General features: G+C 38.9%; 1 protein-coding gene across 4 annotated transcripts; it reads right to left on the reverse strand.

Moving 5' to 3' along the window:
- Positions 1-22,823: 22,823 nt before the first annotated feature.
- FAM83B (family with sequence similarity 83 member B) lies at positions 22,824-105,764 on the reverse strand. Of its 4 annotated transcripts, none has more exons than XM_070418370.1 (5): positions 105,617-105,764; positions 86,634-87,137; positions 44,721-44,885; positions 43,860-43,984; positions 22,824-29,148 (listed from the first exon to the last, which is right to left on the reverse strand). In XM_070418370.1, exons 2-5 carry the CDS (start codon positions 87,075-87,077, stop codon positions 26,847-26,849), a joined length of 3,036 nt encoding a protein of 1,011 aa, XP_070274471.1. In that variant the 5' UTR covers positions 87,078-87,137; positions 105,617-105,764; the 3' UTR covers positions 22,824-26,846. The 4 variants fall into 4 exon arrangements, with proteins under 4 accessions (XP_070274471.1, XP_070274470.1, XP_070274472.1 ...); XM_070418369.1 differs by having other exon boundaries at positions 105,542-105,624; XM_070418371.1 differs by lacking the exon at positions 105,617-105,764 and adding an exon at positions 104,271-104,285.
- Positions 105,765-144,179: the final 38,415 nt, after the last annotated feature.

Genomic DNA, 144,179 nt, shown 5'->3' on the forward strand with positions numbered 1-144,179 from the left:
GAGGCTTTTTCTCCATTAGTTGGAAATTTCTTTATAGGAAAGGGCTGGATTTAGGGTGGGGGTAATGCCCAGTAATGGTTGATGGAATCAGATACAAATGACAGACGGGCAGATACTTCCAGCACCTCTGTAATCATGTCATACAGGACGAGTGATAAACTAGTACCTCAACAAATGCAGGAGGAGCAAGCAGAGAAGCTGTCCCCACCCTGCCTCACTGGGGACAACCAAGGCAGAAAAGATTTGGAATTATTGAGAAGGGGCAGAAATATCATGTTAGATAATGTGCCTAGTAACCCTTTAAACTGCTTCTTTAATTTAATACTGTGATATTTTGCCTAAAGAAACTGCTCCTGGAAGCAGTAGTAACCGTTTCAAAGCAAAAAATTATACATGAACCTATAGCCAGTTACCTTGCTTTTTTTCAAAGTCTGCATTCAAAATATAAAAAGGAAAAATATATAACAAATGTGGTAATTTACTAGTAGGTGGTCTCGGTAATTCCCAGTAAAATGTGTTAAATAAGGTATCAATCACATACTCAGGAGACGCTAAGCACGAGTTATGCACCAAGTCGGTTATAGATTCAATCCTCAAAGTCAATCTCCTTTATTCAATTTTAAAGAAATCTGGAAACAGTTAATTATTCATTTTTTTTTGTTCCCCCCAGTCTCTATTCCTTTGGCAGCCCATATAAAGAAGAGTAGTGTTCTGGTATGCATTATGAATTATATTCAGGGGAGATCTTTTATTTTAAAGTGACTGTGGATTCAGTGTTAGCATATATTATTTAGATCTAAAAAATTATACAGCAATTTATTCTATTTCATTCCCACATTTAAGATGCATGGGCTGCATGGTGTTGCATCTATAGGCAGACTCGCAGGAACTAATCCCAGAGGCAGCTGCAGAATCAGGGCTAAACCATTATCTCAGTGTGACTCTGTGGCACCACACTGGGAGAAAGTGACATTTCTTTTAGGGACAGTAATGTCTTTGGCCCTATCCATTCAGGCTCACTAAAGCAGAATGAGTAGCTTTGACAAAGCGAAGATTATTCAAAGCCACACCTAAATGACAAATTTGTGTCCTTCCTCTGTGAAACTGTGGAGTATCCAAATGGTGGGCCCATGCTTAAAATGCCTTATATTCAAATTCAAGGCTATTATTATATTCAAAGCCATTGTATTAGAACATCATGTTGAGGACTGTTGTTATTCTGAGTGAAATGAAGATTCACAGTAAAAAATATTTATATATAAGTACGATCCAAGCAAAACTGATATTTCAAATAGATGGTCTCTGAAATGTATTGGCAGGCAATTATTGGAGGTGTAAGGCAAACACCAGTGCTGCACTTCTTTCAAATAAATTGTTTTGTTTTGTTTTCCCCCACTTGATATATGCCTTAGTCTATGATACCAAATCCAAAGAAATGCTACAAAATTCCAAACACATGACCTGCAGTCATGAATTTGTCCTACTGCCTAAAAGGTTTCTTAGCAAATCAGCTAGGCACCTGCTAATCCACAGGCCCAACTTCCTGCAAGATAATTTCTCTGGTATACATTACTCCCCTATCTTGAATTTCTCAGTACTTGTTCATTATTGGGAAATTTTAAGAATGCAAACTTTCATCTTCTTTTCATCTAAGAGAAAGGCTATTTAAAAGTTATTGGCAGTATATCTTTCTTGTGACAGAAATATCAAATCCTACATTTTGGAAGTTATACCAGAATTCACTCTCCAGCTATTACCTCAAAATAAAGCAAGTAAACCACTAAGTCTGTTTTTTCTTAAAGACCTTTGGCTTAGGTGTGGTGTTGGCTTTGATCTCTGCACTGCGATAGATGCTGGGTTCCTCCTGCCAAGCCATTTACTCAGCGTGAGTGGGTGTGTAGGACAAGAGGCTGTGGAGACGAATAAAAGCGTTGCTGTAAGGACTGAGCCAAACCCAGGAGCCAGAAGCATTTCTTCTTAGAGCTCCGATTATTTGATATGAAAATAAATACAATCTGTTTTCTACTTCAGTGAAAAATGCAGCAGCCCAGTTATACTTAAAATAATATTTTTTTGCATTTTTATAGATGATTTCTGCATAGCAGTTTTATTTCTTCAAATAAGTACTGTCTCCCTGATAATATGAACCATATCTTCTACATATACTTGTGTTTTATGATAGCATCATTACCTGTAATTTATGTATATTAAACAACTGATATATATTTTTGACTACATGATATTTCATCTTTTTATAACTTTGTGGTTCATGGTATGCTTTCTCTATTTCTCCCCAGCCCTCACACACACACAATTATCTAACAACCTCACAGGGAGTCAGTTGTGCCAAATAAAATTGTTTCCTTGAAACTTGGGGAAATAAGGAACTTGTTCATGGATAAAGTCTCATAGCTAATAATTGGGAGAACCAAAATTCAAATTTAAACTTACAAAATTTAACTAGATTACTATTCCAGAGACTACCGCTGGTGGCAATCTGATGGCCCTCAAACCAAATTTCAGTCACAGATTTCTTTTTCCTCTTTTGATTCACCAGTAGGCGACTCTTTCTCCAGCTGACCACATTGACCACCAGGGTTGAGTGACAACTGGTGCCCTCAGTAACTTAAGCTTCTCGTCTGGCACTTGATATCCTAAACTTCACCATAAACCAGGCAACATGGAAAGCTTCCATACAAGCTTTGGGATTTTCCTTAAAAGAAGATCCTCATAAAACCTCTGTGAGTGCTAAGACCTGTGTCTTGCCACAATCTTTTCTTCTGATAGAATGCAAAGGAATTACAGATGATGAGTTTTGTTTTTAAACAAATGCAAAGTCTCTTAATACCCCTTTTCAAAACACAGGCAGCACATAAAACAATGGAAATAATAATGTCAGTCTACAGTTCCACTTTTACAAATTTCTCTCTGCTTCTAAAAATAGGTTGTATTTGCTTGGCTAATTATGTTTATTAGGAATTCGAAGGTAACTTGCTCTTCGATGACATAAATCAAAAGGTATAACTGAAAATCACCAAGGATCCATAAACATGACAGTAATGGAAGCAGTCAGAATAAATTCACTTTAGAGCCAGGCCGGTGTGGCTCAGTGGTTGAGCATCGACCCATGAACCAGGAGATCAAGGTTCCATTCCCAGTTAGGGCATATGCCCAGATTGCAGGCTCAATCCCCAATATGGGTGTGCAAGAGGCAGCCCATCAGTGAATCTCTCTCATTATTGATGTTTCTATCTCTCTCTCCCTCTCCCTTCCTCTCTCTGAAATCAATAAAAACATATTTTTTAAAAATAATTCACACTTCAGAAAGAGAATCCACTGGCCCCACAGGTCACACCTTGCAGTTGTGATAGGGTCCAAACACTTTTCTGTGTCTCCCTCCACCCCCCCCCCCCCAATTACTGTAAGAACACCATGAGCCCCAGTTTCAGAATTTACTGGACAAGTAACGAATCTCCATTCAGACGCAATTTGGAAGCACTGCTATGATAGAGTGATATTGTTTAGCATCATACTTAATAGGGAATTAAAGGACAGGCTATTCCTTTTGGCAATTCTGTATCTCTAATTTCTCAGACATTTTCCCTCTCGTTATGCTCTTAAACGAATCATATAAAACTCAATCTCAGAGAAGGGAATCATCCTGAATTTGACATATCTTAAAAGAGGGTTAATGTTCTGATTCATACTGAGGGCCTTTTAATCATTGAATTGTCTAAAAGGACATAACTTTTTACATTAAAAGTCTATCCTCCTATCCTCACCCAACTTCTCTAATTCCTATGGCATTTTTCAAGACCTAGTGAGAAGGGTCTATAAGTTCCTTAAAGAGGTCTTTGGGCCCTGGCCGGTTAGGCTCGGTGGATAGAGCGTTGGCCTGTGGACTGAGGGGTCCCAGGTTCGATTCTGGTCAAGGGCATGTACCTTGGTTGCAGACACATCCCTGGTAGGGCGTGTGCAGAAGGTAGCTGATCGATGTTTCTCTCTCATCTATGTTTCTAACTTTCTATCCCTCTCCCTCCCTCTCTGTAAAAAATCAATAAAATATATTTTTTTAAAAAGAGGTCTTTGGATAAAACATACTTCAAGTGAAAAATAGGTTGTTAAGATTTAAGATTTGTTTCCTCTTCTAATATATTGGTAGTAGTTTGCTGTAGTGGATAGTTAGGAAGAGCTATGAGTCTATGTTGGGCTCAGAATGAATTTTGAGATTACTTTGTGGTCTTTCCTACAGGCTTCACAGAAAAATGAAGATGGGAGGGCCAGGTATTTGCCATGGTCACTCTGATAACCTGTCATCAATAGGGAACACGTGTTTATCTCAGATGGCGATGACTCAGGCTTGTTGGTATCTCAATAAGAAACAAAGGTTAAGGGCCTGATTAGCTGACATATAAAGCTGACAGCTGCTCCTGGCTTAGCAGGTGCTCACGAATTCAACTGCAGCATGTAAGGGGCTAAAAGGGGACTGACACTTCACCAGGTCCATTATCCCAGGCCTGATTTGGCAACTACAGCCCAGCAAGTCAAAACCCCACACAGAAAATTACTAAAATCTACACAAATGACCTCGCTGAGCATCTGGTTGATTGACCTTGTTTTTATACCCCCTAGAAGTGAATTATACATAGGGAACAGGACATGGTGCTTGGGTAGCATAAATGGTCGGTTAGGTCAGGACTAAGAAATTGAGATGAAAAGGGAAAAAGAGATTAGGAAACCAGGGCCAGGCAGAGGAGGGGATGTTTACAGTCCAGTGAACTGAGCCCACTGAATCGTGGTTATAGTAAAGACACCTGCTCCAAGCAAGACACACTGAGCACAGCCCCAGGCTGTCTCCCACCAGCTCTCTATCTCCTGCCTCATGTGGGTTCCAGGGCTGGGGACCCTCCCTTGGGCACCAGGAGGTCAGTGTGAGCCCCTGAGAGCTGCATGTTGGCAACATTGAGAGGATATATGCTTTTTCTTCGCTGACCATGGGATGCGACTATCATGGACTTAAACAGTGTTGTTTTTTTTTTTTTTTATAATATATTTTATTGATTTTTTACAGAGAGGAAAGGAGAGAGATAGAGAGTTAGAAACATCGATGAGAGAGAAACATCGATCAGCCGCCTCCTGCACACTCTCCACTGGGGATGTGCCCGCAACCCAGGTACATGCCCTTGACTGGAACCGAACCTGGGACCCTTCAGTCCGCAGGCCGACGCTCTATCCACTGAGCCAAACCGGTTTCGGCTTAAACAGTGTTTAAAGAGTGTTTCGACAGACTCTTCACTTCTAACCATGGTAGATGAGGTTCAAAGCAAACATCTTGCCTCCATATTTCATGCCATTCAGTACATCTTCTACCCATGCCAATATATAATTATCCTTACCCAAATCATTTTGACTTCTTTTTAAATTTTCCGTTAAGTATGATTTTAAAGAGAGCAGTTTATACACAACAGATCCAATACAAGAAACAGCCAAATGTTGCGGAACACATTTTATGAGAAAAAGGGCTTTGAACATATTTGTTGAAATAATTTTCATGTATCTATTTCTTAGAAGATTGTGCCTGTCTTGTAGTTTGTTTCCAACACTATTGGAACAATGCCCATGACATAAGTGATGTGATGTGCATGTTAACCCCTTAAAGGAAAAATAAATATACTTTTCTGTCAAATAAGATATGGGGCGGCGGGGCGGGGGTGGGGGGGGTGGAGCAGCAGGACCACATAGCGGGCTCCTGGGCTGCCCTCACACAGGCACAATGAATGCACAGCCACACGCAGAGCAACGCCCTCCTAAAAGAATCAAACCTAGCCGAGCAACTCCTACACATCAAACACAGAACTAAACTCACTGAAAGGGTAGGAAAGGCTGGGGGACATACTCTGGCTGTTTATACCCCCCTCCCCCATCTCAGTGCCATACAATGGGGGGAGGGGAGGGGCTCAATTCCAGATTCTTTCTGAGGAGCAAAGGGTTTGGATTCCACACCTAAGTGTCTGGACCCCAACTTTTAAGACTCCCACTGGAGAGATGGGCTCCCCTAGCTCTGAAGGCCAATGAGGAGTGTGTTTATGGACTCACAAGATTACAGCAAACTGAGAAGCAATTTTTTAAAATTTGTTTAAGTAGTAGCTTTCTTTCTTTTTTAATTGAGAGAGAGAGAGAAAGAGAGAAAATGTGGATATGGGAATGAAACATCCATCAGTTAGTTGCCTTCTGTACCCACCCTGACTGAGAATCGAACCCGCCACCTGGGGATATGTCCTGACCTGCCACCTTTCAGTGTAGGGGACAAAACTTCAACCAGCTGAGCCACACAAGCCAGGGCAAGAAGCAATTCTCAATGGGTACACAAGCACCTCTTTCACCCCCTACCGCCCCCCCCCCCCCCAGCTATCCCCTCAGGGCTCAGAGCTCAGGGAACAGGCAAAACCACCCACTCCGTGTCCTTCCTGGAAAGGACCCTGCATGGGAAGGCCAGACTTCTAACTTAGCGGGCATTTGGGGACTGGTCATGATGCTCCCCAGAGACCAGGGAAGCCAAAGGCCGCCTCTCCCCACCTCTCCAAGCTGCCAATACCTGCCTGGAAGGAAGGAGCTTGTCCAAACAACTGCCTCCCAGCTCTAAGGGCTGCTGCCTAGAGGCACAGGTCCCCAACTGCCAGGTTCTGATAACCAACAGGGCTTTATCCCCCAAATCACCCAGGACTGCAGCACACAAAGAAGCAGTACTTACAGGGCGCACCAAACACTCTCCACAGCCGTCTCCCAGGGCTCAGCACAGAGGGAGTGGTAAAAACTCCCCGTCTTCTCCTGCAAGGCTCATCTGCATACTTTAAAATCTGCTGCCTGAGGGCCAGGTTTCTATTTAGCAAGCATCTCATGGCTGGCCACCATCCTCCCCTGTGACCCTGAAGCCAGTGGCTACCTCTCCCGGATTCCTCCTACAGACTGCTCCAATGATTAAACCGAGTCACCTGAAAGCAGTTTGAACACACATACTGCAGCCCAGCTTTCCTGGCTCCCACTTGATGGATGGGGGCCCCCAAGAGACCTGCCCACCTTCCCACCTATCCCCATACACATGGGCCCAGCACAGAGAAAAGAGGCAAACACACCATCGCCCTCCCAGTTTCTCCCTGAAAGGGATGAACTGCATCCTTTCCCAGATGCTGCCTGAGAGGGTGGCTGCTCATCAACCTGCAATCAACACTGTACAAGGGTAGGCTGTGTTTGTTACACCAACAACAAACTCAGAGAGAAGAATTAAGAAAACAAGCCCATTGACAATAGCAACACAAAGAATAAAGTACTTAGGAATAAATTTAACCAAAGAGGTAAAAGGCAGTACTTTATTTGCCAATTATACTTGAATAAACCTGAAAAATACGGTAAACTATGAGCAAAAAGAAAAAATTATGGGGGTTAACTGTTCAAATTTGGCAAATGTTAGGACAAATGTTTCTTAAAATTTAGTTGTATGAGCCTCACCTGGGGCTCTCTGTTGAGTCATACACATAACAGTTTGAGAATTGCAGATCCATTCAATTTAGAAAATTACCATAAGTAGGGGAGTTTCCTGATTGCTTTTAGAGACTTAATTATGAATACCAAACGCAAACTATATTCTGAAAAAAGTATAAACATTATTTTAAATGGTGCATTATAATTTTAATTATTCTCTATTTCAAAGAAACAATTATCTCTGTTTTTTGGAAATTGAATTGCTTTTTGTAAAAATGAATATAAAATTGCCCGATGAGTAAAATGTTTAAATTGCCCGATTAGTAATGGAATATTGGTTTGTTTGCTTTTTGTGTATTTGATAAATATATATTGAAAGGGCAAGGGCTAGGCCCTCCACCTTCCCCCAGGGTAAGGGCCATCTTGCCCCAGGGTAAGGGCTACGTCCTCCATCTTACCTTGGCCACGTGTTTGGCAAGGAGCTTCTTCCCAGAAGTCTAAGACTCTGCTAGCCACACCCAGGAACAAGACATCGACTTGCGCCTGGCCAATCGGCAGAGCACAGTCCTTTCTCCTCCCCTTACTCCGGTCTATATAACTCCCCCTATATAACCGGTCTCTAGGCGGAGTTCGCACTCTCGGCCACTTGGTTTGCCATTGTGGCAGTGAGTCTGGTGGATGGAGAGCTCAAGCTAGCTTGAAATACAAAATCTTATGCTTTTGCATCGGATTGGCTGGCTCCCTGATGTGGTTTCTTGGGGATCTTGAAATCTGGGCATAACATATATATATATGTGTGTGTGTGTGTGTGTGTGTGTGTGTGTGTGTGTGTAGATTCACCCGTGTCATTAAAAATATGAAAACTATGTCTCTATATATTTTTTAAATTTCCTGGAAAAATTGTTAGGTAAAATATGTAACTTCTGAAAGGCTCATTACTTCTAAAAGAGAGAAATATATTAATTCAATGTCCTGAGATATATTTCTAACAATTAGTTAAGCCTTATAGAAAACAGCCGTCAAACAAATGATATGCACATCATCACCAGTACTGAGATCCTTGCTATTTCGTATTAATGCAAATGTGGGCGTTTTATCTAATCTTTTGAAAAGAATGTATTTTTCTTACTAACTATGAATTCAGACATATAATTTTAAACAAAATATAATTGACTATGCCTTCCTTTGAATACAGCGCAAGCCTGGGCTTCTTTGTTCTTTTATATTTCAAAGTCCATTTTGACAAAGCATCACGAAGGAAGTCATATAGAAGGCTGCCTTGAATTTATAAAGCAGTGTTTTTCCCAGGAACTCAAAACAGCTTGCATTTCTTCTTACCCCCTGGGTGTCCGTCTGCCGGTCTTTCTTGTGCACCAAGATGTTCCAGACTGAGTGAACACCAACCCCTCCTGTCTTCTAATCAAGGGAGCTGGGCAAAACCAAGTCGCTCTACATGGGTTCTGAGTCTGATTTAGTTTTAGGCACAACAAACCTCATACATCCATGGACAGAATTGTGTTTGTATGAACCTTGTCAAAGTAGTCACCTTGGAAAGATCAACAGTCCATGAAGTTGCTACTGTATGAGATATATTTGGGGAAAGGTGGCGTTGCCTTTGGAGCCAGTGAATGGGCCCTTTAGTGCCACACAGCACTCCGGCACATTCCATCACCATTAGACCCAGCTGCAACTTATTTTTATCGTTTCCATCCATGAACTTACCCCCATGATTAAGATTTGGTCCGCAATGTAAATACCCAATGAATGAGACACCAGAAACTAATCCCTGCCTTTCATAGATCAGGTCAATAAAAATGATGTTGATAAACATATTAGCTAACACGGACTAACAACTTCCTAAAAGCCAGAAACTATTCTAGGGCCTTTATTTGCATAATTTCATTTAATGCTCAGCACAAGCTGTATAAATAGACTTTTAAAAAGAGATATTGAGAGATTGCATAATTTGCCTATGGCTGTAGCTACTCGAATGCTCTCCATATGCATATTCAAACTGCCCGTTTTCAAGTCATTTATGGCCAAGGCAAGGAAAACATGGGCAACTGACACAAACACGCCTCTGGCAATACGTGGTGAGAAAGAAAGATTTATGGTCTAAAAATTAAAGAATTTGCAATAGTTGTCAGGGAAGCAGGCAGCACTGCATGCCTCACCCTTGGGTGCGGGCGGATTCAGGTTTCGTGGTGCCTGAAGCACATTTAATTTGGGGACTCCTCTTTAAGGAAAATGTTAGAAAAGTATGAATAAAAATATAAAAGTACATACTTAATAAGAATGAAAATAGAAATTGTAAAGAATTAAAAACTTAAACCACAAAGTACCACATCTATTACATAATGCAGAAAAATAGTATTAGCAACCTGATACACCTGTCTATATTTTATTTCTATAATTTTTGGTGCATGTTCTTTGCTTCTCCCAATGACAATGATTTTAAAATATAACTTTCTAAAAAGAGTGTAGGAAAGTAATTTCAACTGCACCTCTAGCATGGCTGATGGGAAGTTAAGTGTGTTTTCAAAAACCAGTGATTCACTTTTTTTTTTTCTGATAATGCCACATCTGTTTAGAAAGTGTTTCTTGCCTGGAGGCAAGTCATCAGAGAATGTCAATTGCTGGTCCAGCTTGGCCACACCCTCCCTGTACCATGACCCCTCCCCATTCTAGCCTTACGGGCCCCTGGGTGTGCAGAGCTTGGCAGAGCCCCGAAGCCTGGTCATGGTGATCTCGAGCAGGGAGCAATGAAGCAGACTCTGAATCTATTCCTGTCTCTTAAGTCACAGATGGGGTCCGATGCCTAATGAGGTCTACCTAGCACAGATCTAACTGTTGGAAGCAAATATGGTAACCTATTGGCCTACCCTCAGCCTCAGGGCCACCATCATGGGATAGAGGGAGTTATCCAAGCTGGGAAGCACACCGTGCTCTCAGCAGCTCTCCATATCTACTGTGGATACGGCATGAAGCCATGCTTCATTAGCTTTCTGGCTATAATACTTGACATATTTATAGAGAAGTAGGAGATAACCAACAGGGCTTTATTCCCCAAATCACACAGGACTGCAGCAAGTGGCAGCCCATGGATTATACAACTATGAAAGTGTGTTTTTTTTTTTATATTTCATTGATTTTTTACAGAGAGGAAGGGAGAGGGATAGAGAGTTAGAAACATCCACGAGAGAGAAACATTGATCAACTGCCTCCTGCACACTCCCTACTGGGGATGTGCCCGAAACCAAGGTACATGCCCTTGACCAGAATCGAACCTGGGACCCTTAAGTCCGCAGACCGACACTCTATCCACTGAGCCAAACCGGCCAGGGCAACTATGAAAGTTTTTAAAGCAGGGGAATGCCTTGTTAGAAAATGAGAAAATCCAGGTGAGCCTGAATAAACAGCATTACATTTACTTGGAAACCTTGGGTTCTCCCTTTGAATCAGCTCAGTGGGCTAGCCAACTTCCTGCTAGGTTATTAAAACTTGAAGAGAGGGAAAGCCGACAGGGGCATTTGGCAGAAAAAAAATTAATCTCTCCTCAAAAAAGAGAATGGACTTTAGATCCAGTTAGACTGTGTTGGACTCTACCACTTACTATTTCTATAAAATGGGCGTAATACATACTGCCAACCATTGAGTAGAGATTAAATTAAATATTCTACATGTGAATAAGATTGAGCTACTCACCCTATACCAGCAGTTCTCAACCTGTGGGTCGTGACCCCTTTGGTGGTTGAATGACCCTTTCATAGAGGTCGCCTAAGATCATTCTGTATATCAGATATTTACATTACAATTCATAACAGTAGTAACATTACAGTTATGAAGTAGCAACAAAAATAATTTTATGGTTGGGTCACAACATGAGGAACTGTATTTAAAGGGCCTATAGTATAGGCCCTATACACACTTAATGTTAAAATCCTACCATCTCTCCTGAACCAATCAAGACCAATATTCTTCACCAGTGGAGTGAGTTTTACTGCTGTAAACTGGGCAGGCAGGAGGTCTTACTGAGCCCCAGTAACTAAATATACATGAAGTCACAGCCAATGTCAATCTCTGTTCTCTGTCGAATATTGCCTTTTTTAGTTTAGCATGTCAGACCACACTGGATTGAATCCTTGCTGTAAATCTCTGCTCAGTGGACTAATTCTGAGTGTATTCATAATGAGGATACTTTGCATTGATGCCTTATTGATATGAGCACTTCTTGATGGGAGTGACCCCTGCTATCCTGTTCAGCCCACTAAATTGGATTTCCTTTAGCGTTGTTGCTGGGCTGTCTGAAACCTAGAATTACTAAGCCCTGTGACACTGAGGGGCTGGCTACAAAGCTAAGTCACTTGATTCCATCTAGTGCTTTCATGCTTCTCTTTCCTGCTGGCCAAATTCTCAGCAAGTAGGAGTCTAATCCAGTCTCTTAGGCCACTTCCCCAAGAGGTACACAAAACTATTCTGAGTAACACCGTGGCTGAAAAATATATATTAACTCCCAGGATGACTAGTGTATAAAGACATTTATGTGAATAAAAATTGTAAAGATCAAAATAATGCTAAGAACTTTAATCCTTTCTCTTATTCATCAGGACACCATAAGGGACTTACTAAGATTATGCCCATTATATAAATCAGGATTTGTCACACTATGCGTCTAGGCTGCCACCTCTTTGTGTGTGGCCAATCAACTTTAAGTGGTTGAATCATAATCAAAGAAAGAATAATCTTTTTTGACATGGGGGAATTATATGAAATTTAAATTGCATATCCATAAGTGAAGTTCTATTAGAACATAGCCACATCCATTTATTTACATTCTGTCTGTAGGTGAATTTGTGCTACAAGGCAGAGGGGAGTGGTTGCAACAGAGACCCTATGGGTGGCAAAGCCAAAAGTATTTACTATCTGAGCCTTAATTGAATCACTTTGCTGACCCTATTTACAGATCATGAAGCTAAAGATCAGAGAATTCAGAAACTTTTCCTGGTCTCCCCTAAAAAATAGGTGGTTAATCTAAGATAAAATGGTTGATTGGTTCAAGAGATCATACTTTAACATCTACTAGTACAGTGGTTCTCAACCTCCCTAATGCCGCAACCCTTTAATACAGTTCCTCATGTTGTGGTGACCCCCAACCATAAAATTATTTTCATTGCTACTTCATAACTGTAATTTTGCTACTGTTATGAATCGTAATGTAAATATCTGATATGCAGGATATATTTTCATTGTTACAAATTGAACATAATTAAAGCATAGTGATTAATCACAAAAACAATATGTAATTATATATGTGTTTTCCGATGGTCTTAGGCGACCCCTGTGAAAGGGTCGTCCGACCCCCAAAGGGGTCGCGACCCACAGGTTGAGAACCGCTGTACTAGTATATACTGTGGCTACAGTTCTGGTTGTTATAAAATTCAATGAATCTCACACAGAGAACGTAATCACATTTTAATGACTGTAGTCATATTTCCTCTCTTGACCATTGTAGATACGTTTGGCAGAAGGTGACTGCCACCACTTCTGTAAAATGGTGTGCAGCTGAATTTATAAGGAGAACATTTGGCTTTGCTGACGTCTGCATGGTGCAGTGAAGTTCTGGTCCTATTTCAAGTGGAATGATTGCCAAGCCCCATATTATAAACACTTCTACTTCTAACCTAACTTCAAAAGCACAGCACATATGCTAGGCTTTCGGAATTGGATGAAAGTTATGGGACCATGCCCAAGATATAATTGCAAATGATTATTCAAATTATACATTCACTTAATTGCCAGTAAAGTGAAAAAATAATCCTTTCCTGGTTTCAGAAGCCAAAAATAGTGGCAAATGATTCAATCCATTATATAAATTAAAAAGATGCCAGGTTGATGTGGCTCAGTGGTTGAGCGTCACATGAACCTGGAGGTCACAGTTCGATTCCTGGTCAAGGCACATGCCTGGGTTGCGGGCTCTATCCCCAGTAGGGAAAGTGCTAGAGGCAGCCGATCAGTGATTCTCTCTCATCATTAATGTTTCTATCTCTCTCTCCCTTTCCTTCCTCTCTGAAATCAATAAAAATACATTACAAAATAAACTTTCTACCCACAAAACCTTTAAAAAAAGAAAAAGAAATAAGTAAAAAATAATTGAATCATAATAATCATTATCTCAGGATAACAACCTAATATCCAACATTCATTTTAAGATCAGTTTATAATATAAATATTAAAAATATATTTGTGTTACTTTATTTGTCTTTTAACTGTTACATTTTAGATCTAATGATTTAAAATAATTGTACAGTCTGTTTTTGTTCTTTTTCACAACAGAGGTGATTACATTTTCAATTAGTGGTATTGCTAATTTCTAAGGATGCTATTATTTTATATGTTAGAGCATACAACTAGGACCATGAAGGATTAAGGAAAACTATTTTAAAATATTTTCAGAGCTGCACAGATTGCATAGACTACCTCTGCATAGACCATGGCAAGTGGCAAATTAATAGTATTGTGATGCAACATTGACTTATGAATTAACAAAGCTATAATGGCATTCTCACATGCTATCTTCATTGTGGGTGGTATTAGGATGTTTGGACTGAAACACTTAATCTGCATTTGTGACACGCTGTCCACTATGGAAGGCCTCATCCTCCAATTATTGTTATGTTGGATCTTAGAAAATCTGCTTTTGTGCCTCGGCTCTAAAGGTAAATGGCACATCTTGGGAGAGCCCTGCTTTTGTAGAACTGCTGTTTACCTTAATGGAGAAGTAAAAGAGGTAAGGTGTTATTTTTTTAAAAACTATAGGTAAGAAAAATGGACATAAGTTTTAGAAAATTATAAAAGGTGAAATACTTGATAAAAATTAAATCTGGCTTTCCAATTCCATTTTCATTTCCATTTGTAAGGAGCTTAGAAGTACTCCTTCCATAGTGACAAAAGGCAAAAAGCTGTACAGACTGAAAAATCAATAACTCTTTGGAATCTGTAAGAGATGGGAAGAAGACACTGGGAAAACCAGTGCCTTGAAGACTGGAGAGCCACACATGTGAATACAGACAGGGAGTGAGGGCTTATGGGAGCAGCGATCATGGGGAAAAATTGCCTTGGGAACAAATACCAGAGTAGGAACAGTGCACTGAAATTGAAGAATTGCTGGAGTCTCAGTGTGAACAACTCTGAGAGTTAAAAACTGCAGGGGGACCCAGTCAGATGGAGTCCCCATATATAGGGATTCACCTAAAGGAACTCAGACAGATTCCCAGGGGAGAGTGGGAAAGAAACCAGTTTCTTAACAAGTTGACCAGAGCCTAACCTGCTGAAGTTTTATCAGAGCCTAAAGCAATTTGGGTAAAGGAAATACCCAAATCCAGCCCACTCTGGCCATCCTGTTCTACCATGGCGAAGGGGGGAGGGGACAGAAAAACACTTATGAAGGCTCCCTAAATGTCCGAGACCTAACCATAGGGCTATGGAATGCTCCCTCTCCCCTCCACACCCAACACCACTTTACTAAAGGCTTGTTTACAACAGTTTCTTTTACCCAGTAAATCACGTCCCCTATAAAAAAATAAATAAAAATACAATGCTTACCAGAAGGCACAACAAAACACAACACAAAAGAGCAAGCATGATTACTAGATATGGCAGGAATATTAGAATCATCAGACCGAGCATACAAAACATCTCTGATTAATATGCTAAGGAAGCTAATGGATAAAGTACACAGTATGCAAGAACACATGGGCAAGGCAAACAGGCAGATGGAAACCCTAAGTCAGAACCAAAGGAAGTGCCAACGTTCTGGTGAGTCATGTCCATAAGGAGAGTATGCATGTGCGGGGGGGGGGGGGGGGGGCGGATAAGAAAAGTCTCTGTACTCTCCTCTTAATTTTGTTAATAAACCTAAAACTGCTCTGAAATTAATATTAAAATAAAAAATAAACCAAATAAGGTATTCCAAAACTGTGTTTTTACTTTCAGTGTCTTTGACTCATTTTCTGGACAAAGCTTGACTTATACTTAAGCTATTTTCATACACATAGTAAGCAAAGCATGTGAATCTTCACCTGGTTATATTTCTTTCATCTTCTGAGCCATCTTAGTATTTTGTCTGCACGCCTCTTCTTGAACTTTTGGTGTTTTCTTATTGTTGATTTACTGGAGTCTTTCTGCTGGATTCAACATATTGTAAACTCTTTGAAGGCAGATGCTAAATCTTAAAAAAAAAACACATTTCCATCTCCTAATATAAGGGATTAATGAAAAATTATCGACTCAATTTAATGAAACATTTAATTGTGGAAATGCACATTGTAAGGAAATGAGTACTTTTGCTGGGCAGACACAGGGAAACTGCTGGGCCACAAAATTTGCTGTGTAAACTAATGAAAATTTGTTCACTGTGAAGGTGTGATTTGCTTTGATCTTTTGCAAAGACAGAGTAAATAAGCACGAAGTGGGGAGGCAAATTTACTTTTTTTTAGGAGAAAGTAGATAAGGAGAAGGAGAACTTCAGAGAGACGTAAGGAGATTAGATGTGAAAAGGACTTGCAATCCCAAGGGAAGGGAGGTACAAGATAAAATATTGAGGGCATTGGAGAGAGTGTTCAATCTGAACATATCTTTCAGCATCATCTTCCCTGTAGTACAATCACAGCCTCCAAGAATGTTCCTCTCTTTTCCCATCTCTAATACTCATGGAGCATTCAGTATTGCCGAGGACTGTCCCGGGAACCATAATATTTTGTATTCTAAGTGCCTCAAATTCATTTTGCTGAGGTGAATAGATAAATCTGATTCTTTATTCTAATCTGTGATAATGAATCTGTTCTGAACAGACTTGGTGGTTCAGGCACTAATGGGCACACAATGGGCTTTGAACCATGAAATTAATGAATTAATCCATGAAAGATCAATCAGTTCTAAACATATTTTTTAATGAGCTTTGAAATCTAACCATCTTAATCTTAATTCTGATTTTACTATTTACACTCTCCTTATCCTTTGAGACTATTTCTGTAAGGAATTTCTGTAAGCTTCAGTTTCCTCATTGGGTAAATGGCAATAGTAAAACTTAGCCCATACAATTTCTGTGAGGTCACTTGAAACAATGCATTTAAAATACATTGCACATTATAAGCCCTCAATAAATACTATTATAATCAGTGCTGATGTGTTGTGCAGCTGTCCCTACTATGCTCTCTTGACCCCTGGGGTATTTTACAATAGATCATTAAAGCTGATAAAGTTTGAATTTATTAACTGGACTTCAATAAGACAGTATTTGTCCATTCAGAATGCTTTATATAAAAATAACTCTCCCAAGCCTGTGAGTCCTTAGTTTTCTCTCTCCATACTTAACAAAGCACAGAATCACCAATCTTGATGGCCTTCCCCTTTTTTATTTCAAATTTTTAACTAGTTCCAAATAGTAAGATGTATTCAAGCACATCTTATAATTCATTAGTTATTTAAATTTAATCTGAATAGAATATATATCAATAATGTTTTTTTAAAATAGAGTTCTAGTAGTTAAGTCCCTACTTGACCCTAGTATAAAACAGGAGTCCTCCTGAACATTTATTCCACTCTGAGTATAAACATCTCTACTCTCCTTGTACTGGCCTTTCTGGTATTACATTCTGATTATTCTTTAGCTTTTCAACCACAAAGAAACCATCCAGGCAACCAAAGTCACTCCTTAGTTTATATTGGTGCAGCCTGGTTTTCATATTTTTTAAAAAATTGAATGCCATTGTGTGTTTTGAAATTCTTTTGTATTACCAAGGTCAGTTTCAATGTTATTTTTATGACACAAGGTAGGCCTCCTGAGATGGTACTATGTACACAAACAAAATAAATACTATTTATATTGCAGAATTCAGCTTAGTAATAAAGTTTATTCTCTGTAGTCCCACAGACCTACCTTTTTTACTGTCACCTCTGACATAGTAACACTTTATTTCAAGTCTTAAATTTATTTAAACTGATCAAATAAATGTATTTAGTAATGAACATCTGGGTACTATTAAGTTCTTGAAACTAACAGGTCATTTAGACATCTAAAAAGTGACAAACAAGTTTTTTGGATGATTTAGTAGACATTCATCTATAGTGCTATATTTAAGAACCAAAAGGCTTGACAAAAGTGACTATGTAAACTTATACTTGTGTTAAAGCCTCTATTTCTGAACTTGTACTTACGTGTTTACATAATTTCCACAAATGTATCCTGTAACCCTTGAGGCCCATGCTCGATAATGTAGAGGACAGTGTTGATGTCGCTAGGTAATTTAACAGTATGCATATTGAATTAAAATCCCAACCCATCCTATATGTTTATTACTCTGACATAGCGAGATATAAGACAAATAATACCCAGGTGCAGAAAAGAAAATAATTTGTTAAGTATTTGGAAAATGGACCTATAATTAGTTTTTGCTTAGTATATATTGAGTAATAAGAAAAAAAACTGGCATAAATTTGGATAAGTCAGTATGGAACCCGATGTAGAAAAATTTGTAATTAATCTAAAATCTATAATTTACTGTGTATAAGAATCAGGCCTGGTCACCACATGCTGAACACACTTTTTGTCATCAACCAAACTGAGATGTTCTGCTCTTGGGATAGATGGTCTCTCAGAATCCCAAACATGAGATAGACAACTTAAAACTAACTTTCCAGAAACCCTGCAGTCTCTTAAACCATTGCTTTTAGTATTCCAAGAGGCGGCAATGAGATCCTGTCATTTTTGACTGATGGAGCAGCTGTTACTCCATGCACGTCATTGGAGGTTGTGCTGGAGCACGTGCCCACATGCTCTCCATCTCCCAGCTCTGGCCAATCTCTGACATCTGGTCTTATATTTCTTGGAACTCATGCAAAAACATTTTAAGCTAGATGACATTTAAAAATATATTTTATCCTTCCATACTTACAGTTTTAATTCCCAGCATCTGGAAAGCAACCTCTTTGTCAAACTTTGAGTTCACTGGAGATAATTAAGAATTTAAAAGCTATTACTGCCATTAGCCAAGTTAAACACAGACACACACACACACACACACACACACCCCACAAAGCAATGCTATGGAGATGATAATTCTATTATGCTAATATTTACCTTGTACTCTTCTTTCAAGGGACTCAAATGACAAGGGATTTCTTTAATATGCACTAATCCTGTTAAGTGCAAAATAGCCTTTTCATTAAATATGAAAGAAAACATGCACAAAGAAGTTCAGTTTCAAAGAGTGGTTTGTCAGAAGATGGAAGTAACATTCAGCCTGCCACTTGCTCTTTGCTCTTCCATCTATTTTTATTTAATTGTATTTTCAAACAATGTCTTCTACCTTATCATTATTAGAATGTAAAATATATCTCTCACATTTTTCCTTTGGAAATAAAATGAAATTAGTACTTACTTATAGTCCTATCCTTGTGCCAAGCACTGTGAAAGCACTTGATATCACAAATACTAATTTTGAATCATATGAAACACATTTAAAAGAATGCTTTGCAAAGGTCAATGAATTTATTTTCTGATTTGAATTAGCAAAATATGTAATATACTTTTGTCTTTAAAAGAGCAATGTTATAATCTGCTTGGGGAAGAAAAAGAAATCAAATTTTAAATTCCTCATTTATGGAAATAAATCAATTAAATCCCTCATTTATGGAAATATATCTAATTGTGAGCTTTATGGTCAATCTTCATTAACTAAAAAACTTATTCTAATTTAATGAGTATCTAACTTATTTAGCCTTAGCAGTTAACTAAAATTTTTGTAGTTTCTAAAACAACCAAATAAATACACAAACAAAAACAAAAGAATGTTTTTTCTAAAATATAGCCTTAAATCTAATGGAATCTACAATGTCTTGTAGTTTTCCAAGTACAGGTATTTTACCTCCTTGGTTAAGTTTATTCCTAACTATCTTAATTTTTTTTTTGCAGTGAAAAATGGGATTTTATTTTTAGTTTCTCTAAAAGCTCATTATTGGTGTATAAAAATGCCATCCATTTCTGGGTGTTAATTTTGTATCCTGCTACATTGCCGAATTCATTTAGTAAATACAGTAGCTTTTTGGTGGAGTCTTTAGGGTTTTCTATGTACCATGTCATATCATCTGCAAATAGTGAATTTTACTTCTTCCTTTACAATCTGGATGCCTTTTTTCTTCTCATCTGACCACTGTGACTATAACTTCCAGTACTATGCAATCACTATGGAAAACAAACAGTATGGAGTTTCCTCAAAATATTAAAAATGAAGCTGCCATTTGACCCAGTGATCCCATTCCCAGGAATATGTCCTAAGAATCCCAAAACACCAAACAGAAATAATATATGCACCCCTATATAGCTAAGATCTTGAAACAACTCAAGGGCCCATCAGTAGATGAGTGGATAAAAGTACACTTACACAATGGAATACTATGCAGCATGGAGGGACCTGGAGAGCATTATGCTAAGCAACATAAGCCAGTCAGAGAAAGATAATATCACATGCTCTCACTCATATGTGGAAGCTAATGAACAAAATAAACTGATGAACAAAATAGATCCAGAGATACAGAAGCATGGCACAGACTGATGAATTTCAGAGGGAAGGTGGGGATGGTGGTGGTGATGGGGGTTAAGAGATTAACCAAAGAACTTATATGCATATATGCATAACCCATGCACACAGACAATAGTGCAAATAATGCAGTAAAAGCCTGGGAGGGGTGTATGGAGTGGAAGGGATCAATAGGGGGAACAAGAGGAACATCTGTAATACTTTCAACAATAAAGATAAGTTAAAAAAAGAAGAAAAATGACAAAAATAAAATAAGTTTAATGGAATCTGCCTGACAACTAAGACACACAAAAATCGTTAACAATCTTTATTCCTATAGCTGAAGCAAAAAAGAAATTTAGAGACACAATGTGCTAGTATCAGGGTGTGCCCTGAAATTTCTTTTCTAAAATAAATCCCTGATTAACGTTTCTTATTTTTATTTTGGGGGTTGTTGGTTCCGTCTCTCACTCCATTTGCCTCTTTCTAGCGTGTATTTCCTAGGGCCATTCTAACTCAGTAAGAATGAGGGAACATCAAGTTCCCATCCCTCTTGGCAATATTCTTTCCTACTCGGGCCCACTGTGGTAATATTGCAAATTACCTTCCCCACCAAAAGTGGTCCCCTTACCTAATTTTGCCCAGCAGAGGCTGCAGTTATTGCTACAGCCTTTCAACATTGAGAGGTTGCCGTTGAAAACCGGAGGCTGTGTACTGAATTTCATGGTGATGGCCTAGCCCCTGACACCTGAGTCTTTCTAAGCACCATCCAGGGAGACTTTAGAGGAGCCATTCTTCCCTTATAGTTCCACATTGGGCCTACGTTGGTTGACAATCTAAATGTCTAACACAAAACACCACTTCCTTCCCTGTGTGCCAATTGCCTTTGAACTCAATTTGAACAGCTCTACACAGTTTTCTTTGGGATGAATTTTCATCAGGGGTTTCCTTTCCTTTAAATATATATATATATATTTCTCCTCAGAAGGTCAGCCCTGTTGGAGTTCTAAAGATGCTTAAATCCTAGGGTAAATGTGGCTGAAATTTAAACTAGAAATCCTTGCTCTATTAACCCATCAATGCCTTTGATAAAAATGGCTATTCAAATAGTTATACAATGCAGATGTTAATGGAATATATATTTATCAATTACAGTTAAGGAAATGACTGGATAATGAACAACATAAACTGATGAACAAAAACAGATCCAGAGACAGAGAAGCATCGATCAGACCATCAAACCTCAGAGGGAAGGTAGGGGAGGGTGGGAGTAAGGGGGAGATCAACCAAAGGACTTATATGAAAGCATATAGGCCTAACCAATGGACACAGACACCAGGGGGATGAGGGCATGAGTGGGAGGGATAGGGGGTAATGTGGGGATAAGGACACATATGTAATAACTTAATCAATAAAAAAAAAGGAAATGACTGGACTCACACATAGAATACTTCCCAGGCATTTCTATGTGCACCCTTTGCCAGGCACTAGAAGTACATCAAAGCACAGTTTAGACAAGTAGCATACATATTTTGCTGTTAGTTTGGGCTAGTCTTAAAACACATGAAAACTTGCTACAGCGTCTGATTATTCAAGACATTCTCTTTTTTTCTTATATCAAAAGTCTACTATAACCTATACACTTGGAATAAAGTAGGTTCCCAGTATGTGTTAAATAAATAAATGAAACAGATTACTACGAAAAAAAATGTCCAATTTGATTTTTTTTTGGGGGGGGGGGGGCGTTAAATCAAGAATTTTCTTTTGTATCACTGGCTTCTGTTTCCTACCGCTTTCAGCTTAGGTAATTCCACCTCATGTGATTCTTTTCCCAGGCAGGACACACACACACACACACACACACACATAATGCCCTTTCATATTTATATAGTCCCATTACCCCAGGATGGTCTTTAACTAGTTAAATCAACTGAACTTCTTCCAAAGTTTCCTTTAGGATGGCCACAAAAAGTAAACCCGCATCTATTTCCCTTACCATTCTATTGAACCAGGTTTTTCTTAAACATCAGTTTTTATGATAAATAAAAAAATAAAATAAACATTTTTATTTAACTACTTAAAATTATACTTACCTACTTAAAAATCACATTTGCCTTTTCAAAGTCACTATTTAATTTTCAAAACACAGTATTTCAACTGTATCTTAATACGCAATATCAGAAATTGTTTTTTTTTAAGAAAAACACATGTTGAGTTTTAAATAACTTTCAGACTTTAAATTATTTAATGTCACTAATTCATCTAATGAAATGTTCCTTTAGCATATTTCACTCCAACTAAATGCTATAGTTATACAAATCAGCTACCATATTTGAAACAAAGTAAATTCTCTATTTTTCAAAGTCCCAAGTTATTTAAAATAGCTACTATAGTGCATTAGAAATAGAAATAAAATAAAGGTGTATATAATATTGTTCAGGGAAGAATAATGTTACTGGATATCAAATATGGATAGATTATTATATAAAATATTATTGCTAATCAAAATAAATCTAAAAGTGTTTAAGCTATGGTTTCAAAATTTATAGAAAAAAATTAAAGAGGTATAAAAATCTAAATTCATAATAAAATAACTAAGTGAAAGTATAAGCTTATATAGAAAAATCCACGGTATGAGAGAAAAAATGAACACTTACAATATATTGATATTTGTACAAAATTATTTAATATTCTTTTATTAGATCTAAAAACAAAGTTAATTTGGAAGAATATTTCTTTGCTAACATTGTATTTATATTAAAAATTGACTTTTTGGTTTATAATTCCATACTTTTTATTTTAAATATTCTAGAACCAAACTCAATATTATGGTAAACTTTATAAAAACATAGCAACATACATAACATAAAAAGTTATTCTACTTTACATCCCTTATCCATAGGCACATTAAGAATGACAGATATTCACAAAAGACAAATATCTGTGGAATAAAAGTTGAATAACTAGAAATCCTGAGAAAATTTAAAGTTAATGCAGAGTTCAATCTTCTTCCTGCTTATCTAGATCACACTGGATGCCATCTTGATTAAACAAGGTATTTGCTTCCACAGGTGAGAATAGCAACACATAGCATACTGTAACACAGCACATCAGAACTGAGGTTAACCTGATCTTTATGATAGAGAGATATCAATGTGCTCAGGGTACAGGCACTTAAACTATTCTGAAGCTACCTGCCAACAACTACTTTGAAATCACACCAATTTTCTTGAGTTTCTGCTTACAGAAATTATTGTAGGATGTAGAGAATAAAAATGACCTTACCAAATTTTATATGAAAATACTCTTACGTGACATTATCTTTCTGCCAATATTCATTTGGGAGCAAAATGAATTACATTGCTTGAAATAAATATATCCATGGAGTTTGGAGTGCCTGTAAATTATTGGAAGTACTGTGTGCTTGCTCAGTTTTAACCTTGAGGAGTTTCTCAGCCACAGAAACTTTGGAAAGTTACTCTGCACAGATTCTGACACATAGATATTTCTGAAGGAAAAAAATAGAGAAGGAAAACAACCAAAGGGGGAAAAAAAAGTCAGAGAATAAATCTGCTGTGCAAAAGTCTAAGCTGCCCGCCACGAGCGGATGGAATGAAGCATCCTGTGCTTACAGTGTCACTAGGGAGAGGAGGAACTCAGACACTGTGTAAAAACTGCTTCCAGAAGCGATGGCAGTGGCTGCACAGAAAGGCAACCAGCTCTTGCTTGTAATTAAACATGATCTACACACTCGTCTTTTTGTAATTTCAGCTTTAAAATTACCTTGCTCGAAATTTTCAGGATTTGCCATTTCAGAGCGGCCTAAAGACAATTAGCCAACTACCCCCTTATCTCTGAAACATGTCCCACCTAATAGTAACTTAGAATGGGTCAGATATTAAAGTCAATCTGGTTTGGTTAACTGTGGGTCCAGAATTACAGACGTCAATTTTTCTAAGAGCAAAATTACAAATCTCTTTTACTCTCTGCTAACGTTTTGAAATATCTGAAGAGCATACAACTTCTAGTTGACTCTAAAAATTAACCCACTAACAATTAGAAACAGCTTTATTGCAGCTGAATTCCTCTTCTGATTACAAGGAAATGCATATTTCAGTTTTGTTTTAATTCATTTTTTATAGATATACTTGGCTGTCTTTTTTGTGAAAATGGCTCTTCCGCCTCAAAGTTTTATTTTTATGCTATTAATTTATGACAAAATGTGCAAAACTTTCTATTACATTTACTTTACCAAAATAATAAAATCCTATGATGTAGTACTTGGGAATTCCTTAAGTTATAATGAGAGTTTTAAAATCCGCTTTTGTGAATGATGTTAAACTGAATATTATATTCTGAATTTGTGTTTATAAAATGCGATTGCTGTAGAGTTACTGTTATAGTTTTGCAATTTGTAAAGAGAGCAAAAGACAGGGACTCCTTTCAAAGGAGGTTCCTCAAGCAGAGAGGAATAAGAAGCCAGTAGGGTATGGTATAGTATACTATTAAAAATATAAGCTTTTGTGTTTAAACCCGTTCTACCAATTAAGAGCTGTGTAACTCTTGGCAAATAATGTAACTTCTTTGAGGCTTAGTTTTCTTATTTGCAAAAAGGAGGTATTTCCCAGGGTTCCTCAACCTGCTTCTGTACTAGAGAAAGAAGCCCATTAGGGTAGGAAGCTAGGCAGGGAATGGAACTCAGGGTTAGTTAAATACATGATCTAGTTGTATGTTGTATTACTTTTTCTGTGGGGCATATACCACTGGTGGGTAGCACAATAATATTTAAACTTTATAGATCAGCCTGATTCTGACACATAGATATTTCTGAAAGAAAAAAATAGAGAAGGAAAACAACCAAAGGAAAAAAAAAGTCAGAGAATAAATCTGCTGTGCAAAAGTCTAAGCTGCCCGCCACGAGACATACAACTAGATCATGTATTTAACTAACCCTGAGTTCCATTCCCTTCCTAGCTTCCTACCCTAATGGGCTTCTTTCTCTAGTACAGAATCAGGTTGAGGCTCACCAATGGTTCCTCTTCCCTTCCTCTCATTGTCACAGGTCAACTGGAAAGGGATCAAAATGACTACCCAGCAATTAAAACTGGCCTGCTGGGTTACATTCATATGTCAATCTCAATTTAATTCCTTAATCTCAACTACTATGACCATTTTAAGCCCCATGTGTCCTGTTGTCTGATAGCATTCAACTAAATCCTTTTTGATTGATTGCTCTTGAGTCAGGAAATATAAACATTTTTCTCATTTAATCCCTAATAGTTTGGGTGAGGCAGAAGTTGAACATATTTTGGAGGTAATGTGATGAGACAGTATGTTATAGACACTTTAGTACCATTACTTATTAATTATGTGACTTGGGGCATTATCTCTTTGTACTGCAATGTCTCAATTATCACCTTAGTCATCAACTATAAATAAAGAGGGTAATGCTAACCCACAAAATGTTGTGGTGACTTTAGGTTCAGGCTCAAGACCTGGTCTAAGTAAGCACTCAGTAACTGTTTTCTTTTCCTGACTGTCATTACTTCTCCCATTGTATTTCTTATCATGGTTTGAAAATACTGAGGAAAGTTATTTAAATGGCATAGATATTTTAATGCCATTATTTTCATTATCTCATAACATATATTAATATTTGTCTGAATCTTGAATTTTTAAAACAATAAAATATTGCCCTATCCAGCCCCAGCCCCTGAGAAGAGCTAACTGTTACATCTTCCTTACTCTTGTGGATGCTGCCTTGAGAGTTTGACACAGGAAGTCTTAACACCTTCAAGCAGGTCCAAAGGTCATGAGAGAACAGACCAGGTACCACGTTCCATATTCATCACAGCATTCCTATGAAAACACTGCCAAGTCACCCGGTGTTTGACACAGCATAAAAAAAGAGCAAAGACTTCTGTAAGCAAGACACTTAAGTACTGTCATCCTCTTAAGGTAAAAATTTATGTAGAAATTTATGTTTCTAAAAGTTTATTTTACAGTATATAAAGGGGAAGGGCACATAAGGCTTTTCAATTCCTGCTGCCTTGCTATTCGTTTGAAAGAAGAAATGACTATCAAAGCTCAGCAGCTGATGGATAAGTAAAGTCCAGGCTCCCTGGAAAGGGTGGGAAGAAGCACATCCTGGAAGGAAGACACATTTGTACTACATGAGGCTGAAACTCTGCAAACACCCTCAGGCAACATAAAAAATATGCTGATCTATAAAGTTTAAGTATTATTGTGCTACCCACCAGTGGTATATGCCCCACAGAAAAAGTAATACAACATTAACAAAATATAACAAGTTATCCTGTAAAATGTAAAGGCAGTTAAAACAAAAAAGGCTTTGTCTTATTTTCTCATAATCTGAAGTTATGAAAACCCCACAAAGACGTGGGCCACTGAGACTATTAGGATCCTTTTATAAAAGGCATGACTTTGCAATAAATGGTTAAAACCCATGCACCATCTCTCCACTAAAGCTTCTAGTTAAGACTTAAGAAGATCTTCATTCTGAAGAAAACAATTACTTTTTTTTACCATTACCATTTAAAAATTACGTGTTTATAGAGACATTCCACTGGTGGCATAATTAAGCACAACTAACTTCATCATAAACAATAACTTTACTGTACACAGTATGTTGGTAAAAATATATATCATACCCCAAATCCTGCCTCACAGAAATCTATTGGCATTTACAAAAACTGTCCACAATGTTCTTTGGACAAATAATCATAGCCACATTCATTTTGTATCTTAATATCTACTGGCAATTATAATACTTCATTTATTTTTGTTTATGAAGTTTCCAAACTTTTGCATAAATCCTCGAAACTTGTTTTCATTTGGCTGATATGTGTGGTAAACATTAGTGTTGTAAGCAAGCCTTGGACTGGACCGACCATAGCTATTGCCCACAGTTGTGGATTTTATTTCTGGGCGGTGTATACTGCTATTTGACATGCTGCTTGTTGGCTGAATAGAATTCTCAATCTTACAAAATGGCTCAAAACGACTGTAAATGCGCCGGTCAGTTGACTGAGTTCTTAGAAGCTCACTGGGCTGTGACCTTACAGGAGGAGCTGGTTTTCTTACAGGAGCAACAACTCTATTAATCTCCTTCGAATCTCGGTATTGGATCTGTTCTGTGTTGAATCTTGGGGCAGAGGCATCCCCTGGCCTTTCTAAGAACTTGTTTTCAACTGGACTTGGAGAAGGCATTATTTCATTACTTTCATCGGGTGAAGAATTTCTCCCCTGAGAGAAGCTAACTGTTATATCCTCCTTACTCTTGTGGATGCTGCCTTGAGAGTTTGATGAGGAACCGCGCTTTCTTCTAGGAGACAACTCAACTTTCGGTTCTGACTTTTTGGGGTTTTGATTCTCTTCAGCCTCAGAAGCCAAAGTGTCAGAACTACTACACATTCTGTAAAAGGGAGATGTTTTATTTTTGGATAAATTTTCTTTCTTTTCTGGGCTAAGGCTAAGTAATGACCTTAACTTCTGAGATCCCTTTTTCAAAAAGCTTGGGGAACCCTTAACTTCTTTCTTTGAAGTGAGGTCTTTGTTAGATTCCTCTTTATTCACATCAAGCAAAGCAGCGATGGAAATGGACTTGGCAGCTGCGCCACTCGGAGGGTCTCCCTGGATCACCTCCTCCTCCTCTTCCACACTGTTGGTCACATTGTGCATGCTTTTAGAACTTTTTAGCAAATCCTCTTTGGGTTTTACAGGCTGTCTAATTCGATTTCTGGTAAGTGTACTATAAACATAATTCTTATTATTTCCATGATCTAAATTGACTTTTGAGTGGTCAAAGAATGGGAAACTTCGCCTTTTAAGCAGATTCTCGTTTTGTTGTTGATTCTTTAGGTTTTCTGCCTGCTTATTTACACACAAGTTTGTATATAAATAGTTGCTTGACTCTGGATGGCCATCTGTAGTTTGGTTTAAGACTGCTGAGTGGTTTTCGGGAGTCTGCAAGGTGTGCATTTTTGGAGACTCTGCCTGCAATGGTAGCTTGGGGATGGATTCTGGCAAGGGTTCATCTGTCAACTGCTCTACACTTGTAGGGGTATCTGGGACCTCCTTGGGTGTCTCACTTCCCTGGGAACCAATGATAGTTGAATTTGAAGAGCCAGTTGTACAACTATTAACTTCTTGTTGCTCAGGTAAAGTTGGTTTAAACACTAAAGAGGGACGAAGCCTCGGATGTGTATAAAGGGCACTGGCTTTCAAGTTCTCAGAGCTGCCATAGTTCTCAAACCGGTCACCTAGCGCCGATCCATTAGAATCAGGTGCAGCTTCTGAATGATCATTTAAGTAGGATTCAATCCTCCAGTTACGCAGGAATGACTTTGTGGTATTTTCAAGGGTTGGCATTCGTTGTTGCAAAAAGCGAACGTGATTATCTGTCCCATTAAAAGACCTCCGCACATTTGAATTCCTCTCTGCAAGATGCGTCGTTTTCCTCTGGGCAAGCCAATTGCCAAAACTCTGGGCGGGGGTGACCTGGTGGCTCGCATAGCCTCCCCGGGACGAGGATGCCACACTCAGACTATCTGAAGGCTTTTTCCAGTTACCAGGAGGATTGATGGTTCGATTCATGGTCCTGTTCAGCAACAGGTATGACGCCGTTTCTGGCTGTTCCCCGGCATAACTGTGCCTCTTCCAATTTTCATTCTGACTGGGCTGATACTGACGGATTGCATTTGGACCATTAAAGTTGGGAACAAAATGAGGTTTGTATCCAGGATTCCTCATGCCATATTTGTCATGTTCATTCCGAGCGTATATCCCTCTGTTTTTGAAGTAACTAGCATCTAGGTTATGGATTTGGTCTTGTCTAGCAAGAAAGTTTCTTTGGCTGGAAACAGAGGCCAAGGACGAGAGTGAGCGCTGGTAAGTGCCGTTCTCCCACAGGGCTTTGCTGTGCTTCACCCTGGCTGATTCTTCCTGGGCGAACGGACTGGGGACACAGGACCTGGCATAGAGTGTCCTGAATTCTTCATCAAAGGACTCAACCAGTTGTCCTGTGATGACCTGAACCATGCTGAGGTGAGCTTTTTCAAATGACCACATGTAGCTGGAAAAAAAAAATCAAAATTAGAACATAATACATTGGCTGAGTTAAAAGATTAATGACAATATATATATGGCCCTTCTAAGAAACATGTGTGGGTTAATGCCGACAAAAGAGTATTTTTTGTTTGTTTTCCTTGACTACCATAATTTAGAACATCTCCAATCATTACATGCCTGTAATACATAAGCCACCCCACTCCCATATTCATATTTTAAGTAATAAATCAACTCAAGTTCTGGGTTTGAATCCACCCACAATTCTTTATACTGTTTACAAGAAGTCCAAAGAAAATTCTGCTATGCGGAGCCCAGAGGGTCGGAGGGAGACCGCATGGCAGACAGCCGCGTCTCTTGGGACAGACACAGACCCTGACCAGGGTAAGGAGTTCCGCGGGTTTGCTGGCGCCAGGAGATTTGAGATTTGGATTTTGTGATTGCGGAGAACTGAGACTAAAGGGGGCATCCTGAGGAACTGATCAGACCGTGCAGTGCCCATAAGAGAGGAGCGTTTCCCAGACCATGCAGTGCTGGTAAGAGGAGCGTTTCCCAGACCGCAGATCCAAGCAACAGCAGCCCCCTGATCACCGCAGCCTCCTGATCACCACAGCCTCCTGATCACCACACCCTCTGTCTGTGGAACAGCAACTGTACGTGAAGCCTCCCCCCACCAGCCAGAAGAGCCAACACAGCTGTGAACAACACCCACCAGAGGAGCTGCTGCCAACTGGAAAGCAGCTGCTACCGCAACCGTCTGAGCAGCAACCACAACCCAAGGAGCCCCTGCCACCCAGGGAGCAGCCACTGAACACCTCAACACCTACATATGTCAGCGAGATCAAACATGGGTAGGCAAAGAAACCCCCAAAGGAAAGAAAAGGAGGACTCGCCAGAAAAGCAGCTAAGTGAGACAGAGATATGCAACATGACGGAAAAAGAATTCAGAATAAGGTTCCTAGAGTACATGCACCACATGTTCAAGAAGCAAGAAGAAACAGATGAAAAACTCAACTACTTATGCAAGAAGCTAGAAGAAACAGATGAAAAAATCAACAACTTAAGTAAGTCCCAAGAAGAAATGAAGAGTGACATAGCTTCAATAAAAAACTCCATTGAAAGTATCAACAGTAGACTGGGAGAAGCGGAGGACCGAATTAGTGAATTAGAAGACAAGGAAGCAAAACACACTCAAACTGTACGGCAAATGGAGAAAAAAATTAAAAGACAGGAGGAGAGCCTAAGGGAGCTTTGGGACAACATGAAACGAAACAACATACGAATAATAGGGGTGCCAGAACAACAGAAAGATGAACATGGATTAGAAAACCTATTCGAAGAAATAATATCAGAAAACTTCCCTGAGGTGGGGAAGAAAAAAGTCACACAAGCCCAGAGAGTCCCAAACAAGGTGAACCCGAAAAGACCCACACCAAGACACATCATAATTACCATGGCAAATGTTCAGGATAAAGAGAGAATCTTACAGGCTGCAAGAGAGAGACGGAAAGTAACATACAAGGGATCTCCCATTAGATTATCAAATGATTTCTCAACAGAAACACATCAGGCCAGAAAAGAATGGACGGAAATCTACAAAGTGATGCAAAGCAAAGGACTGAATCCAAGAATACTCTATCCAGCAAGGCTATCATTCAAAATTGAAGGGGAAATAAGAAGCTTCACAGACAAAAAAGGGCTAAGGGAGTTTATCACCACCAAGCCAGCCATGCAAGAAATGCTAAAGGGACTGGTGTAAAAAGAAGAAATATCAAGCTCAGAAAGAAAACAGCCACACACACACACACAAAAAGAAATGGCTACAAACAAATACCTTTCAATAATAACTTTAAATGTAAATGGACTAAATGCTCCAACCAAAAGACATCGAGTGGCTGAATGGATAAAAAAACATGACCCATACATCTGCTGTCTACAAGAGACCCACCTCATTAGAAGGGACTCACACAGACTGAAAGTGAAGGGATGGAAAAATATCTTTCACGCAAATGGAAAGGAAAAGAAAGCTGGGGTAGCAATACTTATATCTGACAAAGTACATCTCAAAGTGAAGGCCATAACCAGAGATAAGGAAGGCCACTTCATAATACTAAAGGGATCAATACAACAAGAAGATATAACCCTGGTAAACATATATGCACCCAATGCAGGAGCACCCACATACATAAGAAAACTTCTGGAAGATATCAGGGGAGAGATCGACAACAATACAATCATAGTAGGGGACTTTAATACACCACTGACATCACTGGATAAATCCGCTAGACAAAAACTCAGCAAAGAAACAGCAATCCTAAATGACTCACTAGATCAGATGGACTTAATTGACATCTTCAGAACACTTCACCCCACAGCTGCGGAATATACATTCCTCTCAGGTGCTCATGGGACATATTCAAAAATAGACCACATATTGGGTCACAAGCAAAGTCTCCACAAATTCAAGAAGATTGAAATCATAAAAAGCTTCTTCACAGACCACGATGGCATAATGTTAGAAATAAACTACAATAAAAACAACCCAAAATACTCAAACACTTGGAAGCTGAATAGCATGTTATTAAATATTGATTGGGTTACCGATGACATCAAAGAAGAAATTAAAAACATCCTGGACACTAATGACAATGAAAACACAACAATCCAAAACCTCTGGGACACAATGAAAGCAGTCCTGAGAGGGAAGTTTATAGCTCTACAGGCCTATCTCAAAAAACAAGAAAAAATGGTAGTCAATCATCTAACTCTACAACTCAAAGAATTAGAAAGAGAGCAACAAGAACACCCCAGAGTGAGCAGAAGGAAGGAGATAATAAAGATTAGAGCAGAAATCAATGAAATAGAGACCAAAAAAACAATACAGAAAATCAATGAAACCAAGAGCTGGTTCTTTGAAAGGATAAACAAGATTGACAAACCCCTAGCCAGGCTCACCAAGAAGCAAAGAGAGAGGTCCCAAATAAACCAAATCAGAAATGATAGAGGCGAAATAACAACAGACCCCACAGAAATACAAATGATTGTTAAACAATACTACGAGCAACTCTACTCCAACAAACTGGACAACCTGGAGGAAATGGACAAATTCCTAGAAAAATACAACATTCCAAAACTCAATCAGGAAGAATCTAAAAACCTCAATAGGCCAATAACTATGGAAGAAATTGAAGCAGTCATCAGAAAGCTTCCAGCAAACAAAAGCCCAGGGCCAGACGGCTTCACAGGGGAGTTCTACCAAACATTCAAGGAAGAACTAAAACCTACCCTCCTCAGACTACTACAAAAAATTCAAGAGGAAGGAACGCTTCCAAGCTCATTCTATGAAGCCAGCATCACCCTAATACCAAAACCAGGTAAAGACATCACAATGAAAGAGAATTACAGGCCAATATCCCTCATGAACATAGATGCCAAAATCCTCAACAAAATCTTAGCAAATCGGATCCAGCAGTACATCAGAAGGATCATACACCATGACCAAGTAGGATTCATCCCAGAGATGCAAGGATGGTACAACATCCGTAAATCAATAAATGTGATACATCACATAAACAAATTGAAAGAAAAAAACCACATGGTCATATCAACTGATGCAGAAAAAGCATTCGACAAAATCCAACACCCATTTTTGATAAAAACTCTCAGAAAGGTGGGAATAGAAGGATCATACCTCAACATAATAAAAGCCATATATGACAGGCCCACTGCCAACATCATACTCAATGGACAAAAACTAACACCATTTCCCCTAAGAACAGGAACAAGACAGGGATGCCCACTCTCACCACTCCTGTTCAACATAGTACTGGAAGTATTAGCCATTGCAATTAGGCAAGAAGAAGGAATAAAAGGCATCCAAATTGGAAAAGAGGAAGTAAAACTGTCCTTATTTGCAGATGACATGATATTATACATACAAAACCCTAGAGACTCCATCAAAAAGCTACTAGACTTAATACATGAATTTGGCAATGTAGCAGGATACAAAATTAACCCCAAGAAATCTGAGGCATTTCTATACACCAACAGTGAACTTTCAGAAAGGGAGATCAGAAAAACAATCCCATTTACCATCGCACCAAAAAAATTAAGATACCTAGGAATAAACTTAACTAAAGAGGTTAAAGACCTCTACTCAGAAAACTACAGGACGTTGAAAAAAGAGATAGAGGAAGACATAAACAGATGGAAGAACATACCATGTTCTTGGATTGGTAGAATCAACATCATTAAAATGTCCATACTACCCAAAGCAATCTATACATTCAACGCACTTCCCATTAAAATACCAATGGCCTTCTTCAAAGATCTAGAACGAACTCTCCAAAAATTCATCTGGAATAAAAAAAGACCCCGAATAGCTGCAACGATCCTGAGAAAGAACAAAGTAGGTGGGATCTCAATGCCAGATATCAAGCTGTATTACAAAGCCACTGTTCTCAAAACTGCCTGGTACTGGCACAAGAACAGACATATAGATCAGTGGAATAGAATAGAGAGTCCAGAAATTAGCCCGAACCAATATGCTCAATTAATTTTTGACAAAGGAGGCATGAACATACAATGGAGCCAAGATAGTCTCTTCAATAAATGGTGTTGGGAAAATTGGACAGACATATGCAAGAAAATGAAACTAGACCACCAACTTACACCATACACAAGAATAAACTCAAAATGGATAAAGGACTTAAATGTACGACAGGAAACCATAAAAATTCTAGAAGAATACAAAGGCAACAAAATCTCAGACATATGCCAAAACAATTTCTTCACTGATACAGCTCCTAGGGCAGTTGAAACTAAAGAGAAACTGAACAAATGGGACTACATCAAAATAAAAAGCTTCTGCACAGCAAAAGAAACCATCAACAAAACAACAAGAAAACCCACCTCGTGGGAAAACATATTTGCCAACGTCATATCGGATAAGGGCTTAATCTCCAAAATTTATAGGGAACTCTTACAACTTAACAAAAAGAAGATAAACAATCCAATCAAAAAATGGGCAAAGGATCTAAATAGACACCTTTCAAAAGAGGACATTCAGAAAGCCAAGAGACATATGAAAACATGCTCAAAGTCACTAATCATCCGAGAGATGCAAATCAAAACAACAATGAGGTACCATCTCACACCTGTCAGAATGGCCATCATCAACAAATCAACAAACGACAAGTGCTGGAGAGGATGTGGAGAAAAAGGAACACTTGTGCACTGCTGGTGGGAATGCAGACTGGTGCAGCCACTATGGAAGGCAGTATGGAGGTTCCTCAAAAAATTGGAAATGGAACTCCCATTTGACCCTGTGATCCCACTACTAGGAATATATCCCAAGAAACCAGAAACACCTATCAGAAAGGATATATGCACCCAGATGTTCATAGCAGCACAATTCACCATAGCTAAGATCTGGAAACAGCCTAAGTGCCCATCAGTAGATGAATGGATTAGAAAACTGTGGTACATCTACACGATGGAATACTATGCTGCTGTTAAAAAGAAGGAACTCCTACCATTTGCAACATCATGGATGGAACTGGAGAGCATTATGCTAAGTGAAACAAGCCAGTCAATGAAGGAAAAATACCACATGATCTCACTCATTCATGGATAATAAAGACCATTACAAACTTTTGAACAATAATAGATACAGAGGCAGAGCTGCCTCAAACTGATTGTCAAACTGCAGTGGGAAGGCCAGAGAGAGTTGGGGGGCAGGAGGGAGGGGAGTAAGAGATCAACCGAAGGACTTGTATGCATGCATATAAGCATAACTAATGGACATAAGACACTGGGGGGTAAGGGAGGGTAGTGGTTTGTCAAGGGCGGGGGGGGGGGGGAAAAAGGATACTTATGTAATACCCTTTGTAATACTTTAAGAGGAAAATAAAAAAAAAAAAAAAAAAAAAAAAAAAGAAAATTCTGCTATGCATTTTGGATCTCTGCCTGCTAAGATTTTTATGGAATAAAAAAATGATATTATATTTCATAGATAGCATCCGGGCAAGGTCAAGGCAAGCTAGTGCCACAGGAAAAGTTGAGAGAACTGGTTTCTACTGATCTCTCTAGTCCCATGAGCTGGAGCCTCAGTCTACTCTTATCCAAAATGAGGACAAGAACAGCATAATCACTACAATTCTTTATACTTTGAACATGTTATAATGCCCGATGGGCCTATGCAAATAGAATGTGGGGGGTTGTAAACTGAGAGAGGGTTTGTGGGCAGTAGCCTCAGTTATTAGACAGTGCACTCAGTGTTCTCAGGATTGATAAATTTAATCCTCACAAACCATGCCAGTCAGAATGCCAATTCAGATCTTCTAATACAGGTACAATTTCGAGGAAAATAAATTTGTGACTAATTTATAGTATTTTGTGGAACTTCTGATCTCTTTTTCAGAGTTTAGAGCAAACAGTTACCTTGAAGCTTCATGTAAAATGTTAAATCTGACATTTGAAAATCTAAATAATTAACATGCAGAGTCACTGAGCTGGAAAGGAAAGCACTAACATGTTATGTATCAAATAATTACATGATACAATAGGGGCTAATACAAAACAACAACTATAGAGACATTCTCCACAATAAAGGACTTTGGTGTTTATTAAGGGGGGACAATAACGAAGGCAGATTAAATTATTAAAAGAATGTGCAGAGTAATAATTTAAAATACATTAAATACTATAAACAGTAGTGTGCAACTTAATTATTCTGATATGCTTAATGTTATCTAGAATACTTATTGAATGATGGTATGAGTACAACATTTACTACGTGTTCTTTATTTACACGCTAGAGGCCCGATGCACGAAATTCATGCAAGAGTAGGCCTTCCTTCCCATGGCTGCTGGCATCAGCTTCCATCTGGCACCCAGGACTCAGGCTTCCCTCTGGCTGCCAGCAGGCACCCAGGACCCAGGCTTCCCTTGCAGCCCTGGCTTTTATTATTATAGATGTGTTGGCCATCAGGATGACTTAAAAGAAATGGTGCAAAACTGAATCATTAAAGAAATTTCAATCCAACTGAAGAAATTTCAATCCAACTAAAATTTCAATCCAACTGAAATTCAATCTAACACTGAAGTGTGTTAGAAACAGCAAGTAAAGGAATGAATAGTCAGCTATCAAATGCAAGAAGAATTCCTGGAGAAAGTGGAAGTTTAGCAATATTTTGATAGAAACTAGACAACCCTGAAGTTCATACACAAAAGGTGTGGGGGGACAATTTGTGTGGAAGAAGAAACATAGAAAAAGGAAGTAATAATGGTCATGTATTGATTGGACACAGAAAACAAATTCTGTTTACCTGAAGAAAAGAAGTTATATAAGAGATGGATGGACCTTAAAAGCAAAGCAGAGTTGGATTGTGGAATCTGTTCCCAGGTTTGAATCAATTATAATAAAAAGAATGATTTTTTTTTCTTTAACTAATTGTTGTGTAGACTTGAAAGATGAGGGATTGTATTCACTATGAAGAGTAAAGTAGTTGCAATGAGGTGATAAGAGACTAAGCCAGAGCAGAAATTGGAATGAGTAAAAATGGTGAGCCAGTAACAAGAAAGAATATCTGCAGGTCATAAAAAGGCTGTGCATAGGATATAAAAGAATTACCTGCAGGTGTGGAGCTTAGGAATCTGAGAAGATAATGGTACTAATGAATGTGTGGCAGTTGGAAAACATTCTGGGTTTGGTAAATCAGAAAATACTATTGAAATATAATTTCAGGTAATGGAAAAATATTCAATTGGAGACATTTAATGTAGAGATTATTCTCTGGAAACACTGAATACTCCCAGAGATAAAAGATATACTTATACTGACATTTAGGCAACTTCCTGTAAAATTTCCAGGACTCCAGCCAATCACTGTTCTGCGAATTGACCTATTGATAAACATTTCCCACACAATTTCCACTAAGTTCTATGCAGTGATGGCAAACCTATGATACGCGTGTCAGAGGTGACACGCGAACTCATTTTTTTGGTTGACTTTTCTTTGTTAAATGGCATTTAAATATATAAAATAAATATCAAAAATATAAGTCTTTGTTTTACTATGGTTGCAAATATCAAAAAATTTCTATATGTGACACGGCACCAGAGTTAAGTTAGGATTTTTCAAAATGCTGACACGCCGAGCTCAAAAGGTTCGTCATCACTGTTCTATAGTCCCTTATTCTTAAATATAAGGACAGTGCAAAAGATAGGCAGACATTAGAATAAAGTTTAGAAGATAGCTTATAATGCTTTAAAGCTTAGATGCAATATAGAAACCAAACCGAACAAACACAAAAAAAGGTACTTGGAGGAAACAAAGAAAATGCACAAATAAGAATAAATATGTGTGTGCATGCACACGCGCGCACACACACACACACACACATACAATATTTTCAAAGAAATAGAGAAATAAGTATATAAAACACACATAGGATGTTAGGAAAATATTTCAAGTAGCAGATATTCAAAATATTTGATAGCAACATTCAAAAAGATGGATATTAAGCAGGAAGAAATCCCTCTGTTAGCAATAATGCCCCCACTACTGAATTGAAAATTACAGGGGGGAAAAATACAATGGGAACAGAAATCTAGTTAAGAATTCCAGTGACAGACAATAAAGATAATTGAGGAGAAGACATTGTCAAAGAATAAATGAGAAAACTTCTCAGAATCTAAAGACACAACTATTTGGATTGCCCAGAACAACAAAAGGAAAAAAGGCCTATATCTAGAAACATCTTAATAAATTTGAGAATAGCATGGAATTAAAGGGAAATCCTAGACCCTGGCTGGGTAGCTCAGTTGGTTAGAGCATCCTGAAATATTAAGTTTATGGGTTCGATCTCCTGCCAGGGCAAATACAAAAATCAACTAATAAATGCATAAATACATGGAACAACAAATCAATGTTTCTTTCTTTCTTTCTCTCTTTCCCCCTTTCTAATCTCTCTCTTAAAATCAATAAATTAAAAAAGAGAGAGAAATCCTAGACACTCCCAGAAATAAAAAATATATAAAGTTACATGAAGAGAATTTGAAGTATAATTGTTTGAGACTTCTTAAATAGTAATTTTGAATGAAGGGCAATGCCTTCCAAATTCAGAGGAAAAAATGATTTAAGTTAGAGTTCCATCGCCAGTTAAAACATAAATCATCTGGAATTATGAATTTTTGGACTTAAAAAATTCCTATGCTGATAGAAAATGTTCTTGAGCAAATTTGAGAGAAAAACCATGACTGGAAACAAAAACGAATTAAGAATGGGATTAAAAGTAGGATTTTAAAAACTGTAGCTCAAACTACCTAAGAATACAGAAAATACCAGGACCCTAGCTGTGCTCATTAAAGACCTGTTAGTCCAGACTGGACATCACAGATTGTTGGTAGTAATTGAGCATCTGGAAAAGTTTGTGCTAAGAATTCTATAGTCAACTGGAAAAAAACAAAAAACAACTAATAGAAAACAAAAACAATGAATAAAACCAAAACAAAATGGTCATTGTTCACATTGTTATGAAGGAGAAAATATATCATAAATCACTTCATCACTTATCAATAATAGATTCTGACACAATTTCAATAATGTAAACCCAGACTTCTTATTTAACCAAAAATTATGATAAACTGTATAGGGTGAATGGGAATCAGGAGGGCAAGTGGATATGAGTGGGTACAAAATACAACTCTTCAATTGCCACAATATAAAGTCAAAAGATCATATCTAAAAGTGATCGGTTTAGCCTGGCCAGGGTGGCTCAGTTAGTTGAGCATTGTTCTGTGCATCAAAAGGTTGCTGGTTCAATTCCTGGTCAGGGACATACCTGGGTTGTGGGTTCGATTCCCTGTGGGTCACATGAGGAAGGCAACTGATGGATGTTTCTCTTTCTCTCCCTTTCCTTTTCTCTCTTTCTCCCCTCCTTCTCTCTCTAAGCATGTCCTCGGGTGAGGATTAAAACATAATAATAAAATAAAATTGATAAATCTAGAAATAGCAGTATAATCACATTATTTAAGAGAATGAAATACATATCAGGAGAACTAGCTAAAATAATTAAATAATTGCCCAACTGGCATGGCTTGGTGGTTGAGTGCTGACCTATGAACCAGGGGGTCTCGGTGAGATTCCAGGTCAGGGCACATGCCCTGGTTGCGGACTCATTCCCCAGTGCAGGGGTGTGTAGGAAGCAGCCGATCGATGTTTCTCTCTCTCTTCCTCTCCCTTCCTCTCCCTCTAAAACCAATAAAAACATATTTTTTACAAAAAGTGGTTCAAGAACTCTGAGTTCCTGATTGGGGGTAATAAGTGAAGTCCATGGAGTGAAAATAGTGACAGGTTGTGGCATGGATTTCTAAATATGATGATTGGCAAGTCTGATCAAAGATGGCATCTTGGAGCCAATAACTTCAGTGAAACTTACTTCACTTTAATGAAACTTTTAGTAAGATCATAAGATTTACAAAGAGCTTATCAAATTCTCTCAGTCAATTTTGTGGGTAATACTAAATACCTTCCAGATTTTCATATAATTTCAAATGAGTATATCCAATTAAAAAATTTTATTTACACACATTGATAAAAAGTATGTAAGTGTTTTATCACATTAATGTTAGGATCAGGATATGACAAAACACTTACGTTTTCCTAATAAAACCATCACCATGGTGAGGGAGCTGTCACACAATGTGTGACTGTGGTTAGTACAGACACCAGACCTGTCTAAAAATGCTGGGAGTTTAAAATATGAAGACTGCCCGGCTGGTATGGCTTAGTGGTCGAGCATTGGCCCATGAAGCAGGAGGTCACATAGTTTGACTCCTGGTCAGGGCACATGCCCAGGTTGTGGGGCTCCATCCCTAGTAGAGAGCATGCAGCAGGAGGCATTCAATTGATGATTTGCTCTCATCGCTGATGTTTCTATCTCGCTCTTCCTCTCCCTTCCTCTCTTTGAAATCAATAAAAACATATTTAAAATAAAAAAAGACAAATATTGTATAAAAATAAAATAAAATATGGAGGCATTTTATGGCAAAGAATTTTGAAATAAAGAAGGCATTTTGAGTTTGCCTATGAGAAAAATAGTGACAATTACAGAATGTAAGAGACAAAGGATGGTTTTAACCAAAAGGAACTAAAAATTTTGATCAGTTTCTATGAAGACTGGTTCATATCTGTTCCACCAGATCCTGTTAACAGTAGGAAAGTTTCATGATAATTAGTCAGAAAAAAACCCAAAAAGTGACAAGGGCTGACAACCATTAATTTTTTTAAAGAAATATATTTAAAAGTAACATAATATCATAAAGAGAGTTGTTAGATAAGAGTTTTGATGAATCTGTATAATCTGTGGTCCTAGGCATTCCATATCCACTTCCATAAATGATGATTTTAATTCTGCCTCTGGCTTATGATATAGATAGAACGATAAAAGTTTTTGTTGCTGTTGTTTGTTTATCCCAACATCACCTCCAAACTAGCTCAGCTAGCTGAAGGCCTGGGGCAGGGGGTTGGGGGCGGGCTAGAGGGCATCAATGGGAGAAAAAGGGGAACATGTGTAATACTTTCAAAAATAAAGAACTATTTAAAAAAAAGAAAGTAGCTCAGTTATAGTCATCTCAACATATAGCACCTATTAACACCAAATGGTAGCAAAACAAAGTTCAGGTGAATTTATTGTTGAAAGATCATCTTAAAAGTCAAGTTAAATAATAAAAATGGAAAGCATTCATTATTATGAGATTAACTAATAAACACCATTCTATAAGTCAAGTGAACTCCCAATTTTAATTAAAATTTCAATTAAAACCAAGTAGATCTGAACAAATACATACACATATAATGAGTTTTTAAAAGGACTCATTAATTTTAAGCACTGGTTGTAATTTCTGCTCTCCACACATTTTCCTTTAGAACTCCAAACTACATTTTCCAAAAAAGATCCCCTAGAAAGGAAAGTTGGCAGATAACAGTTTTTTTAAAGGCCTAAAATAATAGTTAACATTACAGGTTTTGGATGCATTAACTCTAATTCTCATGACAACGGCATGAGGTAGTTCTATGATTATCCTCTTTACAGAGGAGCAAGCTCAAACGCAACCACATTAAGGAACTTGCCCACAGCCTTCCACTTTAACTTGTTGCCTCATTCCTGTGGACTTTTTAAGTTCCTGAGATTTCCTCTCACACTGTCCTGCTTACATCCACAGGTCTCCTGGCTTCTTGCCACAGTCTTTAGTGAGGAGTCCACTCTGCCCTGATGACCTGGCAGTGCATACATGCTTGCTGGTGCTTTCCTCTGCCTGTTCATATAGCCTCGCTGTGTATCCCATTAAGGACCGATGCCTGAAATTTATCAGAGAATATTAGGGCAGCACTCACACTGTAGAGCCAGTGGGATCTGGACTGTGCTGCCAGTCCTGGACTGCCTGTGGTCCTTAGCTGTGGGGTTTTAGACACGTCACTTAAACTCCTGGAACTTCAATTTCATCCTTTATAAAATGTAGATGAAAACAACGGCCTTACAGATAAGTTGTAAGGATGGGGTTGAAATATATAAATGAACTAAGCTGGAACAGAGTAGATATACCACCAGTGGAAGCCTCTAAAGATGCCAGAGAGTAGAATCCGAATCACCTGTCTAGTATCTACTATGACAGCCAGACTCTAAAACGTACGTACTTTTTGGTAATATTAGTGACTACGTGATAATTACCAGCTTCTCAATAGTGATGAAATAAGAAAAATCTGTTCAACAGGTTCTTCAGTCCAGCACACCCCACACTGGAGATCGAGCCCACAACCTGGGCATATAGCCTGACTGGGAATGGAACCGTGACCTCCTGGTTCATAGGTTGAAGTTCAACCACTGAGCCACGCCTTCCATTTTTATGAACAATTATTATTAAGTCCATACTATGTACTGTTTTCATAAGGAACAAAAACACATTTAGTATTGTAGAACCATAGAGAATCTGAGATATGAGTTAACCCCCTCATTTTGGGGATGAAGAACTTGAAGCCAAAGGAAGTTATTTTCCCAATGTCTTAATGTTGTTTAGAGGTATAGTCAGAACTGAAACCCAAGTCTCCAAGATTGCTTTTATTTTTTATTTTTAAGAAATAACTAGATAACATTAACATTGGAAACTAATAGTTTCTGTAAATGATTGATAACAATGCAGGTAAACACAAACTAGGCTATTAAAAAGATAAGAGATAAGTGTTGTGCACTGTTGTTGGGAATATAAATAGATGCAGCACTGTGGAAAACAGTACAGAGGCTCCTCAAAAAAAAATTAAAAACACAATTACCATACAGCCCAGGAATTCCACTTCTGAATATTTATCTTTAGAAAACAAAAACACCAACTCAAAAAAGGTATCTGCATGCCCATGTTCAGTGCATTGGCTATATTTACAACTTGAGGCCCAGTGCATGGGATTCATGCACTGGTAGGGGGCATGGCCTGCAGGGATCAGCCCACTGGAGAGCGCTGCTCATCCTTGTCAGCTGAGCTACTGCAGCAGAAGCAGCCGCTCATCCCAGTCATTCCAGCTGCTGTGGACCCACCCTTTGAGCGGCTGCTCCTGCTGCAGAGTGCAGCCGCTCAACCCGGTCAGCCGAGCGGCGCTCCCACTGTGGGAGTGCACAGACCACCAGGGGGCAGCTCCTGCATTGAGCGTCTGCCTTCTGGTGGTCAGTGTGCACCACAGCGACTGGTTGACCACTTGTTCTGATTGTTCTGCTGTCCAGTCACTGGGCTTTTATTATATAGGATAGCCAAGATATAGAAGCAACCTAAATGTCCCTCCACAGATGCATGGATAAAAAAGATGTGGGACATATAAACAACAGAAAACTATTCAACCATAGAAAAGAATGAAATCTTGCCATTTGCAACAACATGAATGAACTTGAGGTCATTACGCCAAGTGAAATAAATCAGACAGAGATAGACAAATACAATATGATCTCACTTGTATGTAAAACCCCTGTTCTCCCCCCAAAAAAATAGTTTATAGATACAGAACACAGATTGGTGGTTGCCAAAGGCAGGGAGGTGTAGGATGGGTAAAAAGGGTAAATGTGTCAAAATGTACAAACTTCCAGTTATAAACTAATTAAGTCCTAGAGATGTAATGTACAGTATGGTGACTATCTATATATATAAAAACCAAGCGACCGGAAGGACAGAACGACTGGTTGTAATGATGCACACTGTGTTGGCCAACTGGCCCAATCAGGGTCCCGATTGCCCCTCCCCACCCTGATTAGGGGTGGGGCCGGTGGCCAACCTCCCGCATCCCCTCCCCCCCGCCAGCCTGGCCTGATTGGCCCCCATCAGGCCTGGCCAGCTGGACCCCACCTGTGCAGAAATTCATGCATCGGGCCTCTAGTAATTAATAACACTACATTGCATATTTAAAAATTGCTAAGAAAGTAATCTTGAAAGATTATCCTCATCATAAAGATAAAAAAGTTTTTCTGTAACTATGTATGGTGATGGATGTTAACTACACTTATCGTGGTGTTCATTTAACATTATATACAAATATTAAATCATTATACGTGAAACTAATATAATGTTACATGTGAATTAATAACAATTAAAAAAGAACTAAGCAGATTACAATAAAATTTGAAACTAATAAATTCTATAAATTATTAATGTGAGAGATGAACACAATGATCTTACCTGTAAGAACCATACATAACTTTCTGGCAGTCAATTAATAAAAATTTCTGTTCCAATTTTCCATGAAATTTGGCTCCTGTTTTTGAAAGATAATCTTGGCCTTTTACTGTCCGCACTCGAATATTCTAGAATTATACGTAAGTATAATATGAAAATTAAGGCTAGAAAGGGAATATTTTGAAAAGTAAAATATATGCTAATATAAAACCTTAGTACCAAAAACAGTGTACTTGAAATAATTTTTAAACACATAACCAAACGACAAATAGTGAAAAGGAACTTTTAAAACACCACCCAAAAAAGAAATACACTAGGAAAAGAGTAATTTAAGATACTACTTTACATTTACATGGAATGGTTTCATAAATCACTTAAGAGTCCTATTGCAAGATCCTTTCAAGTTATAAATTCATAATGTCCAAATAGCTAATATTAAAATGCACCCGCCTTTTAAAAAGTCAAATGGAACTGAAATCACTGTGCCAAATGATTGTGATAAGCAACATCTGCTGCATGAAAGAATCACTGGAGTCAATAGTTTCAAGGTTGTATATGCAAAACAGAAGCATTAATTATGACTGGTAGCAAAAAAAAACTCCGAAGCTCAAGTGCCTCACTATCAAGAAAAGCACCATATACATTTGTCATAAGGATATGTGCTTTCATGAAGTTACATTCGAAAAAATACAAGGGACCCTTTCATGATCAACCGTCATTTTACTTTAAATTATATATGTATATATTTTTTTCTGTTTTACTTTTGGAGTAATATAGCTTAACATGTCTTAAATTCGACTGAGACAAAAAAATAGTACACAAAATATCAAAATGGTACCTGAGGAAAAAACATGGAATTCTTACCCTGAGACGTTGAACTTGGCAACCCTGCTTCTCAGTCATATTTAGGAAATGATTAAAGTTGGATTCATCGAGCAGAATGTATACAGATACCCCTCGAGTTGATGCCTCCACTATTTCTTTGAAAATGTCCACATCTGTAAACATGTCCATCACTAAAGCAATGACCTGTTAAAAATAAGAATAGCAAACAATGTTAGATACCTACTAGGAAAATATCTAGAAATTGGTGCTTTCAATAAAAATTGGATAAAATAGAAAATTAAATACATGTATAAACAAGCACTTGTGTTTTCTAAAATAGAAGGTAAAGGATAAAAAGAGTCTGTTGAAAATAAACAAAAATAAATAAGAAATGAGAGAAAATGGAATGACCTGGGAATAGACACATGGCAACAACAGCCAGGATCATGTGATGCATACACTGTGAATATGTCAGAAGATGAGCAAAATCATGGATAGTATATTAAATCATTTTATTTACTCTAATATGACGTTAAAACGAAATACTGGACCATGCATAAATTATACAAGTTGATGACATTCTCTAAACTAACTGTGAAACATATTTGAATTAGATTTTCCCCAGGTAGAACAATTTCAATCATTCTAGTGGCCTCTCATGATCCTTTTCTTATTTATAAATGGAATAAGGTGCTAGAAGAAGGGAGATGCTAGTGTTAACATCACTCATGTCTTGTGAATATTCTTTAATCAAATATGTGACAAACTCTCAAATTACATTCACAATTATTTTTTATTATTGATACTATTACACATGTCCTCATTTTTCCCCTCTTTGACCAGCTCCACCTAGACCCTGTCCTCACCCGCATTCCCTGGCCTTCACCACACTGCTCTCTGGGATTACGCTGCATTAATAAGTGGTGTGACAATGTATAGGCACTGAGATGAAGAAAAGAAAATGCCCATATTATAAACTTACTAGAGGCCAGGTGCATGGATTCGTGCACTGGTGGAGTCCCTCAGCCTGGCCTGCACCCAATCACAACCCAGGACCCAGGTGGGGATCGGGCTGAAACCAGCCGTCTGACATCCCTCCAAGGATGTAGTAGTGTGCGAAGTGACAGGTGATTGGGGAGGAGCCCGAGGCTGGGCTAGGTGCTAGGCCGCTCCTGTTCATCCTGGCCCTGCTGCACCTGTTACCACCACTGCAAGGTAGCGCTGCCATGGAGGCAGGAGAGGCTTGCACCACCGCAGATGCGCTTGCCACCCATGAGCCTAGCATCTGGCACCCATTGGTCAGCTGAGCGGCGCTCCCACTGTGGGAGTGTACTGACCACCAGGGGGAAGCTCCTCCATTGAGTGTCTGCCCCTGGTGGTCAGTGCGCCTCATAGCAACTGGTCGACCAGTCATTCAATTGTTCGGTCATTCAGGCTTTTATATATATAGATTTTACAAAATAACTCTTAGAAGTGTATGTGTGGAGTCGTCTGGCACCAATTTCTTTTTTTAACTTGAAAGGAATTTTTTTTCTTTATTGATTAAGGTATTACATATGTGTCCTTATCCTTCCACTGCCCCCCCCACTCCACTTCCATTTATGCCCTCAACCCCCTGGTGTCTGTGTCCATTGGTTAGGCTTATATGCATGCATACAAGTCCTTTGGTTGATCTCTCCCCCTTACCCCCACCCTCCCCTACCTTCCCTCTGAGGTTTGATGGTCTGATCAATGCTACTCTGTCTCTGGGTCTGTTTTTGTTCATCAGTTTATCTTGTTCATTATATTACACAAATGATTGAGATCATGTGATATTTATCTTTCTCTGACTGACTTATTTTGCTTAGCATAATGCTCTCTAGCTCCACCCATATTGTTGCAAATGGTAGGAGTTTTAAAAGCAGCATAGTATTCTATTGTGTAGATGTACAACAGTTTTTTAATCCATTCATTTGCTGTTGGGCACTTAGGCTGTTTCCAGATCTTAGCTATTGTAAATTGTGCTGCTATGAACATAGGGATGCATATATCCGTTCTGATTGGTGTTTCTAGTTTCTTGGGATATATTCCTAGAAGTGGGATCACTGGGTCAAATGGGAGTTCCATTTTTAGTTTTTTGAGGAAACTCCATACTGTTCTCCACAGTGGCTGCACCAGTCTGCATTCCCACCAACAGTGCATGAGGGTTCCTTTTTCTCCGTATCCTCGCCAGCACTTATCATTTGTTGATCTGTTGATGATAGCCATTCTGACAGGTGTGAGATGGTACCTCATTGTCATTTTGATAGAAAGGAATTTTTAAAATAAGGAAACATTATTATACAATATGATATTCTTTAAGACATTATTAGCATATCTAAGAAATTTATTTTTAATTTGCCAGATAGTTTCATGTAACAAATTACTGGAAACTTTGGAAAGAAACAAATATACAGTACCAGGATAAATAAAGGTTTTTGTTTGCAAAAAGTAATTGAAGTCACTCATCCAGTAGATGATTCTAGCACAGCAAAGGGAGAACAAATGCCAGTTTCTCTTGCCTGACAGATAATACGCTGGATGAGAATTCAGGAGACTAGATTACACATCTTTGACAAGCTTATCTGATGGCAATTGAGTCTGGTAGCTTATCAGGACTTCTGGTGCGCTGTACTATCACTTGATGTTGAAAAATAATATAAAGTCTACAGAAAATGTCAGTGGTGCCAAGAAAGGTAAAATGAAATGTTGATTTTTCTTTCTTTTTAATAGTGGATTAAATTCCTGGAAAGGAATAATTAGAAATAAGGTAAGCCAACCCTAATCTGAAGGTATTATATTCTCAGTTATCAAAATCACACTGTGCTTTAGAAATGATCACAATGGCTATATATAATCAAAAAAATTATACCTGATTAGGATAACGGCTTTTGAAAAGATACATCAATAGATTTTATTAGTCAGTATAGAAGCTGGTTACAGTAAATGGTATTCAACAAACTACCATGACATTATACAATATTTAAGTTGTTATCTTGCTTCTTCATTAATTCCTATTTTATTCTTGCTTTGTAAGTTGAAAAAGTAAATAAATAAATTCATCCGTCAGCAACATGAGACTTAAAAATTTTTAGAAAGAGATTCCAAGTTGTTTTTAAGATTTGAGTGAAACTTCACATTTTTCAGTAGTTTCGGAGAATCTCACTCAAGGATGTTGGTTTTCACTTATCTTTCTCATAGTAGTAAATTTTCCTAAATTACCATGACAGTAGAGGATACAATGAATTAAAATAATATAAATATGGACAATAAATTCACAATAAGTTCATATTCATGACATAATTTAGGGCCAGTCACAAAATTACATAATCATTTGGTAAGTAATATACTGTAATAATAATTCAGAAAAAAATTGCTGAATTGTTAGGGGTGGTACATGGTAGAATGAAACAAACTAACAGGGTTTCATGGAAAACCTTAAATAATGAATAAAGATTATTTTTAGCCATCCAACCTAAAACACTATAGCACTGAAAATGACAGTAATATTTTAATACATTTACTGAACTAACCTAAAGTTAAATACTAATTCATGCTTATGAATATGGAATAAGTTTAGTTAGGATTTATGAAGGATCTTTAAACTGTGACACGTGTTTAGATTTGATCTAGATTTCAATATAAATCCTAAAAATGGAAATATCTGGTCAAAATAGTACCTTGGAAAAATGTGTCTCATAATATTCATATTAAAAATATCTAAATTCTATTGAGTTATTTTGACTGATAAGTATTATAAAGCCCCCCCTTTATCATTTCATTGTAGTGTTCATATTTATAAATGCACTGAAATACTAAAAACAATGTGAGGTAGAAACCAGTGATAGGAAAGATGACAAGAACTGAAAATTAATGACAGTTCTGATAGAAACTGTTCATCACAATGTTGACACTGAATACATGCATTTCCTTAGAAATATGCTTCACTATCTACAGTATTTTAATTTAGAACCCTGTATTGTTTATTCCTTTGTAAGCTATTAGGATAGAAAGCCATTAGTAATATGCTTCTATATGACCTACTTAACAAAATGTAAGTGTACCTTGGGTTAATGTTCTATAGTCACAGAATGGTCATTATCACCCTCAAAATTGAAAAATTGAATATTATACCTTTTCTGCTTCAAAATACTAAGCACCATTCAAAAGGACTCGGACTTTTTTGATAATTGCCTGCTAGATACTGGTGGATTTACTTTTTCCCACAGCAGAAAAGCTAATAAGGAGTTTAAATGAAACAGAATGAATGGAGCTCTATAATGACTGTATTTATAAGAAAATTCAGCACAACTAGAAAACTTTAAGAATTGAGTAATAGAAATCAAGGGAAATGATCCCTTAGGAAACATATATTTCTGAGTCTGTAAAGCCTGTCAAAAGCAATGTGCTAAATGGATTTCAGAAAAAAGAGAGGCTGTTATTACGAATAAGTGCTCGTCGCCCTTCTTCTGCAGCCTAAGTAAAAATCTTTATTTTGGGTCGGGCGCACACGAGCACAGCTCCAGGGGTAGGGGGCCTTGAGTGGCAGGGGGTGGGGGGTATGCTCTGAGCTGGGCGGAGGGGTGGGGGGGAGAGAGGAGCACAGAGTGAGAGAGTGCAGGACGCTCCAGGAGGCAGGGAGCGGGGGGAGCAGCGCCACGGCCTCCCCGCCGCCTCCACCACCCGGGACGAGGGGGTGGGGGACGGGCGAGCCCCGATGCCAGGGGAGACAGAAGAGCTGAGACCCCTGGAGCAGAAAGAAATACTTTAAAAAAAAATCTCCATTTTGTGTGAAATTTCATATATAATATTATGTCCATTAGAATCTTATTTAGTAAGTTACAGATTTACATGATAAATACTTTAATTTTTGCAGATATTTAAGTATCTATCAGTGTAGATTAGTAGCTGTATCGATATATCAACTCATTTGGTCTGTCATAAATTAAGTAATTTTGGGGAAGTCTCTAAAATGCATCTGAGTCTCAATGCCATCTCTTACATCTATATATATAAAAGCCTAAGTGACCGTTACAACCGGTCGACGAATGACTGGTTGACTGGTCGGTATGATGCACACTGAACACCAGGGGCAGATGCTCAACACAGGAGCTGCCCCCTGGTGGTCACTGTGCTCCCACAGCCAACCTCCCACGCCAGCAAACCTCCCACGGTCCCTCCCCCTGGCCGGCCAGCCCTGATTGGCCCCAATTGCCAGCCAGGCCGAGGGTCTCCACCTGTGCACGAATTCGTGCACCAGGCCTCTAGTATTAAATAAACCAGAGGCGATCTTGCATGCACCAAGTTCTGAAATTCAATGTTTATTTCCAATTCTCCAACTATTGGATTAAAATGTACACACTGCACTTAGCTTGTAAAAATCGCACCAAACAGGACTTGGTGAAAGTGAAAAAACAACAACTGGGTATTGTAATAAAGTGAACAGGACGTATAAAGAGAAATGGGCTCTGTTATGTCTATAATATACATTTGGAAAGTCAATACCTATGTTTGACAACTCTGAAGGGAAACTGCATAAATTATTTCCCAGATTTTTTATTTTGAACTAGAGGCCCAGTGTACGAAATTCATGCTTTGGGTGGTGCGGGGGTTCCTCAGCCTGCCCTGTGCCCTCTCACAGTCTGGGATCCCTTAGGTGACGTCCGCCTGCCAGCTTAGACCCAATCTCTCCGGGGATCAGGCCTAAGCTGGCAGTCAGACATCCCTCTCTCAGTCCAGGGCTCTCACAGTCCAGGACCCCTTGCTCCATACAGCCAGTCTGCAGCAGAGGCAGGAGAGGCCCCTGCCACCACCGCTGCACTAGCCAGCTGTGAGCCTGGCTTCTGGCTGAGCAGCACTCCCCCTGTGAGAACACACTGACCACCAGGGGTCAGCTCCTGTTTTGAGCATCTGCCCCCTGGTGGTCAGTGCGCGTCATAGCAACCGATCTTTCTGCCGTTCGGTCGATTTGAATATTAGGGTTGTATTATATATTGAATTATATGATTGAAAGCACACATATAGCACTTTACAAACTAAATGTTTGTATTCTCTCAAAATTCATAGGTTGACATCCTAACACTCAATGTGATCCTATTGGGAGGTAGGAACTTTGGGGAGTGATTAGGTCATGAGGGTGGACCCCTCATGAATAGGATTAGTACCCTTATAAGGGAGACCCAGAGAGCTCTCATCCCTTCTACCCCTGCACCAGTGTGAGAAGACAGCTGCCTATGAACCAGGAAGGGGGTCCCTACCTGACACTAACTCTGCCAGTGTCTCGATCTTGAACTCCAGGACTGTGAGAAACAAATATCTGCTGTATAAGCCACCCAGTCCATGGTATTTTTGTTACAGTAGCCCAGAGTGAGACCCCATAAGAATAAATTATGCTTTTATCTTTGTCAGATTTAAGGAAAACCTTATATTTGGTTTGCATCCATAGGCATCCTTGCTTTTTAATAGCTTTTACTCTAATACCTCAAGAAGGAAAGAAAGCACGAGGAGCAGGCAGGCCTGACAGAAATTACAAAGATGAGCCATAGTCCTTTTACTGATTTCACAATTCAGTCCTGTTGCATGCTCTCATTTCCCCAACACTTCTCAAAAAAGAGACTTTTCCTGAAACTTGGCCTGGAAAAGGTGTCTAGCACGGGCCCCTAAAGTCAAAATGTCAGGGGGTCTAGACAGAGTAGTGAGCTGTGGAAAAACAAGCTCAAGACTTCCCAGCCTACGTGATCTCAGAACAGCCCACCTCACAGAGCGTAAGGAGGAGCTCTGTGGGAGTTACCTTGAGAGGCTGGGAGAGAGACAAAGAGGGAGCACCAGAGCCATTCTGTTCAACCAGCAAGCAGTTACAATAGCCCAAACTGGGTGCAAAACCTAACTCGTGGTGTGTCTTTAAAGGGATGCTCTTTAAAATAAAGATTTGTGCCATTATCACAGCACTAGAAATGCTAGTCTATTCGGCTGCTACTGAAGAATCAGAGTGATAGTTTAATCAAATTCTGACAATATTTGTAAAAAGAGAAGACTTAAAATGTATATACTTATTTTAAAGTAATAATACACTTCTAGGAAACTATGAAATTTTCAAAGACAAAGTACATGAGTATTTGTTATATAGTATTCTAATACATCAATGTATATAGGTATGTAGTATAGTTGTATAGGTATGTAGTAGCATCACCTCACTAGGGAAGAACTTAAGCATGTACCAAAATGTAATATTTACGTATGACTTTTCTTTACCGCATCCTTAACTTTTATCATTAAAATTATCAAACATACAGAAAAGTTAAAAATAATACAATGAATATTTATACTTACTACTAATATTTTAGATTTTTCTTGTATTTGATTTAATTTTACATAAATATATTAAGAGATTGGGATAAAAATTCAGAGTAAAAACTGAAATAAATTTATTGATGGCTATGCCGAAGCCGGTTTGGCTCAGTGGATAGAGCGTTGGCTTGCGGACTGAGGGGTCCCAGGTTCGATTCTGGTCAAGGGCATGTACCTGGGTTGCGGGCACATCCCCATTGGGAGATGTGCAGGAGGCAGCTGATCGATGTTTCTCTCTCATCGATGTTTCTAGCTCTCTATCTCTCTCCCTTCCTCTCTGTAGAAAATCAATGGAGTGTATTTAAAAAAAAAAAAAAATTTATTGATGGCTATAATTTTTACCCAGGGTTAGGAAGAAGGCTGGGGTGGATAGATAAGGCAACTTGCTGAAATAAAATATTTATTTGAGCAAGTTGCCTTGTCTATCCTCCCCAGTCTTCTTCAAGCCATTCATTAAAAGTAACACATTTCATATTTAATTTCTTTATAGCTTGCTGTTGACCTTTCAATTTTGCACTAAAATTCTATGTGCAAATGGTTATTTTCATTAGTAATATTTTTTAATATATATTTCTATTGATTTTAGAGAGAGGGAGGGAGAGGGAGAGAGAAATAGAAACATCAATGATGATAGAGAATCATCCATCAGCCGCCTCTTGCACACCCTCTACTGGGGATTGAGATAGCAATCCAGGCATGTGCCCTGACCAGGAATTGAATGGTGACCTCCTGGTTCATGGGTTGATGCTCAACCACTGAACCACACAAGCTGGGCTTCATTGGTAATATTTAAAAGAAAATCTATTATGGAGAACATTATTATAGTAAGTATGATGTTAAATCATTAATTTAATTAACAAAGCAAAACTACTCAAAATTGTGAAAAGAAAGTAAAAATATAACAAAGGACAGATTGCTATTATACTTTAGAAACTTTCTTGACTTTTTAATTTTCACCAATCATGAGTATTAAAATAGCATTAAATAATTATTTAAAATTATTTTAAAATTGGGATAAGCCATTGGGAAGGAAATAATTAGGAATGAAAAAATTTAAATCATTTTATAGAAATGTCTTTGTGAAAACTTTAATTATAAGTAAAACTTCTAAGTTAGACTAAAATATATTTGTGCTTTATGAATACGTGTTTTATAATTATTAGGTTAGTTAGAACTCTCTATAATTAATGTCACATAACTTGAGCATATTTACTCTTTTATATCTAGCTTCCAAGGTAGGTATAAGTGAAATATATTAGGTTTCATTAAATTTTTGTTGAAATGCAGTGGCTAGATGGTGCCTGTTCTCGAGGAGCTCATAGCTTTATGAGATTTGTTTACAGAACTATACATACATCAATGTGACACTTGCTCTTATAAAATTATGACCAAGAGTTAATACATTAGTATATATGGGTTAAGGTAGAAACTGGAATATCTACTAGTAGGTAGAGAAGGGGGTTTCAGTCCTTATGTAGCATAAATGTGTAAGATGCTAAGTGGAATGTTGGTAGCAGGGATAAAAGGAAGGTATAGAGGTAAAGTTGTAAAGAATGATTGGACAATACTCAATTGCTGAGTGCTTGTGGAGGACAACAAGAGGAGCTCACCAGGAATCATTAGGTGTGAGAGACCTAAATTACATGGATAATTATTGTACCGTTATAAAGCAAATTTCATTTTTATATAAAAGGAAGCCCAAAACAATGTGTTAAATGATGTGCTCAAAAGTTCTTTTTTCTATCCATCCATCCATCCATCCATCCATCCAACCACCCACCCATCCACCCATCCACCCATCCATCCAGGACTGCAGGAAGTTGGTTGGCCACGGGGAGGAACCAGGGGAGGTTGGCAGGCCACATGAGGATGGCTGTGGGAGTGCACTGACCACCAGGGGCAGCTCCTGCATTGACTGGCTGTCCCCTGGTGGTCAGTGTGAATTATAGCAACTGGTCTACTGGTCGTTTGGTCTTTTGGTTGCTTAGGCTTTTATATATAGAGATATTTTTCTATTATAAAAACTATCATAACATCACATGTTTGGAAAAGGTAGTTCTCCATAGCAGTGTGAAGAATCAACTCTGAACACAGAAAGACCTGCAAGTATCACATGATCTCATTCATATGTGGAATCTAATGAACAAAATAAACTGATGAACAACATAGATTCAGAGACATGTAAGCATGGAACAGAGTAACAAATCTCAGAAGATTAACCAAAGAACTTACATGTGTCAAAGTATAACACATGGACACAGACAATAGTGTGGCGAAGGCCTCCAGAGAGGCAGGAGTGGGGTGGAGAGGATCAATGGGGGAGAAAGGAAGAAACATTTGTAATACTTTCAATAACAAAGATACATTTTAAAAAATAACAAAGAAAGACCAACTAAAAATCTGCTACCGAAGTCCACAAACCTAATCAACAAAAGGGATTATATCATCCAGTGTTCTGGTAGGAAAAAGAATTTCCTTATGAGTTTTCAATATTGAGAAATTTATGGTAATGACTATTTACGGAAGTGTGAGCATAGTTGATGGACCCGGTAAGGGAGACAGAGCCCTGGTATTTAAGCAAGGAAACAAACAAATACAGAGAATATGAACTTCTTCCTTTGCTCACTCCCCTGCTGGTGCCTCCCATTGGGAACCTCCCACCAGGAAGGAGGGCGGCGGGGGAAAGGCCAGGTGTTGCAGTCTATTGCAACAGCTGTTGAAAATGGAAAGAAGGGCAGAGAAGGGTGGAAAATAGATCTGGTAGGAGTGGGAATAGAAAAGAATGTGCAGAGGGATATGGAAGAGGCCAGATTTCAAAGATATTTAGGGACGAGGTGGCAAGAAGAAAATGTGACAGTCAATATATGATGGGCATGTGAGGAGAAAATACTTGGGATAATCGGGTGATTGAGTGGTTGGTGTTATCAATGACGGACATAGGGATATGGGAGTTGGAGTCTGGCTTTGGGTCTGGTCTGTTTGGGTCTGTTTCAGCCGTTTATGACACAGCTATGTGGAAACCCTTACCGGCCACTGGTTATTGGGGTCTGGGGCTCAGGAAAAGTTTCTGGCCTCCAATTTCACAGATTTCCATTCTATCTTTCAGACTAACCATTTCAAAAAGAATTAATAAAAATCAAATGTAAACTCTTTACAATAACATTGAATGTCTATCAGAGTCTGAATAACTTTTCTTCTTAGTTTCATTCATGCTACATATTCCATGCATCCAGCTCTGAAGGCCATGCCATTTCACCATCTTTGATATCGTCCTTGCACTTCCTTTTATCTAAAATCCTGGTCTTCTTTCTCTATGAAAATCCAATTCATGTTTCTAGGCCCAGCCTACCTGCAGGCGCCTTTCACAAAACCTTTGCCAATTCCCTTAGTCTATATTAATTACATCCTAATTTATGCTCCATCTATAGTTTATTTATACTTTTACCACAGCATTTTCATTTTCATTATTTGTTCATTTATTTCATCCATAGTTGCTTACTTATTACTTTCAAGAGAGTAATAAGACAAATAAGGGTGGGGAGAACCTTGGTCATTTTTGTGACTCAGTCATCCCCATTCAACTTACTAATATAATTCAATAAAATTTATTAAATTATTTCTTGTTTTTCTCCCAAAGCATTGTGGAGTTAATTTCAAGTAGTAAACAAGCAAATGTTTATATTTATTCTTTTGGATTCCTCAAAATTCTAGTGATTTACTAAATAAAGCACTGTCTTAGAAATGAATGGTACTTTCTATTTGAAACTAAACAGTTCTGGGAAGGAAGTAGGTTGGAGCACAGGGACTATCGCTATAGCTTTGTTTACTGACCTTCTGGTTCTTGGAAATATTTTATGCATGTATACCTATAAGAAATAAAATACTCCTAAAGATCAAAGTCATCTTCCTGCTATTCAAATGAAAGTGTGTCTTGAAATATATATTCTAAATGGTGAAGATAATAAAATGTAGAAGGCTGGGAATAATAATACTTGCACTGTGGAAAAGAGAGAGAGAGAGAGAGAGAGAGAGAGAGAGAGAGAAACATTGATGGTTGCTTTCTGTACATGCCCCAACTTAGGATTGAACCCACAACCTAGGTAGGTATGTACCTTGACTGGGAATTGAACCAGCAGTTTTTTGGTGCATAGGATGTCGCTCAACCAACTAAGGCATTCCTGCTGGGCCATTTAATTTTAAAGTGAAAAATCAAGTGATGAGAATAAATCATATGCTCATCCATGTTAATGCACAGAATTTTTAAATAAGACTGATTTCAGGATGTTTAAAAAAGTTATTCGTTCTTGGTGTAGAACTATACATTAGGAATATTTCTCACAATGGAAGAACCTTATCTATTAAGCCAAGGAGACAGAACCCCAACAGCGTAAACAGAATGACCCGTCAAAGAAATTACTTAATTTCTAAAAAATAAATGGAAGAAAGAAGAAAGTGGTATAAGACAATAAGGAACTTGAGGATGAAGGAAATCACTGAATATAGCTTCTGTTAGTAGAATATCTTTTACATGGCATGTTTGTCATCATTCACTGAGCTTTTTCCTCTCATGAAATCCCAAGAAGGCAGAAATCTGGTCAACAAGAGGAAGCAACAGCAGCCTTTTATCTCACAAACATCAAGTCCATTTACTTTTTCTTGCTCTAATTTTTGCAAACAAGAACCTTAAATAAATAATGGCTTTAAAAAAATCCCTGGAGTGGATTTTCTTTTATGGCAATTTCTCTATTACATCTTTTTACTGCTATTCCATTGATAAACATCATATGGCGACTTACTCAAGCTTAAAGTATAACATTTATGGCATTAGGTCATTTTTCAAGCCATTATAAAAATGTGTTGGCATTAGAAATTGAGGTTTCTTCAAGTCTTAATACCCTGTCTGAAAACTGGTCAATACTGCAGTGTTTAAGTGGAATCCTGCATAGAATGGAAAAATCCATTCACCGAGCAAAGAAATCAATGTGATCAATTCTGACCTCTGAAGTGCTTTTAAACTTTGAAATTCTACACTTCTATGAAAAAAAAAAAAACAACTTCATGAAACATTCCCTATGAAAATAATAACAAGACTTTTTCTTCTACCTCCTTTCTCTCATGATATCAGGAGGCTCCTTCTGCCGCAACCTAATGAGATGTTAGATAAAAAAAGTTGAAAGTAAAGATCAAATCAGAGCAAAGAAAGTACGGAATTGAAGAGATACAGCACTCGGCTTATGACAATGGCTCATCATTACTCAAAAATGTCAGCCATACTGAACTTTTTCACTTCTATATTTTAGCTACATTTAACAATGCTTTGGAGGAGTTGTGCCCATCCGTCACCCCCTTCCGCCCATGGTAACATTTCCAAACAATTGAGATCAGTAAATGAAATTATACTATTTAAGAAGAATAATACATGCTTATATACCATCTGATTGAATAAAACAATGATAGCAATAATCATATGGGATAATCTTGTTTATTTTAATTAAAAACATGATAAGGCTAATTAAGATAATAGCTTTCCCTTACTAAAGAAACAACAAAAAAGGCTAGAAAATGATTCTAACATTTGTCTCTTTTTTTTTTCCTTTTCTTTTTTTTTTACAGTTAACCAGCATTTAAGAAAAGGTACAGGCTGAAAATGCACATTTTAAGAAATGGGCTCTCTTCGTATTACTTCAGTGAGGTTTATTGTTTGATGGTACTGTTTAGCCTAAACACATAATAACAGAATAAATGGAAACGGGTACATCATATAACAGAATGAGTTTTAATATAGCCAGGAAATAATGTTAAAACAAAAAAAGATTCATAAATATATAATGGATGAAAGAGGTTGCATAATACCTGCTGTACCTGTGAATGGATATCTCACTGTTGTTATTTAGTCTAAGTATTTTATCAGAACTTTTAGATCATGCTTAGCAGCATTATATAAAATCACCGTATTTTTAAAATCACTTGTTAACTGCGAGCAGCGTCTATAACATGTTTTGCTTTGACTATGTACTATACTAGATTGAGTTCTAAGTCTAGAAAACATTTGAAATTTTTCTAAATTTAAATGTAGATTATAAAGTCAGATAAAATAAATACCAGTGCGTGTAGGTCACCTTTGTAGGGTCACTGTCACGGGTTCTGGTACTTTTATCTGCTCTTAATAGTACAAATGAACTAGTTTATTCCTAAGCTGAACCAGACATTGTATAAATTGTGGTCCTTTGAAAATTCCACTTAAATGCACTCAGGTTCCCCATCGAGATAGAACAGGATGTTCAGTTGCAACAAAAGTTTGGGATTCTTAATTTAGAGCTTCCAGCACAATCACACACACACACTGATGGCCTCTCATGTCGGCATGAGAGGGAACCTGTTTCTTGAGTGGATTCCTGGCACCTGGTCCCCTTGAAAACAGCTATGAGAGGCACAGATGGAGCCAAGAGCGATTTCAACCTGCTCCTCAGCCTTGCATGTTCCCTGCAGCAAATAACTGCTCCTGATTATCCGAAGTCCTTTGCTCCCCTTCCCCCTCTTACCTCGAGTGGAAGCAGAGGAGACTTTACACGAGAAGGAGCATGGCATTAGCAGGTGGCCTGCAGCTGCTCCTCAGATCTGCCTCCTCCGTTCCTGCCTTCCACCAGGGCTGCTGCCGCTAGGAACGGTTTCCAGGCCTCCCCAGAAGGCCCTTCCTCTCCTTTACAAGTAATTAATCCCCTCTCCTCTCTCCTGCTCTCTCAGTCCCTCTTTGTTCCTCTTTCTTTTTACTTCTCTTACTGGGTACTTTTTATGTTCTTTATTTCTCTTACTGTTTGGCTTCTCCACAAAGTTAGTTTTTGCCTCCCACTGCCATTCTGCCAACTTTGGCTTCTGTGAGTGTCTCGTGACCAGAGCTAGATAGACTCTGGTTCTTACTATTTCTTGGCCTCACAGTTCTTGTGCTAATTTCATCTGTTGACTCAGCCTCTGAATTTCTTAGTGTGATGTCTTAACACTCGTCATCTTTTTTGGTCTACCCATGAACCAAACACTAGATACTGGAATGCACAGAGGTGGGGTCATATCCATCTGTTGATTTTTTAGTAAAAAAATAATGTACCGCTCTAACCAGTTTGGCTCAGTGGATGGAGCGTCGGCCTGTAGACTGAGGGGTCCCAGGTTCTATTCCGGTCAAGGGCATGTACCTGGGTTGCGGGCACATCCCCAGTAGGAGGTGTGCAGGAGGCAGCTGATCGATGTTTCTCTCTCATCGGTGTTTCTAACTCTCTGTCCCTTTCCTTTCCTCTCTGTGAAAAATCAATAAAATATATATATTTAAAAAATAATGTACTGAGCTCTCATTCTCTGTCAGGCACTGGGAGAGGTATTACACGGAGGCTGGAGGAAGGCAGCAGGGTATGGTGGAGGAGTGTTTATCTTAAATTATCTTAGAAAGGAGGAGGGAGGCAATAATCTAGGTTAGAACAATACTTAATCTTTGGACAGTTGTACTTTTCGGTAGAAATGATAATGTCTGTAAATTCACTGAACAGGGCACCTTTGGACTTTTGGAAGATGTATCTACTCACTGCTTTTGAACATGTTTTGTTGCTCAGGTAGACTTTTTGATAACTGCCTCCACATCAGCATATTTACTGATCATCATTCCCTAACACCATTAAATATCTGAGAAGACCAAGTACCGTGTAGAGCATTTTAGAAGACAGAAAAATAGCCTTTCCCTTAGAATTAAAAAACAACAATGACAATAATTGAATACTGAACAATATGTAAACAAAGATTTTAAACCACTTGTGATTAATTATAGGAGCCTTAAAATAAGAAGTGCATATCTTGGCCACATGGAGTGGGGCAATAACAATGGATGCACAGGACAGATTTCCACCCAACAAAGAAGTCTTCTCCTGTCACACTGAGTAAGGGTTGACACCCATGCCTTAGTGAAGAAGAGCTGGAAAAGGATATACCCTATGTAGACATGACCTGTAAGCATTCAGAGCAATGATCCTATTATTTGCCGGGAAAATGAAATGTGAGTAGACAAAAAAATCAGAGAAAAAAGTAACTAAAAAGTGCAGTATTATTATAGAATAAAACAGTATGCTTCTGGCACATAAAAACATAGCAGCTTTAAGGAATGGAGAAAAAAATAAAGGAAAGGAGAATGAGTAAAGAACATATTCAAGATACTATTTGATAAAGATGATTTTAGAAAATAACAACGTATTACATTGAGTTAGGAAACTAAAAAAAATAAAGACAAATACCCCAATAGAAAAATAATTAAAGCCAAAACACATGACCAATGAACATATGAGAAGATGTAGAAGACCTCAATACCAGACAGGATTACAAATCAAGCTACATGCTTTATCTTTCATTGTGTCAAAAAATTGAAGTGACTGACAACACTCAATGTTGGCAAGTAGTGAGAGAAAATAGGCACTAGCATGAAATCTCAGCAGTAGTATAAACTGAGACAACTTTCCTACATGACAACCCAGTAATGTTCTTCACAGTTAATAGGTGACCAAGCGACATCCTTTACCACAGCAGACCAATTCTCTGGGCTTAGCCTAAGGGAAAATGTTACTCAAATGTAGAGATAGATATATTTGCACGTTCAACACTGCACTCTCTATAATTACATGCATATGTAAGCAACCTAAATATTCAATAAATAATAGTGCATTACAGTTATGGCACATCCATATAATAGGGTGAAAGTGGTGAAAACAAGCCAGGTTCAAAGCAGAATGTAAGATATAAATCCATTTATTGAAATACAGAAAATATATACAGAGAAAAAATCTATACCAAAATTATTAGTCAGGTTATTTTTATTGTCTTCTATCTACCTCTTGTGTTGTACTAATATTATTATAAGTATGATTAGTTTTATTTTTATTATCAAAATGTATTTGTTTAAATATTTGTGAAATTAAATTGCCGAAACAGGTTTGGCTCAGTGGATAGAGCGTCGGCCTGCGGACTGAAAGGTCCCGGGTTCGATTCCGGTCAAGGGCATGTACCTGGGCTGCGGGCACATCCCCAGTGGGAGATGTGCAGGAGGCAGCTGATCGATGTTTCTCTTTCATCGATGTTTCTAACTCTCTATCTCTCTCTCCCTTCCTCTCTGTAGAAAATCAATAAAATATATTTTTAAAAAATATATATTTGTGAAATTAAATTATATAAATTTCACCTTACATATTGGAAGTTCAGTCATTCTGAACAAATCATTTTGTTTTATTCGAAAGGCTAAAGCTAAAGAGCCTTTCAAGATTCTTGAGCACAGAGAGAGCAAATAGAGTAACCAGCACTCCTTAAAAACATGTCTTAATGAGACTTATTTCTATCTGACTGAGTTATAGGATACACGTATATAAGATTTTAGACATCACTAGAATACTAGAAATAAAATAAAAAAACCAATCTGATTAATACAAAATAATGAGGTTTGCCTGGAATTCTACAGTCCTTTTATCTTAGGACTGTGAACTCTGATGGAGGGGTGGGGTGGGGGAGAGACACCTACTAAGAAGGGCTCCTGGTGGCTAACTGGGCTCAAATAAAAAAGGCAAAGCCTCCAGTCATTTCCTCACAGGGCCTCTCACACAAACTGCACTTCATGGAGAACCTCTGGTCTAACCTGCCAGCCTCTGCACTGAACCACGCTCTTTGCACTGAACTGCCTGCCTGCACTCTATTTCTGCTATCTGACCCAGCCCTAGTAAAGGTTTCCTGGAATCTATTTCAACCAACATGACTGAGGCCTTCCTCATCCAATTGGAGCTGTGCAACTCTGACCAATCAGAGAGGCTCAATTCTGACCAATCAGAACAGGGTCTTTTGGGGCAATCAAACTGCGAGAAATTTGACATCCTCATTTGCATAAGATGGTCCAATTAGGAACTGGGGGCGGGAGCATACTCTCCTCCAAAGACTGAAGACTGTGTTTCCCTGCCTAGAGCTGAAACAAGAGAGATGTCTCATTGGAGGGGAGCAGAACTGAGGGGGTTGGCCCCAGGACTGCCTGGCCCCAGAGCTCTTCCATGACCATGCTGTTTTCATAGGCCTGCTGTATCACTGTTTGCACTGAATTAAGTTTCCCTCTTCACCCGACCCCAAATTGGGGATTCTTGTTGGCTTTGAATTGGCAAAATGACCATCTGTTGACAGGACAAACCCAAGAGTGTTGAAAATTATCAAACACAAGCTAATTATAATGATTAAGGAGAGCATGTATAGCCTCCCCAATAACTAAGACAAACTGATTAGAATTCTTAGAAAGACTATGATCACAACAAAATTGAAGGCTGAAATCATAAAAGACCTAGCCAATTCCTACTAAGTTAGTCCCAGATACAAAGAAATTCCATATGGGTGATACTGGACTTGTGAAATTTACCTCTGGAAGTTTATGGAGTCAAAATAATAAATATATAATCCAGAATGACTAAATATGAATTCATGATTTATAGAGTCACAAATGTCTCTGAAATAGAACATGGAAAAATTTCCGGGACACAATCTTCCATTTCTGGAGTCAACATCGTGGAACAAAATTACTCTGTTATTTCACAACATGCAGTTTGATGTCAATGTCAGAAACAAACACAGAGATATAGGAAACACTGTTTGACTCAACAATGAAATCTCTTTGCCAAGAGTTGCATGAAAAAAAGAAACAACTGTGCTCAAAGTGAGTCAGGAAAAAGATGGTAAACTACCATATTATGATGAAAATAAAGTCAGCCTTATCGTCCCCAAACAAGAAAGACCTAGGGGTGGGAAGACCAGCTGACCTCTAAAGACTTGAAAAGGAGGCAGGAGAGGGACTCCTGGAAGGAAAGGTAGTCTGCTACTTTCATACAAGTGACACACCTGTCACTAAACACCAGCCAATTACTTCTTTGTAAATCTGGTTAATTCCAATGATCTGAATGTAAAATACTGACTTATCTTCAAAGTCATTCCAAGGTACCTCAGCAACTGCTGTTTCTTTATGTTTTAGTATTAAATGAATGAATAAAGGAAACAATACTATTTTTATAAGAACCTACATATGTTATTTTATTAAATTTCTGTATTGTGGCAGTGCTAAGTCACCACAACATTGTAAAAAGTTTCTTTCAGTGAGTATGTGACCTTATACATTCTTTCATATGACAGGAAATTTTGCACAATAATAGTTTCAGGGGATAAGACTATCGTCCCTTTGCCTTACTATATAACAGGATTTGACCACATTTGTTTCAAGATAACAATACACACTTTTTATAATGGTGAGCAACACTGTAAACCTGACACAATTTTAGTTCCTGAGATTCTATATTGATCTAGCTATTTTTCAAATTTCCCAGTCTCAGCAGTGTTTCCTAGAAAAATATGCTAAATGTATTAAAAGGAGAACAGAAGAACTTAAGGATAACAGCCTGGAAAGCAGGATCGATATGAATTGTATTCTGAGGCATTTGTCCTATTTGTTAATCCCCAGGCTTTTTGTTTTTAAACTATTCAAGAATCCAGGTTTGGCTAGGTATGTAGACAAGATTCCCAGTTTTTTCTACATGTGTCAAAAATAGCTCTTGTTGCCAGCAATTCAGCAAAGCTGACTAATGTAAAAGAACAGTCATGTTCTAGTGAAAAAATTTAAATTTTGACCAATAATCACCCTCTAATGTCTGAAAACACGGGGTTGCTTTGAATGTTGAGTATACCAGTGCCTGATATTACTTAGTGGTTACATATGTGGATATAGTTTTTGGGGTCCTATAACCACATTTCCCAGCCATTCTTACTAAGTTGAATGGGGTATTCTAGCATGCTCATCAGTATCTCTCATCCCCCACCCCCCTCCACTTTCCCTACATCTTTCACTTTCTTATTAAAGGAACTTATGATGGGACCGGTGTTGCTCAGTGGTTGAGTGTTGACCTATGAACAGAAGCTGCTCACAGTCTGATTCCCGGTCTGGGCACATGCCCAGATTGAGGGCTCAATCCCTGGTTGGTGCAGGAGACAGCCTATCAATGATTCTCTCTCATCATTGATGTTTCCATCTCTCTCTCCCTCTACATTCCTCTCTGAAGTCAATAAAAACATTTTTTTAAAAAAAGAAACTTATGAGGAATTTCACCATGTAACTGCATGCACAGAGTTAATTCAGCCTTCCAAAATCAAGCATTTTTATTTGCTATGGAAAATTTGTTACATATATATGTATATATTGTCATGAAATGCCCCTTCTCTCAGTTATCAGCTTTTACTTGATTAAGAGCAAAGACAGAATCTGTGGCACCAAAATCATTATTTTAAAAATGCTTCATTTCAGGTATGTAAAATATAAAAGTTATTACATTTTTGGTATTTCTGAAATATGAAACAGGAATCATAACAACTGTTGACTTCTTTAATAGCGCGCTCATTTTTCTACCTCAATATTCATTAAGAATTGCCAGAAGACCACACTACAGTCAAGTAAGGGCTCTCTTTACACATGGTGATTCTTGCTGGGGCCAGGGAGAATGAGCAGTCGGCAAAGTCCCCCCAGAGATTCTGATAATGCCTTGTATTTACATGATGTTGATAAAAGTGGAAAGGCCCGCCATTAAACTGAAGTATGTTACAATATACTGTATATCATGGGATGAACTATTTTACCTATTTATCAGGTCTTACTCTGTTTGTTTTAACCTGAATCATTTAATTTCATTATGCTAAAAAAGTGTACTCTAGGTCATTTGGTCCCAGTAGCTCAACTTATCTTTAGTCATCAAAATGTGAGAACATTTGAACAGCATTCAAATTGGCAATTTCCGCTAGCTTTTGAACAAATCACTGATGACAGAAGGACCACGTAAAGGGAGCACCGAGATTATAAGTTCCAACAAAAGATAAAATGTGTTTTTGAACCAGGCAAAGAGTTGCTGCATTTTCTACTATATCCTACTTTGCTTCTGATTTTTAAAATGCTTAAAAAAGAAATGTTTGGGCAAACCTTAAACCTATTCCTCCACTCACACAAATGCTATATGTAATGTCTGTTTAAATATAATAATAAGGCCTTTCTAATTTCTACTTTATCAACTTGTAAGACTAACTAGAGGTCCGGTGCACAAAATTCGTGCATGAAGAAGGAGGTCCCTCAGCCTGGCCTGCACCCTCTCCAATCCGGAACCCCTGGGGACCCCTGCAGGATTGGGCCTCAACTGGCAGTTGGACATCCCTCTCCTAATCCAGGACCACTGGCTCCTAACCGCTCACCTGCCTGCCTGCCTGACCACCCCTAACCACCCTCCCCTGCTGGCCTGATAGCCCCTAACTGCCTCTGCCTCAGCCCCTGCCACCGTGGCTTTGTCCAGAAGGAGGACTGGATGACTAGAAGATGTCTGGTCCACCTGGTCTAATTAGCATATTACCCTTTTATTAGTATAGATTTGGATTTCATGACTAATTGGAACTCTATTTCTATTTCTCAATTTTATTTAGGAAATATGCTAGGCATTGACTATGTGCCTAGTAATTTTAAAATATATAAGAATATTCCTCTCTCAAGGATTTCTTGGAAGTCTAGTTGGAAAAACAGCAGCATAAACAAAGATTTGAATCACAGCACAACTGTTACAAAGATGTGCATGACAGGTAATACTGAACTAACTTGGGGAGTTCAGGAAATGCTCAGCAGTGAAGACATGGTAATTAAAACTTGAAGGTTAAAAAGAAATCAACAGGAAGGCGCACTGCAGGAGAACAGAGAGGTAAGAAGTTCCCAGCACAGTCCAGGCAAGAGACCAGGCAGGCCCGGAGCGGAGCAGATGGCAACAGGGGCAGAGCAGAGAGAGTCAATCTGGTCTATGTCGGCAATAGAATCAGAGCATCTTTATACAAATTTGGATGGGGGTTTGGAAAAGTATGTGGGAGAGGAAGGAGTTAAAAAAACACACCTGATTTCAAGATTATGATTTTGAACACATGGTAAGATGGTGATACCATTATCCGAGGCAGAAAATATAAATGTAATATCTGATTTGGAAGAAGGGGTGGAGCTCAGTAAGGAAAGTACTAAGTTTGGCTCACATGAAGCACTCGGGTGGAAATATCCAGAAGACAATGATTGTGAACTGGTGATAGGCAGCCCTTCATTCTTCCTGGCCTTTGTCCCAATTCTCACTAAGTAACAAATGCCCTCCAAAGACCAGCATCGCCATGTCTGAGTCTCTACAAAGTATAGAGAGCACCGGAGTCTGCTTCACTCCAAACAGAGCTAGTGATGAGTCTCCTAAGGGACTTGGTCATTCCCGCACTGCTTCGGGCTACACAGGGAATTCTTTCTTGAGCTAGAACATCAGATAGCGGCAGCCATAGGCAGGTTCAAGGATGCCAGAAGCTTCTTGTTTATCTTGGGCATTAATTCCCTGGGATATATATTATGTTGGATCCTTGGAAACCCTACTTAAGAAAAAAGTTTAAACATCCAAAGGGGGCGGGGGGGAGAAAATAAGACTTAGCCACTCTAAGAAAGGTCAACCGCAGTGGAGGAAGGGACGAAGAAATGTGTTAGTTACATGCAACCAAGGTAAATGAGTGATATCATGATTTCTGGAATGTCTGATGTTGGAGCCCGGGGCAGGCCATCGCCAAGTATCCCACAAGAACCTATGGATTGTTTTCTAGTTCAAATCACGTAAGCAGCCAGAGGAGCTTCTTGACTCTTCTCTGTTTCTCTAAAAAATGCAGGAAATGTCATTTGAAAGGTGGCCTCCCTGCTCTAAAAGGGCTAAGGAGCAATCAGATAAGGAGAGACAGCCCTCTGGCCAAAGGTGGAGAACCCAGAGCTCAGAAACCGTTACTTGGACTAATCAACTGCCCTCACCTAACCCACATTCTATTTAAATTCCTCAGGAAGGACACTAAGCCCTGTCCTCCTCCCTCTTCAAATCTCCAGAAATGTGTTGTCTCTTTACATATAAACTGCTTGTTCCATTTCTCTCCCTCACAGAGAGTTATTGGTTGAATTCTGCTGTGTACATGTAATAAGGCTTGGGATTTTCTCCTGTTGTTCTGCCTGGTGCCGATTTTATTAAAAGCCTACATGCGAGAACTCCAGGAGGGTAGAAGAGAGGATTCCCCCTCCCTGACACTGATAATGCTAAAAAAAATGTATAAGCCAGATATTTTCCTTATTCGGGTTTTCTCTGTGGCCTAAATAACTGACAGTCTTATTTGATTATGCTGTAATTATAACACTGAAATTCCTTAGACCTTAAGATGGCTCACAGGAAAATAGTACAGGCACTATTTCCTTTTCATACATGTCTAATCCCCACTTGCTTGCCAAAAAGCATCACTAGCTGTGAACTGGCATGTGAGCTACTTAATTCTTCTGTTAGATAGCTTAGTGTTACTGATGTGTCTTTTTTATTGTCACATTACCCTGCCAGTCCAGAAAAATAAAAAAACACAACAAAAAAAATGAGTAAGAAATCCCAGAATATAAATCTACTGAACAAAAGCTTTGACCTGAATTTGACAGCTAATGTAACAGTTCAGTTTTGTGAGTTCTTTTGTCTTTTTCCAGAAATCTGCAGTTTTTCAGCTAGAAACTGTCATTAGGATTTCTATCAAAAGTTCTAAGAAAATTTGCTTAGCCTTTCATACCTATTTTCTATTTGTAGAAAATACAATAATAGGTAAGCAAATGTCAGAAATATTAACTTCGTTTAAGGTCTTTCCAATTTAGAACATTTAAACTGCTCAGAATACATTACAAGGCAGACGTGGTTTTCATTATCAGCAAGACTATAAATAGTATTTTAGATTTATCATGGTACCCATAGTTGTTTCCCATCTGTGGTTTCCATACAGTTAAGATGATGTTGTTTTCCATGAGGTCACAGGGTGGGTGGGGCACTGCCATGCCAGTACAGCAGCAGTTTTAGCTGGTGAATCTGTCCCAAGTTTGTAAGGTAGGAAGTAGCCAGAAGATCTCAGAGAGCGGACATGAGAAGGCATGCAGTAGCATTGAACAGGAAAATAATAACAAAGCCATTATAATAACAACAACCACAAAGACAGCTCAAGAGAAGGCAATCCAGAGAGAGTTTTTTTGCTAAATACTGTGAGGATTGTATCCAATGTATTTTCAAACTATTCCGCATTCCTATTGTTCCCATGTGACCTCTAAGAATCTAGATTTGACTATAATATTCAATGATGTTTAATTTTTTAACGAACTGATTTTTATTAAGTAAGTTCCTCCCAAGGATTCTAGCTAACATACATCAACTCAAATTACATATTTTTCTGATAGTTGTAGAAATGTGACTTTAGCACCAAAATATTTTTGTTGTCTTTATTTTTTCAATCTTAAGTGGAAAACATTCTTAATTGTAGACTATCTCCCCTGAACTTTTCAAGCATTACTAAAAGTAATTTAAATCTAGTATTAATTAAATGTATTCTAAGACAACAAAAGTTGTAAACGTTGTTGACAGTAGCAATCACTACTTTCTGGGGCCTTCACTGTTATGCTTATGATATACACTTGCATACTTCTTACTAGTAAAGGTTTTTCTCCTGTTATCAGTATGTCAAGCTAACATGTCCATCTCTTGTCATAACGGCTCCTTGTACATACTAACTTAAGACTTGCAATCTGCTCTGCTCTGGGGAATAGAAGATCCAGGAGATTATTTGAATTGTGTGCAAAATAAGGATAAATGGGCTCTGGGGTGGAACCAAGTGGCCAGTTTCATCAAAAAGCTGTAATTTTTGGTCAAGTCTATTTTGGCTGTCCTAGGGCTGATGTGTTTATCTCTTGGTTCTCTGCATCACTAGATGGATGCTATAAACAAGGCAGCCAGCTATGGAAAGGCAGCGTACGAGATATATACTTTTAGTTTAAGCGATCGATGAAGTATTTTAACCAACAATCTTTTTTAACCTACAACTTGCTATTGGTTATTGGTTTCAGGATTCTTTTTTTCCTAATTTAATTGAAGCCGATCTCACAGAAACAATGCAAAGTAAAAATTATAAACGTGAACCTGGTATGTTTATTTTCATAATATATGATGTCATGATATGTGAGTGTGTGTTAAAAGTCTCTATTGCAACAACTGTATTTCAGCACATACTGCTTGTGAAAGTAAAAGCAGAGCCACAAACTGGCACATCTACCTAAGGATAAAAAAAGACATACGTATATTATAAAGAAAATGTACAAGTCTCAAGAAAGTGCAACAGAAAAGCATACGTGCTTCAGTCTCACAAAATGTGATCTCTCTAGCTCAACAGTGATCACTTCTTCAATGCCTCTTTGTAATGCTTATTCTCACTGATCCAGATTTTGGATGCTAATGTTGTTATTGTTCTCCCACAACCCTTCTGAATGATTCAGTTCACAACAATAAAGTATTTGTAAACTCCCCAATGATAAGACAGAGACTTAGGTTTCAGTCTTAGGTCTACCAAGAATGAGTTGCTAACCTTGGTCTAATTACTTAACTTTTTGGAATTTTAGTTTCTTTACCTGAAGCATGGTAAGATAAAATATACCCTGCAGTGTTTTCAAGGATCAAATAAAATACTCTTTTAGGTCCATAGCATCATATTTAGTACATAGTAGTAAAAGTTAAGTGTAGAGCTGAGTGAGATTCAAAGTCAGGCAGTCTGGACCCAGAGTTCCTGCTTATGATGACTGACCTAAGCTGCCACATACATCTGCATATCTTGAAGTTTCTTTCTACAAGGTCTGATATCAGATTTGCCCCTGCTTATTTCTAATAATCTTTTGGCCAAACAAAGCCATTCATCATTAGAATTTTTAATTCCAAGGGCCTGTTATCCTTGCTAACGTGTCATCTATTGAAAACTGAAGGAACAGAGTGTGTATTCTATTTTAGTCAAAACCAAAAAAATGTTAAATCAAACACCAGATGGCTGAGGACAAACCCATGCAGAGTTCATTTCTTAGGATCTCTAAGATGCCACATATTCTTAATTAAAATTTCTTTAAGTATGTTCTCTCAAATATAAGACATGTGTGTAAACTAGATTGTATTTGTACATTTTGGGGCACATTTGTGTATTTTATTGACAAATACCATACACATATGTCAAGTTACAGAAAGTAGATTATATTTCCCAATTTATCTATGAGGCTGTCATATTAAAAAAAAGTCAAGAGATTTATCAGAATCCAAATAAACTGCATGTACCATCTGACCACTATTCTATCAGGAAAAAAAAAAATGCTTCTAGGACTTGGAGTTTGCAAATTCTTGGCTGGCCCATTGCTTCTTGAATTTATGTATGGCACAGTTGGGAGAGCCACTTAAATCAACAGATACCACACTACAATCACTGAAGGCCATTCACTGGCTACATGTCCTACAGCACTTCTGTGATCAAAGTGCAAAGATACTCTTAAATATCAACCTAGAGAGAACTCTTCTCCCTTTCCCTTAAATTAACCCTTTACCAAAAAAAAAATGTAAACATCCAAATGAAAAAGAACAGTTTTCCTCTTGGAATAATTAAAGAGCACTGTTCTCTAACCACCATAAAACATAGACAGTGGTTCTCAATCTGTGGGTCGAGACCCCTCTGGGGGTCGAACGACCCTTTCACAGGGGTCGCCTAAGACCATCCTGCATATCAGATATTTACATTACGATTCATAACAGTAGCAAAATTACAGTTATGAAGTAGCAACAAAAATAATTTCATGGTTGGGGGTCACAACATGAGGAACTGTATTTAAAGGGCCAGAAGGTTGAGAACCACTGGGTTAAAATAAGATGACAAGAAACCAATTATATTTTAGCAATAATAACACTTAAAGTCACTAGAATGTCATATCACTTGCAAAATGGAGAAGTAGGAGGGCTATAGTAATTAAATATTGAGGCCTCACATATATACGCATGTGCACTATAAAGTACTCTTTAGAGATTTCTTTTATATTTCTCTGCACATAAATATTACCAAAGGAGAATTCTTGATGCTAAACTTTAGAAGGTTTTAATAAGAAGAATATCTTTCCATCTACATCACTTTGTTTAGGTATTAAGCCTTAGATTAAATTTAGAGATTGGCTCCGTATGTAACTTGGTTCAGTAGAATCACAATATTTTAATTGGTTTATGGCTGTTGGACATATAATTGGAAATGTGAAACTTAAGACGCTGAGAATGTCTTTTAAGACCCACCAGGTTAAACATTCATATCTAGAACTATTTTAATATAAAGTGTTAAGTTACTGAACTGATATTAGAAATTGGGCTCACTTTTAAGCTCTGATGTATTTACATAGTTTATTAAACAGGTTAGACTTGTAAAAATTTATCATAATGCCCAAAATTATAAAATATATTAGTAACTACAGTACAAATAGATTGTGTTAAAGAACATGTAAGTGGTATAAATCAAGAAAATTCTCAGGAGCACTCTCATCTCACTAATAGAGATCAAGGCTCCTATATTAGGAGGAAGCAAGATGTCTGTCACAACCTGGTCACACCATCACTCTGCCATCTTCTATTCATTAGAAGGGAGTCACTACGTCCAGTCCACACTCAACAAGAAGGAAATTCAGATCCAACTTTGGGAAGGAGGACCTTTGAAGAGTTATGGACATATTTGAAAATCAGCATATGTAACATTAAAATCTAGTACACAAAAATATATACACTATTAGTAGGCAGAGATACAGAGGAATATTTCTGGAAGAGGGAAGGGCAAAAGCAAAGATTTAAAGGCATGTCAAATCTAGAAAAGTAGATGGTGACCACTATTCTATCATGAGGTCACCATCATGAGGTGTATAATTAAAAAAATCTTTTACACATTCACTTGCAGGATGAGGTCAGTGATTCTGTGTCACTTACAGAATGCAAAGAAACAATGGTGTATAATTATAAAAGAATGACATGGTCAGAATGACATGGTCATTGATCATTCTGGCAAGCGACCGTAGGAATACCGGAGAAAGCAGAATTGTTATGTAGCAAGATGAGTTAAAGGGACTGATGCAATTAACCCGAAAAGTAGAGAGCAGAACCTGGGCGGTAGCAATGGAGAGAATCAGGAGTAGGTAAATGTGGCAGAAGTCCAAAACTCTGCCTGATGACAAAAGTGGAGTTATAAGATGAGAGAGGGATGAATCACATGTGATTCTGAGATATTATGGCCTTGGTGTCTAAGAAAGTGATGATGCCTTTAACAGTGAGAAGACTGGAGAAAAACTTTAGTGAGCTTCATAAACTCCTGGCAACCGTTTGGACAGTCTGCATTTTGAAAGTCCAATGCGCCATACAGGTAAAGACACTGGACCATGGGATTTAAAGGCCAATGTTCAGAAGCCCAGAACTGTAAATGGAAGTAGTAGCTGAAGGTGTAGAAGTGGAAAGCAGGAATAAAATGTGGAGAGAGAACAGATTCAAGGATAAAAAAATCTTTTACACATTCACTTGCAGGGAGACAGAAAGAGAGTTACCAAAGGACATTAAGAAACAATAGACGTATAGGGAAAGAATGGAGAGAAATACATGGAAACCAATGGTAAGAGAATTGAGGGTGAACACTACTTACGGAGAAGTGGAAGAAACTGTGGGTCATTAGGAGGTTGCTGGCATGCCTTGACCACGTGAACAATAGAGGACTATGAGGCACCAGATTAGGAGAGGAATGGAAGAGAAATCCAGACTGCAGGGTTGAGGGGAAAGAGAAATAAGGAAGTAGGGACACTTGATGGAGACTTTCTTAAGGAAGTATAACAGTTGAAAAGTAAGAGATAAAGAATGGCAGAGAGGTGATAGTGGATGGAGACAAGCAACACTATAGAGGAGTGTCATATTGGAAAGCAGAAAGGAAATAACCATAAATACAAATTAAAATTGTAAAATTCAAAGTAATTCAATTGGGGGGGTCAAAATCAGAGATTTTTATTTTTCCTTCTGAGAAAATTTTTTTATAAGATAGCTGAAATTAGGCTTTCTTTCCTTTTTTTTTAAATCCTCATCTGAGGACATGCTTAGAGAGAAGGAGGGGGGGAGAGAGACATGTATGGGAGAGAGAAACATTGATCAGTTGCAGGAGTATGAGAATCGAACCCACAACCCAGGCATATGCCTTGACCTAGAATCCAGCCGGCAACCTTTCGGTGCACAAAATGATGCTCAACAAACTGAGCCACCCAGGCAGGGATGAAATTAGGCTTTCAAGGTGGAAAAGTGGAAGTTTAAAGGACATCACCTGGGAAGTCCCCAATCAGGAAGGAAGCAATGGGGATTATCTAGGGAAGCAGCCCTTAGCGTTTGAGAAGAAAAATATTCAATCCAGTTTTAAATGTTAAGCCCCGTGATAAACAAGTGTAATTTTAAACATTATTCTTATCACTGTTTTTTATCACTGTTTTTTTTATCACTACTATGGTTACATGAGTTGAATAGATTGTTACACAGGAAATGGCGATCTATATAGCAGTTTCTTCAGCAGTCTCCAGCCCAAAGGGAAGTTTTGGTTTGTGAAAGAAAATGTACACTTGTTGATTTTCATGCTTTTAAAGCTTTAAGAGTCAACTAATTATTGAATGGCTAATGATCACACAAAAACAGCTGTGAGGTTTTCTTCATTTCTGCAGGAAGAGTACCGTGACGTCCTCCTTATATTAGCACAGGTGTACCAAGCATGGGAGGAGAGGTAGGGATGACTGGAGGCTGCAGGGATCTGCCCTGGTGAGAAGGAGCATATTATTACTGATATTATTTACAACTGTCAGCACATGGTGTAATGAAAAGCAGACTGCATTTTGGTCAGTCTCAGCATTGTTTTTAAATTCCTTAGAGCCGATGAGCTTTCTTACTGCCTGCCCCCAGGGCAAGTAGCTCCCAATGCGGCCTCTTTTGTTACACCACTGCTTACCAGTACAGGAAATCAATTACTTTATCATGGGAAAAGTCCTAACTGAAAAAAATCAGGAGGCACGTTTTTATACATAAGCTCACGTATGATCTCAGTATACTACATATGTATATTTTATTTCAAAGGACTATATAAGGCATTATATATGCCTACACACACGACCATATGCACATGTACATCTCTATCCATCTATTTATCGAACAAGGAAGAAAATTTCTAACTTGTATTTTCTTAAGCCTTCCCAGTATTTTTTCATATTTTCTACAAAGAATATATGTACTCTAATAAAAAATAAATAAATCTTTACAATATACATTTGTTGAACTAATAAGTTGAACTAGTAAGAAAACAGAATAGTGTTTGTCAACAAATATTTTAAAGGTATTTTATCTATCTCAAAATTTTTCTACTTTGAAATTTCAGGAAGTGTCTCTATAATACTCTGATACCTAAAAATTAAAAAAGTGGGGGGTAAAAATCCAGACCCTTTGTAAAACATAGGTCAGTCACATAAACGTCAATGCATTGGCAATATTTTATCTATATATTGAAAGGAATTTTAGGGATAAAATAGGCAGGTTTAGGAAATCTTAGGAATAAAGAGGGTCCATGGTGGAGGAATGCATAAGTGAGGGCTTGGAGATGCCAGAAGGCATACATTCACAGAGAATAGAAAAGGTGCCACAGGATAAGGGGAGAGGAAGACATACATTCACAGAGGATAAAGAAAAGTCACAGAGTATGGGGTAAAAGGAAACATACTTTCACAGAAGATAGAGAAATCCACAGATGCTGGGAAGTAGGAAACATGTTCACAGGAGATAGAGGAATGTTACAAGATAAGGGAGAGAGAAAAAGTGGGGCACCAGCGTGTTTTGGACTTTGAAGCTGATATTTTGCAAAAGACTGACCCATTAGAAAAGCACAGGGTCATAAAGTGGGGAAGGAGTCCAATTAGAAGGGAGCATGAAGAGACAAAGAACTACCCGGCCTTTATAAACCTTAGAAAAAGGGGCTTAGTGGGTTACCCTCTTGGGAACCTCTCCCTACGTGTGAGTCTGTATTTGCTTCCAATAAATTTCCACCCTTTTATTAACAAGTACTTTTAGTCCGTGAATTTTATTCTTCAAACTTCAAGAGGCAAGAACCCACAAGGGGGAGATCTGCTCCCTGCAGCCCATGTTGCAATATCTCACATAAATCTTTTACCATGCCCCCCAAATATTAGACTTTAAACCACTTGAAGTGTTTCTTTTTCCACCTGTATGACCTATCAGCATGCTTTGTACATAGTAGGGATTCAATAAGTAAATATAGAATTAAACTATGTATACAAAATATCCCCAAAATGTGTATGCACACTGTAATAGCTGATAGCTCAATTTTGAAAATGACATGCATTTTAATAAACACTGTAATTACTCAAAGTGTTTATATAAATTTTGGGGTTACTCTATATGTAGTTGAAACTTTTTTTTACAGAAATAAACTTTGTTGACTTAAAATCAAATAATTAAGACATTTCAAATATAGCTTTATGACCCCAAAAACCACCTTCTTAAGATACAGAATTACATATGTAGTGATATTTTTCAATTATATTATTGGATATACCATCAATAGCAGGAAATTGATGGTATATTCTCAAGAAGAGATTGTGTTTTACATTTAATTTTAGTCGACTCCAGGCTGTTGTTAGCCTGTCGGTGAGCATTATCCCTTATAACCTGTTTTCTATTCTCCTCTACATTTTAGCTAACCAACAAAATGTTAATATGTCCTACATCAGGTTTGATGGCCTCACTGACTTACTCAAAAACATTTCATGACTTCCCACCGTCCATATCCACAAAGCTGGGTTGAAGAACCTTCACAATTTGATCTGTCTACCTCTCTTACCAATCCCCACCTTCCTTTTTCGATCCACTTCTACTCCCCTCTCATCCCGTCTTTAAAAATTCCCAACTTTCCACCATACATCTCCTACTCCTCAAAATGTATTCTACCAAAATGATTTACGAAAAATCATGAAAAGGTGATCACCCCAGTGATACCTTCCCAGTTTCTTATTCTGTCTTTCACATCCCTGACCCAGCATATGGGAGTTGCTTAATGATTGCCTTTGGGAGGTTCTGTTTCTCAGGAGGTTATATAATCTGTTTTATTAGGTCCTGGGTCAGCATCCAGTCAGTCTTCTTCTTATCTCACACTCTGTATTTACCCATTCCTCTGTATCTGAATCATATCCAAGTTATTTTTAATACCATCCATCAGAATCAGGACTGATCTCCAAGCCCAGGCACTCTGTGTTTAGATCCTAAGTGAACCCTAATCTCTACTTAGACACATCTGCAGGTCTTGGTGGCTGGGGTAATACTGTCAACCATCCCAAGGCTGCGGTGAAAATGATAAAGCCTCTGTAGCTTGGCCTCTGTGTCTGCTTCCTAATCCAACCCTCTGCTGACTCTGACACCAACTTCGAATGACATTGCCATCATTCCAATTGCTTAAGCCAAACATTTTGGAGCAATCTTCTGTTTTTCAACTTATTTTACATCCACATTTCATTGCCTTCAAAATATACCCCAAATCCAGCCATCACCGAGCATCTGAGACATATTCATCCCACACTTGAATTGTCTTAATAGCCTCTGCTATTCTTAAGCTTCTCGAGTCAATTTTCAAAACTGCAGCCAGATGTATCCTTTTAAAACAGCATATTTGAAATGGATCATATCTCTCTTTTGCTCAAAGTTCTCCAGTGACTCCCCATTAGACACAGAGCATAAGCCAAGGTTTTTATAATGGCCTGTGAGGACCTCCATGTTACCTCTTTAAACTCACCTATTCATCTCCCCTTTGCTTTCTGGTGTCTAGCAGTTGTTATCCATACTGTTCCTCTATCAAACAAGAAGCCATGTTCCTGTTCTAAACCTTACTATACATATCTATAGTCAGGCTGGTGTGCTCTGCTGGCAAATAGATGCATGGCTCATTCTCTCTTCCCTCAAATCTGGACTCCAGTGTCACTTTCTTGATGAGACCTACTCTGATAACTCTATCTAAAAATACACCCCCCCCCCCAACACACCAATCTCAAGCCTCCTTCCCAACCATATTTATGATTTGTTTTTCTCCATAGCAATCCTCATTTATTATGCTTATTATCTCCCTCCCTATTTGTATGTAAGCTCCATTCAAAGGTATGATTTTTTGGTATTTTATTCTCTTATATATCCCCAGAGTTTAGAACGGAAGGCAGTAAATAAATATTTTCTGGGTGAATGAAGAGCCTGCCTTCCCTTTCCCTGTAAGGCTAGCCAAAGACTGAATGACATCCCCGCTCCTCCTCACAGTTGAACCCAGCAGAGGCCAAAGACAACTTCACTGTCTGAATGTCCTCTTACTTTTTTGAATCATCCCTATATTTGAACTCTAAAAACCCATTCCTCTTCAGTGCCTCCTAGTTTGCATTCTAGGTGCTATACCTCATCTACTAATTATAATTGTATCTCAGTTCCAGGTTTGTTGCTTCTGACTTCTCATAGCAACCCCATATTATCCTTGTGCCTAGCTCTTTTAGGAACTAAAATACTTCTACAGCACCAGCTGGTCTCAATCCCAGAGCCTCTCAACTAGGTCCTCCAATACCTCTATTTAGGAATATGTAGTCATTATTACTTTGCAATTATCACCATCTTGGATCATTACTACTGACTAGGTCACATCTACCACAAGAATGCAGATTATTCATCTGTAAAATATGAATGATGAAAGTATGTTATGTCACAGGATGCCTGTGAAGGTCAATTTGGTTATGACACATAAGTGCTCAATAAATATTACCTGTTACTCTTTACTAGCCATTAAATCCACTACACAGAATCAGAAGGCAATTCCCCTGCTGATGATAAAAGCAAACCAATTTTTTCAAAATAATTTGAAGAGGGACTGTTTAAAGACCTGGATAATTGATGTAAAAGCATATACCACATGACGAATCTGTGGCAACCTTAGAAGAGCAGGCAGAATCCTTAAAATACAAAATGTCAGTCTAGTGTTCCAGCCCTCATCATCTCAAAAAGGCTCCCATAGCTCACCTCCCTGATATTTTACATCTCATAAGGAGGACAGATAAGGAAAGCTAAATGCCCTTATTCTTATGAAAGTTAACTTTTGATAAGATGCCTCAAGGTGTACCTGAGGTCCTAAGCTTATCATCACATTCAGCTGCAAGCTACATTTTATTTATAACATTTTAAACAAGAATTCCTACAGAGTCAAGTTATCTCCTCTTTCTCCATGTGCCTTTTGCTCCCTCCTGGAATACCACTTGTCCTCTTTTCCTGTGCAGGATTATTTTTCTGGCTTGTCCCTAAAGGCATCTGAGTTTGTAAGATTGCTCAGTTCAAGCCCTATGGAATTTAGGTGTTATTTAGATATTAGGAAAACTCTGTTTTACGAGCATAATGTTTTATGATGACAATTAGCATTGTCATTCCAACAAACTACTAAAGATATGTCATCAGAAAAATATTACACAATTCCATAAGTAGTTCAATAAATATTTGGTTTTTATTTTAATCCTGTGACCGAAAGGAAAATAAATAAGCAGAAATAATCATAAAACATAAGCTCTCTGCTTTAGAGATCTGAGAAGTCACACATCTAAATTTCTTCCCATAGTTAGTAACAATCCCTCAAAGTTGAATAGAAAGATTGTACCTGTCACCCATATGCAGTTCCTATAAGAATTGTTTCTGCCGAAACCGGTTTGGCTCAGTGGATAGAGCGTCGGCCTGCGGACTGAAAGGTCCCGGGTTCGATTCCGGTCAAGGGCATGTACCTGGGTTGCGGGCACATCCCCAGTGGGAGATGTGCAGGAGGCAGCTAATCGATGTTTCTCTCTCATCGATGTTTCTAACTCTCTATCTCTCTCCCTTCCTCTCTGTAAAAAAATCAATAAAATATATTTTAAAAAAAAAAGAATTGTTTCTCACAGCTTATTTTTTGGGGGTGGTGGGGGGTGGGGGGAGTGAAATTAAAGAGTATCAAAGAATAATAACTGATCAGAGAAAACTGTATTAAAAACATTTCCCTTAATCAGATAAGTCATATGTACTCTAAAATAACTCAAATTTTAAACTGTTTACCCCCAACAATTAATAGAGGTATAGATTAACATTATCAAGGCAGTGTTTCTGATAAATTTATTGTCCCTACTAGCAATCATAATTTTTCTTTTTAAGGGTAAATTCTTTCTCAAGTTGCCAATTTTCAAATGAAATTCTGTTAAAAATAAAAATCATAGGTGATCTTTAGCTTTTAACTGATAACACACTGGTAAAACATCTGAAACTCATGAATTACAGATGACTGTAGTGCGCAACCAAGTTAAAGGTCTCATTTAATAAAATTTTTATTTTTTCATAACCTTGAATTTTTTTGCTTCAACACAGCATAAAATGTAATCTCTATCAAGAAATCATAGTTTTTTTGCTCACTAATCATTGTACTCCTTAAATAATATTCATTATCACTTTTTGAATTATATCAAAGATATTTAGTAACTAGTGATAATATTTCATAAACTTGTAGTTATTTAAACCAAATTTTGACAACAAATGGTAGGTCTATAATAAATATGAACTTTAAAATTTTTCAAAACCTTGTTCTTGTTCATAAATATAAAAACCTTGTATAATGTCTTTATTTAAAAAGCTAATACAATGATCACTTTTAAAATTCTAGATGAAAATGGAAAGATTATTGTTTTCTTTTTGTCTATAGAACATGCTTACCCTCTCTTAGCTTTTCATCAGATCTCTGTAGTTTTTTAGATCGTCAGAACTTTAGGTAAGAAAGTATAGTTTAGAATGTTTTCTTCCATACCTGCCTGCTTTCCATAAAAGAGGATGCCTTTTTAGCACATTCTGAATATAAAATATTCTATATCTAAGCCATCTTCACAGTAGATCTTATTTTCAAAAATACTTATGTTGAATCAATATTTTCCCAGTTTGAACTTTCTACAAAATAACACTGGGGAAACACTGTGTTGCTTTACAGCTAATGCAGTGTACATAATCATTATGATACTTCAGAAAGGTGTTTAAGTATTTTCGGGAATAGTCATTGCACAAAAGCTAATGATCCTAGATGGCATTCCTAGTAACATACTGTCTTGTTCAATACCGAACTTTTAAAGAACAAATGCCTAGCCGTGGCCAGGTAGCTGGTGAGAGCATCATCCTGATGTGCCAAGGTTGCAGGTTTGATATCCAGTCAGGGCACATACAAGAAGCAACCAAAAATGCATAAAAAGGTGGGAAAACAAATTGATGCTTCTCTCTCTCTTTCTCTCTCACTCTCTTTAATTAAAAAATTTAAAAGAACATATTCCCAATCACTGTGATGCAAAAATACAGACTGATGGATTATTTTTCTTAACTAAATAAAGCTCTGGAACAATGTGGTAAGAGAAGGAGGAAGTGCAGGAGGAAGAGGAGAGGAGTTGTCACCTCAACACCATACACAGGGTATTTAATGTGTGATAGGTGTCATGTTAGATATGTCATCTATTTCATGCCATTCCTGCAAGGATTGTATAAAGTATTAGGATCTCCATTTTACTGCTGGGAAAAATAAAGCTCAGAGAGATTGAGTATAACGTCTAATACAAATGGTCATTTGAGACTCTAAGATTCAGAGTCTTCACACCATTCCATGAATCCTCTTTTTAAAAAAGCATCATTTGGCCCAGCCAGCGTGACTCAGTGGTTGAGCACTGACCTGTGAAAGTCACAGTTCAATTCCAGGTTAGGGCACATGCTTCGATTGCAGGCCCAATCCCCAGTATGGGGCATACGGGAAGCTGATCAATGATTCTCTCTTGTCATCGGTCATTAATGTTTCTATCTCTGTCTCCCTTTCCCTTCCTCTCTGAAATCAATAAAAATATATTTTAAAAAAGAAAGCATCATTTCAATTTGGCAATTTAAAAAAAGAGAGAGACTACAGCTTTGTTATCAAATCAGTCATGCAAGCCCAAAACTCCATCTTGCAATGAAGTTAAAGAGTCCTTACATGCTATCTTCTTTCCCCTCTCTTCTCCCTTAAGTAACTGTGTTGAAAAGTATATATTTGACGTTATCTTGGTTATTGGTAATAGTGGAGGGAGTGTGTGAATGGGTTGAGGAGAATATGGAATGTGTTATCTCTCTGTATAGCACCAGAAGTTTGGCATAGAAAGAGTATTCCTACACAGCAACAACAGTTACATGGCAATGTCAGTTTTAACAGGATACCCTCCTTCCTCTCTCTCTCTCCCTGAATAAATATATCATATACACATTAATATATTTTAACAAATAATGCATTATATTCAGAGAAGAGATGTTCAAATTAATAGAAAAAGATAATAATGTCATTAAATCTCACTAAGCAAAATATATTTCCTGGCAGCAACTAATTTTGACTCATATTCAAAGAATAAAAGTATTCACAGTGAGAGATGGAATAGGGAGGGGGCAGAGAGGAAGTTCTTAACAAAAACTAGGAACATTAGGAGAGAGACAATTGCAGTCCAAGAAAGATGAATACACAAATATCGTTTAGTTGGGCAGGATATAGTTGCAAATTAATGCAGACGGAAGTGACACACTATGACACAATAAAAATTATTCATCAATGGACTAATTCAGCAAGGAGTATAACATATTGAAATAATCTTAAAATGGTAAGCACTATGAGAGATTTAGACAGGAATATTAGATTTAAAAGACATTAAAGTGCTTTGCTTGATATATTTCAATAAATAAAAAGATACCTGGGAAGATGCCATAACTTGTTAGTGGCAGAGCCCTGGTGATCAAGCCTCTAATCTAGTACTATTTTTATAATACCAGTCAAATCCCAGGAAACGCCCTATCATCTGTTCACCTTCCCAGTTGCAGCCATGCGACAAGCTGGTAGTTAAAGTTTCTCTGTATTACTAATAACTCCCTAGGCCATAACAGACACACCCAGGAACACTGACTCAGGGAGGAAACAGGACCTGAACTCAGGAGAGGCGGTACAGAGCACCTCAGGAATTACTCTGCCCTAATTCTCACTAGACTTTTGCTTATGTATCTTCTTGATTTTATATTTCACAAGACTAAGATTCACATCTCATAGAAGCAGCTAGCCTAGAATTAGGAAACAGAGAGGCAAATAGCATTCTGGTTAGACATTTACATATTCCAAACTATCAAAAGTTATAATGCATGGATATCTACCACTGAGTGCCTAGAAAAAAAATTACTTTCATGAAAGATGACTTTAGAGTAATTAGAGAGGATACTTTCATAAGAGGTATTCATAGTAATTAGGAATACATGCATATATCATCTTGGGAACAACTCTTGAGAGACAAATAATTATCTGGGAAAGTCTTGCTAGACGCTATCAGACTTTACAAAGTTGACCCAAATATGTCAACCACATAGTGAAAAATAAAAATAGGTTAGAAAAAGGGCCAGTAAATAAAAATATGGCCCTTTTAGGGCACAAGTAAGATGTTACCTGCAATTGGATTTTCCCAAAGGAAAATTCTCAAATAAAATATAAACATACATTAAAAAAAGAAATTAAAAAAAAGCAAAGGGGAAAAAAAAGCAACCCTCTAAACAACTTCTAAGTGACAAGGGACAAAAATAAAAAGAATCAATAAGAACAAATCAATGATTTTCTAAAATATTATAAAGACTATATTCTTCTTTTAAAAGCAAATAATTTAATGATTATATTACTTAAAGTAGAAGTTGTGAAGATTAAGAAAATAACCTCATTTAAATTGGAGTTAGGAGGGCCTACAGGGGAGTTCTCATGCACTACCTCTCCTTGTCAATTCCCATCTCCAACAGGAAGATGTTTTTCTCCTACTACTCTAGCAGGAAGAGGGATTGTCTCCTGGCCCAGCAACCACTCAGCCAATGACAGACTACTATAATTCAGCCAATGAAAAGCCACTATACTGCAAACTCTCATTTTCCTCCAATGGACTCTATTTACAACAGCCCCTCTGAGTCCCCCATTCCCTCTATAAAAAAATATTTGTCTCCTTTGTACTCTGAATTTGTGCATGGTTTGCCATTAGACCATGTGTCCCAAATTGCTGTGCATTTCTGTCCCTGAATCAACCCATTTTAGCTGGAGAAATCTGGCTATCTATTTAAGGTCAACCCATCAAACACATATAAATTAGTGAAATTCAAAACCAAAATATTTCCAGTAAAGATAAATAAGATATAGTATCATTTTTATTTACTTTCTCAAGGGACTAGAATGTTAACTTGGTGGTTATGGTCAGGCTTCAGATGTTTGGATTGATAGGAAACTTGCTTTTGGATTCTTTTTATTATTTTAAGATTTTTCAATAATATGACATTTATATTCAGAGTTCCTTATCTCAATTGCAAACAGAAGAGTGAAAATGGATTTAAATTATTCTCTGAGATGGCTTGCTGGTTCTGTTTGCTGGTTTAGAGCCCTACTTGTTTGACCTCAGACCTCCACAGTTGCGTAATGTTGATTACCAAGAAATATATCCCTGAGAAATTTGAGGGCACGGAACTTTCTTCTATCTATTAAAATACAGAAAACAGTTCAAAATCAGAAAGTTTACCCTGATAACTAATAGGCTTCCACTGACTCTGAAAGATTATAAGAAACTAGCTTAGCCGAAACCGGTTTGGCTCAGTGGATAGAGCGTCGGCCTGCGGACTGAAGGGTCCCAGGTTCGATTCCGGTCAAGGGCATGTACCTGGGTTGCGGGCACATCCCCAGTAGGAGATGTGCAGGAGGCGGCTGATCGATGTTTCTCTCTCATCGATGTTTCTGACTCTCTATCTCTCTCCCTTCCTCTCTGTAAAAAATCAATAAAATATATTTTAAAGAAAAAAAAAAAAAAAAAAAAGAAACTAGCTTATCTGCTAAGCAAATGATAGTCATGAAAACTGCTTAATCTTTAAAAAGCAACGTGTTCTGACAAGCTTTAATTTCATAATAATATTTGCTCTTATTTAAAAAATTATCACAGGAGCTTGTCCAGTATGGGATAGTAAATAGTCTAAAATCTTGGAAAAGAGGGTCAATAACCTCAGAAATCTTTAAAATAACAAAGATCTTAAAAATCCTATCTAATCAAAGACAAAAGGGTAATTGACCGTACCTTCACTACGCTTCCCATTGACTAATCAGGGCAATATGCAAATTAACCGCCAACAAAGATGGCGGTTAATTTGCATACTAGGCTCCAAGCGGTGGAGTGAAGCCAAACGTACCCGAAGCCTGCTGAGCAGAGAGGCCTCACGCCCCCGGGATCAACAGAGCCGAAAGGCCTCATGCCCCCAGGATCAGCGGAGCTGCGAGGCCTCATGGCCCCGGGATCAGCGGAGCAGCGAAGCCTGATGGCTGGGCGGGGGAGGGGGGGGGCGCTCTGGCCGGAGCCCAGCCAGAGCGAAGGCCTGGGTCCTGGGTGCCAGAGGAAAACTGGTGCCAGCAGCCAAGGGAGGGAAGGCCTATTGCACGAATCTCTTCGTGCAACAGGACTCTAGTATTTAAATAAATATAGTGACATGAAGAAATTTCCAAAAAATACTTCTGAAATATATATTCCATCCATATTATGGCTCATGTGACCTCAATATTTATTGCAACTGGGGAGAAACTAATACATTCTTCAATGTTTTGAAGGGAAAAACAACACTAAGTTATCTATTATGATATACATTCAATTGCAATGTATGCAATTTGCAGAGTTAACATAATTATCTCTGCAAATTGAATAAAGGTAAAAATTCTTTCTTATTTTATGTCACTTTGATTTGGTGTAAGAGAAACATAACATTATACCACAGTTTTCCAGTATGGACTTCAAGTTCCTCAGCTCATTAATGCACATCAGAGTTCCCAGCAGACAATGACCAGGCAGAGAATATATTACTTTTAGAGTTTCTCTCAATAAATAGCTGCCACATTAAAAGAATATATATCTCAAATGGTCATGATTAGTGTTCAGTTTCCAGTTAGTGCTAGCCCAAGAACTCATAATACCTCCTCAATTTCATTTTGTGTCACAGAAGTGCAATGCCCCATAGCAAACTAGCTGTGGTGTAGGTTGATGAATTCTAAGTTTACTCTTCACTAATGTATTTTTAATTTTCAGTTAACCAAACAGTGGTTCAAAAATATATCGAGTCCCCAAACAGAAATTAGCACATGTTGGTACTTGATATTTGTTATTTTACCTTTGCAAGGACTCATATATATCCTTGACTTTTGCTCTGTAGTTTTACAAAATACAATTGTACAATTTTTTCACAGAGCATAGGAAAGTACAATTTTAAAAATACTCATGGTTCAATTTGGGAAATTGAACTGATAGTTCAACTCATTCAATAAAAGTTTGGACACCTACCGTGTGCCTGATTCTATAGTTAATTTTTAACAATTGAAATAGATTAGTCTTTCTTTAATGTAGTTCTGCTAAAGGAGTTAACACAGCAAAAACGTCAAGTTATTTGAGAGGTTTTGGGGAAAAACACCTTACTTTTGCAAAGCCTACATTTGACATCAGCCTCAGAACATTGTGTCTCCCTAACACGATTGCAAAGCTTTTAGTAGCTTCTCCTACAATCTACAGTGTCTTCTAGATTTCAGGGATCTTGGTTTTATATACTTCATAAATGCATACATTTCACACATTTCTGTATCTTACTGACATGGAAGAAAGCAACTCCATGTATGTGTACACCCTAAGGACCTTTTTAGATCTAAATTTATTTATTATATAGTATCTCTAACTAAGAACTAGACACTTTATAGCTTAAAAACTCACAGCTTTTTTGTCCATACACTTAAAATGCTAGAGTGATCTCAAGAAACACTTTAGAAAATTTTGTTATAGTCTCCATAGTACCTATCACGGTGCTGAATACATAGATAACTCTCAGTAACTTCTCTTTAATTAATTTAAAGAAAATTTGTACAGTTTAATATGAGCTCTAAAATAGAGTTTCTGAGATTTATAACCCAACATAAATATTTAATAAAGAAGACCAAGGCCCCAAAATGGGAAGTACCTCAGGACCTTCCTTCAGAATTTTACATTATCATGTCTGATTTTATACCATTTCCCCACAACTCAGGAAATAAGTAAGTAAATCTATGATTTATTTACCAGTGTAAACCATATCTACAGCAAAAATTAAGGCACAGTCCTATTAAAAACAAAGAAATTTTCACCAGATTTACCAAAAACATATCTCCTTTCAGAGATTAAGGAAAATTTAAGTGTTTTGAACTTTATAAATATGTCAAATCATCTCATTCACAGTCCCTAGATCTTAGCCTTCATAGACATATGGTCTCCTGTGTGTATGTATATTATGAAGAGAATGAAATCTCTATCATTAGCAGGGACCTCACAACTCTCAGATATTTGCAAGATATAAAAAGTGCAATCTTCCCATGTATCCATATGTATATTTCCTGAAAATAACAGGCATGGTTCATACATATGGAGAATATTTTAACATGCAAATGTGGTATACTATTCTGGTGCTTTCCCACAGTTTCAGAGTTTTCATTTAGAAATAGAAATAGTATTACCTTTCTGGCTTCTTTTATCATTTTCCGAATAGTTTCCTTAATTGTAAGTAGCTGTGCTCTCGGTGGATGAAAGAGGAGGTCTATGTGGGTACCCCCTAAGAGTCCCGGCATCACATATGGCCAGCCTAAGTCGAGATCTGGAGCTTCCACATCAGATTCAATGGGCCAATAAGTCCCTGAAGATGAGGTATCATCGCAGGAATTGTCAGTACCATGGGTTGTACTTTGTTCAATTTTCTGGACATTTTTCAAAATATAATTAATTTCTTCCTCAGCTAGAAAGTCTGATACTCGCTCCTTGGCAAGAAATTCTTGGTATGCTTCTAGCCCATGTTCAATCAGCGTATCAATGGCTACGCGATACCATTCCTTGTAGTGAGGCTCAATGTAATTGTCAGATTTACACTCATCATTCAATGAGGACAGCAATGACGAAGTCTCCATGCTGGCAAGTGCTTCACAACAGCACTGTCAAATGTCCATTTGTGCAGCAGCAAGAGGTATCTGGGTGTTTGAAAAGGAGAAAATTAAGATCAGTTAGTGCTCTGTAATCAAAGGTTTTTTGGTTTTTTTTGAAGAGGGAGGTCTTTTTTTTTTTTTAAACATATTTTATTGATTTTTTTTACAGAGAGGAAGAGAGAGGAATAGAGTCAGAAACATCGATGAGAGAGAAACATCGATCAGCCGCCTCCTGCACACCTCCTACTGGGAATGTGCCCGCAACCAAGGTACATGCCCTTGACCGGAATTGAACCTGGGACCTTTCAGTCCGCAGGCCGATGCTCTATCCACTGAGCCAAACCAGTTAGGGCTGTAATCAAAGGTTTTATAACCCATGTCAATTATTAATTTTTACATTTACTCATTTCCATGACCTGTGGGTTAATATGACATACATTTCATATCAAAAGTGGCATTAATTGCACTATAATTCAAAAACTAGCACAAATAGATTTTTTTACAGACTATTCCTTGATTTTCCATTTCTGAGGCCTCTACTTCCAGTTTTTCACCTAAGGAAATACACATTTCTTTTCTGACATCCAGAGAGTCCACCCTTCTTAGCTTTAATCTGATACTACACATGGTAGCATCAGTTTCTATAAGCCTATTTGATTCTGGTTTCAATATATATATAATGAAATCAGTACCAAGCCAGCCATTAATGTAAGTCTTCACTGAGTACTTGTTATGCATATAATCACATACTGATGAAACATAAAAAGCACAAAATACTTGCTTTCCAGGAATTTAGTAATTATCAGAAGAGGCAAAATGCACACACAAAGCTGTTTGTTACCGCTTTGAACACAGCCATATATTGCTAAGGGCCAAAATGAGTACTGCCTGCTGTCAATGCCTTCAGATAAAAGCAAGTAGAAATCTAAATGGAATACAGGAGTTATGGATATCCCTGTGTAGGGCGTGGGCATCAGCTGAACCTGGGGTACTAAGTAAGAATACAATCACGTGGTAAGAATGAACATTTTCATCCCACACAAGACTGAAAAACACACAAAAAGCCCAGAACAGGTATGAGCTTGTACATTCAGGACTTAGTGAAAAAACGTGGTCTGCTAGAAAGCAGGTTCCTTTGAGTAGGAGTAGGAGATAACGCTGAATAGACACAACAGAACCAGGTGTGGAGGGACACAGGAGATTTCTGTGACTCAACAAACCTTGTGTTTAAAACAATTAGTCTGGCAGTAGGGAGTGGAGGAGAGACAAGTATCTAGTCTTTCAGCATTCAAATACCCAGTGAAGAAGCGACAAGTGTATTCAAGAGATGATTCAAAGCAAGAACTCCTGAGTTTTGATAGTTTGACAGCGTAGAGGTAGTGAAGAAATTTAAGACATTAAGATAATTCAGGGATCTCTCCCAGGAATCAAAATCTGTCCATTCAAGCTCACACCTCATCCTTCACAATGCCCCACAATGTTATGCATTCACTCACTCAGTGTGTGAGATACTGGATTGGACTTTATCTCATTCAAATAAGGGCCTTTCCAGGTTTTGAAATCATGATCTCCATTGTGTGGATTGAAATAAAGTACAGCTTGATGATGTGCTACAAGTCCCAAAGGGCTAATTTGACCAAAAACATCTTTGTCTGTGGCCTGGCCCTAATTTCATTTATTTTTCATTTTTTAAATAATTTTAAAAAGTTTCCAATTACAATTGACATACAATATTATGTTAGTTTTAGACATTTATATAACTTACAAAGTAATCACTCGGTATGTTTAGTACTCATCTGAAGCCATACATAGTTATTAGAATGCAGGGTGGGGAAACATTAGGTTTACACATTTTGAAAGCCTGGCCCTAACTTTATTTATTTTTTGTTTTTTTAAAATATATTTTATTGATTTTTTACAGAGAGGAAGGGAGAAGGATAGAGAGTTAGAAACATCGATCAGCTGCCTCCTGCACACCTCCCACTAGGGATGTGCCCGCAACCCAGGTACATGCCCTTGACTGGAATCAAACCTGGGACCTTTCAGTCTGCAGGCCGATGCTCTATCTACTGAGCCAAACAGGTTAGGGCCTGGCCCTAACTTTAAATTGTCCACTGAACTCAGCCTTTTCAGACTCAGGCCTACCAAATTTCAAATCAGATTTGGGAGGGTAACCTAGGAACCATTACCATTTGTTTATTCCTTAGCTCACAATATGTAACAGAAGCCACTAATCATACGAAAAAGTTGAAAAGAAATGGACAATAGGGACACAAGTTTCGTTGGGCAGGAAAGGACCAAAAATGATCCAGCATTTACAAAGCAGAGCTGAGGAGCAAAATTAAGAGTCCACTTTACTATTTCAGCGGAGACAATTCTTTCCCCATCTCTAGGCTCAGAATTTTCACTGTCACTCTAAAAATATCAAGAACCTAAAGATTAAATCTGACATAAGAGTAAAGACAGAATATGTTCATGCTACTGGCATATGCTGTGTAGAGGCCAGGGATGCTGCTAAACACACATGACAGCCCCCATATTAAGGAACTAACTGGGCCAAAATGTCCAGGGTGCCAAGGTAATCTTCACCTTGCTCACTTCATATGCATGGCATCATACTACTAATTAATGACCTTTCAATGTTCATTAGAGTTCTGTTACATGTAGTATCCATTTGTAACAAAGAAAAAAAAGTTTGTATCTACTTAACAGAATCAATCCATTTGATTAAAGTATACTTCCCTAAGGTTTAGTGAGGTGTGATTTTCATTTGGTAATTCTAGCCCATGACAGGACAAGCATCCAGTGATTACATGAAAATCACATGTATTATCATGAAAATCAAATGATAGGTAATTGCTGGTTGTTAAAACACACACACACACACACACACACACACACAAAACATTATGTTTTCTCAACACTTATTTCTTAATTTTAAAAATTTAACTTTGAATTCCCATAACATGTGGTATTAAAAACCCATTACCTATTTGGAAGATAAATGCATAAAGTACTTTTAAAAAATGTGTTTGTTTTTAAGCTTCATCTATGCAAAATATACTTTACTACTGTAAAGAATTATTTCTTGAACTATGGGTAATCCAAGAAATCAGAGGGCAAGAGAACTATAAATACAAAATAAAACCACAAAGACACAGTTGAAAAGTTAATCATGGAAGATGCAATTGAAAATGACAAAAAAGCAAAACATTATAGGCCTAACCAAATAGCAATGCCAAATACAAAACCGAAAAATACATGATAAAAAAAAAATGCAATAGCCCTGGGCATGGAAATTGAGATAGCCTGTACAAGGGTTAAGATAAGAAATAAATACACTTGATATTGTCCTGCTAAAGAATACTCTGACCACTGTCTAGAGTTATGCATAAATTTGCATTTCTAGAATAACCAAAAACATACCAAAGGCTGTTTTGTGAAGGAACAATCTACAAAGAAATTTTAAAGGAGAACAGCAAGGTAATGGCACTTGCATGAATGGGTACTGCAATAAAATAGCACTTGTATTTAGACACAGACTTAATATTGAACTCTTGAGAGTTCAATCACTGAACATTTGAAGGGCTTAAATTGAGGACAAAAATTAATTGGGTATACTTTTAGACATATAAAAGCACATTATTTTATTAATAACCATTAAATACTCCTAGAAAGTACATGAACATACATGATAGAGTTAATGAGTAGAGAAAAATAAAATCTTGCTATGATGGAAAAGCTGAACAAACTGCTAGGCTCACCTACTAGTTAAGTGACTCATTCCAGAAAAATAGTTTTGTATAAAAAGAGCTCACATTCATGCCTCAAAACCATTACAGACTGCACTTGTTTAATGTCATTTTTGGAAAGTATAATTTCCAAACGTTGAATATGTAAATACAAAGGATACAAAACAAAGTATAAAAAAATTAGATTTCAAAGCAGTTTGGCAGTTTCATTTATAAAACTAAATATGCAAATGCCATGTGATACAGCAATTGCACTCTTGGAATTTATCCCAGAGAAATAAAAAAATTTACCTTCACTCAAAAACTGTTCATTAATGTTCTAATGGCTTTACTCGTAATAGCCCCAACTAGAAATAACTCAAATGTCCTTCAAGAGGTGAATATGAAACAAACTGTTGTACACTCATTCTACGGAATACTAATCAGCAATAACATGAACAAGCTATTGATCCATGTTATAACTGCCCTAGAGGGATAGCCAGAGAATTATGCTGAGTAAAAAAAAAAAAAAAAAAAAAAAAATCAATCCCCAAAGATTATATGCTACATGATTCCATTTATATAATATTCTTGAAATGACAAAATTATAGAAATGAGGATCATATTAGTGGTTGCCAGGGTTTACCTCACTGAGTCATTCTAAGAAAGGTATATAGAGGAGGGAGAAAGAAGTCACTCCAAAAGGGCAACAGGGATGATCTTTGTGGTGATGGAAATGGTCTGTACCTTGACAGTATCAACGTCAATGTACTGGTTGAGATATAATATTATGGTTTTTGCAAGATGTTACCACTGGGGGAAACTGAGTAAAAGATACAAGGAAGCCCTAGCTGGTCTTGCTCAGTAGATAGAGTCAGCCTGCGGACTGAAAGGTCCCAGGGTAGATTCCGGTCAAGAGCACATGCCTGGGTTGCGGGCTCAATCCCAAGTAGGGGGTGTTAAGGAAGCAGCTGATCAATGATTCTCTCTCATCATTGGTGTTTCTATCTCTCTCTCCCTCTCTCTTCCTCTCTGAAGTCAATAAAAATATATTTTTTAAAAAAGATACAAGGAATCCAACTGAAATATTTCTCTCAACTGCCTGTGAATTGACAATAATCTCAAAATAGAAAAGTTTAGAAAACAAATACTGATGAGCAATTTCATGAACCTTGAATAGAAAAAAACATACAATATATAGAATCGAGAGTGAGAGCTTATTTGTAGGGTCAGACTGCCAGGTTCAAAGCCAGCTTGCCCAATTACAGTGAAGCTCTTGGACAGGTCACCTATGCCCAAAGCCTGGGTTTGGTCATGTGTAGGAAGAATAACAGCAGTTTCACCTTATTGAGTCATTGTAAAGAGTATATGAGGTAAATCACTTAAAGTAAATGCTATTAACTTTATTATTTTACATTTAAACAACCTATTAAAGTAAAATTGCCATAAAGACATAAAAATGTTTGATCATAAAGGTTTTTTTAAGATTCAAAAGAAGATAATAATTCTGTCATACCATTAGCATTGTCACTCGCTATTTCAGCAACTGAAGTATTGAATAAACAGCCAAACCTAGTGTCAATTTGTTTATGGTTTTTGATCTGATATTCACTGAGAAGTCTTCTGAAATAATAAGTCAACGGGAAAATGTTTCAAAGAGAAATGACACTGTTCTTAAATCACAAGTAGTTTGAGGTTATAATTACTGTACGGAACTAGTGTGCAAGCAGAAGACCCAAAGGATCACAGCTGCTAATGTCTCTGAGTTCCCTTTTCCAATTTCTGTCTTGGGCTATTTTTATTCAACTATTGAATACTGTTATGGGTTGAAGTGTGTCCTCCAACAAGGTATGTTCCAGTCCAAATCCTCAGTACCAGTGCATGTAATCTTATTTGGAAATGGGGTCTTCTTTTAGATGTAATCAAGTTATAATGAGGACATATTCAATTAGAGTAGGACCCAATCCAATATGACTGAAGTCGGTATAAGGAGAGAGTTGCCAGGGACAAATCCAAGTGATTACGGAGGTAGAGATTGGAACACTAAGGATTGACAGCAACACCAGAGATAAGAGAAAGGCATGGAACAGATTCTTCCCAAGAGCCTCCAAAGAAAACGTGGTCCTGATTCAGGACTATTTACTAGAACCTAGAACTGTGAGAGAATAAAGTGTTCTTTTTTTTGTCCAACTTTGTTGTTTTATTTTGTTTCAGCAGAACCAGGAAGCTAATACAAATAAAGATTGCCTTTACTTTTAAACCTTAAAAATTTAAAATAAAGGAACCTAATAAATAAAAAATTAATTTTCCATTCAGAAATAATTTCAAGCATTTTATCTGGTTTATGTGATGACACAAAACAAGTTCTCTGACTTAATTTCTATGTTAAACAAATTTTATTAAGAATCATTTCACAGTCTTCCAAATACTAAAGAAAAAATCTCAAATCAATCTTCTTTGGATAATTGAATTTTTGATATTTATCAAAATGTCTACCTACAGAATATGAGAAAATGTTTCATAAAGAAATGTTGGGAACATCTCTGTCTCATGAAATCATAATCCATGGTCCACAAGAGTTGAAAATCATGTTATCTCTCCTTTCTTCACAATATTAGCTACCAAAATTATGTTTGCTTTGAATTTGATTGTCAGAAATTTAAGATGACAATTAAAACATTCAAGAAGCTACTATTAAGTTAAAAATTCACTCTAATACTTAACCTGTCAAGTACAATTTGGTAACTAATTTGGCATCCAAACTTATTAAAAAATTCTAAGCTGGCTTCATAATAACACATAAAATATGGCCCAATGGCACAGATCACAGGGTATAATTTTTGGCAGGCCAAGGAATACATGAACACACAGCACACACAGTCCCAGGGTGGTGGGTGCAAACATCTCCATATGCAGATCACCGGGATCACCCATCCCATCAAACCTACGAAAAGGATACACCTAAACACTCAAATTAATTTCATAAATCTCAAATGAAAGTTCCTCTTCTGATACCTAACATTTCTTAATTTCCTTAATTTCTTTTAATTGAGGGGTGGGGTGATGTTATATCACTTTCCCACCAAAATAATTCTAGGGTTTATTTATATTGGCTGTTATTCAATATATTAAGCAACCACTGTCTAAACTACAGTTCAGATATGAAAATATAAAGGCCTCCAATATATATTAATGACATTAAAACATGTGGAAGCACTGACTGTCATGTGGAAGCACTGAGTGATCTGGTGGAGAAAGTCATAGAAAAAAGCAATAAACCCTTAACTCAGAGCATATACTCTATAGTCAAAATGCAGAGGAATACTCTATGCATGCAAGTGAAATTAAAGCAAAATACTCTTTTACCAACAACCAACTACTCCTGAATTGTATTCCATCATGATGTTAGCATTCCAGGAGCTCAAATGATGGGGCTGTATCATGCACTTTGCCGAAGTGCTCCATCTTGCCCTGGTTCTGATCAATGTGTGTAACAGGAACTAAATGAGATAAAAGGTTTCAACTTTATATCAGCCATAAAAACGGCTAAAACATAGTTAGGTAATAAAATCCTTTCTTACTGAATACCCTCTTTCTGTATGTATTCAAGCAGAGAACATATTTTTGACAGAGTCCCCTAATGTGCAACAAGTTGGGTTTGGGGGCACCCCCATTTCAAACTTCTAAGATGATATTTATGTTGCCTACTGAAAAATTTTGTGATACCACACACCTGCTCACTTTGCTTGGAAATAGGGAGATGCTTAGGAAAGTGTTTCTTATTCTGGTAGGACAAGGAACTGCCTACTCTCCCTTACCCTTCTTCCCTGTTCCTTCTGACTCAGCCTTCATAGTTCAGTTTCTTTTCTTTTCTTTTTAAATTTAAATAAATATTATGCCCAGCTATTACCAAATGCAAAACAAACAAACAAAAAACTCAAGAAAGTCAAAAGCCGCCTCTAATTGTTTTAAGAGCATGGAAAAAAATGCTTATGTTATGATGCTATGTGGACAACAAGCAGACTACCAAACTACCTAAGAACAAAACTATAATTACACTAGAGGCCCGGTGCATGAAATTCGTGCACTGGGGGGGGGGGGGGGGTGTCTCTTAGCCCAGCCTGCCCCCTCTCAGAGTCCAGGAGCCCTCAGGGGATGTCCTACTGATGGCCGCAGTCTGGCTTCGGAGGCTCGGAGCAGGCACCGTGTGTGTGTGTGTGTGTGTGTGTGTGTGTATGTGTGTGTGTGTGTGTGTGTGAGAAAGAGAGAGAGATAGTAATAGGTAATTCAAAACCCTGCATATAAAATCCTATATAATCCTATATAAGGCTAATATGCAAATTGTCCCCTCAACAGGGAGTTTGGGCCAACTGCCCAAAACCCCTCCCCTGACCAGCCCCGCCTCCAGGTGGGGCTAGCCAGCCAACCCCCGCATCCCCTCCCCCCAGTACACCCAATTGGCCCCCAATCAGGGCGGGCTGGCCAGATCCCACCCATGCATGAATTCACACACTGGGCCTCTACTATTTTAATAATTCTTACAGAGAAACACATGAGCAAGCACAGAACATCCAGGAACTAAAGTTACATGGGTAAGGGACCATTGTGGGGTGTGGCTATAGTGTTTTGGCCAGGTTCAAGCCTCGGACTAATAAAAGGACAGGGTCCTCTCATTGCCACGTGCAAGTCCCAGCTGGAAGGGCAGGGCCCTCCCAGCATAATCATAGCCAACGGCTGTGGTTGTAAGCTTGAACCTATGGTCCGAACACGTAGCCCCACATGCCTTGTGATAGAGTTCGGGTGCATGTAGTTAAGTGAGGTTGGAGCTCACGAGAATGCTGTAAACAACTTGATCACACCCCTACTTTGCTATAAAATAAAGACATGGCTTGTGGGCGCTGGTGCTGTCTCCTCATCAGGGAGCAGCGTCCCACCGAGACCCCGCTTTCATTCTCTTGTCTGTCTTTTCTCAATCCTTTCACCCCCCAACTCAGAGTCACTGAACCAGGCTGAGCTGGCATGGCACATAAGGCACCCTGGGGCTGAGTATGCCATGGCCATGCCGGCTCCCCACAGACCATGAAGGAAAGAAAAAATTAAAAATAACTACATGCACTTAATGAGGTTTTAGCAAGTAGCTCACTGACAATGTCATCTCTAAATCTCAGGGGCAAGGATGAGAGCCACTGCTGGGAGCTCCCACAGCAATTCCCATTAGTGACCACTTCTTATGCATTAGTTAAATGCATTATTCTCCACCTTCTTTACTAGACTATAAGCTCTGTTAGCACAATTATTAAGGCTCAGAACATAATGGTTAAATAAACTAATAATGTACTGCTATAATAACTTAATGTAACAGCATGAGTGTTGATAAATGTATGATAGGCACCCAAAATGCTGAAATATAAATGTTTAAAATATACTACCAAAAAGAACTTTACAACATTGAAGCACATATACGTTAATGTTAAATGGAGGTTAACTTTTTTGATGATACAAAATGTTATCTATTTGTAAGTAGAAACCCACTGAGTACTATAAAAGTGATTAGATAAATCCACAGATCACTGCCAAAAAATATAAATACTGATTTCAAATGAGCACTCTGTCAGAAAAATAAATAACGTTATCAAGTGTTGTTTGAAATGTTAAATTATGTTAAACTTGTTTTGTGCATTTGAATTAGTTTTAATAAATAAAGTTCTAAGTCTTAGTCTTAGATTTTCAACATAAACGGTGATAAAAATTAGCTGTACAGCATGACCCATTTCTCCTAAGCTTTATGAACTGATATCAGCAGAAAGAATTAAGTGGGTGTTTAAGTGAATTATGAGCATAGATGTTCATCATTAAGGTGAAATTGGAGGAAACTAAATATTCCAGAGCAGCCCTGAGTTTAGAAATGCATAGTTTACAACAGGATAAAACAGAGCAGTTCCAGGCTTAAATTTATCCCATAAATCATCCAGATCCTAACCCGAATTCTGGTTTCAAGAAATATGTATCTCTCTCTACTCTAAAGGTAGGTAAAACTTGAAAGAGGATCAGGATATTTTTGTTGTTGTTTGTTTGTTTTTTGAGAATGCTAGAATGCTAGGGGAAAGGATCTTAATAATGACTATTGACAGTGCTGACAGTATCCGAGAATCACTGCAGAGAAATCCTCAACGCCTGGTTCTAGGACAGAGGGAAGAATTTCCTTCAAATGCCTTCACAGCTACTTATTTTCCTGTTGTCCAGGCATGGACTTGGGAGCTTTAGTCATCTCTATTGTGGAAATTAATAAACAGACATCTCATTTAAAATGGGTTCCAGAGACTAGAAGGGAGAATTCCCACGCATGTGTCACTTAAGGCAACACTACTGACCCGACAGGAAGAGATATCACTGTACTTCCTCAGGAGGAGGAAGATTCCTTCTTGCCCAGTAACGGCTCAGCCAATGGAAGATGGCCATAATTCAGCCAATGAAAAGTCACTATCCTTCAAACTTTCAGTTTCCTCCAATGGACTATTTGTTTACAATCCCTACCAATTCCATAAAAGAGCCTTCCTCTCCTTTGTTTCTCTGGACTTGCACTTGGCCATTGGATTGCATGTCCTGAATTGCAATTCTCGTTGCACTCAAATAAATCCATTTTACTGAAGAAATATCTGGCTATTTGTTTAAAGCAGTGGTTCTCAACCTTCTGGCCCTTTAAATACAGTTCCTCATGTTGTGACCCAACCATAAAATTATTTTCATTGCTACTTCATAACTGTAATGTTGCTACTGTTATGAATCGTACTGTAAATATCTGATATGCAGGATGGTCTTAGGCGACCCCTGTGAAAGGGTCATTCGACCGCCAAAGGGGTCGTGACCCACAGGTTGAGAACCGCTGGTAAGGACATCCTGCTCTCCCCAGGATAATCTCATCAAGTTTTATTACATGAAATAACTTATATCCAGATGAATTGCAAAACTCCAGACCTGACTGTTCCCCTAGGTTCCAGACATATATTCAAGTGGTTTCTGGACACCTTCCCTGGATATCTAACAGGTTTTCTTTCTTTGCATTTAACAAGCCAAGTTAATTCTTATCTTAGGATCTTTGTGCTGGTTGTCCCATCTGCCTGGAATGTTCCTTGTTTTCATTTCTATCTTACTCACCTGCTATCTCTTTACAGAGAGGTATTTCAGATTACCCATTTTAAAAACAACCCACCCTCTCTGCCATGCTAATTATATTTAACTTGTGTCACTCATGTAGAATAACTGGCTTTAACTTACAGCACTTATGTAAAATAACAAAGGTATTTGTTTGCTTACCACTGCCTGTATCCCCTTCACTAGAATGGAAGTTCCTCAAAGGCCACTAAGCTGGTATATTCTAATTTATCAGTGCCCCTGTCATATTGGTTATTGCACATTTTGAGTATCAAGGCTGTCTTGGATAAGGCCTGTTGTCTTGCATTTTAAGTATATTGGGATCTATGTTCCATTCTCTCCTCATTGGGTAATCACAAAAGAGAAAAAACTAGGGTTCTATCTATCCATCTATGTACCTACCTACCTACCCATCTATCCATCCATTCATCTCTCACTCGTTTGCCTGTCTCTCTACCCCACTTCACAACAACTATCCACAGTTCTCTGATTACCATAGGAAGTGGAGTTGTATAATTTATAATAAAGACTTTATATATCTATATGAGAGCAAAACAGGCAACAGGGGCCCCATGGCGTGAGATATTGAACATATGTCATATGCACTCAACTATTTAAGACAATAAAAAGTCAATCTTGGTACACTTTCACATTTACAGAGGGACAGGTAATATAGGAAACCGTAACAAATATATTTGCTCCAATATAAACTATTAAAGTGGCTTTCTGAATACATTAAACCAAACAGTTTGCTTCATCTATGAAAAAGTGAAAGTTTGCAAATGAAATGCCTTAAGAAAATGTATTTTGCTTTGGTATGTCGGGAACAGCTATCAAGTCTACTGTTATATTTAGTGGCAAAAAAGCAATCTTGGACTATTATAAAGTAGAGCTTTAAAAACAGTAATAAGGTTGTGAAAACTGTGTAAGTGGGAAGAAATTTATTTGATTAAAATGCCAAAAAATATTAAATGTCAACTATATACCTAGCCAGAAAAGATTAATTTCAATTTGCGTAAAAATCCACATACATAATCAGAACATCTAAAACAACCTCAGTGCCTAGCAATTCTTTATTCGTCTTTTCCCTTAGAATTCACTTTTAATCAAGCCTGTTTACACAGCTATATCACAGATGAAATAAAATGATCTTTTATTTTTCCCCCAGAAATTAAAAAAAAAAAATCTGATTGGAAAACTACCCCACACTAGTTCAGACCTTTAATTGTTTCCAAAATAATCTGTATTGGCTCCTCTCACTTGTTTATAGAACACTAGCACACGCTGAAATGAATCAAGATATAAGCAAATATATCTTTAAATGTGTAAAAAGCTGCTGGATTTGTATAGATGGGATTACATGTGAACCTGGGTTTCCTGTAATCTCTCTTCACAACTGTGTTTAAGTCCTCTGACAATGGTTCTAACCTGGAAGACTATAACTGCGACACAGCTGATGTTTATAAAACTCTAGTCACTTTTGCCTAAACCAGACCTGAACCAGAAAAGGCACCTGGCAGCCCTTTTGTTTCACTTTCATTTGTCCTTAAGGCCCATCTGAAGGAGAAGGGGATCGCTTGACCACATGGTATCATGGCTATCACTGGTGACTTTCTGTTCCGCACAATTTACTTTCATGTGTGTGTACACTTGTGCAGGTGTGTGAATCTTGCTCTTTCCACTCTTTGCTGGTTAGAGTTCTGTTTTCAAAGGCAGGACTCACCTCTTAGTCTCTCAACTTAGCTCCCCCCAAAAATGTGGTTAGTATTTAGCAATTCTTACAACATGCATTTTGAAGAGGAAAGACCTTGGCATTCTTTGGAAGGTGTTATCACTATCCTCTCTTTCTTCAGTTTTAACCATCTTCTATACAAATCAAGAAAATTACATGAAATGTATAAAAAATAAATTGAACTGTTAGGGGTCTCCCTCCAATAATGGTACCACTAAGTTGTGATATTAAAATCAAAGAAAACAATTAGTTTCTTTAACTCAAATATTGAATAATTTTATCCAGTCATTCAGCCTATGTGTGATATACAAACACACCTACTTATGCTCGAGGGCTCCTGTCCCAACTTTCGGGAGGGGGGGGGGGGGGTGCGGGGGCGGGGGATCACATTTTGGATCCAATATCCTTGAAAAGACTTTATGCATTTTTAAGTTTTTGTGTGCTAACTCTTCTACAAATAAGATTTAATCTGCTAAAAGGGAGTAAATCTTCTCTAAAAACAAATGTGGAATTTAAAATAGCTGGAAGATCCTTTCTCAACAACAGGGCTCTGAATCTAGGCTTTGAGTGTGTTCCAGAAGTGACTGCATTCTGAGATCATACTTGTAGATATGAGTGTACTAGAATTCGTCTAGTATTGCACAAATAAATGCTTTTGCAATAGAGCACTTTTGATATTACTTTCAATATATATAAACTGATGGGTTTGGGTTTTTTTTTTTGCCTGATATTAATAGACATAGCAAATGTAGACTTTTGCTATAATTTTAATATTCTTTGGTATCATTTCACACAGATTTTTTTTAAAGAAAAGTCTAATTAGTTCTTTTGACCTTCAATTTATTTGCATTGGACACTGATACTCAAAGTACTTTTTTTGGTGATAAATCCAGTCTTTAATCCACCAATTAACAAATGTTTCAATGACCTCCACAGTGAGGCTATCAGCATATCAATATGCAGTTTCAGGAGTTTTAATAACATTACCCTTCTTTTTACAGTATGATGTGCACTCTTATTTGAATACTTTCTTGCCAATTGAACTTACAAGATTTTGGAAAATGGAAAAATGAAAGTCTTCATGCTAGTGATACAATGTTTATCTAATAAATTGACTATAAAAAATGGAAAATCACTGGATGTGCCAAATAGGTAAATCATTAGTTTTCTCAGGATGATCATTGTACACATGCTCCATTGCTAATGGCAAATACATTTTTTAAAATGTACAAAATGATAGAAAAATATTGTAGTTAGCATTTAAAGTATAACTGGACACTTTATTTATAATATATTTTAGCTACTGGAGAATACTATTCCCCAAATTGTATAATGTACCAAAATAAAGAACTATACTAATAGAAGAGATGACAGATAGAAATTAAAGAAAACATAAATGAATAAATAGTTGAACAGATGGAAAAATAGACAAATAAATAGAGGTGCGAAATGGGAGAAGAGGAAAAAGAAAGATAAAAAAAATAGAATAGAAAAAGAAATTCGAAAGGATGAGGAGATGAGTAAAGAAGGCAAGGGGTGACAAAGGATAAGAAAGAAAGGGAAGGGAAGAGAAACACTGAGAAGAAATAAAAAACAGGAAAGACAAAGAGCAAGAAGGAACAAAAAGGGGCAAGAAAAGATAAGATCAGACAAAAGGAATAAAGGGACAATAGAGATGAGAAAGGAAAGAAAAGGTTGAGATGAAAAAAAAAAAAAGAATCACTGGGGAACACTGTCAATAGTTCCTTACTCTAGAACAGCGGTTCTCAACCTGTGGGTCTCGACCCCTTTGGGGGTTGAATGACCCTCACAGGAGTCGCCTAAGACCATCAGAAAACACATATACAATTACATATTGTTTTTGTGATTAATCACTATGCTTTAATTATGTTTAATTTGTAACAATGAAATTGAGGGTCACCACAACATGAGGAACTGTATTAAAGGGTCGCGGCATTAGGAAGGTTGAGAACCACTGCTCCAGAAATAACTTTGATGTATTTCACTCTTTTCTAATAAATAACTCAAAGTTAAATTTGAGAAAAACACATTTTTTAAAACATCAGGAAAAAACTGTTGAATGAGTCGGATGAGACTATTTGGAGACATGTGCTGTAAAGAATTAAAGCCATCCATTGCTTGTGCATGTATATAAATGACAGCCTAGGCAGGCCTTCCATGTCGACTGATTCTATTACAGCCAATGAGGTGGAAGATGCCACTTTTTAGTGCTTTGAAAACTGCCTTTTCTTACCCAAGTGAGTAATGGTTATATAATTAGAGAAGCAACCTGATGACAAAAACTAAAACCCTTTGAAATGAAAATTTGGCAATGGAAGTGGAAATAATGAGCTTCCCAGTAATACCTTGGGGAGACCTTATAGTTAATGTTATTTTATGGTACCCTTGATTAGAAGTGACCACAGAGAATTTCAGAGCAGACTGTGACACACTACTGATCATGTAGTCCAAACCCTTTACCACACCAATAAAAAAACCTGAGAAGCCAATTGAATATAAGTACTTTCTCCAAAAGCACAGCTAATTAAGGTCTGTTAATGTTCTATTTCTCAAATAATTAATGAACATATATAATATCTGATGAGACCTTCAGAGAATATGAAGGCAGTACTAAGTAAATGGATCTGATCCATTAATTTCTGTTTGTACTTAATAATGGTTATTGGGAACCCAACAGTGAGCTTCCTAAGATTCAAGAACAGTATTTTGCTACCTTCATATCCCCAGAGTGGAACACATTGTTGGTACACAACTGTCAATGAATGGATGGAGTGCAAAAGCTCAGTTATGACCTTGAGATATCATGACTCCTTAGCTTGTGTATAAACTCTTTAAAATAAGCCACTGACAGTACCACAGATATTACACCTGACCCTGCACCAGTACTCAAGAGGCTGACCATGACTAAGGGATGGGCACAGTCTACAAATTACTTGACACATAGCTCAAAAGATAAATGTCATGTGCATTAAGGGGACAGCTGGCCTCACTCCTAGGGACTTTGTGAAAAAAAAAAACAAAAAAAACAAAAAAAACAAAAAACAAAGTGGATAGTAATTAGAGATGTCCCCAGAGGAAAAGGTTCCTCATATCATTCGCCATCACGTTATTCAAGTACTTCCCAACACAGACGTGCCCAATGGGTGAGAAAATTCCTTCTATTTGGACCATCTCTCCAACCCAGGCTTATCTTCCTCACACAATCATAGCTGCTGAAAACATCTTTTGCCTCTCTAATTTCCCACCCCTATTTCCTGGGTATGTTCGCCTCCTGACACCCAAATAAACTCTCCTCCCGAATCCTCCAGCCAATGTGCTTCCACTCTACTTGACCCCCAAACTACCCTTTCTACTGGAGTTCACCATTTCCCCAGCTCCTGTATCACCACCCCACAGTACTCGGTCTCCAAGGCCTGGCAGTGCCCATCCCCCTGGGAACCCTGAAGGCTTCAGCACATTTTCTCAGAGAAATGTGAATGGAATTATCTTTTTTTAATGGAACTTAGGAGTTAGTTGTACAAAATTTAACTTTTTTTGAAAGATAAAATGGTTTCTTTCAAATGCATAACCATCATTTAGAACTGTATTTCCATGGTGGAAGGGTGGGACAAGGAAGAGAATGTATTCTGATTTTCAAATGATAAACTCACCAACAAAGTTCTAAAATACATTACATTTCCAGATGATAAATACTTAAATGAACAAAAGTACACTTCAAAATTAACAGTAGCATTGTGTTTAACAAATTGTGAATTGCGAAATATCCCTGGAGCACTCAATATTTTGCAAGTTACAGAGGGAGAGACATGGAAAGTTACCTAACTAGCTAAACAAGGCCAACCTGTAATTTTACAAATAATTGGTTAAATTAAGCTAAGTGGAGCCTTTTCAAAAGGACTCCGCCAACCAGATTTATGTTACAGAAGAAGCCTACTTTCCTGGGGTCACATTTTCACCACAATATTCTGCCAACTTAAAGTACAATGTTAAGTCTTGGAAACTCTTGACTGAGTAATATAATTGAATGGGAAACAGGTATATGAGTTGTTGCAGGGTAAATTGTGGTCAAGAAAATACTCAGTGTATGAACCTCCACTGTAAACTGAAAGGAGCTCTGGTACCAGGAGGGGTTTATAATAAAACCAATAATAAAATTAACGCATCCCCAAAGCATTTACTCAGTTATAGTTAAAGTAATCATCTCCAGAGAGTAATCACAAGAGACATCACTGAGTCAGCACCAGAGGTGCGGTTTGTCTGCATCTGTGCAATCCCTTTCAACAACTGCTCCCTTGGTGATGCTTCCCACAATACACTGGGAGCATCTGCGGTCTAGAATGTGCCAGCTGTGAAGGCAGGATCCACCCAGCCCCTCAGGCAGGCTCTGTAGGGCGCAGTCAGCACCAGTCATAGGTGTGTGCACCACGTGTGACCTAGGCCCAAAAGCAAGGGAGGTGGAATCTGGAGCTGGAAAGTGTGGGGCTCCTATCCTGCTGGGAACTGTAGGAAGAGGGGGAGAAAGCAAACAAAACAAAGGCTCACCTACACCGCCCTCCTTCATCCTGTTTCACACCATCCTCATTCTTAAGCTACTTTGAAAAAACAGAAAGACCAGCTTTCTCTCACAAGTCCCTTTCATCATTATCCTATGGCTTGTCAGGGCGGATTCAGCCAGTCATGGATTTCCCTGGGGCTCTGGCACTTGTTGGGGATGAGAAAGGGAAAGAAGGGAGGTGCCTGTCAGGAAGGAGCCTGGCAAGGTGTGCAGCATGCCGGGATCTGGATGTGAGCTGTTGAACATGAGTCGGGCCTGGACTGCCTGCCACCAGCGTGGCTTCTTCTTTAGTGTTCTGGCCTCCTTGGTTCTCATCTACACTTTCAAGTCAGAGACCCTATAACCTCACCCCTTCATGATAGTCAACACGCTATCCTGTGTTCCCATAACCTCAGACTCCACCCTATAAAGCACTATTGTCTCTTTACAGGCCCCAGGATTTCAACAACTAACACATGCACATTATCTGCCTCCTCACCCACCTTATACATATAGGGAATACTTCTCCCGCCATGTCACGAAGACTAGGACTGAAGTTTCAAAGTACCTTGCCAGGAGCAATCTCCGCTAGTTACACTCCCCTTTGAAGGTGACCACAACCTAGAACAGTGGTTCCCCAGATCGGAGACAGTATATCCCACAATCACCTGGCCAGCGAATCAAGGGCGCGGGCCCAGGCTGTGGCCAACTGGAGTTTGAAAAGCAAGGTCCACCGCTAATCAGGAGGCAGAAGCGGGACTGGATACAGATCAAAAAGAGATTTTTCGCGAGAAAAACTTTTCCTTTTCCAGTCCGGCTCCTCGAGCGAGATCTAAAGACCACCCCACGCCCCCCTGCAGCCTAAGCTCCCCACCTTTTCACCGTACCCCCCCACCCCCACCCCTACACACACACACACACACACACACACACACGCACCTCCACCTCCACCTCCACCTCCACCCTTCCTCCCAGGAGGCTCTTCCCGGCCCCTCTCCACGCGTCCTCTCCGAAGAAAGAGGAAACAAACCCCACGTCCACGGCGGGCAACGCCGGTCCCCGGGGAAGCCCGAACCCTCTCCGCCCGGGACTTCACTTTTCAAACTTCCTAACTCCCTGGCGCGCCCAGGAAGGAAAGAAAACAGACTCCGCGCCCTGGTCAGTTTCCGACCCCGCGCGCGCTCGCAGGGTCCCTTCCCCTCCGCGCGGCCCCGGGTGGGCGCAGTCCCGGGCCCCGCCGCGCGCCCCTCCCTGGAGGGGAGCCCGGAGCCCCGCTTACCCGCAGGAGCCGCCGCCCGGAGCCGCCGCTTTGCCGCCCAGGAAGCGGGAGCGCGAGGGAGGGGAGAGGAGTTACCTGCCGGCGTCAGGTCGGCGCGGCGAAGCTCCGTCCGGCCCCCTCCGCGCCCGCACCCCGGGGCGAGGTGCCGAGCGGAGCGAGGGCGGGTGCGGGGACCAGTTCCAACAAGCCCCGGTCCTGTCACACCGAACTCCGTGCAGCCAGAAAGCGCCTCGGAACCTGTCTGAACTCAAACACCCAACCCTCCACCGGCAAAGTCTGAAGCTTTTCTTTCCTACCCGCCCTCCAGCCAACCCGGCAATGACTCCCAGTCCCCACGGCCGGTCCCGGGCGAGCAGAGACCTGGGAGGGCGGTGGCGCTCACCTGGGAAGAGGGTGGGCCGGGCCGGGCCGGGCTGTGCTGTGCTCCCATTCCCCGCCCTTCCTGCGCTCCGAGTGCACCCAGGGGAGGCCCAGGGGCTTCCAGGGTGAGAGCCAGGGTCCCACCACCCTCAGGAGCGGGGCGGATGCAGCCCACAGTTGATCATTCGCATCAGCAGCCAGCAATGCAGACCCCTACCCGACCCCCTGAGAGTTAGTTGCCGGGCTTGGAAAAGACAGGAAGTGGAAAGGTGGAAGAAAGAGTGCTGTGCATTTACCCTTTTCTAGGAAAGAAGAATTTTAAATATCATTAAAGATTTAGTTCCAACGTGGGACTGCCCTGGTTACTGACTTGGAATGAAAAGACACTGTTTTGCTTTGTTTTGTTTGTTAATCTTTACCCAAGGATATTTTTTCCATTGATTTTTAGAGAGAGTGGAGGGGGGGGGGGGGGGAGAGAGAGAAACATCCATGTGACATGATCAGTTGCTTCCCGCATGGCCCTGACTATTGCCAGGGATCAATCAAACTTGCAGCCCAGGTACGTGCCCTTGACCAGCAATGGAACCGAGGACCCTTTGGTTTGTGGGCCTGTGCTCTAACCACTGATCCACCGACCAGGGTGAAAAGACACGTTTGAAAAGGAACACCTGAGCGATAGCAGGTCACCCTAAGTCAAATGCTATGTGTCAAATGTTATGGCATTACAAACTTTATAATTTGGTTTTAATATAAAAACAGAAGTTAATATTTGTTTTCATTTCCTTATCTACAATTCAGTAAGTTATGGGTGTCTAGTAATTATATAACCATATAGTCTTCAAGATGTAACTATTAGCAGCAAATGGTAAAAATGCAGCCTCCTGGGGGAAGAATGGAGCTAAGGGTAATAATAGGCATGCTAAGCTTCCATCAGGATATCTAAATTACCAAAAAATAGTTAAAATTAATATTATAGCTATTTTGTTCTGAAGAAAACACTTAGGGAATACTAAACTATTGGAATTTGAGCTAGGTCTTGACTGGTGAGGGGACTTCCAGAGGAGAATGAAATTTACATATTCTAGAGGGTGAAACAGAGCAAAGGCCAAAGGCAGAAAGTAAAAGTGAGTTTCAGGACAGTATAAAACTCAGCTCCCAGATTGTGGCATCTGTGACCTATGGTTTCTTTTTTTCAACAGCATATAGAGAATTGTTTTACAAATTTAACCTCTTTTTCTGTTTCTGCTAATCTCCATGTCTCACCTTTTAATATATTTTTCACAAAAAAAACTTTTCCTTTTCCGTCCTGCTCCTCGAGCGAGATCTAAAGACCACCCCACACTCCCCTGCAGCCTAAGCTTTGCTTTTTTTTTTTTTCCCCCGACATGCCATTATATGACTCACTCAGTGTATATTCCCTGCATGGCACTTTATTTATTGGTATGCTTTTTCAGTGTTCAAAAATAATTCTGGATGTTTCTTAAAGGAGCAATATTTGTGAGCATTTTGAGACCACATGCACAAATATACACTTATTTATAAAAACAGCAAGAATATTTAGACTCAACAAGTTAAAATGGGCCCATGGGAACTCTAATTTTATTGATAGGCATACATACATAAATCAAGGGAAATCACAAGGAAGGATTCTACTACAGTGCTAATTATTCAAAGCAAATAAAAGAGAGGACAATGTAAATGAAGAGGGACCATTCATTAAAGGCACTATGGGAAGGGCTTTCCATCCTTAGTGGGATAGGAGAATGTATAAAATTGGCCGAACCCATTAAGGAGCCTACCAGTTAGGCGAGGAGAGAAGACACGTGCACAAGGAAAAGGGGCTAATTAGTACAAGCCAGTGTCAGGAACTTTAAGTGCAAAGGACTCCAGTCCTTTCAGAGGTAAGAGGAAGAAATGATTAACTGCTTAGATCACTGGAGTATGCTGGCAAGACTTCACAGAACTGCTGGAATTTGAATTGGGTCCTGACAGATGAGCAGACCTGACAGGAGTCTGAGACTGACATCTGACTAGATGCTGAATGTACAGAGTAAAGGCTGGACATGAGAAAGTTCCAGGACCATACAAAGCAATTGCCAGACTTGGCCATGGGCGTGGCATGCTGTGTTTGGAAGGTAAGTTTGGGAATCAAGTTTAGAGTCATTTTCTCACCTACAGAGTGAGATCAGTATTATTTATGATCTAGGATTGTTATGAGAATTATGAATTATAAATAGTTTATGTAGACCTCTTATCACAGCAGCTGATATATGGTAAGGCACAATAAGCGGCCACTATAATTATCCTGGGGGTCCGGACTGTGAAGGGACCTGATTGCGAGGTGAAGAACATGCACTTGTGTCTACTGATGGTGTGAGATAATGACTCATTTCACAGTTGGTGACCTTTAGTAGAAATTCAAGGAAGTCAGGAAGAGCAGTTTGGCCCAGCTGTGGTATGAAAAGGGTGACAAGGGAGGGAGTAATGAAAATGAAAAAGAGGAGACCAATTTGAGAGCCAGTTAAGATTGAAAATATCATTTGGGGTTAGAGTGAATGTGAAACTTAAAGGGAAAAAAAATAAGAAATAACGAGTTTCAAACTGCTAAAAGTTATCAGTGGAGGGAAGGAAAGAGTATACTAGCCATGTGTGTAAAAAGTAGAAAGAAGCAGGAACAGGGTCATGTCAAAGGTTATTATTTTTTTAAAGATATTTTTATTGATTTTAGAGAGGAAAGGAGAGAGAGAAAGAGAGAAACATCAATGATGAGAATCATTGATGGGCTGCTTCCTGCATGTCCCCCCACTGGGTATCAAGCCCACAACCTGGGCATGTGCCCTTGACTGGAATCGAACCTGGGACCCTTCAGTCTGCAGGCCGATGCTCTATCCACTGAGCCATACCAGCTAGGGCCAAAGGTTATTTTTAAGGTGTTGGGGTCCTCTCTGTATAGGCACTCAGAGAAAGACGGTGGAGAGGAAGTAGAGAATAGAAAGAATAGTAGGTAAGGAACAAGGTTCAGATGGTGTGGGCAAGGAGACAAAAAACTCGGGCTTTCTATATGAAAAAATGACCTTAAAAATCCTCAGCTCTGATTTATTTTTACAATAGATAGGATATATTAAAAACAGAAACTAAAAGTAGAATTTTACAATTAATACTTAAAACCTAACTTAGTGAGAAGATTGTACTCATGATTAAGAGGCCCCCAACGCAGTATTTATTGATAAAATAGCAAGTCAATCTTCATTGACTCTTTATTCCATTCTATAAAATTTAGTCTAAAGTTCAAGAACAAAATAGTGGACATGTTAAATTATATTCAGCAGACCTCAATTTACCTCCCATATTGAGTTCAAGTACACCAGGGGACTCCAAAGCAGTAGCAGGTATTTTTTTCTGTCCTCAAAGTAATTATAATTTAATTGAGAAGACAACATATATATGAAATAGAATAATACAAAGAGTAATATAGATATGCACAAAAATACAGATAAAAATAAAAGATGCATACATTACAGAAGAAAGGAAGCCACTACAGTTTATTGGGAAAGAAAAATTATATTCTTTGTGACTTTTTCCCTAATGGTTTATATTGCTTTTAACAAACATGTTCCTTCAGAAATTCTTAACAATATGATAAGAAGCTATTCCATTGGGTTATAAGGCCTCAATCATTATTTGTAGATAGAAGTCATTATTTGTAGATTAAGCTCCTAGTCACTTCAAGAGCTCTGAAATATTCATATTTTAATGTGCTTCAAGAGAATGGCCTCCAGGCAGATAAAGCCATTGATACAGAAAGAATGTCATGTCTAACATTTCCCCAAGTACTTTGGGGAAGTGAAGAAGCAAAACCTGTTAGTGTTGGCAAAACCTACTGCTGGACGAATCATAACATTAGTTTAATAGTCTTGTGACATTTCATGTAAGACTACTGTGAAAATAATTGAAATGAACATTGTAATCATTTCATATATCTGCCATATTTAAATAGTTACATAAAGTATTATGTGTTATTAATTCAACAAATATTTATTGAGGGTTTTCTCTAGGAAAGGCATTGTTCCAGGCACTGGTTGGGGTACAGGATGGAAAGATTAATAAAGCATAGTAGGTATAACTAGGATTAATTTATCTGAATCCTTGATGTGTCTCTCTGTGTGTGTTTATGTGTGTGAAAAGATGGAAATACTTAAGTACAATTTAAAGTTCAAGAAGTTGTATGAGTGAAAAGCAGTGTGGAAATGAATGTAATTAAGTCAAATTAGATAGATATGTAGATTAGTAATTGTTTTTCTGTGTGTTTTTTTTCCCATCCTAAATTCCTTTAGAAGGATAGGCAACATTATTATACTTTGTGCTTCCTCCACTCTTTCAAAATTATGGTGTAGTACTGTAATTATTTTTTAATCTCTAAGCATCTGTAAAAACTAGATAACTGTAATAAATTATTTGAATGAGAGAAAGAAATAAATGATAAGACAGCAGAAAACCATGTTCCTTTGTTTTTAAGTTAAACTCATCGTATACTACTCTCTCGTGAATGCATTTCCTCTTTTTTCTCTTCTGCAGATCAAAGACATGAAAATATTAGGTTGCTTACATTTTTTTATAACACATAAATAACTAAAAATCTTGCCAGTATCAATTGCTAAAATGCATAATCATGCTCGACAGAATGTGAAGTGATGCTAATACAAAGATATTTGATATAAAGTACTAATTATTATAATTATTCAATTTTAAATATATCTTAGGCTTTTGTTACCAGTGTGTGCTGAGACATATATTGTCCAGTTTAAATATTTTAAAAAATATGTCACCTAATTTCTTAAAAGTCATTAGCTATTTATCATTTTTATGAAGGAAAATGAAGAGCCCTCTTCAGAGGTATTTTATCATGGCAATATGTAACAGTCATTATCACCAATATTATTAACAAAACTAGAGGCCCGATGCACAAAATTCTTGCACTCAGAGGGGAGAGGGTCCCTTAGCCCGGCCTGCGCCCTCTTGCAGTTCAGGAAGGCCAGGAGCCCTTGGAGGATGTCCGAGTCAGACATCCTTAGCGCTGCTGTGGAGGTGGGAGAGGCTCCCACCACTGCTGCTATGCTCACCAGCCATGAGCCTGGCTCAGGACTTCTGGCTGAGCAGTGCTCTCCCTATGGGAGTGCATTGACCACCAGGGGGCAGCACCTGCATTGAGCGTCTGCCCCTTGGTGGTCAGTGCGCATCATAGCAACCAGTCTTTCCACCGTTCAGTCGATTTGCATATTAGCCTTTTATTATGTAGGATTACAGACATCCATTGTTATTCCATGTTGAATGTATCAGGTGGAAATACATCAACAGTGATCATTTTAGGTGCCCTCAGAATCATTACCTGAACTGGGTTTCACAGAGGTCAGTTGAGGTCTGGGATATAACTTGTACTTCTGTAATTAAAAGAAAAAGAGAGAGAAAGAGAGAGAGAGAGAGAAAGTAGCAGTAAATTTCCAACTTCAACTGCCTTTTCTGGAAGGTCTGATTCACAGATATATGTAATTCTGTATCACTGTCTCCCTGACATATCATGTCTATTTGCATTCCTTGCCTTTGTTCACCTCTTTTCAGTGGTTCTCTCGCCTGTGGTTCCTTCCTTGTTCCTGTCTGCCTCTCTGCAGGATAGCCATCACTCATCATCTAAGCTTAGCTGTGACTAGTATGAGCTCCTTAAAATGCATAAGCCTTGATCCCTTTACTACTTCTCTACCAAAAATATGTGACCATATAACATCCCTTTTATTATTTTACTGGGCTGTGGTAGAGGTCTGCCGGCATAACGTAACCTCCCCAGGGCCTTGTCTTCCAATCAGATCAGTGATTCTCAGTGGAAGCGATACCAGCCCAGCCCATAGGAGACATTTGGAAAATGCTACACATGACTGAGGCACTTCTCCATTTCTACTGGCATTTGGTGGGCAAGCGCCTGGAGGAATGACATATGTCCTGTAATGTGTCCTGCACAAAAATTACCCCATGTTTTGTGCAAATGATACTAGTTCCCACCAGATGTAACGAGGGTGAAAAATCCATTATAATTGCCTAAGACTAGAACTTCACCCTGTTTTATACACAAATATAAGAATTTTTTAATATATATATTTTTTGTATTGATTTCAGAGAGGAAGGGAAAGAGACAGAAACATCAATGATGAGAGAGAATCATTGATTGTCTGCCTCCTGCACACCCCATACTGGGATCAAGCCCATAACCCAGGCATATGCCCTGACTGGGAATCGAGCCCTGACCTCCTGGTTCATAGGTTGACACTCAACCACTGAGCTATGCCAGCCAGGCACAAATATAAGAATTTTTGTGCAGTTTTAATATACACCAAATTTCAGGAGTCCAGTTACAATGTATCTTGCTTAATTTAGACATTTGCTAAGAACTATTCTTTATTTCATAACTCACAGCACTAACAGAACCGCATCGGAGTTACCAATAAACTCATCAGTCTCCTGAGCATCTGTAAGTCAAACTTATGACGACTTCACCTTTTCTAGTCCAATTTTCTGTGAATATTTACTAAAATAAATAGTATTTTTATAAATTTATATTACAATTAAGCATAGCTTTATTTTTTTTAACCTGTGTGGGTTAAGTTATTTTATCAATAAATTTTATTTTATTTTATTGCTATTATAAGGAGACATTAACTTTCTTAACCTTATTGACTCAAAAACATAGAAGGGACATGAGTCTGAGAGTTGAGAACTGCAGAATCAGATTATATCTTTCATGGGAAAAGCAGGAGATGCAAGGGAGAAATAAGTGAAGTCAAAAGCTAGGATGTATTGAGTAATTCCTTAGCACCAGGTACAATGCCTTAAATTCTACGATATGCTCAATACTCTGCAGGATCAGCTCAGTGATGGCACTCAACGGCTAAGTGAGAAAAGAACAAGTAGTTCAAAGGTGTAAATCATTTACTGAATGGTAACAACCAAGTCCTGAGCATGGCCTATTCTTGCATGGTCTTGCCTGTCTACTTATCTACTTACCCTGGCCTTTCCTCCTCCCCTTGTCCTGCACCCCTGCCCGCATTTCTGAGCTCTAACTCCATCAACCTCCTTATAGTTCAACTCTTTCAATAGGCGCTCATCTTCCTAAGGGAACTGAAAAATGCTGGTCCTTTCACCTGGAAAGTCGGTTCCTCACTCTGCTTCCCCTTTTTTCCCTTGATGAAACCACTCTCTGGAATTATTCCTGTGCTTTAAATATATATCCCATTTCTCACTCAATATAGCTTTAAGTCAAAAGGCAAAGCTCTGATTCTTTTAATGTGTGCATAATGTCCCTTTGTGAGATATACTCTATTATATATGCAGCATTCACCTGTTGATTAGAGCTTGATGTCCATATTATATTGTTCTGCTAGTCACAGTGTTGTAATAAAGACCCTTGTGCATTTAAGAAAAAAATCTAGTAGAACTCCTCCTTCAGAGTTAAATGCAACTCTTCCTTCCACAGGAAAGTCTGGCTTCTCTGACTAGACAAGTTCTAAGTTTATAAACAAGTTCTTTCTGGCTTCTCAGACTAGACATGTTCTAAGTTTATAAACAAGTTCTTTCTGGCTTCTCAGACTAGACAAGTTCTAAGTTTATAAACAAGTTCTAGGCATGTGTTTTTCTTCCAAAAAAATGGTCATAATTATAATTTTAGATTTTTTTTATGCAAAAGCCCAACTCCTCTAGTTCCAAGAGAACTCACACTAGTTCCAAGACAGCAAGCATCTGTTTCTTTCTGTCCACTACTGTATCCCTAATGCATAATAACAACTCAATAAATATATAAGTAAGTAAGGAAGTGAATACAGTGAATGAACTCATAATAAAGTATTCTAACTTAGAGCATCCTCTATTGATCTCTTGCAAATAATGCTTGCATAGTTTCTTTTGTTTCTTAACAATGCCTGTAACTAACATTTATTTCCTCTTTTCCTTTTGAGAATTGAGAGTTGATATAGAGCTGAAAAGGATAAGTGGAAGATACAATGAGCTTCCAAGATCTGACTTCTATATTCCTCAATATCAAACTTCTAATATTAAAATTTTCCTCTTAATCACTGCTTTAATTATTGAGTGAAATGATTCATATTTAAACACAAGCAGACACACTTTTGAATAGTATCTTTTCTGCCTTTGCCACTCTCCATATTCCAACCAAAACTATATTTCCCCAGTGGGGATTAAGCAGGAATTTAATTTAAACTCATTTAGGCAGATGTTCCCTAAGGTTCTGACTCTGTTTATGAACATAGGCAAAATAAGATCCACCATCGATATGATTATTAGTTGGAAAAAAGGAATTAAAGGAGAATGTTTGCAAAGAAAAAATGTACAAAACAAATAGGATACTGTTGCTGCAGATAGATTAGCTTTCTATTTGTTATTATATAAAGAACACACTTTTTTCATTTAAAAATTCTATTATGAAAAGCAATTGGGACATTAGAGTATCTGGAGTGAGAAATGATGAGAAGAAAATAGAAATCCAGGTGAACAAAAATTGGAATCCAATACCATTGCCTAAGTTTCCTGAGCCCAAGTGGTTGAGTCAGTTGACTTGCATTCAAATCTGGGATTTGTCATGACCCCTTTCATAGCAAGGGCTGCTTAAATTCTTGTGTCTCCATATCCATATCCCTAAATCTGGCATAATTATAGTAATACTGACAAACCTCAAAGAGATGTTGGATAGCTTAAAAAACCTACAATTATGGTACAAAAGTCTGATATTACTATAGTTATCATTACTGCAGACATTATACACCTATTTCAAACATCAAAGCCAAGACAAGCCCTAAGATGAATTAAGACACAAAATACATTCTTCACTAAATGGCAGAATTCCATGCTGATGGTTCACCTTAAATGATCGTGTTCTACAGAGATTATCTAATGTTTCAAAATAACCGCCCTACCCCCCAAAAATTAAAGGTTCACCTAGCACAACCTATGAACTAGGGAAAGTATTTGTCTTAAACTAAGCCAATCAGATTTTCTCATGGAATTTAGAGACAATGTTCGCATGTATCTGGAGTCTATGGAGCCATGTGTAGTCATGTAGGCAGTAAAGCAAACTGGTCCGCAAAGAGAACCAGGACACAACAGGGCAGTGTGAAGTCGAAAGAAAAGCTGAAACCAAGTCCCAAGTGCTTTCTACTTCCCCAATCCAGATTCTGTTGTGGATTTAAATGCAGTCCTGTCCTTCTTCTCTGGGAGATGTTTATCCATGGTCATAACAGAAAGGTTCGGAGTGGGCCAGGATCATGAACCTATGACATGAGGCCATAATGTATCAAAAGAGATTTTTATTTCAGGCACCTGGGTGCAGGTGGGCTGAGTCCGACAAAAAGAAGTCAGTGGAGACTGAAGGGGGAGACAGACTTTTATTAATCCTTGCTGGCTGCAAACCATTCTGCTGACATAAGGGTCCGGTCCATCCTTGGCTCCTCCCCGGGCCAGATGTCTCCTCGTTATCTAGGCTATGCCGTGCTCAAGGCTGCAAGCTTTCTGCGAAATATCTGCTAAGCACAATAAGTTTTCTCTGCCCCGTTTTATTCTCTTTAACCCTTTCCATAACATATTTCCCATTCCCACAATGATAAACACAAGCTGGTTTCTGTTACTGTTAGAATTCTAAATAATTCAAATTACCTACTTTAAATTTAATATTTTATTGATTTTTTACAGAGAGGAAGGGAGAGGGATAGAGCATTAGAAACATTGATGAGAGAGAAACATCGATCAGCTGCCTCCTGCACACCCCCTATTGGGGATGTGCCCGCAACCAAGGTACATGCCCTTGACCAGAATTGAACCTGGGACCCTTCAGTCCACAGACCAACGCTCTATCCACTGAGCCAAACCAGTTAGGGCCCAAATTACCTACTTTAGAATCAGGTGAAGGACTAAGAATAACATACCCACAGAGAAGGTTCAACAGCCAAGTCAGGAAAGGGTCAGGTTCAAGGAGGACTTTCCCACCCCAGAAGAGGAAGTTGATAGTCCATACCATGCCACAATGAAGTATTTCATTACACTATTATCTGTTGACTCTTAAGACTTTAGCAGAGAGCCTACCTAATGATGAATTATGTGTTAACGATGAAACATTAGTGGAAATAGTAGCAAATAACAGCATACGTGGAAATGTGTGGTTTTGCACCTTGAAATTTACCCCAGGATGTTCTTCAGTTTTGCATTCAGCTTCTAGCATATAAAGAAAAACTGGGTCAATGATTTAAAATATTTGAGGTTTAGACAAAAAAATTAATCATAAATTTCAGGGACTACAGTAGGTACATTTACCAGGTACTGTGGATAAGACTGATGCACTGATTAAAAAATACACAGCATCCAAATATTGGGGGTACATCTATCAAACTTGACCACTACCCCTTGCCGCATGTCTTTAAAGCAGTCTTCAAACATTTGTTCCCAACAGTGATAATCTCCACATTTCATTGTAGAGCTCATTCCATCACTACATTCTCAGGAGGAAGGAGCAGGATGTGGACATGGTAAGAACGGCTCCTTTCTCATCCCATTGTTACTCATCCATGGTCTGTGGCTGAGGTCAATCCTCAGAGGAAAATGCGGATGTTTGAGCACTGATGACACTTATAATCACCTGCAGGGAGTTTTCCTGGTAAAATAAGGTTTGAAGAATGACCAAACAAGCAATGTCTCGTGGAAGTGTGTTTGTTTGTTTTTAACAAATTGAGTCCCCCAAAATGTAGTCAAAAGATGATAGTCCAGGAGGTTTCAGGGCAGTGTGAAATTCTGAGGCACAATGACGCATGCGTAATGAAAAATAGTGTGGGGAGTGTTATCCACTTGGGTCACCCTCAGATCCAAATTTAAGCACCACTAAGAAGTAAGTGGTGTTTGTATACCTATACATGCGAGCATGCACACACCTACACACACGGAGAAGCCTTCCTCATGGTCCTCCCGGGGGTGGCCTTGAATGACATTGCACAAGGAAAAGATGAAGCCTAATTGTGTTTAAGATTCGTCTTGTTTTCCCCCCACCATTGTTCACCAGGTATATTGGCTATAGTTAATGCTATAATTTCAGTTGGTAGTATATAAGGTGGTGAGATTTCATACCTGGACAGATTGAAAATGAACTAGAGAAAGAATGAGTTACACCTCTGTATGTATGTATTTATTTATTTACAAAAACCATATTTTCCCTGTTCCTTTTGGATTCGACGGGGCTGAGAACAACCGTTTCTCTTCATTCTACCCACAGTCACAGTGGTTAGCATATAACCTAGCCTTATACAGTTTAATGAAAAAATAAAAATGAGGGAAAAGACTGCCCAAGTTATCCAAATAGGGCCTGTCAGAGATTATCTCTGCAATCAAAATCTTAATATAAATAACATTATTTTTCCTTTTTTAATTATAACATATATTGGCCATACTAAAACGTGTAAGAAAACATATACCAAGAAAAAATATCACCCATAGCTGAAGTTTCTATGTACAACACCACAGCTCATTCCCCTGTGACCTCACAGAGGTAATTATTCTCCCCAATTTGGTGTTTATCATTCTTACGTCTATCCTGATACTTTTTTCTTTACATATGTGTGTATTCCTAAATGACATAGAAAATTACTTTGTAGCCCTATCTGGTTTGGCTCAGCAGAAGGGTCCCAGGTTCAGTCAGGGCACATGCCCAGGTTGCAGGCTTGATCCCCAGTAGGGGGCATGAAGGAGGCAGCCGATCAATGATTCTCTCTCATCATTGATGTTTCTATCGCTTTCTCACTCTCCCTTCCTCTCTGAAGTCAATAAAAATATATCTTAAAAAAAAGAAAATTACTTTGTAAAGTTTAAAGTGATATTAATACATCAGAAAGCAATTAGAGAATTTGGAAGTCATCTTTCGGCTGAGGCAGTTAATCTGAGGTGAGGGAGCCTGGAGTATCAGCCTCCTTCACAAACTGCATGGAAGAATGTGACTGTGACGGAGGAGAAAATCAAGCCAATTTGTAAAAGAAAACAAACTATAAGTAGTGTGTGTGGAGCGGGGTGGGGAGGGAGAAGAGTCCTAAAATGATTGGGTCCTGAATACAACCAAATATAAAACCATCAACCCATTTCCCATTTTAAACTTAATCTGACTTAAATTAGGTTTTGTCCTTTGCACCCCAAAGAGTCCTCATATATAAATTGGTGTCTTAAAAAGAAATACTGTAGGAACAAAGCCCTGAGATGGGAAACGGTCTGTGCAGCAATGATTTCTGTCTCTGGATAGGAAGTTGGAAGTGTTTGTTTGATGTATCCAGGAATTCACACTTCCTGGGGTGAAATTTTGGGGGACCTATTAAAAAGATGAGAATGTTGGTCATTTCTAGCAGCTTCCAGTAAGATCCTGCAAGAATGGGGATAAGCTTTGATTCTCAACCCAGTGATCTGCAAGCAGAAAGGAGATATTTAGATTTGTTAATAAACATGAATCTGAGATGGCTGAGAGCCCTAAACCCAGTGCTTTATTAATTATAAAACAAAAGAATTATTTTGTTTTAAAAGAAAGCAGTGAGGTGAGAAAATAAGGTTGGCATCTATGAGCAGCATAAGGCATAGATTCATCGTCCAAATGGACTCTCCTAATGTTGTACCCAGACTGACAGGAAACACTCTCCCTAGGCAGTGGGTAGTATAAAGCACTGTCTACTGGGATGCAGCAGGATAGGGAAGAGATGGGCTCACCCTTACTACCCCCAGCTGAGGGCTCAGTGGAAGCCATTCATCAGTGGCTTCGAGAAATCAGCAGAGCATTAAGGACAATTACTGGGAGTAACACCAGTGCTCTTGATCCAAGATTGCTACTGCTGCTTATTAGACTGTAGAGATTTCCGAAATGAATGAACAATTAGAAGAGTGGAGATTTTAGGATGTTTAATTGTCAGAGAACCCTCAAACCTGGAAACCAGAAATCTGTTATTGCTCACCCATCAACTCAACACTCAGGTCATTATAACCGTATCTTCAGAAAGTGGGTGGATTAAACAATTACAGTCCTACAGAGGGAATCTTTCCTTCAGCATGGCCATTGAGGAAAATGGGCCCTGGCAATCCTCCTAGTCCAGTGGTTCTCAACCTGTGAGTCGCGACCCTTAAAATACATCCTGCATATCAGATATTTACATTACGATTCATAACAGTAGCAAAATTACAGTTATGAAGTAGCAACAAAAATAATTTTATGGTTGGGGGTCACCACAACATGAGGAACTGTATTAAAGGGTCGCGGCATTAGGAAGGTTGAGAACCACTGTTTAGTCTTTTGAACAAAAGTAGGTAGATTGTGACTGAGTATTTACTCCATGGTCAAGGAGGGCTCCTTACTCTTCCTTCCTATGGAATATGACTTTTGCTAAGATTCAGTAACGACTATTATTTCTTCTTCTTCCCTTTTCACAAACAGTAGGTTCAGTTCTGTTATCTTTTTGTCCTGCCAACCCTATTGCAGATTGTGTTAGGCTGGTTAAATATGTCATGGAAATCCACATATCCAGAACTGATCAAGGGAGAGTATACATCAGCAGAGGTGTCATCTAGAGATGATATTGATTTCTTGCCCTAGGGAGAGGGTCTGAGTATGTATCTGATGACATTTGGAATTATTATAGCACATTAGGGGAAGACATTCATAATTGGTTACAATGTGGCTGGTAGACAGCCATAGTTGGAATACAGGAATAGAATAGACAATATTTTATTAGCACTTCTACCTTTGGGAAATTATTATTTTCCTACTCTGAGGAAATTATTATTTTCCCAACTGAGGTTCCAGTATGGCTGTCAATCACAGATCATGTCCCTCACCTCTAGGCCTCAGAAATAAACACCTGACACTGGCCTGCCCATAGACAGAACTCCATTTTTCTTAACTAGAACAATTGCTCCTATGACTAAGACAAGAGCAATTACAACAGTCCTCCTCTGGATTGTATAATTGGTTAGTGGAGAGAAAACTAGCTCAGTACACCACGAATCTAACAGTGACCCATCGCCCCCAGACACAGGGAGAAAATCTACCTGAAACACAGAATATCAAGGTCACATACAGAGAAAAGCAGTGGCCATAGAGATACACATATTGGAAAATTGTTCGAACTCTGGAATGTAGTTGAGCCTGAATCTAGAGAGACACCTTTTGACTTCCCACTTAATGATTCAGTAAATTTTCCTTTTATTTTTAAGTGTTTGAGTTGTTTCTTTCCTAAAAAAGTCTGAATATATGCCCTATGGGATTCCTCTGGGAAAAGAAATACATTTATGTTAGGTTTCCTCCATTTATGAAATTGTTGAATGTGTTTGTTGTTATGCATCATTTAGTTGAATTGAGGATATATCTTTAGATATGTGGAAAAAAGACAAATATGAACTGAGGAATAAGAATAGGACAAAGTATGTCTTATTTGCAGTGCTAACATTAATCCTCTTTCCGAGAGAAGCAAGATGGCGGCGATATAGGCAGACGCGTCCCAGGTCTTGTCCCGGAGCAAACGGAGTAAGCAGCTGAAACTAATAACACCCACCCCGAATTGGCAAATTTACGCAGCTGGTGAGACGGTTTGCAGCCGGGAAGGGCAGACCTCCCCTGGAAAGGTTAAAAACCAGGGATCTGGGCAGGAAAGTTTGCCAGACCTGAGCCCAGAGGGTCGGAGGGAGACCGCATGGCAGACAGCCGCGTCTCTTGGGACAGACACAGACCCTGACCAGGGTAAGGAGTTCCGCGGGTTTGCTGGCGCCAGGAGATTTGAGATTTGGATTTTGTGATTGCGGAGAACTGAGACTAAAGGGGGCATCCTGAGGAACTGATCAGACCATGCAGTGCCCATAAGAGAGGAGCGTTTCCCAGACCATGCAGTGCTGGTAAGAGAGGAGCGTTTCCCAGACCGGTAAGAAAGGAGCCTTTCCGCGGCCGGCCGGCGTTTGTCTGTTTCTTTGTTTTCACTGAACCCTGCTCATAGGACAGTTCGGATACAGACACTCACCTGTGCTGAAGAGAGGGTGAAGGTGCAGACGAGGGGAATCTGGGGAGAGGCTGAGGAAAGAGGGGGAGCCGGAGGAGGTGGCAGCGAATTGAGTGCTGAGACCCCCCTGGGCCCAGGACTGGGGCAGCCATTCCTCCAGAGGGTGGAATTCCTCCCCCCAGCCCCCCAGGCAAGGAGCACAGCCACACCCAGATTCCACCCTGTATGAGATAAAGGATTAAAACAAGCTGATTAGTCCCTGGGAGTTACCAGGGTCTGGCCTATAGAGGGATTTTCAGTCCCACCAACAACACAGAGCAGGGTAAGGATTAAAAAAGGATAGAGAAGCTGTATAGCCTCAGAGGCCAACCCAAAAACACTGCCACCCAGAGGCTGAGCCACAAACTGACTCTTAGGGGAATACAAATTAAGGCAGACTGGATCACAAATACGGCCTGCTTTAAAATCAGGACTGTGATTTACAACACGGAGGAACAGTGTAATGCAGGCAAATTCAACACTCTCCTAAATACCTGGCAGGACTAAGGCGAACCAGGCTGAAGAGTAGAAGAACCGAAAGACCATCACTACTGCAATTTTTTCTTTTTCTTTTTCTTTTTAATTTTTTCACCTTTTTACTAAGAAACCAATTTTTTTTTTCTCTTTTTCTTCTTTTTCCATCACCTGATTTTACCCTTTCAATTACCACATTTTTATTTTTAACCAGTATTATTACTGCTACCATTTTACCATTTTTTAAAGTGCCATTTTATTTTCTCTTTATTTTCTTTTGGGATTAGTGTTCTCCATTCTATTTTCATCGTTCCTTTAGCATTAATTTTCCCTATCTCAATTTCACCTCTTTGCTAAAACCCTCTTCCTTACTTTTCCCCTTTTGGTGTCCTGTTTCTCTTACCCTATTCCTGCTCCAGACTTTCCCAATTCCCTCTTTTTACCCCCTGTCTAATTCCACCCTACTTATATATCCTATTTCCAATCTACTGCTCTAAATCCTTATACACCTATTCTTTATCCTTCTTCACTTTCCAAACATTTTTTTCTCTCTTATCTTTCTATTGTTTTCTTGATTGTTGAATATATTGGGCTTTTTTTTTTTTATTTGTTTGTTTGTTTTGTTTTGTGTTTTTTCTTCTTTTTTAGGACTGGTTGTGAGGTTGTTTTTCTTTTTCTTTTTCTTTTTCTTTTTTTTTTTTTTTTCTGCTGGTTTTTCCCTTCCCTCCCCCACCCCACCCCGGTTATTTTTGTGCTTCTGTTTTCCCTTACCCCTCTGGATATTATTGGTGGTTTGTAGTTTGCATTCATCTCCAGGGATCTGTTGCTGGAATTTGTTGAGATTAGTGGCAGTTCTATTGGAGTTTGCTCCTCATACCAATAGTCTCTTCCCCACTTCTACTTCATTCTCTTTTTTCGCTCTCTTTTTTTCCCCCCTCTTTTTTCCCAATTCTATTTTTGCACTCCTTTTTTGTTTGTTTTTTTTTCTTATTTTTCTTTTCTGTTCTCTCTTTTATCTTCTTCTCTTCTTTCTCCCTTATCCCCTAATTCTCTTAATTCGGGTGGTCACCTTTATTTGGGGTTATTAATATTGTGAATATACTTGTGTTCAGTGCCTGGTACGTTGTGCCTTGCTCTGTTGTATTTTGTGCCTTTAAATCAACGCAGCAGATCCAAGCAACAGCAGCCCCCTGATCACCGCAGCCTCCTGATCACCACAGCCTCCTGATCACCACACCCTCTGTCTGTGGAACAGCAGCTGTACGTGAAGCCTCCCTGCACCAGCCAGAAGAGCCAACACAGCTGTGAACAACACCCACCAGAGGAGCTGCTGCCAACTGGAAAGCAGCTGCTACCGCAACCGTCTGAGCAGCAACCACAACCCAAGGAGCCCCTGCCACCCAGGGAGCAGCCACTGAACATCTCAACATCTACATATGTCAGCGAGATCAAACATGGGTAGGCAAAGAAACCCCCAAAGGAAAGAAAAGGAGGACTCGCCAGAAAAGCAGCTAAGTGAGACAGAGATATGCAACATGACGGAAAAAGAATTCAGAATAAGGTTCCTAGAGTACATGCACCAGATGTTCAAGAAGCAAGAAGAAACAGATGAAAAACTCAACTACTTATGCAAGAAGCTAGAAGAAACACATGAAAAAATCAACAACTTAAGTAAGTCCCAAGAAGAAATGAAGAGTGACATAGCTTCAATAAAAAACTCCATTGAAAGTATCAACAGTAGACTGGGAGAAGCGGAGGACCGAATTAGTGAATTAGAAGACAAGGAAGCAAAACACACTCAAACTGTACGGCAAATGGAGAAAAAAATTAAAAGACAGGAGGAGAGCCTAAGGGAGCTTTGGGACAACATGAAACGAAACAACATACGAATAATAGGGGTGCCAGAACAACAGAAAGATGAACATGGATTAGAAAACCTATTCGAAGAAATAATATCAGAAAACTTCCCTGAGGTGGGGAAGAAAAAAGTCACACAAGCCCAGAGAGTCCCAAACAAGGTGAACCCGAAAAGACCCACACCAAGACACATCATAATTACCATGGCAAATGTTCAGGATAAAGAGAGAATCTTACAGGCTGCAAGAGAGAGACGGAAAGTAACATACAAGGGATCTCCCATTAGATTATCAAATGATTTTTCAACAGAAACACATCAGGCCAGAAAAGAATGGACGGAAATCTACAAAGTGATGCAAAGCAAAGGACTGAATCCAAGAATACTCTATCCAGCAAGGCTATCATTCAAAATTGAAGGGGAAATAAGAAGCTTCACAGACAAAAAAGGGCTAAGGGAGTTTATCACCACCAAGCCAGCCATGCAAGAAATGCTAAAGGGACTGGTGTAAAAAGAAGAAATATCAAGCTCAGAAAGAAAACAGCCACACACACACACACAAAAAGAAATGGCTACAAACAAGTACCTTTCAATAATAACTTTAAATGTAAATGGACTAAATGCTCCAACCAAAAGACATCGAGTGGCTGAATGGATAAAAAAACATGACCCATACATCTGCTGTCTACAAGAGACCCACCTCATTAGAAGGGACTCACACAGACTGAAAGTGAAGGGATGGAAAAATATCTTTCACGCAAATGGAAAGGAAAAGAAAGCTGGGGTAGCAATACTTATATCTGACAAAATACATCTCAAAGTGAAGGCCATAACCAGAGATAAGGAAGGCCACTTCATAATACTAAAGGGATCAATACAACAAGAAGATATAACCCTGGTAAACATATATGCACCCAATGCAGGAGCACCCACATACATAAGAAAACTTCTGGAAGATATCAGGGGAGAGATCGACAACAATACAATCATAGTAGGGGACTTTAATACACCACTGACATCACTGGATAAATCCGCTAGACAAAAACTCAGCAAAGAAACAGCAATCCTAAATGACTCACTAGATCAGATGGACTTAATTGACATCTTCAGAACACTTCACCCCACAGCTGCGGAATATACATTCCTCTCAGGTGCTCATGGGACATATTCAAAAATAGACCACATATTGGGTCACAAGCAAAGTCTCCACAAATTCAAGAAGATTGAAATCATAAAAAGCTTCTTCGCAGACCACGATGGCATAATGTTAGAAATAAACTACAATAAAAACAACCCAAAATACTCAAACACTTGGAAGCTGAATAGCATGTTATTAAATATTGATTGGGTTACCGATGACATCAAAGAAGAAATTAAAAACATCCTGGACACTAATGACAATGAAAACACAACAATCCAAAACCTCTGGGACACAATGAAAGCAGTCCTGAGAGGAAAGTTTATAGCTCTACAGGCCTATCTCAAAAAACAAGAAAAAATGGTAGTCAATCATCTAACTCTACAACTCAAAGAATTAGAAAGAGAGCAACAAGAAAACCCCAGAGTGAGCAGAAGGAAGGAGATAATAAAGATTAGAGCAGAAATCAATGAAATAGAGACCAAAAAAACAATACAGAAAATCAATGAAACCAAGAGCTGGTTCTTTGAAAGGATAAACAAGATTGACAAACCCCTAGCCAGGCTCACCAAGAAGCAAAGAGAGAGGTCCCAAATAAACCAAATCAGAAATGATAGAGGCGAAATAACAACAGACCCCACAGAAATACAAATGATTGTTAAACAATACTACGGGCAACTCTACTCCAACAAACTAGACAACCTGGAGGAAATGGACAAATTCCTAGAAAAATACAACATTCCAAAACTCAATCAGGAAGAATCTAAAAACCTCAATAGGCCAATAACTATGGAAGAAATTGAAGCAGTCATCAGAAAGCTTCCAGCAAACAAAAGCCCAGGGCCAGACGGCTTCACAGGGGAGTTCTACCAAACATTCAAGGAAGAACTAAAACCTACCCTCCTCAGACTACTACAAAAAATTCAAGAGGAAGGAACGCTTCCAAGCTCATTCTATGAAGCCAGCATCACCCTAATACCAAAACCAGGTAAAGACATCACAATGAAAGAGAATTACAGGCCAATATCCCTCATGAACATAGATGCCAAAATTCTCAACAAAATCTTAGCAAATCGGATCCAGCAGTACATTAGAAGGATCATACACCATGACCAAGTAGGATTTATCCCAGAGATGCAAGGATGGTACAACATCCGTAAATCAATAAATGTGATACATCACATAAACAAATTGAAAGAAAAAAACCACATGGTCATATCAATTGATGCAGAAAAAGCATTCGACAAAATCCAACACCCATTTTTGATAAAAACTCTCAGAAAGGTGGGAATAGAAGGATCATACCTCAACATAATAAAAGCCATATATGACAGGCCCACAGCCAACATCATACTCAATGGACAAAAACTAACACCATTTCCCCTAAGAACAGGAACAAGACAGGGATGCCCACTCTCACCACTCCTGTTCAACATAGTACTGGAAGTATTAACCATTGCAATTAGGCAAGAAGAAGAAATAAAAGGCATCCAAATTGGAAAAGAGGAAGTAAAACTGTCCTTATTTGCAGATGACATGATATTATACATACAAAACCCTAGAGACTCCATCAAAAAGCTACTAGACTTAATACATGAATTTGGCAATGTAGCAGGATACAAAATTAACCCCAAGAAATCCGAGGCATTTCTATACACCAATAGTGAACTTTCAGAAAGGGAGATCAGAAAAACAATCCCATTTACCATCGCACCAAAAAAATTAAGATACCTAGGAATAAACTTAACTAAAGAGGTTAAAGACCTCTACTCAGAAAACTACAGGACGTTGAAAAAAGAGATAGAGGAAGACATAAACAGATGGAAGAACATACCATGTTCTTGGATTGGTAGAATCAACATCATTAAAATGTCCATACTACCCAAAGCAATCTATACATTCAACGCACTTCCCATTAAAATACCAATGGCCTTCTTCAAAGATCTAGAACGAACTCTCCAAAAATTCATCTGGAATAAAAAAAGACCCCGAATAGCTGCAACGATCCTGAGAAAGAACAAAGTAGGTGGGATCTCAATGCCAGATATCAAGCTGTATTACAAAGCCACTGTTCTCAAAACTGTCTGGTACTGGCACAAGAACAGACATATAGATCAGTGGAATAGAATAGAGAGTCCAGAAATTAGCCCGAACCAATATGCTCAATTAATTTTTGACAAAGGAGGCATGAACATACAATGGAGCCAAGATAGTCTCTTCAATAAATGGTGTTGGGAAAATTGGACAGACATATGCAAGAAAATGAAACTAGACCACCAACTTACACCATACACAAGAATAAACTCAAAATGGATAAAGGACTTAAATGTACGACAGGAAACCATAAAAATTCTAGAAGAATACAAAGGCAACAAAATCTCAGACATATGCCAAAACAATTTCTTCACTGATACAGCTCCTAGGGCAGTTGAAACTAAAGAGAAAATGAACAAATGGGACTACATCAAAATAAAAAGTTTCTGCACAGCAAAAGAAACCATCAACAAAACAACAAGAAAACCCACCTCGTGGGAAAACATATTTGCCAACGTCATATCTGATAAGGGCTTAATCTCCAAAATTTATAGGGAACTCATACAACTTAACAAAAAGAAGATAAACAATCCAATCAAAAAATGGGCAAAGGATCTAAATAGACACCTTTCAAAAGAGGACATTCAGAAAGCCAAGAGACATATGAAAACATGCTCAAAGTCACTAATCATCCGAGAGATGCAAATCAAAACAACAATGAGGTACCATCTCACACCTGTCAGAATGGCCATCATCAACAAATCAACAAACGACAAGTGCTGGAGAGGATGTGGAGAAAAAGGAACACTTGTGCACTGCTGGTGGGAATGCAGACTGGTGCAGCCACTATGGAAGGCAGTATGGAGGTTCCTCAAAAAATTGGAAATGGAACTCCCATTTGACCCTGTGATCCCACTTCTAGGAATATATCCCAAGAAACCAGAAACACCAATCAGAAAGGATATATGCACCCAGATGTTCATAGCAGCACAATTCACCATAGCTAAGATCTGGAAACAGCCTAAGTGCCCATCAGTAGATGAATGGATTAGAAAACTGTGGTACATGTACACGATGGAATACTATGCTGCTGTTAAAAAGAAGGAACTCCTACCATTTGCAACATCATGGATGGAACTGGAGAGCATTATGCTAAGTGAAACAAGCCAGTCAATGAAGGAAAAATACCACATGATCTCACTCATTCATGGATAATAAAGACCATTACAAACTTTTGAACAATAATAGATACAGAGGCAGAGCTGCCTCAAACTGATTGTCAAACTGCAGTGGGAAGGCCAGAGAGAGTTGGGGGGCAGGGGGGAGGGGAGTAAGAGATCAACCGAAGGACTTGTATGCATGCATATAAGCATAACTAATGGACATAAGACACTGGGGGGTAAGGGAGGGTAGGGGTTTGTCAAGGGCGGGGGGGAAAAAAGGACACTTATGTAATACCCTTTGTAATACTTTAAGCGAAAAAAAAAAAAAAAAATCCTCTTTCCTCTAGAAACTGTTCCAAGCATCACAAGAGTCAGATGGAAGCCATTTTTAAATTGTATAAACTCCTTGATCCCAACAAGCTCAGGAGGAGATTTCTGAACCAAGTTGGACTGTTCCCATTTTCTATCCTATTTGGAAATGATCTTGAGAGTCAGCTAGTCAGTTATGGCATGTGGCTGGAATGACAACATGTAAACATGAGGATTGTTGCAACCCGGTTCCGCCCTAAAGATGGAAAGCAGAGAAAGCCATCATGCCAAGATGGGAAAACTGATGCATATGGGAAGAGATTAAAAAGAAAGATGAAAAGAGAATTTCGATGGTTCTCCTAGTCCTAATCCCATTGTCATCTGAAGCTCAACACTATTCCAGCCCTTTATGTCACTCCTCTGTCTCTGCGAATTCAACTAAGCTTCATTGTGTGCTTGCCCTACTACTAGTTGGGTTTTGTTTTAAAATAATATATCTGTGTAGTTGTAATAATAATTTGATGACAATGGTAATCATATTACCTAACACTTATTGAACATTTTTCTTTTTTTTTTTTTTTTTTTTTTTTTTTTAATAATTTTTATTTCTTAAAGTATTACAAAGAGTATTACATATGTCTCCTTTTTTCTCCCCTTGATATTCCCCCGGCCCCTACCCCCCGCCCCCCCCCGCCCCGTGTCTTGTGTCCACTGGTTAATCTTATATGCATGCATATAAGTCCTTCAGTTGGTCTCTTAATCCCCCCCCCCCCACCCTCCCCAGGCTTCCCACTGTAGTTTAACATTCTGTTCAATGTTGCTCTGCTTCTGTATCTACCCCTGTTCATCAGTCCATACTGGTCCCCTTTATTTGTCCCAACCTCACTGGAGTAGTCTCAACCTCACCACGGCCGTCTGAGCCTCACCAGGGCCGTTTCAACCTCACCGGGGCCGTCCCTACCTCACGGGGGCCGTTTCAACCTCACCGGGGTCATCCCTACCTCACGGGGGCCGTTTCAACCTCACCGGGGTTGTCCCTACCACACGGGGCCGTTTCGACCTGACCGGGGTTGTCCATACCAGACCGGGGTCGTCCCTGCCTCACGAGGGCCGTTTCAACCTCACCGGGGTCGTCCCTACCTCACGGGGGCCGTTTCAACCTCACCGGGGTTGTCCCTACCACACCGGGGCTGTTTCAACCTGACTGGGGTTGTCCCTACCACACGGGGGCCATTTCGACCTGACTGGGGTCGTCCCTACCTCACGGGGGCCGTTTCAACCTCACCGGGGTCGTCCCTACCTCACGGGGGCCGTTTCAACCTCACCGGGGTTGTCCCTACCACACCGGGGCCGTTTCGACCTGACCAGGGTCGTCCCTACCTCACGGGGGCCGTTTCAACCTCACCGGGGTTGTCCCTACCTCACGGGGGCTGTTACAACCTCACTGGGGTCGTCCCTACCACACCGGGGCCGTTTCGACCTGACCGGGGTTGTCCCTACCTCACGGGGGCCGTTTCAACCTCACCGGGGTTGTCCCTACCACACCGGGGCTGTTTCAACCTGACCGGGGTTGTCCCTACCACACCGGGGCCGTTTCGACCTGACTGGGGTTCCCTACCTCACGGGGGCCGTTTCAACCTGACCGGGGTTGTCCCTACCACACCGGGGCCGTTTCGACCTGACCAGGGTCGTCCCTACCTCACGGGGGCCGTTTCAACCTCACCGGGGTCGTCCCTACCACGCCGGGGCCGTTTCAACCTGACTGGGGTCGTCCCTACCTCACGGGGGCCGTTTCAACCTCACCGGGGTTGTCCCTATCACACCGGGGCCGTTTCGACCTGACCGGGGTCGTCCCTACCTCACGGGGGCCGTTTCAACCTCACCAGGGTTGTCCCTACCACACCGGGGCCGTTTCGACCTGACTGGGGTCGTCCCTACCTCACGGGGGCCGTTTCGAGCTGACTGGGGTCGTCCCTACCTCACGGGGGCTGTTTCAACCTCACCGGGGTCGTCCCTACCACACCGGGGCCATTTCAACCTGACCGGGGTTGTCCCTACCACACCGGGGCCGTTACGACCTGACTGGGGTCGTCCCTACCTCACGGGGGCTGTTTCAACCTCACCGGGTTCGTCCCTACCACACCGGGGCCGTTTCGACCTGACCAGGGTCGTCCCTACCTCACGGGGGCCGTTTCAACCTCACCGGGGTCGTCCCTACCACACCGGGGCCGTTTCGACCTGACCAGGGTCGTCCCTACCTCACGGGGGCCGTTTCAACCCCACCGGGGTCGTCCCTACCACACCGGGGCCGTTTCGACCTGACCGGGGTTGTCCCTACCACACCTGGGCCGTTTCGACCTGACCAGGGTCGTCCCTACCACACCGGGACCGTTTCAACCTCACCGGGGCCATCCCGACCTCACCGGGGCCATCCCAGCCTTACCGGGGAAACAGGAAGTTTGGCCCTCTGTCCCCTGCCGGCGGCTCCCCACTAGACAAAATCTCCAGGCGTTCCTGGTGGTTGAACATCCAGCACTCCTGCCCTTCACCAAGTGCACAGACTGCCTGTCTGCTGTCCCCCAGCGCCCCACAAGAGACTGGGACCAGTGGGCATGTTTGTGCGCTTGCTGGTACAGCAGTTCCACAGTGCCGGCCCAGTCAGGCCCAGCCCTGGCTGGCCCCGGACCCGACTCTGCCCCCCGATTGTGTCCCTCCCAGATGCAAGGAGCTGAAATCTGCAGCCTGCTGGGATGGACTCTGTACTTGGTGCCTCTGCACATCCTACTCAGTCTCAATGCGCTTCTTTCTATGCGAGGAGTTGAAATCTGCAGTTTGTTGGGTTGGGCTCTGTACTTGGTGTCACATCCTACTCAGTCTCCATGTTCTTTCCCTCCTTCCAGTTGTAGAGCTTCCACTGGGCCAACTTTCCCATGGTTCTGTATGATAGGTGTTTGTCAGATATTTGGTAGTTTCGATGTTGTTGTGTGAGGTAGCACGCACAGGTCTCTTCCTTATGCCGCCATCCTGGTTCTCCTGGGTCTGCTTCTTGAGTGTGTCTCCCATGGCTGTGAGCAGTTGAAGTCTGCAATTTGTTGGGATAGGCTGCAAAAGCGCAGGTGGGTCTTTTTGTGCACCTGGCACAGCTTGGATGGGGATGTAAATTGATTAGGGCTGAAACTCAGGGAGTCGCCATGGCGGAGCAAATAGCACTGGCTGAGTCTCCGCGGCCCCTTGAATCTCTGCCAGGACTTTGCGTCCCCCAGTGCCGGCGAGCAGCCGAGCGCCAGAGCCTCCTTCGCTTCCTGACCGCTGGAAGGCCGTGCCGTCTCTCGCCTTGGGGCCTGGGGCCTCAGAGACCCGCCCGAACCAGCTCAGTGGATTTGAGAGTTTGTAAAAGCACAGTCATTCCCTCTTGTGCCTCTGGCACAGCCCTGAGGGTAGGGCGGGGTCACAGGGAGTCGCCAGCGTGGAGGAAATAGCGATGGCGGCGTCTCCGCGCCCCTCGCCTCCCCGGGACACCAGGACTTCTTGTCCCTCAGTGCTGGCGAGCAGCCGCGTGTCAGAGCTTCCCTCGCTCTCCGACCACTGCAAGGCCATGGCCGCCTCTCCCTGTGGGATCTGGGGCCTCAGAGAAACCGCCCCGAGCAAGCCCAGAGGATTCGAGGGTTCGTAAAAAACCGAGAATCCATTTGCAGCCCGCGTGGCGTGTGACTGCGTACCTCTGGTTTTGGTGCCTCCGTAGCTCCCACTCAGTCTCACTGCGCTTCTTTCTTTTCCTCCAGTTGTAGATCTCCCACTGGGCCAACTTCCCCATGGTTCTGAGTGGCGGTTGTTTACTTCATAGTTGATAGTTTCAATGATGCTGTGAGAGAGCAGCACACACAGGTCCGCTCCCTACGCCGCCATCTTGGTTCTCTCTTGAACATTTTTCATAGCTTTACATATATAGAGTAATTTCATCTTCACTGTAACCTCATTAGATATTATTATTATCATCCCCAATTTACTGTAAATATGATAAAATAAATGTTAACATATATTGTTATATGCTTAGTTGAAAAATTATTCAAACAAAATATTGCTATAAATTAAACATGAATAAATATTGAGTTCCTTTAAATAAACTATCTACACTAATAAAAGAGAAACATGGTAATTAGCGTACGACCACTACCCTTTTCACTGGCTAATCAGTGAGTATATGCAAATTAAATGTCAGCCAAGATGGCGGCCGGCAGCCAGGCAGCTGGAAGCGAACATGAGGCTTGCTTGCTGCAGCGACTGCAGACTCCAACATTCCTGCCTCACTTGCCGGCCTCTGAACTGCAACTCTAAGCAACTATGTACTATGTTGCAAATGAGAAGCTAAACAAAACACAAGAAACCGGCTTTCATTCAGCTGGGCTTTAGCAATATTGTATCGATGTTTTCAGTGGCCAGGCCTCAGAGCTAAAGCTGGCCCAGAATAAAAAAAAAAAAGAAAACAAGGAGCGGTTGGAAGCTTCAGTCACTCGCTTCCGGAAAACAGCCCTCAGCCCCTCACCCAGACTGGCCAGGCACCCCAGTGGGGACCCCCACCCTGATCCAGGACACCTGTGGACCAGGCCTCTATCCTATATAGTAAAAGGGTAATATGCCTCCCGGCACCGGGATCAGCATGACAGGGGGCAGCGCCCAAACCCCCTGATCGCCCTGCGGCTCTGTGTGTGACAGGGGGCGGGGCCACAACCTCCCTATCTGCCCTGCTCTGTGCCTGATAGGGGGGAGCTCCCCAACCCCCTGATCGGCCCTGCTCTGTGGGTGATAGAGGGTGGCGTCCCAACCCCCCTCCACGGGCCTTGCTCTGTGTGTGACAGGGTAGAGCCATAACCTCCCCATTGGCCCTGCCCTGAGTGTGACAGGGTGCAGCGCCCCAACCCCCTGATCCGCCCTGCTCTGTGCATGACAGGGGGCAGCGCCCCAACCCCCTGATTGGCCCTGCTCTGTGCATGACAGGGGGTGGCGCCACAACCTCCCCATCGACCCTGCCTTGAGTGTGACAGGGGGCGGTGCCCCAACCCCCTAATTGGCCCTACCCTAAGCGTGACTGAGGGTGGCATTGCAACCTCCCGATCCGCCCTGCTCTGTGCATGACGGGGCGGCACCCCAACTCCCCAATTGGCCCTGCTCTGAGCCTGACCGGGGCTGCACCTAGGGATTGGGCCTGCCCTCTGCCACCCGGAAGCAGGCCTAAGCCAGCAGGTCATTATCTCCCGAGGGGTCCCAGACTGCGAGAGGGCACAGGCCGGGCTGAGGGACCCACCCTCTCCCCCCCCCCCAACCATCCAGTGCACAAATTTTTGTGCACTGGGCCTCTAGTGATATTATATTAAGCTTCCAACAGAAAAAGTGAATAATAATCTCAGGAAGAAAGCAAATTATTTTTTGGTGTTTGTTATTCAGTAGCATGGTATGATAGTTATTAAGAGGTAAATACCAACCATCAGGCGGCATTATGAGTCATTTTGACATGTACTATTATTTGATTCAAAATATATACTAAAAAAGATGTCCCACTGTTACTAAGCCTGTTTTAGGTTCTCATAGAAAATCTCGTGAATATGTTTAGAGAGATAACACTTGGTGCATAAAGTCTTCAGTATCTAGTTTTGTTTTCCCCTGATATTTCTCTTAGCTGAAGCTCTGGCTTTAAATTTTCAACAAACACTTACATGACTCAGACAATTTGATGTAACATGAAAAACCAACTTTGCCCGAAGCTGAACAGAACTTAGGAAATCTCACCTATGATATGACCTCCCATTATATAATTCAATATAAAGACAGGGTTTTAATATAATATATCATTGTATCTTCTTCTGTACTTTGTACACTTTTATGAAGTACTTACTAGATTTTTGAGAAAATTAATGAAAGGTCGATCTATTCTTGAACTACATCTAGGGATGACTTGCGTATGATCCAGAAGGCTTTCATTTCAACAATCCACCACTATCAAAATTTCTTGTTATTACAAATGTTTCACAGATTGCTGGAATGCATTTTCTCTACATTACCATTTATTTTCATGTTTGTCTCCCCTATTAGATTGATGTACTTATATCAGAGACTGTGCATCCTAATTCACCTTTACTTCTTTGGTGCCTAGGACAATGTGAGCACTTGATAAAAATAGTATCAAACAGATGCTGTTTCAAACAGAATTGTCTCAAGGTTCCAGTGCATTCACATAGCTAAGATAGCTCAGTTTAGGGAGGGCATGAGTAGTTTGGCCACTTATCTCTTCTTGTGGTCATCTATGATTTCTTAGTCACTCCCTTTATTCCTTAAAAATTCCAACATCTGTATAGCTCACTAAATTTTGGTGAGTGCAATATCTACATAAATCATCTTTCCAATATACTCTGGTCACTTTTTGTTTGTTAGTGGTTTTTTGTTTGTTTTTTTCCAATGAATTTTGCATTTTATTTATTTTAAAAATCTTTATTGTTGAAAGTATTACATATGTCCTCTTCTTTTCTCCCATTGACTCCTTCTAGCCCACCCCTGCCCGAATATTGCATTTTAAATACTTCTCTTCTGGATTTTATGTTATTAACAATGTCCTTTGGAGACTCTAGAGTAATTATTGACCAGAATTCCAGAGACTTATATGAGTGAGCAATATTACATTACTCCTTGTTTGTTAGTTTTTTATCTCTTCTCCAACCTACCTCAGGTAACCACTCCCAGGATTATATCCTGGACCTTGCTTTTACCATTAATGGCACCATCTGAAAAAAACTGAAGAAATTAGAAAAAATGTCCCAACATTTCAGCAACCAAATAGGAAAGCCTATTTGGTACTTTATTTTGGATACATTGGCTTTGGATGATAATCTATATTTAAACTGAAATATGGTGCAGGCATGTAATAAATGATAAATAAAATATTTAAAATATTAAAAATAAAATATTGCTCTAACCTTTGGATGAACTATCTTTATTCCTGCAAAATGTTAATCCCTCCACAGGTGCACTGGGTTCCATCCCTTGACACCCATTCATAGGCAAGACATGTTTCTCTCGTTTCATCCTTTCCACTCATTCTCTCTATAGAAAATTTTCCATGACTGTACAACCTCTATACCATGCTTATGTTATTCCCATCTGAAAGAAAATGAAAACATTTTAAAAGCTATTTCCTCATGTCTCTGCTCCTCATTACAATAAAGGTTCCAAATAGAGTTGTTTAGATCAGGAGACTCTAATGCCTATCTTCTCACTCTTTTAGAATTCATTCCATTGAGGCTTTCCCCCTACCACTCAGTGAAAACAACTCTGGGCAAAAGTGTCCACGTCATTCACATTGACAAATCCAATGGTCAATTCTTGATTTGTACTTAATTGGATCTATCAGCAGCTTTGCTCAAGTTGATCACTCTATTCTTCTTGAAAAACAACCCTCTACCCCATGCCCTGAGGTCTCAAAGACACCTCACTGGCTGCTCCTTTTGAGTTTCTTTGCAAATTAGTCCTCATCTTTTGGATTTATAGACACGGGTATACCTCAGATCATCCTTTTACCTCTTCTTTATCTATACTTCTTATCTATGTCTGATAGGTCCAATAATTTTATCTCCACATGGTCCTTTCCCATGAACTGCTGTATCATTTATTACATGCCTGCACCATATTTCAGTTTAAATATAGAATATCATCTAAAGCCAATGTATCCAAAATAAAGTACCAGTTAGGCCTGCCCTTCAAAACTGAAACAAAAGAAAACAACAGCCCCCTCCCCCCCCCGCCGAAAAAAAAGAAGAAAAAAGAAAACAATCCCACCCCACGTGTAATCTTCCTCAAATCAGTAAATAGTAATTATTTCATTTTATTTCAGAAACATTTGATGCATGCTTGATTTATCCTTTTATAATATGATCTACATTCGATACATCAATGATTCCTGTTGGATTGTCCTTTAAAATATATCCTAAATCTTACTACTCATTATTATTCCATTATGCCTTTACCCTGGTCATTTTTCACTTGGACTATTGCAGAAGTCTCCAAACTTGTTAACCTATGTTCACCTTTTCTCCTATATTTGTTAGACTTGAATTCTGCTATGTTTAACAGAAATACACAAGCAGTGTTATGAATGAGTTAGGAATGTCCACGAGGTTCCATAGTCATCAGGGGCCAGGGGTTCTTCTATCTTACTGTTCCACTGTTCTAATTGAGTAGTCTCACACTCTAAGATGTATGCTTGAGCTGATCACCTGTCAGCATTCTGAGAAGCAAGAAGAGAAGAAAGTACAAAGAAAAAGTGGCTCCGACGCTTTAAGGAGTATTTCTAGGAGTCCTCACATAACATTTCTACTCCCTACTTAATAGCAGGAAATTTGTCACTTGGCCATGCCTAACTATAAGAGAAGTGAGGAGGTATGTGAATCTTCCATCAATGTGTTGATCTAATATTCTGTTACTAGAGAATAAGAGGGAAGTAAATATTAGGATGCATCTAGCAGTTTCTGCCACACTTTCTTATATAATATTCTTCAGCGTCTGCAATTATTTTCAGCAAGAACAACTATCCAGACACCTAATCATTGTATGAATGGAATGAGACTTCAACTTAATTATTGGAAGAACCTTTTAGCTGGTCTCCCTACCCTTGCCCATAATGTCTACGCTCACAGAGCAACAAGTGTAATATTTTAAAAATATATCTGATCATACAATTCTTCATTATAAAACTTTCTAATGGCATTTCATCCCACTCAGAGTAACATCCAGTGTTTGTACAATAGCCTGCAAGGTACATAAATTTTTGTCTGATTTTCTTGCCATTGACTTTCCCCCTTGCTCACTATTCTACATACACATTATCCTCATACATTTCACACATAATCTGACTGCAGCACCTTGGCACTCCCCATTCCTTCTGCCTAGAATTCCTTCCCTCAGATACTCATATGGCTTACTAGATATGACCTCATAGTGAGAGCTTCCCCTACCACTCTGCACAAGAGAAAGACCCGTAGTCATGTTCTAGGCCCTCTCACCCTTCTTCATTTCATTTCATTTACTTACTTTTATATTGCATGATTTTTGTGATCTTTTCCTATTAGCATGTAGCCTTTTCCATGGCAGGGACTTCATCATATTTGTTCACTATTCTACCCCAAAACACCAAAAATAGCTTTGGCAGAGTGCATTCAATTGGAATTATAAAAAAAGTTGATATCTATTGTAAAAAATTATTTTTTAGCTCATTAACTTTGCTTTTCTGTATATTTGATGAGTATTAATTACTCATTTAATAATAGCTTTATGAGCAAGATTAAAAGTGCTGCTACATGAATGTTCTTGATCATTTTGATATCCTGGTGTGAAACATGAAAAACACATACCTCCCATACAAAATATTTATGAAATTTAAATAGATTTTTCTTACCAAGGAGTTTTGCTCAAGGAGGAATAATTCTCAAAGTTAATGAGACTTCTTAGGATTACACTAAAGCAGTTCCAAGATTCACTAAAGCCAGATTTCTCATGCTGGGTGAATATTTTTAGAGATCTTCATTCTACTTCAATCCCTAATGATGAGGGTGTTGAAATAAATTTTAATAATTCTTCTTCCCATAATTTTATATTGCTAATATAAAAACATTTTATTATTTCTTCTCATAAATATTTTATTGAACAATGTTTCTGTATTCTTTTAAATATATATATATTACAGATGTCCCCCCTTTCCCCCTTTTTGCCCCCCTCCACCCAGCCCTTGCCCTACACCAGACCTTCACCACACTAATGTCTATGTCCATGGGCTGTGCATATATGTATATAAATTCTTTGGCTAATCTCTTCCTGTATCCCTACCCCACTCCCCTCAGATCTGTTAGATTTTTTGGAACAACTGTTCTATAAGTTACAACTATACTAGAGCTAACCTGACAATCTAACTCAACAATCTGGTTTATATTTTAATACCTTAGATTGGTTAGTTATCTCTTAAATCTTGGTTATGAAGAAATTATTTTTTTAGCTGAGTTCCAAGTTAAGAACTATTTTTTCTTTTGTCCCAGTTTCAAGTAGATTATGTTGCTCTACTTCCTAGAGACTTTAGTTGTGACTTAAAACATATAAAAGTTTTATGCTGAGTACCTACCATTTAATCTGTTGATTAGCTTACTGCAGTAGGTATCATTAGCCACTTTGAAGATGAGCAACCAGAAACTCGCACTATCATTTTATGTATTTAAGATCTATTTGAATTTTCTGTTAACTTTTTAATTATACCCTCTACCCATTTTTCAATTGGTTACTGATTATTTTTCCTTTATCTGAAGTTTCTTACAAATTAGGAAATCAACTCCTGTCTGAAAGTTGCAATTATTTTCTAGTTTATCTTTTTAAAAAATATATTATTATTGATTTTAGAGAGGAAGGGAGAGGGAGAGAGAGATGGAAACATCAATGATGAGAGAGAATCATTGATCAGTTGCCTTCTGCATGTCCCTTTCTGGGGATAGAGCCTGCAACCTGGGCATGTGTCCTGATAGAATCAAACCATGAACTCTTGGTTCAAAGGTCAACGCTCAACCACTGAGCCACACTGGCTGGGCTAGTTTGTCTTTTTTTTAAATTTTTTTATTTATTAAATCTTATTGCAATTAGATAAGAAGAAGAAATAAAAGGCATCCAAATTGGAAAAGAAGAAGTAAAACTGTCCTTATTTGCAGATGACATGATATTATACATAAAAAACCCTAAAGACTCCATCAAAAAACTATTAGATTTAATAAAAGAATTCAGCAATGTAGCAGGATACAAAATTAATGCCAAGAAATCTATGGCATTTCTATACACCAATAGTGAACTTGCAGAAAGAGAGACTAAAAAAACAATCCCATTTACCATCGCACCAAAAAAATTAAGCTACCTAGGAATAAACTTAACAAAAGAGGTAAAAGACCTCTATTCAGAAAACTACAGGACTTTGAAAAAAGAGATAGAGGAAGACATAAACAGATGGAAGAACATACCATGTTCTTGGATTGGCAGAATCAACATCATTAAAATGTCCATATTACCCAAAGCAATCTATAAATTCAACGCACTTCCCATTAAAATACCAACGGCATATTTCACAAACCTAGAACGAACTCTCCAAAAATTCATCTGGAATAAAAAAAGACCCCGAATAGCTGCAGCAATCCTGAGAAAGAACAAAGTAGGTGGGATCTCAATACCAGATATCAAGCTGTATTACCAAGCCACTGTTCTCAAATCTGCCTGGTACTGGCACAAGAACAGATATATAGATCAATGGAATAGAATACAGAGCCCAGAAATCGGCCCAAACCAATATGCTCAATTAATATTTGACAAAGGAGGCAAGAACATACATTGGAGTCAAGATAGTCTCTTCAATAAATGGTGTTGGGAAAATTGGACAGACATATGCAAGAAAATGAAACTAGACCACCAACTTACACCATACACAAGAATAAACTCAAAATGGATAAAGGACTTAAATATACGACGGGAAACCATAAAAATACTAGAAGAATCCAAAGGCAACAAAATCTCAGACATATGCCGAAGCAACTTCTTCTCCGATACAGATCCTAGGGCATTGGAAACTAAAGAGAAAATAAACAAATGGGACTACATCAAAATAAAAAGTTTCTGCACAGCAAAAGAAACCATCAACAAAACAACAAGAAAACCCACTGCGTGGGAAAACATATTTGCCAATGTTATTACTGATAAGGGTTTAATCTCCAACATTTATAGGGAACTCATACAACTCAACAAAAGGAAAATAAACAATCCAATCAAAAAATGGGCAAAGGACCTAAATAGACACCTTTCAAAAGAGGACATTCAGAAAGCCAAGAGACATATGAAAACACGCTCAGTCACTAATCATCCGAGAGATGCAAATCAAAACAACAATGAGGTACGATCTCACACCTGTCAGAATGGCTATCATCAACAAATCAACAAACGACAAGTGCTGGAGAGGATGTGGAGAAAAAGGAACACTCGTGCACTGCTGGTGGGAATGCAGACTGGGCAGCCACTCTGGAAGACAGTATGGAGTTTCCTCAAAAAACTAAAAATGGAACTCCCATTTGACCCTGTGATCCCACTTCTAGGAATATATCCCAAGAAACCAGAAACACCAATCAGAAAGAATCTATGCACCCCTATGTTCATAGCAGCACAATTCACCATAGCTAAGATCTGGAAACAGCCTAAGTGCCCATCAGTAGATGAATGGATTAGAAAACTGTGGTACATCTACACAATGGAATACTATGCTGCTGTAAAAAAGAAGGAACTCTTACGATTTGCAACGGCATGGATGGAACTGGAGAGCATTATGCTAAGTGAAATAAGCCAGTCAATGAAGGAAAAATACCACATGATCTCACCCATTTATATATAATAAAGACCATAATAAACTTTTGAACAAAAATAGATACAGAGGCAGAGCTGCCTCGAACAGACTGTCGAACTACAGCGGGAAGGCCGGGGAGGGTTGGGGGGCGAGGGGGTGGGGTAAGAGATCAACCGAAGGACTTGTATGCATGTATATAAGCATAACCAATGGACATGAGACACTGGGGGGTAGGGGAGGCCAGGGGAATGTCAAGGGCGGGGGGGAAAAAAAAGGATACATATGTAATACTCTTTGTAATACTTTAAGCAATAAAAAAAAATTCAAAAAAATAAAAAATAAAAAAGGGGAAAAAAAGAAAAAAATCTTTATTGTTCAGATTATTACAGTTGTTCCTCTATTTCCCCTCATAGCTCCCCTCCACCCAGTTCCCACCCCACCCTTTGCTCTCCTACCCACCCCCCACTGTCCTTATCCATAGGTGCATGATTCTTGTCCAGGCTCTTCCCGCATCCCCCACACTCCTTTCCCCCCCGAGAATAGTCAGTCCACTCCCTTTCTATGCCCCTGATTCTATTATAATCACCAGTTTATTCTGTTCATCAGATTATTTATTCACTTGATTTTTAGATTCACTTGTTGATAGATGTGTATTGTTGTTCATAATTTGTAGCTTTACATTTTTCTTCTTCCTCCTCTTCTTAAAGGATACCTTTCAGCATTTCATATAATATTGGTTTGGTGGTGATGAACTCCTTTAGCTTTTCCTTATCTGTGAAGCTCTTTATCTGACCTTCAATTCTGAATGATAGCTTTGCTAGATAAAGTAATCTTGGTTGTAGGTTCTTGGTATTCATCACTTTGAATATTTCTTGCCATTCCCTTCTGGCCTGCAAAGTTTCTGTTGAGAAATCAGCTGACAGTCGTATGGGTATTCCCTTGTAGGTAATTGAGTCTCTTTCTCTTGCTGCTTTTAAGATTCTCTCTTTGTCTTTTGCTCTTGGCATTTTAATGATGATGTGTCTTGGTGTGGTCCTCTTTGGATTCCTTTTGTTTGGGGTTCTCTGCGCTTCTTGGACTTGGAAGTCTATTTCTTTCACCAGGTAGGGGAAGTTTTCTGTCATTATTTCTTCAAATAGGTTTTCAATATCTTGCTCTCTCTCTTCTTTTGGTACCCCTATAATTCAGATTTTGGTACGCTTAAAGCTGTCCCAGAGGCTCCTTACACTATTTTTGTATTCTTTTTTCATTTTGCTTTTCCGGTTGGGTGTTTTTTGCTTCTACGTATTTCAAATCTTTGACTTGATTTTGGGATCCTCTTGTCTGCTGTTGGGAGTCTGTATAATAGTCTTTATTTCAGTGAGTGTATGCTTAATTTCTAGTTGGTCCTTTTTCACAACTTCGAGGGTCTCACTAGATTTCTTGAGGGTCTCATTAAGTTTATTGGCGGTTTCTAGAAAATTCTTGAAAAACCTTAAAAGTGTGGTTTTGAACTCTATATCCAGTAGTTTGCTTTCCTTCATTTCTGTCATTTGTGTCCTGTTTCTTTGTCTCTGCATTTTTTATGCTTCCCTGTGTTGATAGAGTGGCTTTCTGTGCTAGGTGTCTGGTAGGGCCAAGTGGCTCAGCCTCCCCAATTACCTGAGGTGACACTCTTGGTGCACCCCCTTGTTGGCTTTGTGCACAGTCTTGTTGTAGTTAAGCCTTGATTGTTGTAGGTATCACTGGGAGGAATTGACTTCCAGGCCAATTGGCTGTGAGAATCAGCTGTGTCTGCAGTGGGAGAACTTCTGTGCTGGAGACACCCCTCCGGGGCAAGACTTGCTTCAGTGGGGCTTTAGTGCTCACTGAGTCTGCCCCCTGAGTGTGTCCTTTATGGATCCGAGGAGCTGCAATCTGGATGGTCCCACTCTTACCACCGGGCACACTGGCTCCTGGATTTCTAAGGAGGTGCTAATCTAGCCTCTGCCTGAGGCTACCTAGCAGGAGCCAGCTGTGAAGCAATGCAAGTTGCCATGGGGCCTTGGGCCAGCTGCAGTTTTTTAGGTAATTTTCAGATTGCAAAGGGCCAGGCCTTTCATATGCAAAAGCCTCCATGCACAGCTTGGGCTGGGCGGGGTCCCAGGGGATCAACAGGGCAGAGCGAACAGTTATGGCTGCTCTCAGTCCTGCCCTCAGAGGCCCCGCTTCTCAGTTTCCCGGCAATCGCTGCCAGCACCCCCGAGAGAAAGCTGCCCTCGAGTTCTGACAGATGCCAGACAGTCCAGTTTCTCCCGTATGAGTCTGGGTCCCCAGAGACTCGCTCGGAACTGGAGCTCAGAGCTTGAGACTCCCTCCTGATTGAAAAAGACAACCGTGTCCTCAGCTGCCAGCCCTCTCCACATGCGCCTCCGTACCTCTGTACTTTATTTCCGCACCGCACCTCCTCTGAGTCTCGGTATGCTTTTCTCTTTACTTCTAGTTGTAGAATTTCCACTCAGCCATTCTTCCTGTGGTTCTGGATGATGTCCGTTCCGTCTTTTAGTTGTCTTCTTGAAGTGGTTGTGCTAGGCAGCAATCTCCGGTGTTTACCTATGCCACCATCTTGGGTTTTTTTTCTAGTTTGTCTTTTTATTGATTTTTCTTATGGTGATTGCAACCATACAGAAACTTTTAAAATTTTCATTTTCAAGTAATCAAGTTCATCAATATATTATTTCATGGCTTCTGGTTTTTTTCCATATCATATTTGGAATTTTTTTTCTCATTCTGAGATCTAAAAATATTATTCTCACACCAATTAGAATGCCTATAAGAAATAAAAAAAGTAACAAGAATTGGAAAATATGTAGAGAAATTGGAACCATTGTGCATTGCTGATGGGAATGTAAAATGTCCTACCTGTTATAGGAAACCTTGTTGCAGTTTCTCAAAAAGTTAAACAGAGAATTATCATGTGATCCAAAAATTCCACTTCTAGGTATATACACAAAGGAATTGAAAACAGAGATTTGAGCAATATTCATGCAGTATTACTTACAAAAGCCAAAAGGTAGAAAACACTTAAATGTCTATCACCAGATGAATGGATAAATAAACTATGGTATATTACATAGAATATTATTCAGTGTTAAAAAGGAATGACATTCTGATATATAATACAACATGGATGAATGTTGAAAACACCATGCTAAGTAAAATAAACCAGACACAAAAGGATAAATATTGTATGTTTCCACTTTTATGCAGTAGCTAGAATAGTCAAATTCATAGAGACAAAAAGTAAGAGTGGAGTTACTTGTTTAGGGGCACAGAGTTTTGGTTTGGGATGATAAAACAAAGTTTTTTCCAATGGATAGTGTTGTTTCTGCACACCAACATGAATAAATTTAATTTTACTTAAAAATGGTTAAAATGGTAAAACTTATGTTATGTATATTTTACCACAATTAAAAAATTACCTCATTATATCATTTAATACTTTGTAGTTTCATTTTGTAGAATTCAATATTAGACCATTAGTCAGTTGCAAGAATCAGGCCAATTTTTAATAAAAAGAATGTTTAAAGAAAAGCATTTATTTATTCGGCTTTATACTAGTTTGTTTAACATTAAAATGGGATTAATTTTTTTAAATGCTCAAAAAATATTATGGAAACTTTTCTGAAATGTAAATTTAAGTTGAAGATAAAGTAAAACTTTTTGTATTAATTCTACTTCAAGATGAGAAAAGGAGGAGGCTACCCCTCAGGCTCATTTTTCACTAGGAATCACCAAAATTCAAAATAGATAAGCATATTAAAAGGTAAGGTAGGGTCAGATTTTTGTTTTGATAAG

The sequence above is a fragment of the Myotis yumanensis genome, unplaced genomic scaffold (genome assembly GCF_028538775.1).
Source record: "Myotis yumanensis isolate MYYU_CA2020_CCGP unplaced genomic scaffold, mMyoYum1.0.hap1 SCAF_6, whole genome shotgun sequence".
NCBI lineage: Eukaryota > Metazoa > Chordata > Mammalia > Chiroptera > Vespertilionidae > Myotis > Myotis yumanensis.

What these genes read in the sequence shown, in the direction of transcription:
- FAM83B (XM_070418370.1), bottom strand. Translation starts at nt 87,077, where the DNA reads ATGGAGACTTCGTCATTGCTGTCCTCATTGAATGATGAGTGTAAATCT. An exon ending in TGATAAAAGAAGCCAGAAAG is followed by an intron (nt 44,886 to 86,633) that starts GTAATACTATTT and finishes TATTTTTAACAG; the next exon opens with GTCATTGCTTTAGTGATGGA. An exon ending in GTTATGTATGGTTCTTACAG is followed by an intron (nt 29,149 to 43,859) that starts GTAAGATCATTG and finishes TTTTTTTTCCAG; the next exon opens with CTACATGTGGTCATTTGAAA.